The sequence below is a fragment of the Perna viridis genome, chromosome 6, assembly GCF_037379345.1.
Source record: "Perna viridis isolate PV_CMFRI_1.1 ecotype Kerala chromosome 6, ASM3737934v1, whole genome shotgun sequence".
Lineage (NCBI taxonomy): Eukaryota > Metazoa > Mollusca > Bivalvia > Mytilida > Mytilidae > Perna > Perna viridis.
This window is the reverse complement of record NC_142450.1, coordinates 32,611,098-32,731,025: the sequence shown is the minus strand read 5'-3', so window position 1 is coordinate 32,731,025 and position 119,928 is coordinate 32,611,098. Positions and strand designations below refer to the sequence as shown.

At 32.2% G+C, this 119,928-nt stretch overlaps 5 protein-coding genes and 1 long non-coding RNA gene across 15 annotated transcripts; 2 read left to right on the top strand and 4 right to left on the bottom strand.

The window, feature by feature from the left end:
• The first annotated feature begins 2,399 nt into the window (after window positions 1-2,399).
• Window positions 2,400-46,228, top strand: LOC148614610 (transient receptor potential cation channel subfamily M member-like 2). 6 transcript variants are annotated; one of them, XM_088588811.1, is made up of 23 exons: window positions 2,400-2,537; window positions 13,183-13,356; window positions 13,794-13,882; window positions 14,918-14,977; window positions 15,828-15,963; window positions 16,338-16,515; window positions 18,511-18,628; window positions 19,114-19,192; window positions 22,233-22,342; window positions 24,553-24,714; window positions 25,146-25,202; window positions 26,628-26,775; window positions 28,269-28,385; window positions 28,874-28,973; window positions 34,724-34,946; window positions 35,874-36,014; window positions 36,933-37,073; window positions 37,691-37,945; window positions 38,501-38,675; window positions 38,901-39,057; window positions 41,811-41,992; window positions 43,076-43,199; window positions 44,639-46,228. In XM_088588811.1, the coding sequence occupies exons 1-23, from the start codon at window positions 2,513-2,515 to the stop codon at window positions 44,913-44,915; spliced, it is 3,228 nt and encodes a 1,075-aa protein (XP_088444937.1). In that variant the 5' UTR covers window positions 2,400-2,512; the 3' UTR covers window positions 44,916-46,228. The 6 variants fall into 6 exon arrangements, with proteins under 6 accessions (XP_088444937.1, XP_088444936.1, XP_088444940.1 ...); XM_088588810.1 differs by having other exon boundaries at window positions 26,628-26,787; XM_088588814.1 differs by lacking the exon at window positions 13,183-13,356 and having other exon boundaries at window positions 26,628-26,787.
• A 684-nt stretch (window positions 46,229-46,912) lies between these two features.
• Window positions 46,913-55,823, bottom strand: LOC148614609 (uncharacterized). Its single transcript, XR_015923202.1, has 3 exons — window positions 55,745-55,823; window positions 55,292-55,449; window positions 46,913-47,374 (listed from the first exon to the last, which is right to left on the bottom strand). It is a non-coding gene; the product is annotated as an uncharacterized LOC148614609 (long non-coding RNA).
• Window positions 55,824-58,333: 2,510 nt separating this feature from the next.
• Window positions 58,334-88,522, bottom strand: LOC148614608 (uncharacterized). Of its 5 annotated transcripts, none has more exons than XM_088588806.1 (11): window positions 88,180-88,522; window positions 80,706-80,828; window positions 73,577-73,737; window positions 70,034-71,898; window positions 68,990-69,089; window positions 66,897-67,865; window positions 66,266-66,397; window positions 65,662-65,733; window positions 64,980-65,077; window positions 64,295-64,342; window positions 58,334-61,379 (listed from the first exon to the last, which is right to left on the bottom strand). In XM_088588806.1, the coding sequence occupies exons 1-11, from the start codon at window positions 88,200-88,202 to the stop codon at window positions 61,272-61,274; spliced, it is 3,699 nt and encodes a 1,232-aa protein (XP_088444932.1). In that variant the 5' UTR covers window positions 88,203-88,522; the 3' UTR covers window positions 58,334-61,271. The 5 variants fall into 5 exon arrangements, with proteins under 5 accessions (XP_088444932.1, XP_088444933.1, XP_088444930.1 ...); XM_088588807.1 differs by lacking the exons at window positions 80,706-80,828; window positions 88,180-88,522 and adding exons at window positions 62,642-62,664; window positions 77,659-78,590; XM_088588804.1 differs by lacking the exons at window positions 80,706-80,828; window positions 88,180-88,522 and adding an exon at window positions 77,659-78,591.
• Window positions 88,523-89,870: 1,348 nt separating this feature from the next.
• On the bottom strand, window positions 89,871-97,435 carry LOC148614607 (allograft inflammatory factor 1-like). Its single transcript, XM_088588803.1, has 6 exons — window positions 97,283-97,435; window positions 94,562-94,623; window positions 93,833-93,899; window positions 91,834-91,875; window positions 91,159-91,321; window positions 89,871-90,508 (listed from the first exon to the last, which is right to left on the bottom strand). The coding sequence occupies exons 1-6, from the start codon at window positions 97,314-97,316 to the stop codon at window positions 90,424-90,426; spliced, it is 453 nt and encodes a 150-aa protein (XP_088444929.1). The 5' UTR covers window positions 97,317-97,435; the 3' UTR covers window positions 89,871-90,423.
• Window positions 97,436-101,563: 4,128 nt separating this feature from the next.
• On the top strand, window positions 101,564-112,057 carry LOC148614606 (pyruvate dehydrogenase E1 component subunit alpha, mitochondrial-like). Its single transcript, XM_088588802.1, has 9 exons — window positions 101,564-101,652; window positions 104,498-104,539; window positions 105,019-105,192; window positions 106,243-106,369; window positions 107,611-107,702; window positions 108,748-108,996; window positions 109,799-109,935; window positions 110,369-110,477; window positions 111,320-112,057. The coding sequence occupies exons 1-9, from the start codon at window positions 101,599-101,601 to the stop codon at window positions 111,482-111,484; spliced, it is 1,149 nt and encodes a 382-aa protein (XP_088444928.1). The 5' UTR covers window positions 101,564-101,598; the 3' UTR covers window positions 111,485-112,057.
• A 4,587-nt stretch (window positions 112,058-116,644) lies between these two features.
• Window positions 116,645-119,122, bottom strand: LOC148614605 (interferon-gamma-inducible GTPase 10-like). The gene is made up of 2 exons (XM_088590459.1): window positions 119,112-119,122; window positions 116,645-117,428 (listed from the first exon to the last, which is right to left on the bottom strand). The coding sequence occupies exons 1-2, from the start codon at window positions 119,120-119,122 to the stop codon at window positions 116,645-116,647; spliced, it is 795 nt and encodes a 264-aa protein (XP_088446585.1).
• Window positions 119,123-119,928: the final 806 nt, after the last annotated feature.

Below are 119,928 nucleotides of genomic sequence, written 5' to 3'. Positions count from 1 at the left end.
TCACGATTTATTTTATTATTTGTAAAAGTTGACCTTCTACTTCTATTACATGTATTTAACACCGATATTTTGTTAATGGGCATAACAAATGAATGTCACTTTTATTTTCAAATTTACATATTTGTTAAAAGTATTCGTAATTCCGAAACACATGAACTAGTTGTCTTCTTTTAAAAAGAAAACTGTGACTCAATGTAATATGTCTATCAATTTAACAAAAGCAAACTCTGTATACTTATCCATAAATTTTTGTCATAGTTTAATAACGTGAAAGAACCTTAGACCTTTGAAAATGGACAATAGTATTTTGATTGCAGTTTATTTTTCTTGATTATTTCGTGGGAGCATGCCTTGAGTGCAGTCGCATTGTGGATCACCCACCGAGTCAAACCAGAATTATATTTATGGAATTTATATTCAATTCTTATTTTCCAAGCACTCAGCATACCTGAGACAGAGAGATGACTGGATGGTTAGCAATTATTATATAATGTGTCCGAGTTGGTGAATTCTTGGCTAGATATAATCGTTTGCTTCATCACCTCGATCTGTAACCAAAATAAATCCGGACCAGCGTGTTGGACTTTTCTGTTTGATTGATGACGCGTTTTCGTCTACATGACACTTTGAGCATTGGAGTCGCTGAAAGCTGTAATTTGCATCCTAATGCAGCGCCATCTAGGATGGTGTGTGCCGATTTTGCTGCTTGCCTAGGTGAAGAAAACTGTTCAAAGAATGGTGGTCTAACTGAGTAAAAAATTGGGCTGTTTGCAAAGGCCTTTGTAAATATGGCTTGACCTCGTCGCACAGGATGTTTATCTCATTATTAGTTGGTGTGCGACCATTTTTCATTCCATTCTAGCTATACATTGGTCCTTAAAGATAAATCCCATTGGTCTTACCCTGTGATGGAGGAGCATAACTTATGGTGGGCTGCTGGTTGTAACCAATTATAGCCGTTTCTTGTTTCTGAGGTAGTGAAACTGAGAGCGATGTGACATAATTTATTCCAGCATCAGGTACAGTGCATATAGTTCCTTCAGTAGAGGCAGAATCATTAGTTGGTGTGCGACCATTTTTCATTCCATTCTAGTCATACATTGGTCCTTAAAGATACATCCCATTTCAGACCATCCTTTCCTTCAGTAGCCTTCATGTTTTCCTCAAACTCGAAAAAAACGTAAAGGTAAATACTGTGACACGTATTTGACCAATTAACAGAAAGTGCATGTGTCGATAACAGACAATAGGTATGCGTAAGTACTTAAGTCTTTGATGCTCTAGTTTGCTGCTTATACTTTTTTTGTTCTTCATTACTTATCAAGTGTCATAATCCATTAAATAAACGTTTTATAATAGTATACAACATCAATTTGTATTGGTATTAAAGGCGTTAATAATGAATGGCCATATGATAAATTTTTGTTCTTTAAGCATGCATAGCAAAATGACAATGTTCTTACTCATTACAGCCCTCTTAGTTGCAAATATTCTCTCCTGAAAAAGAAACGCAACATTCAAAAAAACAATTTTCTTCAAACTGTCAAGATTATTTTGAAACAACAATAAGCATCAAATTTCACTGAAATATTGCGCACTTGTTGTTCACTCTCTTCTCTGAATCTTGCTGAACCGAACTTGCCTCTAGTTTTGCAGGTCCTCGCCGCTTACTCTGTTGCACCATTGGACGCTTGCAAGTCGATGCTGGCGTCTCAGTACTGCTCCATACAAGGACGTTTTACGCGAAAGCCGTTTTTACGGACACGATTTCTAAGTATCGGTGCCAATTTCCGTCGGAAACCTGGGGCACTAGATACTGTTGTTCATGTCCCTTATGTGATGTGATCCTGGTTGCCGTTGAACCAAATTGAACCAGACACAACAGCACTGGGGACGTTCAATGACGATGTCTTTGAAGGTGTCGTCTATACCCATTAAATTCGTTGATGATTTGCACGTGCAACTGTCTTACTTATTCCCGAATCTCTTCTTCGTGGAGCAGAAAGATGTCACATGTGATCAACATATAGTATGAGAAGTTTAAATTCAATCATCAGACATTTCAATTGTAACATGACTTTATTTTAACATGCCACTTTTTAAACAAAATCATATTTGGAAACAAAATGTTGCATATTGCGTTTCATTTTTTGGGAGAGTATATTATACATATTTGTTTACATGTTAGTTAGGCGACTTACGACATCTAAACAATGGTATGATAAAAATTGTTTCAAATATTAACAAATGATTGATCTGAACAGCATTCATTTTCAATATAATCGTCCGGACATAAAAGCCATGTCAGCTAGCATGAAGCAATCAGTAAGTACCACTATCTATTTAAAGAGACCAGAAATCTTAAACATTTAATCAATAATCTTTCTTTACATTTTATTGTCGAAAGCTTTCATTTATAGTTACTCAGATCAATATCCATGATAACACATCATGCCAGCAAAATCGACCTTGAAATGTAAATTACTACAACATATCCAGCAGAAGTGTATCGATGCTTAAGGATCTCACAGGGAACAGTAAGTTCTTTCATGTGATTATCTTCACAATATTTTTAATTATGGAACATAACAAAAATTTGAACCCCAACGTGCAAATGGCAATGAACTATTCACCACTAATGTTATTTTTATTTTTTTATTTTTGTTTAGAAAAAAAAATAAACGAGGTTGTAATAGTATAATGGTATGACATGAAAAGTAAGCAATTATTTGAGAATATGCACATGTCATAATGTAATCTACATACTATATCGACCTCTTTTACGTATATTTTGAAACAATTAATGTGTGATATAATTTTAAATATGTTGTTATAAGACCCACAATGTGTTTTGACAGTTATTTCCCTACATTTGTACAATATGAAATTAAATTAACATATAACTGCTGTGCAGACCCAAAACAAAGACAAACACAGACAAGACGAAAAAAACACCTTTTAAAAGGAGTAAACAAGGGAACCAACATTCTAGCGGAAATTAAAAGAATGTAATTCAGGGACCAACACCAGACATTGAAAATACACAACAAAGAACACAAAATAACTAAAAATAATACATACAAAAAAACAAAAGTAAATGAGCAACTCGGACTCCACTAAAAACTGGGTCATAGACCAGATGCACCGGTAGGGTAAGCGTCGTCTGTTTTTCTAGAAACACCCGCCGAGCTCAGATAAAAAGTCAAGTCCGGGGTAGACAAAAGAGGAAATGAAAAATATGACACATTCTCATGGTGCAGATGGATACACAGTAACGATCAACGAGCTCATGATGGCCACCATAAAACTTATGTAGTGATGACTAGCAACATTAACCTGCTCCAGAAGCCTAATTATAAGAAATATAGCGCGATACCAAAGACCTGAGTTGTTACGTCAAACTATGACATACCATTCGAGTTGTGATATGGAAACTCCATACGTAGGTGCTGAGGTGATTTTACCACAGATAAAAGGAAAATAGACAATTCTGAATGAAAAGACTTCACGTTTCTCGTAAGGTTTGGTCAATAGTTTTCTTTATCATCGATTTCTAAGTGTAAGTCAAGTTATGCGGCTGACTTCACAGTGTCTGTTGTATCCGTTATCTCAAGTTCATTGGGGGTAGATGCGATATATCAAATCCCCGAAACTAGGATTGTTTAACAGTAACACGTTATCTATATAGCGGAAACTGAGATTAAAGGATCTAGCTTATCGATGTTCTTCCTTTTGGATCAGATCAACTTTAAAGTCAGACTCATAAGCATGTAGAAATAGATCAGCAAGTGGAGGTATCTAGGTGTACTATATTTTTTTCGGAGAATCAACGATGTAAAATTGGTCGGGCTTTTAACTGAGTATGAGGATTAGAAGTATACAGTGTTGAAAAAGCATAGGTTTTAATGCTATTGTATTCTGATGATAATCTGGAATTGAGGGTATCCAAAGATCTTTCGAATTAATACCACTACAGGAGTAACAAGTGTTGTGGTAAGACAGGATACCCTCTTTGACAGTTGTGAGTATAGAAGTTTTGTCAAAAAGGTTAGGTGGTACATTTTGCAGATCCAGCCATGTAACGTTTGTATGGATTCGTGTGGACTTTAGGAAGCCAGTACATAGACGGTAAATTACATTCATGATCTTTGGTAGAGAGACCGAAAGAGGATAGCACAGATTTAAGGTTATCCACTATCTCTTCTTAGGAGAGTGTAGTGGCAGTATAGGTCTTGTCACTGTTATTATTTTCTACGTCTACCTCTCTTAATAAACATTGGATTTAATACGTTTTGCAAACAAAAACAAAGTTATCTTGGGCTTTGTCTGCTGGTACGAAAAATATTTGTCATGTATACTAGACAATGTTTGTGTTACATCAGTTTCCTTAAAACTGCTGTAGCATTGACACTTATTGATCTTATTAAGACTTTCATTCGTTTAAAAAATTAAAGGTCTTTATCCGCTCTGACAGAGAATTAATGTCTTCATGTTCTCGTTTTATCATTTTTTTTTTTGCAAAGTCCTCCACGGCATCTATAAGAACTTTATAATTTCAATTTATAGATCGTGGTTCACAGTTGGGACCTTAAGAAGGGGCTTTGCGTAAAGATGATGCTTAAATCTCCCGTAACGACGTGACTGAAGGGACCATATTTGAATAGGGAGTTTTTGCAAGAACGGTCAGGTGGTTTAGCCTTGAAGTCCTCAATCTTGAGGTTCTGCAATACCCTTTTATAATTTTTGTTGCAATAGGTGATGCATATAATTATGAAATAATCGGTATTGATTTGTCCTTGAAATATTTTTTTTTGGGATTTTGTTGGTTATGTTTTTATAATGGAAGATGTTAGCCAAATTAATTGCATCTATACCTTTGTTAACATGTGGAAGAAATGATCGTTTTTCTTCATCTTGACCTATTACCCAAACTGGTTTAAAGAGTCTGCGGAAACCAATATACAAAATGATGGCGACAATGATGAGGTAGGTTCAGAAACAGTTGTGTCAAGACTTGTTTTGTAAAAGGAATTTAGTAAAGTGAAAGGTATAGAAAAGAGTTAAGTTCGAATGTCCAGTAGTCTTTTGTATGGAAGGAAGAAGACCATCTATGGAGACATTATACATCTTAGGTGACGTATAGTGGCGATGGCCATGACTCCTTTTCCGTCGATTTTTGTCAAATAAATTTTTCACATTTATGCTATTGTTATACTGGTCTGATAGGTTTCCTATACTTTTAATATTGTCATTGCTCAAATTATTAGGAAACATAATGTATAGAAATGCATGCAAACTGCACACAAAACTCGTACTAAAACATCTAGAGGGACGGACGTACAGGTGTACTGTTACTATGAGATTCCTTTGTTCAACCCTACTTTTGTCCAAAATGTATGGTAGAGGAAAGGTATACAAAATGCATAAAACTATCGTGACTTTCTTGAAATCAAACCCTACATATTTATTCCGATCATTCATGTTGAGATGTTGTCTCTAACACTTGTTGACTGACATGAACTTTTTGCTTCGTTTAACAATTTGTGCAGATAGTTTATAGAATAAGGTAATGTTACCTCATGATTCATTGATTAGATAGTTCAAAGTCGCCCTTAATACGCCAATTATTTCATTCAAAATATAACCTTGCATAAACATACGTTTTAAGAAAAAAAAACAGTAATGCAAAAATGAAATCTTACATCTCACATGAGTTATCAAATCATGAGTTTTTGGAATCCCGGTCGACCTAAACACGGGGGTTTGATTTCAACTTTGCCGTCACCACAAAACTGGGATAGTACAATGAAAGTCATATTATTCATGGGTACTGGGGTTACGGTCAGTTCGTAAGTTCTTTGATTTAAGGATTTGACAACTCTACCATAGAAAGAAATGGTAAATTTCCTTTTCGTCGAAAACTAAAATTCGTGGCTTACTAGACACCCAAAAACCACTTAATTTGGTACCCCATGAAAAATTATATCCACAGTAAATAGTTATAGAGCAAGATTCTGAGTATTATCACTGTAAGATGTAAGTGTAAATGTAAGAATTTCGTTGAGGTAAACAAAATCGGTTTTATATAATTTAAATCTCTCCAACTAGTTAAATAGAAATGTTCATTTGTAAATGGTTAAGTAAAAAAATATGCAACTTCGGACTTTCTTTTGTTTACGTTAGCCGGTTTTAAGAAAATAATAAAATTATATAACGATTAAATTCCAATTAATCATTCGACGTAATGTATAATACTTCATTTCGAGTGCGACACTTCCATTTTTAATTACATTAAATATACTTTTGATCAATGTTCAATTTAAGACTGGTCCTAATTAAATAATAATATGCATGTAACTAACCCCCAAGATCTTTCCTGGGCTGATACTGTGTTTACACTGCTGTGGTTCTCAGTAACTATTCATTGGACCATGATATGTGATAATTTCTCTATGCTGTTGCTACTGCTGTTGTGGTTGTGAGGAGATGGGCTATACTTCCCTTGTTCAGACTGCGAAAACTTTGCTGCTTCTGTCCTTAAAGCAGCTCATGCCTACGTTGATAGCCATTTGGATCGGCACTTTTACGACCACTTTAAAGATTGGATTTGTTGAAAAGTAATCAAGGGAACCAAGGTTACAGCGGTAATGAAAGTTGTAATGCGCATCCTAATGAAGCGCCATATATGATGGTATGTGACTCTTGTGCTGCTTACCTAGGCGCAGAAGGCTGTCAAAAGAATAATGTCATAACTGGGTGAAACTGGGCTTTTGGCAGGGGCTATTGTAGACATGTCTTGACCTCGTCATCAGTTGGTGTGCGATCAATTCTCACTCCATTCTCGTCATACACTGTCCTTCCAGATAGAGACCATTGTGATGACGGAGAATTGCTCATTGTCGGCTGTTGATTTTAGCTTTAATAGCCTTTTTTATTTTTGAGGCAGTAAAACTGAGAGTGATGTGACAAATTTTAATCTAGCACCAGGTACAGGGTATATAGTTACTTCAGTAGAAGCAGGCTGAAATTGTAATACTGTATTTTCGTTGCGTTAGTCACTGTATCTTTGGACATATTTTTATTAACGAATGACACTCGTTGAGTGGAGTTTTTCAACAGGAGAGCTATGTTTAGTGCATATGTAGAGTGACTCGTTATTGTATCGTTGATTTGTGTTTTAACGACCCAGCACTGCTGACACGATTTTGTGGTTAAAAGTTGTCTCAGTCTAATTAGTATGTAGATTGGGCTTGGCAGAATATGGTCTTTTTGAAGAGTTATTTCAACTGTAATAATAATAATGTAATCAGTTTTGATTTTCATCTTATAAATATTATGAAGTGCTCCATGATTGCATGCTACGCCCGTAGGCTGACAAATCAAACATAAAGCGTTTCCAAGATCCTATATTTATAAGTTTTGGACGATATTCGTCAGGGATACAAAGAATATCAACGCTTTCGTCGTGCCCTGGACTGAAAGCATTTTTCAGTTAGAGCCCAAAAACAGGACAAGGCCCAAGTTGCTCACCTAGTTCCTTTTTTTTCGACTTTCAAGAGCTTTAACTCTACCAAGGAGTTGTCTGACAACTAAGACCGAATGTAGCTTCAGAAATGAATCATTTCATAAATTGAAAGTTCTTCTATCCATTACATTTTGCAAAACATGTTATTTTTTTTTTAATTTCAAGAGGAATAACTATAACAAGTACTCATCTGACAATTTTGAACTAATTAAGACATTTGAAGGACTTATAATATCAGAAAGATAAATTTATCAATTGAAAGTTTATTTTTTATCTATAATAGTTTTCAAGATATTGGCTGAAAACGGCAAAAAAAAAAACAATTTCAGACCATCGTTTACAGTTTTCTTAAATCTGGAAAAAAACTAAAGGTAGATACTGTTACACGTATTTAACCAATAAACTGAAAGTGCATGAGTCGATGACGGACAACAGGCATGCATAAACACTTTAGTCTTTTCATCCGTTTATTCGTTGTTCACAATCTTTTTACATACTTTTCATTATTTATCACGGGTTTAATTCCAAGAAACAAACCTTTTAAAATAGTATATAACATCAATTTGTATCGGTATTAAAAATGTTAACAATTAATGGTCGTGTCATAAATGTATAGAGTACCCTGGTTCTATTATTAGGATAGCCAAAACATAATTTTGCAATAATGGCCTATTTTTATCACAGCTAAGTTGAAAATATACTCTCCTAAAATAGAAACGCAACATTCGAAAAATCATATTTACTTCGAATTTTCAAGATCAGCTAAAAAAACAAAAATAAGTATCACATTCCGCTAAAATGTTTCTGTTGCAGTCTGTCAGCTAAAACAATCTTTGTCTACTTATGTGATTCTAGAATGCCCTGAACGTTGACGATCAGCCGTTGGACCATATTGTTGGTACCGTTGCCAGTCTGTCTGGAAAACATAAGAAAGTCTAGCTACTCAACTCTGTAAGACGACCAAGTTCCAGGTAGATGTGTCTAATGTTGGCATATCGTAGCAGGATCGGGAAACAATATTTCATGATTTAATTAAACATTTAGCTGTGGTCTATACCCATTAAACTCTCTTTAAGACATGATTTGCAGACACAACTGTCCTACTCATTCCCGTAACTCTTTATCGTGGAGCGTTTCACGTAGTTACCCAAAAAAGTCACAGCCAGTGTGAGTTTATATTCAATTACAAAAAATTTCAATTTTACCATGAACATATTTTTATGTCTATATCTCATAATGTTTTAAGAAAATTCATACATGGGAAACAAATATGTGTTTCTTTCTTTGGAGAGTATATTATACATGTTACCTTACAAGTGGGTGCTTTTAAAAGCTTGTTTTAAATATTAACAAGCCCCGTGCAGGTCCGGGTGTTAAAAGAATAGGCCTGCAGCAGCGCTAAGCTTGTCGTATAAGGCGACTAAATAGTGCTCAGAAACCTAGCCGGGGGCTAGGCGCTCTGCCCACAGAGCAACTCGGATGTGTGCCCCAGGTGGTGGAATGGGGTACCCCTGGCGTGTTACATGCTGGGGTTGTCAGGCTATAATACGGAAAACCTGACCGCAAACCATAGTGGTGCACCGTGTTGGGAAAAATCCCACGTTCCTCGCACGTTAAAGAACACTGTTGGGGTATTCGATAGGAGTAGGAACCTTTGCGCTCCGCCACAGGAGGCTAAATTGCCCGACCTTACCGATCCCCCCTTTTTCCAGTGGCAATCAAAATTTGTCGACCCTATTATCCTTGTGACCCATACTTTTTGTTTTCATTTCATGTTCATTTTATCATCCATTTCATGTTCATTGTCTGAATATAGCTGAAATATTGCTGCTTGGACGTTAAACCCCAACAAACAAAACAAACAAATATTAACAAAAGATTTATTTACATAGCAATAATTTTCAACATAATCGTCTCGGCATGAAAATCCATGTGAGCTTTCATGAAACAAACAATAAATACTAGTGTCTTTTTAAAAGACAAGAAATCAATTATCGTTCTTAAATTATCAATGTCGATTTTAAAAAAAGTCTTCATTTATGTATGAACTGATCAAGTATCAAGATAACACATTATGCTTGCAAGGCAGATTTATTTATCCAGCAGAAGTGTACCGATAGTACCTAATGATCGCACAGGTGAACAGTGGGTTTATTCATATGAATATCCTCACAATATTATAATTATGTAACATAACGAAAATTTAATATGACAATGACCAAATAATGGCCGGTAATTATTCTTACCCTGAGAAAAAAAAACACACACACACGAGCAATGGTTAGACCAAAAAAGTAAACATTTTTTTGTGGATAAGGTAAGGTATAAAAAAGGAGCAACCTGTTTTATGTCTACTTTGAAATAATTAGTATGTAATTTATTGTTGAATATGCTGTTTTAAGACACACAATGTGTTCTGAAAATTATGTCCCTACATCTGTGCAATATCAAAGTAAATGATCATCTTACATCTATCATTATAAACATACAAACATAAACACTGAGGTAGACGTAACGAGTACCTGTTTTTAATTATTAGCAAACAGTATATATAGAAATATATACAAACAGCAAACAAGACTCGTATTGAAACACTTACAGGTGTTTTGATACTTTAGGATTCCTTTGTTAAATCCTACTTGTGTCCAAAATGTATGTTAGAGGAAAGGTATAACAAGATGAATAAAACTGCCGTGACTTATTTCAAATCAGAACTCTACGTAGTTATTACGATCATTCATGTGGAGCTGTTGTCGCCAACTCTTTTTAAGTGACATAAACCTTTTGCAGAAAGTTTATTTGGAAAAGGTAGTGCTGCCTCATGATTTGTCTATTCAATAATTAAAAATCCCTAATACGCCAATTATGTTATGTAAAATACATACCTTGTATTAAAAGATGTTGGGGGAAAATAGTGATACAAAATCTGAATCTTACATTTTACACGAATTATTACTAACGGTAATAACAAAATTACCCAACACTAATCCGATTAATAATCAAGTCCTAACTAGATCTGGCAAAATACATATTACAACACCGGGGCAGCTGGTACCGCTATGGTCCTGGCTTGTTACAGGCATTTCAAACAAAATGGAAGGTTTAATCTAGGTTTTACAGCGTGCATACCTCACTCTTCCATTGCGGCGTGCATATGCCAGTGGTGATTACAGAGTTTTGGGAATTCAGGTCGACCTAAGCATGGGGTATTGTTTTAAATTTGCCGTCATCACAAAACTGCGATAGTGCAATGAAAGTCCTATTATTCATGAGAGTGATGGTTTGGAGAAGAATTGTCAGTTCGTAGATTCATTGATTTGTGGATTTGACAACTCTATCATACAAAAGAATGGTAAATTTCCTTTTTCGTTGGAAACCAAACTTCGTGGATTACCCGACCGTAATTATTCATTTTAATTGTGACCGACATATATAATTATTCATAATATAAGCTGTTATAACGTTACACCATTTACAATACGGAAACGCTACCTTGTGAAAAGGTATCTTCCAATTCTCCATATATTTTGTAAGAAAACATTCAATCATATATGTTTCTTATGTACTTAGAACCACCATGAAAAAACATATGTTAAGGGGAAAATACTAATAAAAAACGACTATACTAAAATCATTTGGTAAATATATATCGTATATATTAGATAGCGTAATCTATCAGCCTAAATCACTTGGCCAGCCATGCAATTTATGAATATTACTTTCACCGACCGGTGATCTATCCTCGAGGGTTTAAATAAGTACATAATGTACTAAAAGCAAGAAAGCTCATTTGAGTTGAAATGTAGGACAGAGGATCAATGTGTGTCCTTTAATTATCAGAGGAAAGGCGTCTCAAATCACATTTTATAGGAGCGATAATACTAAATAGAAATGGTCACATACGCTGTCTATACGATATTATGTGTTTCAATTCGGTACCTCTCTGGTTTTTCCTCCATTGCCTTTCATAGTTTTCGTTACGTAATTTCATTTTAACAATGGTTGCCCTTGGTCTTTATATTGATTTAAATCAAGTGACATTTTAAAAATCCTTTATCTATACCAGATAATTTATAATCAGCATTAATCAATCTTTACTTTTCAATGTGTTCGCTATGCACAAAAGCTTTTTGATCGAGTATTTCATAAGGAGTCGTTATATTTATGTTTTTTGATCGGCCAAATCGTTGAATTTATCTTCTTTTACGTACGCGTCGTGTCTTGCCGTGACATAATCACTGTTGGTTTCTTGTTCTAATGCTGTATATAATAAGATTATATAAAACATACAATTATTACAGAACGATATTTTCATATCACAACTTATATGTTATGCAAGAGCTTGCTGAAAGATACGTGAGATATAACAAAGGAGTCAGACTGAAGGTTTTCGTATATCTATCTAAAATCATTAGGTTAAACCAATTCTGACTAGGTAAAAGTGTTCAACATAATAAGATCTATCTGTCAAAGCTGATCTGATCCGAAAGAAAGAATATCGTTTAGCTAGATCCTTTAATCTCGGTTTCCTCTATATAGATGACGTATTATTTTTAAACAATCCTAATTTTGGGGATTTGATACATTGCTTCTAGATGCTGCTTAGAACTGATGTAAAGATTTTTGATTCATCGAAATAAAATGACCGCCGTTACAAAGATAGAACAAAGCGATAAGACTAAAGTTTTTCAATAATATCCCTAATATCATTAAGTTTAACCAGATTCTGACTAGGTACAATTATTCAACTTGATCAGATCCATCTCTGGTCAAATTTTCGTTTTAATCTGTTACGCCATGTTGGAGTTCTTGCCCTTTTTTCCGACATTTTATCATTTCTTTCAAAAATCTTCTGGTCTGAAACTACCAGGCTAATTAGAACTAAACTTAGAATGAATAGTACTTTTGTATATATCTGATATGAGGATTTTTATCCGTCGAAAATTATGGCCGCTGTAAAATAATACAAAGGAGTCAGTCAGAAGTTTTTCTCATGTATCTCCAAAATCGTTAGGTTTAGCCAACTTCTTTAAATTACTTAAATGATCCTTATTATAAGTTGTCAGACAACTCCTTGTTAGAAATGGTAGGGTTTTCTTTTTACCTTTTTTCAGTAAATATCTGGAAAACTATGATAAATTGAAAAAAAAAACTTTCAATTGATGAAATGATCTTTATGATAAGGCCTACAAAAGTCTACATAGGATCATAGTTGTAGGATGACTCCTTGTTAGAATTATTACCCTAGACGGGCGAAAAATGTTGTTTTAGTCGTTTTCACCCAATGTCTTGAAAACTATAGTAGATAGAAACTTTCAAGTGATGAAATGATCCTTATGATAAGTCATATCAAAAACTTTAGAATCACAATTATCGGATAAATCCTTGTTAGAGTTATTGACCTTGAAAATAACCAAAATAAATGACCAGGAGAGTGATTCAGGCCATTTCAGCTATTATTCATTGCTATTTTCAACATGAATTTTAAATTTTCTGACTGATGGATATTCGTGTTGTGATATTTCGGCGAGTGAAATTATCGAATCATTTCAGTGTGAATTATCGAAATTTGTTCACTTGAAACATTCGGTAAATCACTGCTATTTACATACATCATCTTGATTCATTTCATTTCCTTTTCATATAAAACTTGATAGAAGCGATTATGAATGTTACTGAAAACGAGGCAGAATTAGTTTTTAACAATATATGCCAACATACCCAGGACAAACCATGTGCTCTAATTAGTGTAACCGGAATTACAAATAGCTTTTATATGAAGAATATTGAACTCCTGAGAAAACAATTATGGAAAGCTGTAGAATCGACAGGTAATTAGCTGTTTCCCGTAACCACTACGAAGCAGATTGTCACCATTCAACTTAAACACAATTCCAACATAACTAAAAGTAAATATCTTCCTATGAATTTGTTTACAGATGAATTCTTTGAACTATGAATGCTGTTGGGTTCACTATGATAGCATTACGATTACTATTATTGTATAAAATCATATTTGTTTACATAAATGTACAGAAAAAAACACAAGCGGTGATGAATATTGTTCTTAACCTGTAACACTCTTAAGTCATTTTAATTGTTTTATTAGATAAATAACAATAATTTAAGAATGTTTTTTAAAGAATTATTTATGGGTAAGTTGTTAAAAATGGGTAAACATTTGAAAATCGAGAAAAGGTCATCTATGGGTTTTAATATTTAGTAATTCAAGATAAATTATCGTGTGTTGTCTTTTTATCTGTTTCAGATGCATGGGTTTTAGTCAACGAAGATTCTTTACCCTTTATTGAATCTGTTTTTAAAGATCATGGGTTATCACCAGATGATTGCTTATCGGTACGTGCACGACATTTATCGTAATTGTAACATCAAGAAATTGATAATTTGATGAATGTATTCGCTCAATTTCTCACTTAATGCGCTCCTTTCCGTATGTCCTAGCCTGTATTTTCACCGGCGAATCACATGTGTTCTTAGTGTACAATTTTTAAAAGAATATAATGAATAAATCGACCACAATAGATTTCTTCCATCGATTGAATTTTTTTTTTTTTTTTTTTTTTGGGTAAAAATCAGCATTGTGTTAAGTATCTTGGAATATTTTCAAATAAACTTTTAGAGTGTGTAGCAACCTCCTTTACTTTGTCTATTTTTTAAAGAAAAATTACAGCAATGGCTAGCCCAGCTTGGTTACTTTTTCATAAGTTACTCTTAGTGTTTTGAAGATTAAATAAAGGTGGTGTAGAAGGGCATACAAACTATATATATTACTTTATTTTTGGCAGCAATCTCCTGGTCAATATGTAATACTTAAATGTACACAAAAAATTAGGTACAATATTAGTTTTCCACGTACTTGGTAACTAAAACGCAAAGATCAGTTAGATTTTCTCCTTACATTTTAATGTATGAATAGACTTTGATTACGAATTGTTTATGAATACTTCTGATTAAGAATACAACCAATATCAGTTTGAGTTGATAATTTAACTAAACAAAAATTAAGAATATATGAGAACCAGGCAGGGTAATTAATGCTTGAAAAAAAAAACAGAAATTTTATTTCATTTTGGATAGATCAGTACAAACATAACCCTGATTCTGACTTATTATATCGATCAGGACATTGGATGAAATCAATTACATATATGAAATATAAAATGAAGGGGAATTCACTCATCAAACTGCAATAGCAAGTATGTAAATATTGAACTTTTAACTGACTTTATAGTTTCAATAGGTGGAGGAATAAATGTGTGAGTACGTATTGTTCAGTGGAAAATTGTTCTTGAGGGAATTGCCTGGGTTTTATATAGAAAGTTGACAGAGAGTATAAATATTCTCCTAAATTGCCCTTTCTTATGGTATTAGGTCTTCCATACAACGAGCTATAAGGAGCGAAGAAAGAATGCGTTCGGAGAAAATAACAAAGTAAGTCAACAATTATTTTACAATATGATGTTTATCTCGACGTTGCTTCAAATTGTTTTTTATTGATCATGTTCAACTTCTGAAACAATAGGCTGGTGTCAATTTTCAAAGCCAACAAAGAATTGTTCCTCTCCTTATTTCTGGCGAATGGATGACATTTGATTTCATTGTAAACACAACTTGAATAAAATACAGGGTTCAATTAAATATCAACGGACTGTGTTTTGTTTTGGTCATATAACAAACACTAAATACATATAGGAAATAAATGAAATAAGTTTTAAGACAGAAAGCCATACATCATTTTACATACCTTGCATTCGTTCAACTTGATTGTTTGCCAGTCAGTATGTTGACATCAATTCTAAAAATTTACGAGTCTAGTGATCATAAAAATTTAGATTTATAATGAACCATTAGATATCAATGCAATGTTTTCTGTTAAGCGCTAGCTGGAAAGTATCTGACAATTTTATAGGGCATTTTTTTTTTACAAAATCAATGGACCATAACTACCTTCGTGAGCTGCAAAGTATGTTAACATTACTAAGGACAACTCAAAATCCTAGAAAGAAATTATACGATTTACATTTTTATTAAATTAAATTGGTGCGATCCAACGCCATAGAAAAAAATGTATTTCTGAAATAGTACAATTAAGACAGCTATTTTAAACAATTATGTAAAGGGAAAATAAGAATACTTACAACCCTGGATTGAGGTTCATAGCCTTCTCATTGAGAAACTAATACCTCATTAGGAAAGATGACATGTTTATCTCGAACTTAATATCAATTAAACAACAATACAAATGAAAGACTTACAATTCACAATTGTCTTCTTATTATAGACTAAAGTGAAAGTTTTTAGCAGTCAACACGATACCTATGAGACAACATCTAACAGAAAGACTTTTAACATTATTGTTGATTCAGATATTGGAGTATTGCAAACATTAGAACAATACGTTGCAAAAAATAAAATCAGTACGTAAAAGCTGTAATAGAACAAACATATAATGATCTATAATCTAGTCGGTACGGTTCTAGATATTGAAATTTTTGATAGAGGTCTTCATGATAGAGATTAACATATAAATATATAGTAATATCATTTACGTAATTTTCTTTTTATCTTAAATGTAATTGGGAATATATATATAGTATTGTTCCTTTGAATAGGGAATGCATTTTCAATGTTTAATAAGTTTTTTATATGATATATTTGAGTCATCGATTAAAAACTAGTGTGTTTTTGGTGGGGGGCAGTTTTTATGTTCGTATTTTATTCCAGTTATATAATTTGCCTTGGTTGATTTAAAAGTTAAATCATCAATGGGTCGATCAATTTTTTTTAATAGTTTTTTTGGAAGACGAAAAAACAATTCCTGTGATTAAAGTTGTTATCGGTGGAGACGTTAACCTAGTCCAAACTATGACTAAGGCATTAGAATGTGGAGTACGGTTCGTTCTGGTAAAAGGCTCAGGTGGAGCAGCTGATTTGGTCGCAGATGGTTGTAAAATGGCTACATCGTTAGGGTAAACTATCTTTTATTATTTATTTTGAATGTCCATTTCGTTGAAATGAAAAGAAAAAACTTAAGTATATTTTTTAAGTGTCAGTGACAACTTAGTTCCAAATTGAAATGTGTTTTCGTGTTAAAATGTTAGTATAAAAAGATTCAAATGATAACAACTGTTGATCTAATATACCACTTGTAAAACTTGTAATGTTGTGCTTACTTTCAGTCTGTTAGTGAAGTGTAATCAAAGGAACCAAGTTTCTGGCGGAAATCAAAACAATGTATTCCAGGGTCAAAGACCAGACATGGAAAAAGACACACACCAAAGAACATAAAATATCGAAAACGATACATAAAAAGTAACAGAAGTAAATGAGTAACTTGGGCTCCATCAACAATTGGGACCGTGGACCAGGACCACCGGTTAGGTTATCGTCGTCTGCTTTTCAAGAGACACCGACCGAGTTGCTCATAATTAAGTCAAGTCCAGGGTAGACGTCAGAGGAAAGGAAAAATATGACACGTTGAATAATCAGCTTTCATGACGAATTCATGATGACGACCATGAAACTTCTAAAATGATGACTTCAATCTTGTAGCAACATAATTCTGTTCCAGAAGCCTAATTGTAAGTAGTCTAGCGGGATACAAAAAGTCTGCGTAGTTACGGCAAGCTTTGGCATAACGTATGAGTTGTGATATGAAAACTCCATACGCAGGTGCTGAAGGGATGTTGTCACAGATAAAAGGAAAGTTGATAATACGGAATAAAAAGTCATCGCGTTTGTCATATATTCTCAATAATTTTTCTTCACCATCGATTTCTAAGTGTAGGTGAAGATACGATGCTGATTTACAGTGTCTGTGGTACTCTTTATTTCAAGTTCTTTGGGGCAGATGCGATGTATAAAATCCCCGAAACTAGGACTGTTTAACGATAATACGTCATCTACATAGCGAAAACTGAGATTAAATGATCTAGCTAAACAATGTTCTTCCTCTTAGATCAGATTAGCTATAAAGTCAACTTAATTAGAGTGAAGAAATAGGACAGCAAGTAGGTAAGCACAATTTGTCTCTGGCGACCGTTTGTTGAAAAACGCCAAAATTAGGATTGTTTAAGGATAATATCTCATCTTTATAGCTGAAACCGAGATCAAAGGATCTATCTAAACGATGTTCCTTCTTTTGAAGCAGATCAACTATAAAGTAATCCTCACAAGAGTGAAGGAATAGGTCAGGAAGTAGAGGAGCACAATTTGTTCCAATTGGAATGCCGACCATTTGTAAAAAAAAACTCGTCCATCACACTGGACAAATATGTTGTCGATCAAAAATTGCAGCATGTTGAAAACATCTTCTTTTGTTTGTTTTAAAGATGATTTGGAATGTTTTTACAACGTATAAGGAATCTTTACCATGAACTACATATTTGTATCTAGGTGTCCCGTCTTTTTATGAGTAACAACGATGTATCATGTTTTTGAGTTGGTATTTTAACTGACCATGGAGAATAGAATTATAAATGGTAGAAAAATCATAGGTTTTTTATTCTGATAATAATCTTGGATTGAGGCTTTCCAGAAGATCATTCGAGTTTTTTCAGGATTATATGATATCTGAATTACCCCATATGCATAATAGTGATTAAGTGGTTTTTGTAAAATAAATCTTAAAAAAGAGTATAGGTTACTGCTCTTTATATAAAAAATATGATAAAGGGAGAGAGCCCGAAAAGAACTGTCAAAAACAAATACAAAAGCAACACACAGTAATAAGTAGTTCACTTCTATCGTGTGCCACACAATTTCTAAATTTAAATCGAATGGTAATAAAATATTTCTGGCAAGTAATATTTATATTGATTTGAGACGGGAAATTGATTAGCACTAACGTCACATAAGACATAAATTCTTGCATGTTTCGTCAAAAAGTATAAAGCATAAAAATGGATAACCTCATTTCATCTGAATGTGACTTTGTCAAGCAACATTTGTATCTGTTAATATAGGAAACTTCCTGAGAATTTTGACGAGCTAATGAGGACGAAAATGATGACGTACTTTGAAAACGATCGTTCAGTATCAACAGAAAAACAATTGTTAGAATATCTGGTTTTAAGCAACAAGGTAAAAAGCTAAATCAGTATGAGGGAAAAGGCGACTTATTGGCACCAGATCGTTTTTATTTAATATTCAGGACACCAATCGTATACACAAATAAATATAAAACATGTGCCAGTATTGAAAATATGGTTTAGGGTCTAAACCTTCACTCATTAGTAACAAGTTTTGAAAGGTTAATAGTCAATTTAAAGGTACTTAACATCTGTACCTGCCCCTTGTTCAATAGTTCTGTTCTAGACGATAATTTACCAATAAGGGTTAAGCAAGCATGTATAATTCTCCCTTCTTAAGAAAAATCTAGGCATGATATACATATGTTCTTCCACTTTAGAAATTCAATACAATTGTTTCGTGATACTGACACAAATATCCAGTCGTGTTTCTGTATATAAATTGAAACTAAATAATTGTCGTTCTAATTTCAATATGCCAAAAATTATTTTAGAGTAATAAAACATCATAGAATTCAATTTTGTTACTTCTAATAGATTTACCTGCATTCGACAGAAGTTGAAAGCACTACTTTGGAGGAAATAGTACAAAATGCCATGTTCGATTCTCTGAAAGGTAAATATTAAACATTTATTTAAAAATATTTATACCAAACTTCATAGAATGATTTGTGGGTTATTTTTACAATGTCTTTGCCCTTTGATTCGCTTGATGGACGAAAATTGTTCTGAACATCATATTAGTCAGATGTGTGTGGTTACAATATACATTGAACTTCCTCCATCATCGTCTGCAATACGTGTAGTGCATTATTCTTGACCCATTGAAGGGTCTGTATCAGTCTCTTGCTAATCACACAACAATGAATCACCTGGATAAATGTGTTTAAGCTTCTTTACCTGAAACAGAAAGAACAAGGGCTTTATATTTTTTATAAAACAAATTTACTCTACATGCACATTTTGTACTAGTATCAATCAGTTTAGAAGAATGAGTACTATGAACCCCATGTTTAAAACATACACAACCACATCGGATATTTTAATACCTTATTACATGTACTTAGCAATTAGTTGTTTGATTAAAGATACATGCACGTTATTATATTTATACATCAAATATCACAAGCATGTGCATTCTATATTGTAGAGACTAGATTCGTATACATGTACATCAGAATTTATTGACATACATTACATGTACGCTGATTCATGTAGACCCCATTTGGTCAATCCCTCTTATAAAATTATTTATAATTCTTATAAAAAATGTTACATTTTTTTATATTCAAGTAAATCATCAACCATATCTGTTATTTAGCATTACAGTGAATAAACACATGTACATGTACATTTTTATACATATTTGTTATGAAGAAAAAATTGGGTATGGGTCTTTCTGCTTTTGTAAATCTCTGGATCTGCTCAAATTAAGCAAAACAATATATACAAAAAAAATACTCCATTGCTGCTAAGCATGCCTATAGAGGTGAAACCGTAAACAGAAGGGGCAAATTAAGTTTTGTTAGTAGCAACCACATATACATGTATCCATGTGTGTGAAGGCCCAAGTGGTTTGAAACCTAATGATGTTACCCCCTAATTTACAGTTAAATAAAGAGTTTTGCAGAACAGAGCATACTACTACTACAGCATGTTAAACTCTCTTCATTTTGGGCAAGTGTAGACACAATGTTAGTTTTTAAACAAATCTCAACTGGTTTTGGGGCACTATTGCACCACAAAATTTGAAGTTCAATTTAAGTTGAAAGAAGCTAAGTAAGGGTGATAAAAACAATTTCCTGAAATCCCTATAACCCAAAACCATAAGAGATATCTGACAATTGATTTAAAAATTTAGGCAGGGATTTTCATGAGGAATCTAAATATTATAAATAAGTTACAAAATCTGACAAACAATTATAAAAAAAGAATAAAAAACAAAAAATTTCTGCAATGTGGCCCCACTTTGGACCCCAATAATCAGCAAATACTAAACTCTATGTCAAATTTGTTAATTTGTCTTTCAACAGATATGAATAGGAAAAAATTTAAACATTGAATGAAAAATAAGCCTTCTAAACCTTACATATTTACCCCTTTTTTTCATTTTATTTATTCCATTATTTTTAAACTTATACACATATTTGGCATGTTGAGTATGCTTGTTTCAACCATTGTCTATTTTGGTATGTGCCATGTCCATTTATTATGAACGTGTTGGAACAATAACATATTTGTATTTGTACAACAAAACTAAAAGTACATGTAACTTACCTAATAATCAGTAATATGCCTTTAATAATTCCATTTTTATTTTTATTTTTCAATTAGTTCATCTTTTATACCCAGACAGTATGTCTTATATATACACTTGCTTTGTATAACATGAACAATAATGCAATGATTTGCAGGTCCTTTTCTATCACTACAGTTAAACATGAAACTGTCTTCGATGTTCCTTCATAAAATCATTTTAATCCAGTGAAGCCAAAAACTGTAAAAGTATGATGTCCATTTGCACATGAAAGAACCTACATGTGATATACTGCTACTGAATATCGAAAATATATATAAAAAAAAAGACTTTCTCCTTGACTGAAAGGCATTTATAAAATGATTGGTCCATTGCATACTTAGGAACGACGTACATCCCGACGAACAATTTGCAATACATTCATTTTCTGTTATTCGGAATATAAGAACACATTCCAATTCATGTCAGTACGTACAATGTACTTACGAATAAGTCTTTTTAAACTAAAACAGGCATTTGTTTGGTGGGGAATACATGTACAGGGGAAGGAAATGTCTTCCAGTGGACTACATCGTACCAAGACTAGTTCGTCCCATACATGTGGGTTCAAAAAATTGTTTTCAGCGAGTCGTATACGTCATGCTGTGTTTAATTGTTAATAAACTATTTCTATACTTCTGATATAAAATTTGAATGGGTATTTTTATATATCTTGCATTATGCTGAATAAATCGCTTAAGAATTGTCCCATTTTCACCAAGAATACCTCTATTTTTACATGTTGAAAAAGAAATATGAAATATATAAAATGCCAAGCATGAAACTTTATAGCATATAAATATGATACAGTTTCTACCTTCCGATTACAACAATGATAATTTTGATAATTTTTAAGCGTTATTTTAGCTTGTAAAGGCTTTTTGATTATCAATGGTAAGTCATATGAAAATTGTCTTCTATTTTCGGAAACTTGGCACACAGCCAATTTTTACATAAGGCTAATTGAGTGACTATTTCCCACTTTCTATGAATATGAATTTAACAATTTCATGTCACTTCTCACAACAAAACAAAAATTAATAACTCATGGATATGGTCCAAATTTGACCATGAAATCCGGCATATCATTAAAGAAGTGCCCCTAATACCTAAAAACGGTTGTTACTAAAAATAGAACAACATCTGGTCGTTATCGTATGGATTTTTGGAAATCTCTCATGACCTTCTTTCATTTATAATATAAAATTTACCCCAATTCCAAAATGACTTTCGGACGATTTTTCCAGTTTTGCATATTTTTTCTCATAGACAGGCTCTGAAATAATATAAATTTCATTTTGGTGTAGGAATGTGTTAATTATCTGTAAATATGTTAATGAATGTTATGGGTTTGTTTCAGGTAAACTTGATTTTGTGGGAAAAATGGACTTAATATACAAGTGGAATAGATATGATATTTTCGAGGAGGAGATTTCCACAGTTCGTGTTCATAATGATGAATCTAAAAAGGTATAAAAATCATAAATAATCCAGTCCCACTGAAAGGCCAAATATGCCTCCCACTGATACTAGATATTCTTATAAATGAAAAAAGAATTCTTATAGGTTATTGCTGAATGAATTAAACAAGGAAACATTCTGGAAAAGACTGCCTCCCGGTCACAAATGATCTAATTTGACAAATGCTGTCTAATATATATAAATTTATTAAATCTTTAAATGATAGTATCTGTCCATGTGCTATCTATAATATTTACCAGCTGGAACATCAAAATAGAAATTCAGAGACGTCAAAATTCACGCACACTGCGAAAACGGCGACATCCGACTAATTATAAGTAAGTAGAATCCAAGAGTTTAAGTTCGGTGGGTTGTCAATTCGGTAAGAAGTGAAATCAACCTGAAGTTCAATCAAATTGTTATGAGGACAGTAGTGGTTGTGGTATAGTGATACCAAGGAAGGGCAGTTTACAATGAGAAAGTCACATTGCTTTTGATGAACATTTTATTTCAAACATTCTGTCCTATCTATATAACGACAATGGAAATGGTGAATATTTCAAAGAGACAACGATTACACCGGGATTAAATATGTCCGCTCCAGGCCACCCTTTGGTCTTCTATGAACGACGAGGAAACCCTCATACCACATGGCAGACTGCAGCTGGCCTCCAAACAACACAGGTATAGAGAAAGGTATATTGCCCATATACTCCAGTAACATTAACGTAACTGAAAGTGAAAAAGAAATATACATATGCCACAATTTCCGGTGTCTTGTTCCACTTCAGAATGTTCAATTGTTCATTCATATGTAAGTTAAGGGCTAGGTATGATACAGAACAAGATGTATCAGTTGTCGTTTTAATTTCAAGTTCATTAGTATAGATATGTTACTCTTAAAAGAGGATTTTTCCAGAGGTAATGTAGTTGGGTTTTGGAATCAAGCTAGTACACAAATCAAACCACTATTCTACTTCTACAAATTTATTGGATTCTAATGCTTCAGCTTGTTTTGCAGCGTAAAACATAAAGACCCTGTAAGATAAACATGTAATAACAATACTAAGCTATATGCATAAAATTGTACATTTTAAATATAAACCCTTACAAATATTCACATCATCAAGTGCATAGCAGAGTTTGCTTAGAACAATCAGGAACTATATCATTTGATAAAGTAAACTATGTGTCTGTCTCTAAAATAATCATAGTACATTTTGCAAAGACTGTAACTCAAAATAGAGATAAACTTTTAAATCAAGTATTCATTGATCCAGATTTTTATTAAAAGAGCTGTTTTAGCACCATTTTATATGAAATTAAAAATTGGGCGGCAAATGATTAGAAATTGATTCTCTAGTTTTGTGTTTCTGTTTGTTTGTGTGTGTATGTCTGTTTGGTTATTATTATTATTATTATTATTATTATTATTATTATTATTATTATTATTAATTCAGAGACGTGAATTTATCTGATATTTGCATTTTCCCTTCGGCGATATTTCTTTATTTATAATGTAATATTCAAACAAGCAAGCTAAGTAACTAAGCAATTCAAAATATAACAAAATGTGAAATAAAACATTCATACCGACAATACAATATGAATATACTAAATACAATTTAAAACATAGCTCTCCTAGAACCATAAACTGTTAATATCCAATTTATGAATAAAAATACTGAAAATTCATAGCAAAGAATTTCAAAGAAAACGTAGGTTTGTTTATAGGTTTTTGAATCTAGATAATATAACCTTTTTAAACATCAACTGGTTAATTTAAAGTGAATCATGTTGACGATTTTTTTACCAACACTCATTTAACAAAGGGACACGATTTGATCAAATAGCAGAGTATTGTATAATAGTGTATTATATAGAATATAGCAAATAGTTCATAGCATTAATAGTAAAATGGCAATACATTAGGCGATAAGTCGTCTACTTACTTTTTTCGGTGACGACTTGTCGGTTCATTTATTGCAAGATGACTCTAAGTAACACTTATTCAATTGGATTGCTTTTTTAAATTCGATATGAATTGGTATTAAAATTCTTGATAATTGTAATACATTACAATAAAGGAAAACATTATTCAAAATATTGATTTTTTCAAAAAAGTTTTTATGTAGTATTGTATATTTGTTCTTAATGCTTACTTTCGTTTCTGTTTTAACATAATCATATCTTTGAAGTGTATATACTTTTATATTTAGGAACTTTTTTTCGGCTGGTTTGAATTATTTTTGGTGAATGACAATACAGAGTTTGTAAATAATTTGGTAGATTATGTCTCCAACATTTTTCCGGAAAAATATATGTCAGCTGAAGAGAACAGCAAGAAAAACATTGACAAAATGATTGAACTTTACTTTGAGGTACATACTTAATAATTAAATATTTTCAACGAAGAAGAAAAAAATTGCTTACCATAACTTGCAGTCAATATAAGACTTACATGACAAAGTTTTTAAAAGAGTATTCAAGGGAACCAAGGTCATAGAGGTAATCAAAGAGTAATCAAGGGAACCAAGCTTATAGGGGTAATCAAAAGACTGTAATCCAGGAACAAAGATAAGACATAGAAAACAGACATATACAACAAAGAACATAAAGTAACTAAAATCATTTATACAAAGTAACAAAAGCAAATGAGCAACTCGGACTCCACTAAAAACAGGGAGCATGGACCAGGTGCACCGGTAGGGTAAGCGTCCTCTGCTTTTCTAGAAACACCCGAAGAATTAATTATCATTTTCAAGACACATTTGAGTGTACAATAAACATCAATCTGTTCTCTAATTTTCAGTGTCTTACGTCAAAAACAAAAGGTAGTACTTGGAATATAATCAGGACATTATTCAAGGTTGGTATTTGTTTTTCTTGCCGACAGAGCATCATCGTCATATACACTTTTAAATGACAATACGACATATACATGTATTAAGTTTATATGAAAGAAACGATTGGATTTCCGTTAAGAGAAGATTTTTTAAGGAACGTCTGTTACATTTTTTCGGTCTATAAAAAAATAACCTCAATCATGTGGTGTATATGTAAGCGTGTTACTTCTGAAATTGAATTATTATCTATCTTTGTCTTAAAACAAAATTTATGAGACGCTGAAAATTAATTTCAAACAAAAAGTGGTAGTGTTCTTCCCTTCAAGCAATGGACTAGTCAAGTGATCAATGGATTGTAATGTACTATGTATGTATACATGTATTCAAATGAAGCTTTAATGTTCTCTTGATTTCTATAGATGTTTTAATCTACACGGGTACGATCAGGATCGTATTGTAAAAGAAACAACGTAGTCTGACAGTACGCCTTTGTTCTGGACAGAAGCCAACTGATCATGACAAAAAGTTGATATGCAATTATCATCATTTCCGTCACATTTTACACAAGTTTGACTCTTCGTGTAATTATTTAATAAATGTGTGTAAGATAAGTATACAAAAGTTTGAATCTAGTGATTCTCAAGTTTCATATTTCATACTTGTTCCCGAGCTACCAATTAGCTTAAAATATAAGGTTAATAAAATCTTTAAAAAGTGAATTTAATGTTAATAATTGTTTTAACTCAATCGATAGATTTCGTCAAAATATGCCAGTATAATTTGATTTCAAATGTAACACGCTTTCTTTCTGTTTGGATAAAACAAATTGTCCATCATCTCATAGACCAAATTTTGTAATGTGACTGTGACATCATCAACGTTTGCTTGATTTATTCCTTAATGTTCTATACTAAAATTAAATCATAGCGATTAACTGCTATATTTGAGGTCTATTTGAAATAACCTCAATGCCCGTAATGCACACTTGAAAATAACTTGCGTAGCAGGTTATTTAGTGTGCACTACGTGAGGTATTAAGTGTGCACCATGTGATAATACGTGTGCACCACGTGATCGAGTTTATTTCCTCAAAGACTGAAAATATAACAGTCATTTTTAAATGGTCTATATTTTGTATTGTCCCGTATGTGTACCTCAATCATGAAGAAATTTGTATACGTGCTAGACATCAATGTCTAACCTTCATATCCGTTTTTTCGTTCAAAATTACGCTAAGGCAAGAAAGACATTTCGTCGCGTCATGTTCTACTGTTCATATTCAAAAGTATTTGTTTATCTCATTTGACTTGTTTGTTTGTTGGTTTGTTTCTTTATTATTTGTTTTTGTTACGATTTGTCCAACTTACAATTATTTACATGATTACGGAGTATGAATTTAAAAAAATGTGCATTTATATTTTGCTATTCAATATCAGCATTTCTTTCAGGCGAGTTCAAATGGAAATAAAAATAAAGTTAGCCCCGAGCCGTCTTCTATTGATGTGAACAAAGAAACATTTCGAGAAAACATAAGTAAAATTACTGATATCTGTGGGTTAAATCTATTCCATCTATTCCGCAAAAAGGACATTGAAGGTAATGATAATCGTGAGTAAAACTTGATCTATTGGTTTTCATGTAAATAAAGAACAAATTCGTGGACGTTTAAAATATGCAGCAAATTATTCTTTTTTGAAATCCCTATTTGTCATATTGTTATCAATATTACAATACTGCCTAATATTGCAAATGGTAAGGTATATTTTTATCTCATTTTTGTGCAATTCAGTGGTCAAACTAGTAGATCGTATAGTGTCGATAATTTTGGTGTATAAACGTAAAGTGGGAAAAATAATTAGTAACAATTATATTATCGCTACAAAAAGCCTACATAGATGATTAGCCCAAATGAAATACAAGATTGTGAACCTTATCAACTCTGTTTTTGTTTGTCGTTGACCAAATTCATTTAAACTAAAAATTTCAAATTACGAGTCGAATTAATAATGAATCGTCAATTGCATCAATCTCCCTGTGATTTATTAATCAACAAAAATGTTCCAGTTTACAGTATTAAATTGTTAGGTGGGGACTTCGATATATTTTTGATAGCAATAGACTCAAACCAGTTAATTAAATCATACGACAAAATTCATAAGGTCAAGAACAACTTCGCTTCTACTTTCAGTGAACAAACTTCGTGTACAGAAATGTTACAGAAATGTTACAGCCCTAAAACTCACTTTTTCATCCTATATAGTTGTTTCCGGTGAATTGCTAAACAAAATTTGTGTAGCACACAATTGCACTCATTAAGACGTTTAAATTCATGATGAATGCACGATAAACGCACGATATAAGTGTTCGTTTAAACGGACGTTCGTATTGGGCGTTTAAACGGACGCTTCTATCGTGCGTTGAAATGAGCGCACCCAGCGTGCGTTTAAATGAACGCTTGTATCTTACGTTTAAACAAACGCCTCTATCGTGTGCTAATCTATGTATAAACGAACACAAACCGATGTGTAAACCCACGATAAATGATGCACGAACGCTTAAATAGGAAATGTGAACGTTTCAAAGTGTGTACCACCAGCAATTGTGGTTAAACAGTAATCAAAACAGTACAGAATACATACCGATGATATAATGTCCGTCGTCTTTGATCATTAAATAAATCCGTAAATCTCGTTCAGGAAGCAGTTTTTACACCGCTGTCATTTCTCCATCTTCAATGGCTTTAGGAAGCACTGGTGTTACCTACATACGAGTTAATACAAAATGTCGTGTTTCTCTTCAACAATATGGAATAGTTTCATTAATACCAAATTTATGTTTTGAAGCAGAAACCGCACAAGACGCACGCACGTGTGTATATTTCATAATCGCTTAAAAGAATTGATTTATCCAGGTTGGTGATCTTGTACTCGGATCTTTTCAACCTGAAAATTTTGCCCCAAGAAAACAATTATTAATAATTACTTGATAATAACATTCAAGACGTTTTAATATTTTTTAAACATCCAATTTGTGTGCCTCTTATATGCTTCCTTTCATCACACCCTGTTTCATAAATGTTTACATTCCAGAGGATTGTGGTACAAAAGCTAAAGAACTCGTTATGTTTCAACTGTTTGTCTGCTGTATACTTACCAACAGAAAAGAAATGGCAATGATCTTTTGGAAGAGATGTAAAAATAATATCTGTAAGCATTTTTTTTAAATAGCAATGATAAACTAACACATTTGGTAAAAGATCCTTTCAACGTAAGTGATTGCAACTGATCACACAAGAAAAAGTTGTTTAGCGAACTTGATTTAATCTGTTCACTTAAAATAAACATAACTTTTCTACCCACATAGATCTGCGTTTTAGAAGGAACATTGATCAATGATCAATCAAATTCAAGTTGTTTTATTTTATCAATAAAAAATACCATTTCATTCCAAACAATTAATATCATGGATGAAAAGTGCTCCAAATTACTAGGACTAACACGAAATGAAATGCAATGCAAAAATGGGATTTATAAATTGTAATATTTTTTTTATTTTATACTACTAATTATGAGTACTTTGTGCAGTCTTCACAAAAAAATAAATATATGTAATATTGTACAATGAAAATAGATTTTTCTGATTAACCCTATGTTTTTTTCAAATATTTATAATAACGTACAGTGTTATTTTGTAGGTGCTGCACTGTTTGCCAGCAATTTACTAAAGACATTATCACACCGAGCTTATAAGCAGCATTTATTGGAGCTACAACAGTCGTGTAGCGAAAATGCAAGGTAAGACATATGACATTAAGTGAACATGGTCTAACTCGTAAAATGTATGTCAAGAACCAAATGAGTCAAAAATATTGGTAGTGTAAAGAATTATAGTTTCCGATATATATTACGAAAAGAATTTCAGAGAATTCGTATGAAATAAATCTTTTTTGTTGATTTTGCCATATAAATAACCACATGTAAAACGTAAAAAAGAATGCAAGTTAAATGAAAATAAAACGTAGAAAGCGAGACCCAAACTTTCCGCCTAACGACCTTCGTCAGTGGCAAAAAGTACTAACTATCAAAAGCGGACCTGTAATTCCTGTCATGAAGGCCTCTCTTCTCAACTAATACTTTTGACCCTGACGAAGGGCGTAAGGCCGAAATTTAGGGCTCCACTATTTGTGTTTTTAACGTTTTATTTTTACTTGATTTCACTTAAGTTCCTTTTTCCTTTATGGCTATTCTTCACTAATTGATTGACCGTACTTGCTCTTCTATATAGGCCACGTCGCAACTTATACACGTATAAACATTCAAAACCACCGTTATATTTTTGTAGTTCAGGATTTGCTTTCAACCTGATTGCAAATTGTTTTTTGTGCTGAAGCACCAATAAGCTTTTTGTTTTGGTCATTTGATATACAAGTTCATATATTTAACTATAGACAGATTTGAGGAACTTTTTTTCGCGTCGTTATGCAATAGATATGGCTTTCAAAATTGAAGCTAATTTCTTTAAACCAGTCTCTTGTTGATGAGGAATTTGAATATGCATGCGTTTTAATTGATACATGTAGTAAATATAAGGAATTATAAGAAGTGTTAGGGCTGTTCGAGTTGTGGTAATGATTCGTTTTATTTTGTAAAAATGAATTGCTGAATTCTCTATGGCATACTGTCATTGACTCCAATTGTGTTTAGACATATAAATACCTTTATGGATTTCTTAATGCAGAACATGGTTTATGTCATCGGTCGGATAAGGAAAGCGGTATCTTGTAATCCACAATTCCTCTTAAACAGATAAAGTTTAATGAAACGTTCACCTATTTTATATCACATGAAACCATTATGGACTACCTATTTTTTTAAGAATAATCAAGGGAACCAAAATTTTAGCGGTAATCAAAAGAACGTAATCCAGGGACAAACATCAGACATGAAAAACAAACATACACAACAAAGTACATAAAGTAACTAAAATCATAGAAAGAAACAAAAAGCAAATGAGCAACGCGGACTCCACTAAAAACTCGGAGCATAGACCAGGTGCACCGGTAGGGTAAGCGCCCTCTGCTTTTCTAGAAAAATCTGCCGAGTTCCTCATAAAAATTCAAGTCAAATCCAGGGTAGACGAAGGAGAAAAGAAAACTATGACATGTTGAACAAATCAGTTTTCAGTTTTTAACATTTGAATGACATATAAGGTTCTCCTGACTTAGTCATTGGTTTGCGTAGGGATCAACTTCAAATCTGTATGATTTCCAAAACCACTTGATGAAATTTAAAGAAAATTGAACAAATTCTATATCAAATTGTACCGTTGTGACTCCCTATTTTGTTTTTCATCTAAATGACCTTTTGATTTTCTTGTGAAGAATTGGGCTTTGTCATTGGTCTACCAAGAATGCATCTCCTCCGCACACTTCTAAAACCACTTAGTGTAATTCTGTGAATTTTTACATTTTTTATGACATTGTGCTATCGTGCACTTCCTATGTTGTGTTTCCATCGTGTATCAAAATGTTTTCAAAATACCAAGCTTATTACTGATAACTGTTTTATAATGTATGCATGTTGAAGCAATCTAATCATCACTAAAAACAAATTTAATTTAAAACTAAATGAAACTCTATTTACTATAATTGATTAATGAAAATGGTTGGTAATTTAATATATGAAACACAGAGCTACTAGCAGGAAAACATCATGTTAACCGAAGCGGACGGCATGACCATAAAACCCCTGCTTTTTAAGTGGGGGTATAATAATGCAGAGGGTATTGCTTTACACCTGACCAAGTAAATTTAAAGGGTTATTGGCTACCTATTCATGTCAGCTTATGGATATTTAATACTCGCAATGTGTTTTGGGGTAAATTTTATGGTTTTTAATTTATATTATTTTGTTGTTTAGTTATTGCATTGCTTAATCAATTTTTTTTAATTCAAAAAATACATCCGAAACTATATATTAATGCACTTAATCTAAAGAAGAAGTTTCAATGTAACTAACATTTATCAAAATCTAAAAGTTCATTGAAAATTATTGCATTTACATTCCCAAATCCCATATTATAATTTCAATCGAACTCAATGCACTCAATCCATAACTGTAAAACAAATAAAAATAATTATTAACATGACAATAAATCCCAAGCTATGAAAACCAGTAGAATTAATCCGGAACAATAGAATTCCAATGGAAATCCTTCAGATTTTATAATTCACTTAATAAAGTCATAGCACTATTTAAAAAATTGTTATTCACATGTTCCATTTTATATAACACTTGTTCCTTAACTGTATTATGAATCATACACTTTTTATTAAAAGGTCATTTTATAATGTAGGACTCTTCTAGTTTTATGAAGGAGGAAATAAACATTGATTTAGGTTTTATTTTTATGCAGTGTTGTTAAGATAAAAACATATTTTAATATACTATTCTAAATCACGTTTTTAAAATGCTTATAAAATGCTGTTTTTTTTTAATCGACAACATATTTATCCAGTGCGGTGGACGCGTTTTTCAACAAACGGTCGGCATTCCAATGGGAGCAAATTGTGCTCCTCTACTTGCTGACTTATTTCTTCACTCTTATGAGGCTGATTTTATGGCTGATCTGATCCGAAAGAAAGAAAGAAAGAATATCGTTTAGCTAGATTCTTTTATCTCAGTTTCCGCTATAAAGATGACGTATTATCTTTAAACAATCCTAATTTCGTGTATTAGATACATCGTATCTACCCCCAACGAACTTGATATAAAGGATACTACAGACGATGTGAGGTCAGTCTAATATCTTGACCTTCATTTAGAAATCGATGGTAAAGGAAAACTATTGACCAAACTTTACGACAAACGTGGTGGCTTTTCATTCAGAATGGTCAACTTTCCATTCATCTGTGACAACATCCCTTCAGCACATGCGTATGGCGTGTTCATATCACAACTCATACGTTATGCCAGAGCTTGCCGAAACTACGCAAACTTTTTGTATCGCGCTAGACTTCTGACAAATAGGTTTCTGGAACAGGGTTATGTTGCTACAAAATTAAAGTCATCACTACAGAAGTTTTATGGTCGTTATCACGAACTCGTGCATCGCTACGGTGTATCCATCTGCACCAAGAAAACTGATTTGTTCAACGTGTCATAGTTTTCATTCCCCCCTTCGTCTACCCTGGACATGACCTTTTATGAACAACTCGGCGGGTGTTTCTAGAAAAGCAGAGGACGCTTACCCTACCGGTGCACCTGGTCCATGTTCCCCGTTTTTAGTGGAGTTGCTCATTTGCTTTTGTTACTTTGTATGTATGATTTTAGTTAATTTGTGTTCTTTGTTGTGCATGTTTGTTTTCCATGTCTGATCTTTGTCCCTTGATTACATTCTTTTGATTACCGCTATAACCTTGGTTCCCTTGATTACTATTTCAATCTTGTCATCAAAATACAAGACCGAATTTACTTCATTAAATTTTACCTCCCCTCATTAATGAAAAGTAGAATAACCCAGGTAGCTGCTTCTGATTAAAATGTCCCATTGCTTTGTCAATCCCTTGTTTTGTTCGGCAGAATGATGTAATACTCAATTAAGTTCAACTCAAATAAGCACAGTGCATTTTTATTATATTAAAACAAATAAATATAATCCTGAAAGAATAAAACAGTCCAGATGCCGATTTGACCAGTTCCCAATTCAATATAGTCTTGATGCCGAATCAACTTCAAATACAGGTGCCGATTTAACCAAATGCCAATGTAATTTGTTTCCAAGGTGTTGATGTGACCATGTCCCGATTTAACCATTAGTACAGATGACGGGTTATCTTTGCTTATTACCAACTGGTTCTGATACTGTGAAAGGCTGAAAAAGAAACCAAATTAATGTACTATTTTTGTAGTGAATCAGACACTACTCAACAATCATTTTTATATCATTTTATATTTTAAGTAGCGTGGTTGATTCAATTGTATAAACAATCTAGTAATTAAAACAGTTCTCCATAAATGACGAGAAAAATTTACACAAAACTTGTGTAGTTAATAAAAGCACACCAAACAAACGAAAATGACGGCCTAAACTCCTTTAAAGAATAACCAACAAGATTAAAAAGGCAATGATTGCCTTTCCTTTCTTAGAACAGCTATGTTTCGATTTAAGTAATACAATCTGATCTCATTTTTCCAAAGCGCGTAGAATACATCTATCTTTTCTAAACTGGAAACACGGCTTTCCAATGCATTGTATTATTTATTATTCGTACTTTGGCCTATGTGTCATAGTACTTCCGTTCTTTTGAAGCTTTTCGGACCAGCGACTTGTATATTGAACTTAGTTTTTGATAAATGACCTAATCTTTATAGGTTACAGATTGAGTCGCATTCCGTTCCAGTTTGGTTTGCCCGAATTACGGCATTTAGGCTTTGAAAATTTCATAACAATTACACTCTTCTGGACTTAATAAGACGCTTTCAGAAATTGAACTGAATTTTGGTATGCTAAAGTATATCGATGAGCTACAGACCAACTTAACCTTTTGTTAAGATTATTTGATGTTACTGATGAAGTTATTTTCATTTTTCATAACCGGAACATCTGAGATACATGTACCGAAAAGTTGTATCATCTCTCCTTGCGAGCATCTGATCATAATCAGCTCCCATCATACAAATATGTGTCATCAAAATAGATTGTGAAATGTATGACGAGAAAAATTTACACAAAACTTGTGTCGTTAATAAAAGCACACCAAACAAACGAAAATGACGGCCTAAACTCCTTTAAAGAATAACCAACAGGATTAAAAAGGCAATGATTGCCTTTCCTTTCTTAGAACAGCTATGTTTCGATTTAAGTAATACAATCTGATCTCATTTTTCCAAAGCGCGTAGAATACATCTATCTTTTCCAAACTGGAAACATGGCTTTCCAATGCATTGTATTATTTATTATTCGTACTTTGGCCTATGTGGCTAAAGCTATACTGGCCTACGTCCAAAACACATTGGAAGCGAAAAATGTATACAAAGTCATGTAATTATCAAGTGCAATATGCGATTCGTATTTAATGAAGACGATGCAAAACTATTTCAATATTTCTATATGACTGTTATTTTCTAATTCGAATCTATTCCACCATTTCTAACAAACATACAAAAATCTCGAAGAGTTCCACAGGATGTGACTTCATGTCTGACTGAAATCATGCTCTCAGTTTTCTCATGGTTATATCTTGTATTCGTATTGATAACCGTCATGAGGACTTCCTCCTCTGTAATGGTAAAACTATTCTTCATTCATCTAAGTGTTGAAATTGTAACATCATTTTTTTATTTAGCATATGGTTTCAAAGTCAAAACTAGTTACGACGATTCTTTACCCTTTTTTTAATATTCCGTGCGAATGACAAAGACTTAACATTAAATTTGCCATGTTCTATTATGTTTACTGCTATATACTTCAGGTATTGACTGTATGTAAGTTTAGCACTTCATAAACATGTTTGACAGTACAGGCAGTATTTTATTTTTTTTAGCTTTTTTGAAGACCTATCGACCCGGGTAATGACTGAACTATTTGAAGTCAAAAGTGGGCACGCTTTGAGTTTATTAGTTACAAAAGTTGACAGATTCAACTCAACACCATTAGAGTTAGCACACAAAAGTCGACTGATGAAATTCATGGCTTCGACGCCATGTCAAGTTAAACTTCAACAAATATGGATGGGAGAAATGGAAAGCCAAACATCTTCGTGGAAGGTAAGCTATCCTGTGTTCAAAAGCTATTTACTGTATGACGGACATATTCTTTCTGACAATGATTCAGTAGTACATATGCTTAGTAATTCAAATCAAATCAACGTATGATGTCAAACCCTTGTTTAAAAAATGAGCACATATGATTGAACGTTTTGATCCGTAAACTTTCTGTTGCCGCCGTAACAAAGTTACCGTGTCATAGTACTTCCGTTCTTTTGAAGCTTTTCGGACCAGCGACTTGTATATTGAACTTAGTTTTTGATAAATGACCTAATCTTTATTGGTTACAGATTGAGTCGCATTCCGTTCCAGTTTGGTTTGCCCGAATTACGGCATTTAGGCTTTGAAAATTTCATAACAATTACACTCTTCTGGACTTATTAAGACGCTTTCAGAAATTGAACTGAATTTTGGTATGCTAAAGTATATCGATGAGCTACAGACCAACTTAACCTTTTGTTAAGATTATTTGATGTTACTGATGAAGTTATTTTCATTTTTCATAACCGGAACATCTGAGATACATGTACCGAAAAGTTGTATCATCTCTCCTTGCGAGCATCTGATCATAATCAGCTCCCATCATACAAATATGTGTCATCAAAATAGATTGTGAAATGTACATAGTCTTTTAGATATTAAATTTTCTCATCGATAATTTGATAATAATTATAGTCTTTCTACGTGTTATACTCACCATTAACGTGAAGTTTAATAAAAGGCTAAGGAGTTCAGTTCAGTTCACGAATTTAAAAGTATATAGTCCATACTTTTAAAGTCTTCTCTTGAAAACATACGAGAGAAACTTTTTTTTTTTTTTGCTTTTTTGTCAAGACCTTTGTTTGGGCGTACGTAAAATGCTCTGCATCGAAAATTAGTGTTTCTTATTGTTTTATTCTTATTTTTTCTTTTCTTTCTTCGTTTTAGGTTATGGTTGGGGCTTTGTTTCCAGTTTTGGTTATAGCAAATATAGGGTTCATTAAAATGCAAAATTTGCGATGCATAGGTCCTGCAGAACGGGCTGAAAATTTTTACCAGGCACCAATATCGACCTTTTTTATTTATACTGTAATTATACTTTATTCTACTTTTTTCCCGTTTTTTTTAGTTATTTTAGATTCATTATTACTTACAACAGCCGAATAAGTATGTCATTTACACATTTTATAACTAAGTTTAAATTTCTGCATGTTGATACTTGATTCTATCAAAAAGTTGATTTTCTTTATGCAGTGATCTTTCATAATACTTACATGAAAAAAGCAACCTTGTAAACCAATCAAACATTACTGAGGCAAGTGGTGACAAATATACACCTGTGGACCTTTTCACAAAAATCGTAAGAGTAACCTTATAATTAAAAATCAGATGCCGTTATGGTTATATAAAACTTTCGAAATTTAGGTTACTTATTGTGCGTTAAATATAATTTTTAACAGTTTATCCTATGAGTCTATCAAATTAAAAATATTTTTACCCTTTAACTTATATAAATCGGTTGCAGTCTAACAAAAAGTCGTCCTACTTTTGACGTTTGTTTGTGCAACGTATTTTAGACATGTTTTATATTCGTTTAAAATATGTTTGCGCATCATGTGCTAGACATTTATATTATATGTTCTACTATGTAAAATAAAGTAACTATGTTAAACATACACTTAAAAAGTGTCTGCCGCATTCTGTTTTAAGTTTTCTCTCTTAATGTAGCCTGTGTATACATGAATTCAGATGATCGTTTCGTTTTTTTAAGCAAAGTCCTTGCCACGTAACTCCCATTGCATTTATGGTGAGTATTGTGTCAGAACAAAACGTACGTGGTGTTCAACTTTCAATTGAACATACTCTTTGTTTAAATTAGTTAATTGATTTCAAAAGCATTATTAATAAATTTGCAAGAGAATATATGTGACTAGGTTGTCATGAAGGCTGTCCAGAAAATGTCACAAGCAGTATATCCTTTAGGGATTAAATTATGATTCATTTCAGATATTTTACTTAGTATTCTTGACCAACTTTTCCATCTTTGTGCTCAGTGATTTCCATCCAACATCGGAAAAAGGACCATCATGGCTGGAATTGGTTACCTGGATTTTAGTTTTTTCTTTAGTCATCGAGGAAATAAGTCAGGTTAATATAAATGTTACAGGAAAAAAAAAACATTCATATATAAATGGCTCTGTTGGTTATTTGATCTTTGTTTAGTGTTTTCCGTTTTCAAAAAAAGCATACAAATTATTTCATAACTGTTTTATATCTTTTTAAACATGGAAATTAATGCTTTACAGTATTTATGAGATAAGAATTCATTCCCTTCCAGTACCACCCGTTTCGCCGAATGGGTCCAGCACACTAGACATTAAGTCACCGGTCATCCCCCAAATAAGATTATTAGTTAGCGTAGTAAATCAACAGCTGTACTGCAGACGACGCAGAGGAATGAGATACACCGTACTAGATATTTGTTATATATGGAACTTTCTTTTATAAATTAGCGATGCACAACATTCACTGCGAAAATAATGGTATGTAATATTTATGAGATACAAACTCATTCCCTTACGACATCGTCCACCATTATTTCCACTGTGAAGTTGAAAAGATGTTGTGTATCGCTAGTTTACAGTAGCAAATTTCACGGATAACAAGATTTACAGGAATGATACAATAACTGTTTTTTTTTTTTTTTTTTTTTGAAACATCACCAATACTGTTTTTCACAAATAATGTAACTTATTTTATTTCAGGTTTTTATTCACAAGGAAAAGAAAATAAAAGACAAAATTGCTAATTGGGGAGATGACTTTTGGAATGTCTTCGACTTGATTACATTTCTAGTGTTTGTAACTGCAGTCGTCCTGAGATTTGTTTTGGATGGGGAATACTTCTTTTATGCTAGATTTGCATATTCTGTCTCTTTAGCAATGTTCATTGTTAGAACATTACAATTCTTTTACATTAGCAGACGTATAGGGCCAAAAGTTGTTATGCTGCAAAAATTAGTATGTATTGCTTATTATTTCACAGCAAATCTTGATGCAAGAGTAATCAAGGTGGCCAAGGTCAAAGCGGTAATCAAAAGAATGTAATCCAGAGACAATGAACTGACATGGAAAACAGACATACACAACAAAGAACACAAAGTAACTAAAATCATACATACAAAGTAACTAAAGCAAATGAGCAACTCGGACTCCACTAAAAACTTGGGGCATGGATCAGGTGCACCGGTATGGTAAGCGTGTTCTGCTTTTCTAGACGACATAATTTTGGTTTGCCATTCATTTAGCATGAATTACTATATGAACGCACTTAACTTAACATTCAACCTTCTTCTATTTGGTTGTTATCTTAACCAAAGCAAATAGTTATAAAGGCAAATAAAAATGTTAACATTATTGCATACTAGTATATTATGTTTGGTGTTATTTTTTTCTAAATATGTATGCCAATTCAATCGTCATTATATCATTGTAATACGTTGAAATTGTAATTATAATTATTGTATCACCATTAATAAAACTAATTAACATGCATGAATATTTTTCTTCTTGCAGATTTCAGATGTTGTGTTCTTCTTTTCTCTCTTTGCCATTTTTGTTTTTACTTTCGGTATCGTTTATCAAGTTGGTTTGTACCCAAACACACCACTTTCCTGGCAGCTGTTTAAGGATATAATTTACATGCCATATTGGCAATTGTATGGTGAACTATTTATAGACAATATAAGAGGTAAATGTATAAAGGCTTGATATTAAAATTTCAGGACGTTAAGCGTATCTCTGAGAGTTTATTCCTTAAAATTTAAAATTAAAATGTCTATCTTAAACTTGTATTTGTTTTATTTAAATCTATAATATCTTGATTATATCAAAGTTTTATCCAGATAATAATATACTTAAAGGAAGTTTATAGTTCTCCATATCATCTTACAAACATATATTGATATCGTATTAGGAGTGGAACCAAACATCTGTTCAAATGACATTGAAACGTATCAGAATGGAACCTTACCTAGATGCCCAAACTCCAGTTCTTACAACACGGTTATGCTGGCTATTTATCTGATCTTCACAAATATAATATTATTAAACACATTGATTGCCTTGTTTTCGTAAGTACAATTAATATGAATTTCAACTATCTTATCTATTTCCATGATGTCCATGTTTTAATATATTTGTTGATGACTTTTAAAAAAATCAAACACCGCAGAATCTAAAAATAAACATAGATCAACAGAATTTCCGTGTTAAGATTCCGAATGTATGAGTATTGCTTGCAACTTACTATTGTGATGGTGGTAGTGTGATAATTAAATAGAATGTATAATTAGCTGTAATACAGAAATGGTTGATATATAAAAGAGTAATCAAGGGAGTCATGGTTATAGCGGTAATAAAAAGAATGTAATCCAATGACAAAGACCAGACATTGAAAATAGACATACACAACAAAGAACACAAATTAACTAAAATCATACATACAAAGTAACAAAAGCAAATGAGAAACTGACTCCATTAAAAACTGGGAGCGTGGACTAGGTGCACCGGTAGGGTAAGCGTGCTCTGCTTTCCTAGAAACACCCGCCGAGTTGCCATAAAAAGACAAGTTCGAGGTAGTCGAAAGAGGAAAGGAAAACTATGACACGTTGAACAAATCAGTTTTCATAGCGCAGATGGATATACCGTAACGATCTATGAGTTCATGACGACGACCATAAAACTTCTGTGGTGATGACTTCAATTTTGTAGCAACATAACCCTGTTCCAGAAGCCTATTTGTTAGAATTCTAGCGCGATATAAAAAGTCTGCGTAGTTGCGACAAGCTCTGGCATAACGTATGAGTTGTGATATGAACACTCCATACGCAGCTCCTGAAGGGATGTTGCCACAGATGAAAGGTTGACAATTCTGAATGCAACGTCATCACGTTTATCGTAAAGTTTTGTCAATATTTTTCCTTTACCATCGATTTCTAAGTGTAGGTCAAGATATGAGACTGACTTCACTGTGTCTGTACTATCCTTTATATCAAGTTCTTTGGGATAGATACGATGTACTAAATCTCCAAAACTGGGGTAATACGTCATCTATATAGCGGAAACTGAGATTAAAGGACCTAGCTAAACGATATTCTTTCTTTCGAATCATTCAGCCTCATAAGAGTGAGGGAAAACGTCAGCAAGTAGAGGAGCACAATTTGTTCCCATTGGAATGCCGACCGTTTGTTGAAAAACGCGTCCACCACACTGGACAAATATGTTGTCGATTAAAAAATTCCAGCATTTTGTAAACATCTTCTTCTGTATATTTGGAAGATGATTTGGAATTAATTCATACAAAGTATGGGGAATCTCTACCACGAACTATATATTTGTATATATGTGTACCATCTTTTTTGGAAAAACAACGATGTATAAATGTTTTTAAGTCGGGATTTTAACTGAGTATGGGAAAAGTATACAGTATTGAAAAATCAATTTTTTTGCTAATATAATCTATTCTGATAATAGTCTTGGACTGATTGACTCCAAAAGATCTTTCGAATTTTTCAGGATCTACATTGAATTAATACCACTACGGGAGTAACAAGTGCTGTGGTAGGACTGCAGACCCTCTTTGACAGCTGTGAGTATAGAAGTTAAAAGTTTTGAAAGAGGTTTCGTGATACATTATGCAGATCCAGCTATGTAACGTTGTTTGTATGGGTTCTTGTGGACTTTAGGAATCCAGTACATAGACGGTAAATCACAAGTATCGTCCTTGGTAGAGAGACCAAAAGAGGATAGCACAGATTTATGGTTTTCCACAATTTCTTCTTTGGAGAGTATGGTAGCAGTATAGGTCTTATCACTGCTATTATTTTCTAAGTCTACCTCTGATAATAAACATTGGATGTAAAACGTTTTGCAGACAAAAACAATGTTGTTTTGGGCTTTGTCTGCTGGTACGACAACATATTTATCATGTATAGTAACATTGGCACTCATTGACCTACTTAAAACTTTCTTTCGTTTCAAAATTAAAGACCTCACAGCCTGTAACCACTCCATAAGAACTTTAAAGTTATAATTCCAATTCATGGAGCGTGGTTCACGGTATTTGGGACCTTTAGAAAGGATATTACGCAGAGATTCATTTTCGATGCTGGACAAATCTCCCGTAACGACGTGACCGGAAGGATCATATTTGAATGGAGAGTTTTTGCAAGAATAGTCAGGTGGTTAAGCCCTGAAGTCCTCAATCTCAAGGTTCTGCAATAGCCTTTTATAATTGAAAATTTTGGATGCAATGGGTGAAGTATAGGAATATGAAATAGTTGGTATGGATTTGTCTTTGAAATATGGGGGAATTTTGTTGGTAACGTTTTTGTGATGGGGGATGTTCGCCAAATTAATTGCATCTATACATTTATTGACAAACGGTAGTGGAAGAAATGATCGTTTTCCTACATCTTGACTTTTCACACAAATTGGTTTAAAGAGTCTGTGGAAACCAATATCTAAAATGATGGCAACAAGTCTCTATAATGATGAGGTAGGGTCAGAAACAGGAGTGTCAAGACTTGTTTTGTAAAAGGAGTGTAGTAGATTGAAAGGTATAGAATAGAGTTTGGTTCTAATGTGATGAAGTCCAAGAGGTTTTTGTATGAAAGGAAGGAGACCATCTATGGAGACATGTAACTTAGGTGACGTATAGTGGCGATGGCCATGACTCCTTTCCCGTCTTTGATTTTTGTCAAATAAAGTGTTGGTATTGTATATGTTATCTTTCACTAAAAATGCATTTTGAAAAAGTTGTGTAGTGCATATCTTCTTGCATGTGTAATTATTGTATCTACCGTAACGGTTCTTCTCTTTTCAGTTTTACTATTCAAGTTGTACATGAAAATTCTGAAACAATTTGGAAGTATAACAGATATACTTTAATAAGAGAATATTATGAGCGACCCTCGTTTCCAATTCCAATAATTATTCACTTGTGGAGACTTATTCGCTGTGGAATTAACCACATTGAAGAGAAAAGATTCATTCATGATGCATTTTGTGAGTACTCTTCGTCATTGATTTTAATTCGAATAATTTCAATGAAACAACAAAGTGAGAAGGTCCGTAATATAAATTTAAAGCAAAAATAAAGACTTTAAATTGTTAGCGTATCAGTACAAGATAGGAACAATAAACTTAATTCAGAATAGATAAACAATCGAGAAAACTTTAAGTAAATACCATTAGACGAGGGTGGCATTATTATATACTAATAAACAATCGAAATTGATGAATAAGTTACTTTGCCTCAAACAAACTTTTTGTAGACGTGCCAGGTACACGTTAATCGACTTGGTAAGACTCCCGACGCATTATTACTATTGCACTTCTATGAATGCCGACCTGTATCGAGCTAATATACGACAAATGTATTAGCGTGAATTAAGATATCGCTTTAAAGTTTAATAACGAAATAATATATGTTCTGATATTTATCTGAATGATTAGCCAATTTAAATATAGCAAAGTCAAGCAGGTGCTAATAACTTAACATTGATACCAAAAATAAACATCTGAAATTCACGTGACAAATTTTCAAAACAGTGAAAAAATACACAAAATTTACAAAAATGCGAGTGATCTGAAAGTCAAACTATATGTATATATGTTATAGTATTAGACATTTTTGCAAAAATTTGAATAAAATCTTTGTAAGTTTTTCAAAGCTGAGGAGGCGTTTAAAATGTGTACTAACCGGCGTAGAAACATTTTTCTAAAAAATCATGAAGTGTTCCGACTATTATATTGATTTATATAATGAACATACCTGTTACATTCTAACCTTTTGTTACAGTCGTCTACTCTTAATCTCCCTTCTATATATCCATATTATTACTATACCACTATCTCTTTTGATTGATATATAAATAATTTTAAAATGTATGCTATGTATGTGGTCATTTTTTAAAGTAATGTGTTGCTGGAATAAATATTGTAGGATGAGGACAATAAGATGGATGTGTTAAACCTGTGTTCGATTCTACTCAGGATTTATTATTTGCAAATTTGAACTATAACATACGAAATGTGCACTTTTGAAAATAACTACTCTTCCTTACGTGTAAACTACTTCGTTTTCAGGTTTAGAGTCTACGACGAAACATGACGCTGCTGAAAAACAAGCTGTCGAGTCGTATTTTTGTAATCCAACTAAAGCACGCAGTTGGTATGCACTGAAAAATACGTTGTTAGAAGACATTGGAGGGTAAATATTGTAAAACCGTAGAATAATTTAACAACAAAATTAGAAAATACATGATCAAGCATAAAAATTAGACCAAGCTAATCAGTTTTGTTTTTTTTTTCATTTTGAATCTTTTAGACTGCAGGTTAGCCATAACATACTCATACACCAATTGTGCTCTGGACAATATTACCCGTTCTCAAGGCCAAATTATTTAAACTTCCTGCGATATTTGGTGGATAATCATCACGAGATCGTCAGAACATCCAAATTTTTTTGCGCAGTTTCGGTACTATTATAAAAGTGCAATCATAATAATGTACACATGTACTAGTTACAGGTAGAATTAGACATATTCCTATGGGAGTACTTATGGTCGGATTATAGATTTATGTTTTTTTTTCAAAAACTGTTTTTTATTTATTGTTTTGTCTTATTTATTTTCCACAATTAAATGTATAACTCATTCTGCTTGTACTATAAACTGGTACATGTAATTGTGCTGTCATCAGATAAATTTGAAGGCATTGTATTCTATTTTACTTTTTATAGCACTTTTTTTATTCAAATGTGAAACCCCCCAATAATTCACAACACACGAAAACGCTCAAACTGAAGTAATGCTTCTTAAATGCTTGTTTAAAATAGTTTATAACTCTCTAAATTCCGATATTTTATATTTCATGCATCCGCATTAAATACATTTCGGAAGGATGTATGATTCAATATCCACTTTTTACTTCAGCTATTATTATTATTATTATTATTATTATTATATTTAATTATCTAAATGTACTAGCATGGAACTTACATTTAATATTATTAACTAGTTCAGCAAAAATTAGTACATTTAATATCTGTCTTGAAACTTCGCGAAATATTCCTTAAGCAATGCAATTGAAAATTATGCAACAATTTCAATGATAAATTATATATTAAAACGGCTGTTGTCCGCTGGAAATTCAACTATTACAAATACTTATACACTATTTGCATAAAAATGTTTGCCACAACAGCGCAAAAAAAAACACGTTTAAGCTATGCTATTGGCGTTTGTGGTAAATTTTTGCCGTGGAATAATATCATTGGAATTGGCAATATCTAATTTATTTTTAAGCATAAAGAATTTCTAATTAAAGCATTGAGGTGAAATTTAGATCACCTGCCTTTTTATTAAATACTATTTTATTTTATAATCATTTGGAAATAAGAAAACAGTATTCAGGTTCTTAGTCGTGCGTAAAAGTTGATTGTATGTGAGAAATAGGTATGTAGTTTGTTTGTTTTTTCAACATGTAAAATTGTTTCGATATCCATCCAAAGATACTGATTTCAATATTTCTTTCTTACGGATATATAAGGAAACATACAAGTAACACGTGAGATCTTTAACCTTCATTTGCAAGTCAAGTTAAAGCATGGTCTTTCTCTCATTTACTTTAGAATGTTTATGTTTATAGCCCATCAGAAACATCAATAGTAGAACGTTTTGATGATCTTCGTAGTGAAATGATTCAACGGTTTCAGACACTTCAGGAAGCTGTGGAAGTAGACAAGAAAGTCTATCAAAATTTGAAGCATGAGATAGAAAACCGGGATGAGGTCATAGTTGGTAAAATCGTCGCCCAGCTCCTGTCACAGCAATCTGTAGTTCTTGTCCACACAGGTGACGTTGACAGGTCGTCAACAATTATAAAAGAAAGACAGTCCACATTAAATTTTGATGAAGGTGAATGATTTATACTTAGTCGAGAATATGTGTTGCTTCCTGTTAGAAACAAAAATTGTTGCTAAAGATTACGAATCGGTCCAACAACCAAAATGACGTATTGCTATAAAAGTGGTACATTGATGTAATAGAAGTTGAATGAATCATAAATTCGTATACCAACTAGGTTAAAGTTTACTTCAGAATTGAGATAAATACTGTAATCCTTTTATCGAGGATACGTGATTGTATATTTTGTGCTGTATGTTTAATATGTGTATCAATTTGCTAAATCGGCAATTTAAAAAAAGCTACTAGTTTTACAGTTAAATCAAGGGTTTATGGAAATTTGATAACTTTTTAAAAGACGTATTAATACGTTCGAAATGTGCTAACTCTTGTACACTTTGGGTCAATTAGGATTACAAATCGCTTTCTTATTAAGATGTTTAACCATTTTAGAAATCCACAATAACTTAAACTTTCCCCCTTTTAGGTCCAACTTACAATGTTACATATTTACGTGTTGCATCTTTTGTTACCCTTGGAGTTGACTTATATGCACAGACACAATAATGCCTGTATGTCAAAAAATTGTCATAAGTTGGATTGCTGTTTGTTTTCTCCTTTTTTTCTAAACATTTTTTCAGGTCGAGATAGAAGGTGATGGTGGTGAAATATTGTCTTGTGTATTTCTAGAACTTTTATACCAGCGAAATGTTTGACAACTTGCGTAGATTTCATCCTAAAGATAATTCATCACTCCATGCCCATATAATATAATCATTATCCCATAGAAACTTGATCTCATTTAACTGCTTACGGATTTTTTTTGTAGGAAATTTTGAAAAACAAAATATTAATCCGTCATTGCTTGACAGAATGCTTAGTACTACTCTGTGTTTTTTTCTTTACTGGGAATTCATAATTTCTAGTGCTAGTATTTGTTGTGATGTTTTGTATTCCTTTACAATTTATATACATATAGGCCATGTACTTGGAGTCTATCTTAGTTGTCCTGTCTTGACGTTTCAGTATTTATTCTGTCGATATTGGGGAAGCTGCATAATAAATTTATTCTTATTCCCATGACGCATCACATCTTTAAGCAAAAAGCTTCTATGGAATGCATTTTTGCAGGAATAGCAATACAACTTAATATCCGTGTACATAACTCGCCTTAAAGTTGATTTGTGTGTTGGCATCTGTATCTAGTCTCTTGTTTACTGCCATTTAGACGTGCTGACTACAGTTGTTTCTCACAAATTTACTTGTATTTTGTTTCATATTTGTTTTGAAAAGTATGCAATGTTTTTAGGTAGTTATTAAAATTGTATGTCAATTTCGGTAATCTTGTTAATCATTTGCCTGGCCTTAAAAGACAACAATGCACTCATTATAGGTACATGTATACAATATAATTCCTGTTGTAGCTGATCAAACCAACTATTCCAGAGAATAACAGAATAATAATATATATAATTTTTTGTGGATGGAATGTGTTAGCCTCATAAAACAGCCATATAATTCATCTATTTACCTGCAAGGAAACATTTTTTAAAAACAATATGTTATAGAGGTAAATCTAACATGTAAACTTCTTTAACGAACAAGTTAAACAAGATTGACTTCTGTGAAATAATATTTCGTTTCGGTATCAATGTTCATATCAAGCAACACAATATTTTCCCAACGAAAAGGATATTTACCATTCATTTGTGTCATCTAGTTAATGTTTTTCCCTGAACCATTGAATTTCTTTCTAGGTATAAAAGTATTTTTACAGTAGTTTCTGGACAAAAATGGTTCTTGGCAGGATCTCACAAAAATGAATCAACACAATCAAGAATCTATGAAATACTGTTTTTTTTACCTGAACCACAAAAAATTTTGCCAAGAATTAAAAGCACTTTCATAATAGTTTCGGAATATAATAAAATAACCTTTGTTTTAAAATGACAACAATAAACTAAACATTGTGTAGTTTTATTTGTTTTTATTTTTAGATCAATTCAATATGCAATCATTTCCTATCATGATTTAAATTCGATTGACTAAATAAATTTACTGATTAAAGATATGTTAAATAAGTAGACAAAAAATAATTGATGTATGTTCCAGGACCTTTACAAAAAGCACCGGATACAATGCACCAAACTAACAGACAGACTTGTGTTTATAATCGTGAAAAAAGTCCAGGCAGGTCCAAAATCATATCTTTTTGTACTTGTCGAGAGAAGTTTAAAAGCAAATTAAATATTAGAAGACAATTGTAATTCCTTTATTACTGTTCAAGTATAAATTAAGAAATAAAAACAAAATATCACAAATAAAAAGAAAAAAACAAAATAATTTCAATGTATGCTATATTTTCGGCTATAAAAAACGTCCTCTTTAGATACTTCTTTACAGCAGGGCTGGTATACTTTCTGTTTTAGGCTTTGTTCTGGCATTACACAAAATGCAGTTGTAGTGCTTCACCATGATTCTGAAAAAAAGATAAAGAAAATCTACTAACATACTAATATATTCCACATACTATTTAATTATTAGCATTTACATTAAAATGGTTTATAACCTTAAACTCAACTTACTTTACTGTTTGTACATTTGATGACAATATTCAAATTTTCAGTTATGGCATGCCATACTTAAATTTATTTCAATTTTTAGATATCTTATATAATTTAGTAGATACCTTCTATTTTTATAAGTTGCAATTTCTTATACACGTTATAGATAAGTCATATACTTTATGAGATATCTTATAAAATTCTTAAAATGAGGTATCTTATTAAATATACAAGATTTCTTAAACTTTACGACAAACGTGGCGACTTTTCATTCAGAATTGTCAACTTTCCTTTCTTCTGTGGCAACATCCCTTCAGCACCTGCATATGGAGTGTTCATATCACAACTCATACGTTATGCTAGAGCTTGCCAAAAATTACGCAGACTTTATGTATCACGCTCGACATATTACGAGTAGGCTTCTGGAACAAGGTTATCTTACTACAAGATTGAAGTCATCACTACAGAAGTTTTAGGTGGTCATCATAAACTCATGGATTGTTACGGTGTATCCATCTGCACCATGAAAACTGATTTGTTAAATATGTCATAGTTTTCCTTTCCTCTATCGTCTACCCTGGACTTGACTTTTTATGAACAACTCGGCAGGTGTTTATAGAAAAGCAGAGACGCATACCCTACTGATGCACCTAGTCCATGCTCCCAGTTTTTATTTTTAGTGGAGTCCGAGTTGCTCATTTGCTTTTATTACTTTGTATGTATTATTTTAGTTGCTTTATGTTTTTTGTTGTGTGTGTCTGTTTTGCATCTCAGGTCTTTGACCCTGGATTATTTTTTTTTATTTCCGCTAGAACATTTGTTCCCTTGATTACTCTCTCAAAAAGAAGATAAGGTATCTTATAAGTTTCATAGGATATCTTTTAAAACTGCATATTATTTAAGACATCTTATGAAAAATAGAAGTTAAATCATACAATACATAAGATATCTTACAGACTTGAAAGATATCTTATAAACTACATAAAATTGAAGATACCCAGTATACAAAATTATATAAGATGTCTTTTATCTTTTATCAGATATCTAATAAACTTGATAAAATATATCATAAACTTTACAAGATATCTTATAAACTTTACAAGATATCTTATAAACTTTACAAGATTTCTTATAAACTTTGTATCTGTTATGCTTTATGAGATATCTTATAACCTTAAAAATTGATCACATAAACTACATAGGAAATCATCTAAACAAATTTCATAAGATACCTCATAAAGTATACAATATATCTTAATCAAATATATATAATAAGACATATAATGAAATATGTAATATATGTTAACTCCTTAATAAGATATCTCATAAAGTTTATAAGATATCTTATATATATTATAAGATATCTTTTAAAAAAATGGGAGATGTTTGCTAGATAATAAAAGATATCTACAAATTTGAATAAATATAAATAAGGCATGCCATGTTAAATTTCAAAGAAGAAATAATGCTGATCTTCATTTGTTGATGTATCTTTACTCCTCTGAAAAATACCTTCAAAATATTATTTTTAAAATATCAAACACCCCAGAGTATAATGCTGCAGTAAGAAATAGCTTAATTTTTTTTATTATCTATTAAGTGCTGTTACAATTGTTACTTTTGACAAATTTACGGGGCTTGTCATCATAAAGAAAATAAGAATGTGTAAACTGCACTTCATATTTAAATGAAAAAAATTGTAGCTACATGGACCACTAATTTTCCAAATGGGGTTATTTCCGAAAAAAATTGGCCCGGATTATTGGAAGAAATTATTTAGCTCACATGAAAATCCAATGACCACCCCACCCCCCCACCCCCACCTCGTCCTCTAGGAATTAAATGTTCTGTGTCCAATTGTTACCAAGTACAGTTTTTCTTTTTTTTTTAACTGCCATATTTTCATGTAAATACAAATTAAAAATTTACATCTGTCAAATTAGTAAAGTTGTCATACCCCACCCCCACCACACACCCCAAAAAAAACTATGTAGCCAAACTGCTGTACATTTCACTTTGCCCAAGGATTAAAATTTCAGATGCCTAAGGAAAAAGCAGTTTCAAAGTCTTGCACTAAAATATTATATTTTTGTTGGTATACAAATCTTGGAAATAGAAACTGTTCAGGATGTTATCACCAGTCACCCATTTACCTTTGATTTGAGTGTGTTGAATAACATGTGATATGCAATAATTTATCCACAAGTATTTACACTAGCATGTGCTTTTTATACATTTGCATAACGAGAAGTTTTGTTGTACGGAAAAATATTAAAATTTACCCGGGAAGATAGTTCGAGGTGACCACTGCCAACAACTTGCAGTCAACATTTATTTTTCATTTTATATAAATTAAAGCATACTAAATGCATAGAAAATTTGGCCAGTTTCGATGTATGACTGTATAATCGATGTGGCCGTCTGCTGCCGCCTCCAAACATATTTCACCTATTCGGATTACTACTTTATAGAAAGAATAACGGTAACTGATGTTTATGGACAGAAGGCATACTTACATTTCTAATAATAATGATTACATTTTGTATTTTTGTATATGATCTGTAAGCGATTTTGATGAAATCATAAACATCAACATTGTAAAGTTCGTAATCCGGCACGATGATATCGCTTCGGTTTCCATGGCAAAGTAAACAACGTTAAACGCGGTTCGAACGTAATGTTCCGATTTGCGTAACAACACGCGCTTCCTCAAGGTCAAACAACATAAAAGTTTTGTACAGCGCATTTCTTGAACTCTCAGATATTGAAAGTGGACGTAGATATACAAGCGACGATTTTATGATAAATATATCCATATATATATAACAAATATTACTGCTGGGAGAATTTTGAATTTTCAAGAAGTAGTTGGGTCGAATGTCTTGGAAAGTGAACCAACCCCTTCAGAGTTCAGAGTTGAGGATTAGTGACCGCCCCCTCCCCCGACACCTATCAAAGCTTACTGCCACACCCAATGTCGGATACGATGGTCCCAACATTCTCACATTTAATGCCTGTAATTGATTACTGATCTGAACACAGCCAAATTATCCGTGTATTCACCGATCTGCGTAGGCAAGATTTCCATCCCGTCAGCACTTATATCCAAAGTAGCCATGATTATCAGTCAGATTCACAATTATCTCAAATTTCTCAGACCCGGAACAATCGACAAGTTAAGACTATGTCCCAAATCATGAGTATATGGCGATGCTAGACAGAGAGCTCACAAACCTCCCAAAAGACATATATGTACACAAGCTCATTGATTTAACGAACTCATCTGATGAAATAATAACACGGTTAGGGGAATTCTTGTGAGTCGAGCCCGGTCTTACAGGTAAACTGATTACTAGAAAAAGCACGGCTAATAGTTCGTCCAGTGACAGATATGCCCGGGACTGTTATGTGCTACAAGCATTCATATCTGGTGATCCAAATGGTATTGATGACATTTTCAAACACGACAATAGTAAACAAAAAAAACAGTCCCAGACTCTACTTTTACTTATTGTTCAATTATCGAATTAAGAGCCACACTCCAGTCGGCGTTAAGTAGACTAGTGGAACTCTAAAAAGTGAAAAAGATCACGCAAAAGAGATAGACCCGCTAAAACGAAGCAATCAGAAATTAAAAAATGATTTAGCAAAAAGTGATGAGAAACTAGGCAATCTCCGTATTAGCTACGAACGAAAATGTGTACAAAATGACTAAAACTGAAGAGATGAAGTCATCTTAAGATTATATGTTTTTTCCGGTGTAAAAAAACGCCGAAAAACACCATGGTTTTATTTATCTGGAATTGACTCAAAGTCAACACGTGAGGGTATTCTTGCATATTTAAAGTTCATACATGTTGATGTTACATTCCTAAAATTGTTTAATAGACGCGACCGACAGCGTTTGCTCTCCGCAAAAATTAATGTTTCTGAAGAAAGTGCTCATATTGTAAAGGGAAATATATTCTGGCCCCTCGGCGAATGGTTAATTGAAAGTTACTGGCAGCAGAAACTCTCTGATGATCACTACGAACATGAAGATCGCGCAAACTTCTTCAACCAATCATGATTAGTTACACTTTATTAAACTTATTATTGGCGATTGTATTTTCATCCATATCAGTCATGTGTAGTCGTACGGTTGTGTCATGGAATGTGAGAGGTATCATGTCCTCAACGATTTGCTTAAGTGAAGTTATAAATTTGACACCGTTTGACATTTGCATAATATCTGAAAATAAATTGAAAGAATATCTTCCCTAGGTTTCATGCATAACTTAGAAAAAGATTATTGTTGTATTGTTAAGTCGGATCCTTTACCACCTGAATACAAAGCTTATCACGGGAAAGGTGGAATACCAATTTTGTATAAAAGTTCTCTACAGTTCTCCATAAATGAAATTTACGAAACGTACTCAGATAGGATTGTTCGTATTGAATTAAAAAATCAATTATTTAGCCATCTGTACATTCTAGCTGTTTATATGCCCTCATGTAAAAGTATTGATGACTACTTTATGGTATTGATGTCTTATATACGTATTACAGAGACAATGGTAATGTCTTGATTTGGGGTGATTTTAATAGTAGTTTATTAAAAAAAGATAGAGATCAAACTGAAGAAAGTCTAAAGAGTTATTGAATTTTGTTAGTAGGCATAACTTGTTTTATCCTGAAAATAACTTTAAATATAAAAACCCAAATCATACATTTTGTACAAAGAGGTCACTGCTAGACTATATCTTAATAGACGATGTTGTACAAAGGCAGTTAAGGTGTTCGAAATCCTTGCGGAAGGGGGTGTAAGTTCTACATCGGATCATCTTCCGATTGTTGTATAATTTTTTTCGAAACCAATACTAATATAATACTAGAGCAGTGTAATAAACTTCCGTCGTGGTACCGTGTCACAGACAGTCAACAAGAACAATATCAATTTTGACATTGACTCTGGGTATGACGCGTTTGTATCTATTGTGAACGATGCTACTGACTTTACCATTCCGAGAAATGGCTTTGATCCTAAGACCAAGCCTTATTGGACAAACGACGTGAAGGAAGCACACAAGAAATAACGTATGATGCGTGAGATATGGATTTCCGAGGGCCGACCTCGCGGTATGCGATTTAATAGTTATAAGAAGTACAAAACTGCAAAATATGACTTTAGAAATTAAGCATGCGAGTATTTCGATCAAAAGTGCTATATAAGTTTGCAGAATGTGCCATCCGTATGTTCTGAAAGTCTTTTAAACGGTTTTCGAAAAAGATTTCAAATATATATCCAGAGATCGTCTATAACGATAAACTATGCAATACCCCAGAGTCCGTCTCGAATGCTTTTGCGTTATCTTATGAAAACGTATATAGTGAACATAGTGGTGAACTAGCTGACAATAACTTTAAAATGACATTGAAACTAAATACTTTGATATTCTTAAAAAGTGATATCAAATTTAAAGCTTAAGAAAGCCCCATGGCATGACAGAATTCAAAATGAACATTTAAAATTTGGCGAAAATGAAATGGTTCAATTCTTTTGTACATTGCTTAATCGCATTGTTCTCGATAATCGAATACCAAAACGATGGAAACTCGGACTGATAGTACCGATCTACAAAGGTGGTACTAAAACCAAAACTGCACCCGTAAGTTAAAGACCCGTTAGCTTAATGTCCGCTGTATTAAAGGTATTTGAGAGTTTACATAAAAACCGTATTACATCCATTATTCTTAGTAAACATTATACAAACCCCCAACAGCAGGGATTTCAAAACCACTTGGGCTGTAACCAACAAAATTTGGTCCATTATAAATGATATGCATACTAAAACATTTAGTGCTGTAGTTGCTAACTAGTCATGTTCATCCTTTTTCCCGGTTTCAACAGGGGTAAGTCAACGCGGTGTCTTGTCAGGTTTCTTTTATTTGATATATATAGATGAAATGTTATAAAAACTAGAAAACTTTAACAATATTACAGGGGTATGTAATGTTGTTAATTGCTGCCCTGCATTAGCAGATGATGTTTCCTGTGTTAGACTATCACCTTCCGGTCTTCAAGAGATGTTAAATGTATGTACACAATACGCATACAAGTGGCGGTTCCGTTTTAATCCTGAGAAATCAGCAGTATTACAATTTAGGAAATATCCCCGCAACCACAAAATTATGTATCCTTGGAAAATAGATGGCGTCTTGATTCCTGTACAGGATGATTATATTCACTTTGGGGTTCGAATCAACTGTACATTTAAATCGGTCGAACGTATATCAAACGCATGTCGGAAAGGGCGTAATTCCTTCTTTGCAATAAATAAACTGAATGAAAAATACGTGAATCCGAAAGTTACGGTTAAACTCTACAATTCCATAGTGTTACCTTCTGTTTCATATGGTTGTGAAATATGGACTAATATCAAATCTTCAGAAATATGTACTCTGAACCGTTTCAAACCTTTCATAACCAAATAAATTCTGGATTTGAAACCGAAGACACGATCTGATATCTGTAAGAGTCTATTAGGACTACGTCCGATCACTGTTTCCATAAAACAAAAGAAACTACTGTTTCTCAAAAAACTGATCTCATTAAGTGACATTCATTTGATCAAACAAATATTTCTTATACGACTCTTTTTTTTATCTAGCTGACTCTGATCGCACCCGTCTTGGTTTTATGTCGGATATATAAGATATGTTATTCGATTACGATCTTTATTGTTACCTAAAGGACTATTTACCCAGGAAAAACTGAATTAAAAGAAATTGTAAACAATTCGATCTCCACTGTACAAGATGACAAATGGAACCATCGAACAAATGTCGATAAAGACTTTCGAAGATTTAAACGCGTAATAGACTGTGCTGAATTACCCCCGTTCTGGACTAGTATGTTTTATTTAAATCTATAATATCTTGATTTTGTCAAAGTTTTATCCAGATAATAATATAATAATTAAAATAAGTTTATAGTCTTCATATCATCTTACTAACATAAATTAATATTGTGTTAGGACTGGAATCAAGCACCTGTTCACGTGACATTGAAACGTATCAGAATGGAACCTTATCTAGATGCTCAAACTCCAGTTCTTACAACACAGTTATTCTGGCTATTTATCTGATCTACATACTTGCTGTGTTTTGATTCCAAATATGTGAGTATTGCTTGCAACTTACTATTGTTTTGGTGGTAAAGTGATAATCAAATAGAATGTATATTGAGCTGTAATACAGAAATAGTAACGGTCTCTGGAGTGTTGATATTGTGTATAGTATATTTCACTAAAATAAAATATATTTTGAAAAAGTTGTGTAGTGTACATCTTCTTGCATGTGTAATTATTGTATCTACCGTAACGGTTCTTCTCTTTTCAGTTTTACTATTCAGGTTGTACAAAAAAATTCTGAAACAATTTGGAAGTATAACAGATATACTTTAATAATAGAATATTATGAGCGACCCTCGTTTCCAGTTCCAATAGGAATTTATAAAACTAAAGAGAAAAGTTCCATTCAAATTCATAATGCATTTGATGAGTAATTTTAACCATTATTTTTAATTCTAGACTTTTTAACTTTAGAATTGGAATAATTTCAATGAAATAAAACAACAAAGTGAGAAGGTACGTTATATACGTTATATAAATTTAAAGCAAAAATAAAAACTTAAATTGTTATTATATCAGTACAAGTTGGAAACAATAACATAATTCAGTATAGATAAACAATCCAGAAAACTAAAGTAAATACCATTAGACGAGGGTGGCAATATTATATATTAATAAACAATCGAAATCGATGAATAAGTTACTTTGCCTCAAGCAAACTTTTTTAGACGTACCAGGTACACGTTGATCGACTTGGTAAGACTCCCACACTTCCATGAATGTCGTCCTGTATGAAGCTAATATACGACGAACTTCTTAGTGTGAATTTAGACATCGCTTTAAAGTTGTTATTCATTCATCCTGGAGTGTTCAATTATCTGAATCATCACCCAAATCATATAAATCAAAGTAAAGCGGGTGTTCATTCACGTGAAAAATGTTCAAAACAGTAAAATAAATACACAAAAATAACAAAAACGAGCGTGATCGGAAAGTCAAAGTATTTGTATTTATGTTAAAGTATTAAATATTTTGTAAAATCTATTGGACTATTCTCTAGTCTTTACTACTTGAGGAGGGATATAAAATGAATAATAAACTGATTTAGAAACATTTTTATCTCAAAAACATGAATTGTTACGATTAGTATATTAATTCAAATAATGACTGTACCTGTTACATTCTAACCTTCTGTTACAGTTGTCTACTCTTAATCTCCCTTCTCCATATCCGTTTTATTACTATATCACTATCTCTTGAATTGCATATAAGTGATTTTAAGTATATGTTATTATTTTAGTCATTTTAAAGTAATGTGTTACTAAAATAAATACTATAGGATGAGAACATTCTTCCTGTGTACAACATTGAATCCAAAACAAAATTCAGAGCTTGGCTAAGAAGGTCTGAATGATGAGTCCACATTTGTCCCATTTGCTCAGGGTTCAAAATATAGTACGTGGGCTGAGATTACCCCCTCCCCCGTGCAACCCCCCACTCATCAACCAAACTATGATGATTTTCAGGTACCCTTAAACCTCACATTTACGAATCTTTTTGTCGCCAAAAAATAAACTGAAGCAATTTTGGCTACTTTTTATACCTCATTGGGGAAAAAAATCTATTTTAAAGTTTTTTGATAAACTTCTTTTTTCTACAGAATGTAATAAACTGACATATGTATGTACCATCATGTAGCCCAATGTTTCAGCTTTACAATAGTACCAAGAAGGGTTTTGTGGTAAAATGAAAAGGTGTACCCCTACCCTGCCGAAAAATCGCAAATTTGACATATTTTTCAATGTCAAAACCCCTAGTGTGTTTATGCCTCAGTAAAAAAATAATGGCTTATTTGGTATTTTCTATTTAGTATTGTCAAAAAATGCGAAAAATGGGATTTTCGATTTTTCGGTCAAAAGTCACATAAAATCGACTCTACAAGTTATTGCTCAACTAAAACGTCTAATATTTGGTATCATCCGATAGATAATTTTCAAGAATGGATTTTCAAAAAACGTTAAAAATATCACCCCTACCCCTAGAGAGCTGGTCTCAGTATCAAACAAAATTCTTGATGAGTTGGGGGTGCACGATGGACCCTCCTAGCCCATGGACTTATATCCAGCGTTCGCGATTCTACTCGTGATTTCTTATTTGTGAATAAAATAAGTCTAAACCATACTACAAGAAAAATCCACTTTTAAATCCACTGTTTTCCATGTCTGGTTTTTGTCCCTGGATTACATTCTTTTGATTACCGCTATAACCTTGGTTCCCTTGATTACCCTTAAATAAAACTTTCGTATAAACTACTTCGTGTTCAGCTTTAGATCCTACGACTAATCATGATGCTGCCGAGAAACAAGCTTTCGAGTCCTATTTTGTAATCCAACTAAAGCACGCAGTTGGTATGTACTGAAAGATGCATTGTTAGAAGACATTTGAGGGTAAACTTTGCAAAAACATTTTTTTCAAAAGCAGTTTTTACTTATTGTTTTGTCTTATTTTTTTCCACAACTAAATGTATCAATTTTCTGCTTGCACTATTAACTGATACATGAAATTGTGCTAGCTGTCATCAGATAAAATTGCATTCTATTTTACTTTTTCATAGTACCTTTCTTATTCGAATGTAAAACCCCTCTATAATTCACAACACACGAAAAGACCCAAACTTAACCTTATGCTTGAGTAATGCTTGTTTACAATAGTTTATAACTCTCTAGATTTGTATATTTTTTATCTCGTGCATCTGCATTAAATAGATTTTTGAAGTATGTATGTTTCAATTTCCACTGTTCTAATATTTGTTTGATATAATTATCATTATTGTTATTATTATTATTGATTATATAAATGTACTAGCATGAAATGCATTCAACATTGATAAAGTGTTTCAGCAAAAACTGGTACAATTAATATCTGTCTTGAAACTTCGCGAAATATTCCTTAAGCAAAGCACTCGATTTTTTTTTAACAATTTCAATTATACACTTTAAATTAAAACGGCTGTTGTTGTCCGCTGGAATTTAGATACTTCAAGTACCTTATTTCCCTGATAATGTTTCCCACAACAGCGCAATAACATGTTTAAGCTATGCTGTTGGTGTTTGTGGTAAATATTTGCTCGGACTGGGTAATAGCTAATTTATTTTTAGGCTCAAAGATCGGTGTGTCCATCCTGACCATGATAACCAGTTTGTTCAAAGTGTCATAGTTTTCCTTTTCTCTTTTGTCTACCCTGGACTTGACCAGCTCAGTGGGTGTTTCTACAAAAGTAGAGGACGCTTACCCTACCGGTACACATGGTCCATGCTCCCAGTTTCTAGTGGAGTTGCTGTGTACGTATTATTTTGGTTATCTCATGCTCTTTGTGTGTCTGTTTTCCTGTTTGGTCTTTGCCCCTGGATTACATTATTTTGATTTCTGCTTGAATATTGGTTACTTTGATTACTCTTTGTATGGGAAGTTCCAAAAAAAACGTGACTTCTGTCCGACTGAAATTAGGCTCTCATATTAGTGCTTCCAACGAATTGGTGGTATCAACAATACAGCATTCTGGTAATAAAAGTTGAAGTATAACTTAATGTATAGGTTGTTTTAGTGGAACCTCTTTGTGACTTGACAGTGTGTGTCCAGGAACGTCATTATCATTGCAAAAATCTTACTCACTCGCTAGTCTGAATAGTACAACGCATACTGTGTTCTATTAATTAATCGTTTTCATCAATTGGACGTTACACAATAGTCAATCAGTCTACATGTATCTATGGAATGTTTATTAGTAGGAATAGCAATACAACTTAATGCCCCTGTACATAACTCACTTAAAACTTGATTAGTATGATTATGTTTCTACACAAAAGTTTACTTTTATTTCATATCATAGTAGTCTTTGAAAAGTCTTTTTCATCACTCGCGTGGCCTTGGAAGACAGAAAAAAACATTTATTATAGGTACATGTATAAATTAATTTATTCCTTAAGTAGCTAATAAAACCAACTACTCAACAGAATAACAGAAGACATGCTGAAGTTCATTTAACAAAATATAATAAACAATAATGCCAATCAGAAATCAATCAACTTGCAATAACCTGAACATATATTCCTAACATAATTTCGATACTGATATTATAAGTGTTAAACAGGAAGTTAGTAGTTTCTAAAAAAACTGCCTTCAAACAATCAAGTTGAATAATTTTTAGGCCAAAATATAGCTGCATTATTCTCTAAATGATAATAAAAAAACATAAACATTTATTCATTATTTAAGTAAAGATTTCTACAAAGCATATCTGATACAGAGACATTCAGACACAAGATAACATAACAGGAGTCATTTTTAAAAGGTTTAAAACATGATACAGATCATGTTCTTACCTATAATGAAAAAAAAATTACAAAGTGTTTTTGTTAAGTGTCCTTGTTTCACAACACATTGCAACAGACAAAATAATAAATAATTCAAACATATTACATTTCTAGTTTTTGAGCTGGAGTACTAGACAATCAACTTGATAAAAGACTATTTTATTGTCAACTAATAACTCATGTTCATGACTACAAATATTACTATGTTTTTTCTGCCATTTGGTCTTCATGTTGTATTGTATGTCAAAAAGTGTTACAAGTTTTTCTAATGTTTCAATTTATCAGCAACATCACTAAATAATAAATCTAACTTAAAATAAAACATAAAATCCAATGGAATGTTTTCTGGACGGAATGTTGTAGTCTTATAAAATAGCCATATAACTATTCTAACATGGTAAAAAAAATAGAGTGTTATAGCAGTAAATTAAAGCTGTAAAAGCAATGAAAGAATCAAATCAACATGAATGTTTTCCCTGAAAATTTGTATCCAGGATTAATGTACTTTCCAAGTTATTTCTGGACGGAATGTTTTATAGACAGAATGCTCTAAAATGATATTTAACCAAATTTCTAGATGGAATCTTTTATAGACAGAATGTTCTGAAATGATATTTAACAAAATTTCTGGATGGAATCTATTATAGACAGAATTCCAGCTTTAAAGTACTTTCAAAGTTATTTCTGGATGGAATGTTTTATAGACAGAATGTTCTAAAATGATATTTAACAAATCAATCTTCTTAAAAAAAATAATAACACTATAGTAATTTATATTTGTTCAGACCAATTCAATATAGAATAATTTCCCGTTAGGGATTAAATGTGTATCCATGGGAAAAAAATTAAATGGTAAATAGCTATGGTGATTGACTGATAAAACAATATGACTGAGCAGAAAATGATATTAAGATATAAATGAGTGGCTGCTTGATTAGTAGACTGAGAATAATGTAGGTATGTTTATAAACCTTTAGAAAGAGCACCAGAAATCATGCACCAACACTTACAGACTGACACATGTTAATAAATGAAAAAAATTAGGCAGGTCGCACATAGTACATTTTTGTACTAATGCATACCATGTCAAAAAATAAGAAAAAAGAGATATCAACAATGCCTTCAATATTGTAAAAAGTGTAGATTTAAAAAAGGTGATTTTTTTAATTACTGATATGTTCATGGTATTTTAAACTACAGGCTTTTACTTGTGCCATCTTAACTACCCATATTAAGTTTGCCTAAATATGTTACTATATTTTTTTTAAATTATGATCTGCTCAAATTTTAAAATGATTCCAATTTTTTAAATCTTATCTAGCCAAATAGACCCATAATTATCAAACTGGGTACCTTATTTTTTGTCTTGAATGCACATGACAAGTAACATAGTAATTTCTAACAGTTGTACATATCAAAATTGTCAAAACTAAATGGTGATATATTTTTAGTGTTGAAACAACTAAACCTGTGTCTTAAATGCCAACTGTTATCATCATAAAATTGAAGAATAAAATTCAAGATAAAATCTACAATCAGTACATAATGATAGTACATCAAAATTACATTAAATTAAAGTAGATATATACAACATTTAAGATCTATCTATCACAGTAGCTTCTTTTATCACAGAAATAATTTGTCAAGATTTTTCTCTTGATTTATAAAATCAATAACATTACTCAATCAGCTCTACACCTAACAATGCATTTCTCTCAATCAGCTCTACAACTAACAATGCATTTCTTCTCTAGTAGGCAACATTCATGAAAAATCATGTAAAGAAATACAATTTTGATTTTCTTAAGTTTAAGAAATACAATATATCACCACTATCTGCTTTTCATATCAGTATATAATGGTAACATTACAATAAGGTAATAAATATAATATAAATGTTGTAATTAACATGATTTTCTCTACTTTTTAAAAATAACAGTTTAAAAATTATGCTCATACATAGGCACCAGTCTTTAAAACATCACTAAAGACTCCTCCAATGAAATCACCTATGTGGTTACATTGTATGATGTTGAACTACATTCACCACATTGTCTCTCTACAGCCAGATAACACTCTACACTTCAAAGCAGGATAATTAATTGGTATGGGTACTTCTCCGTTGTAGTCAAACACTAAGTGGACAGCATGGTCAATAAATTTTTGATTGACCATGGTAGGGCAGAGTCAATCACTGAATACTGTTGACTGAATAGGCATTGCAGTCAACACATCCCAGAAGAACAGTAGTACAGTCACTAGTTTACTATATCCTACAGTATAATTGACATTACAGATAAAACAAATAAGAACTGATGTTTGAACCATCAAGAGAATCTAAAATTCTGTATTGTAGGAGAAGCAGGTACCAGTCGTCTTGTCCCTCCAGAATTCCTTCTCTGTGTTATAGGTTGTTTTCCTCTAAAACCACCCGTCTATAATTAGAAGGAAAAAAAAACGTGATTGCACAGGTGATTTTAATCTGTATAATCGTAAAATGATATAAAGTATACAACTGTTATATTGAAAGATGATTCATTTTATACATGCAAATCAGAAAGTAAGTTAAAGAATATGTAAATACATTTATGTAAATAATATAATATTGATTAATAAGGATGTCCACTCAGAAACCAGACAAAATTTTGTTTTAAAAAAATGCTCATTCATTTCATTTATAAATGCCTCCATCCTGCCTCAAAGTTGAATGATGGTTTTTGATCAACTACAACAGTTAAAGAGAAATAAATCAAAAGAAACTTCTGAAATTCATTGAAGGCAGATAACTTTTATTTTTTGCAAAATTTGGTTGCTTTGTAAGGGAACTTTAAAACCTATGTCTGAGTCATCCATTGTCAATTAAAAAAATCTTTATACTATTTGATAAACATATGATATAAACATTACACTGGAACAAAAAAAATCAGAGGGAAAAAATATGTTGTGCCATCCATATCATTGGATTTGTCTGATGTTTACATGGAAAGACCCAAAAATGTCCTTGAGATTAAGCATCATGAAACTTGTAAACACAATTCTGTGTATTCAGTAACTACAGCATGCAAGAATTTGCATTGTAATATAAGGCAAAGTGTATTGTTTTGAAGTTGTTACTGCAAACCCTTAAAACTTCCAGAAGGGAATCTCTCTTATCGTTATCATAAGATCATTAGTTTTACTAGTTTGCTCATTGTCATGAAAGTAATTCATCTGAACTTAATTCAATGCATCAATTTTCATGCAAAAATAAAGTGCACACAATTCAGACACCAGGCAGTCATATTTAAATAAAAACAATATATTAGATCCCATACACTCTTATTTTTTTTTCCTTTTTAAAACAATTAACAGAACATATAAATACTTTCCATTTAAAATGTTTAAAAAATACTGAAAATAAAAGATAAAAGCAATGGTGGATTTCTCAACAGATTATTCAAAATGCACATTTACATAAAGGTTTTTTATCAGGTTTTCCTTAAGAATGAATTCTATACCTAGGTAACAGAATTAATCAATAAATTTGTACCTCCCCTTTTTAATGTACAACATAAAGAAATTATTCACTGATTTACAACAAAAATAGAGATTCACACTGCCACATCATGCAGACACACATCTACTATACCATGCAAAACATAAAACATATGTACACACAGACTGAACCTAGCCCTGTTTACAGTGCAGAAAGCCTTACTCTTATCGTTTCCTCCTGGATTTCTGTGCAATCAGACAGTACAGGTTAGTGGTTATTATACACAGTGACAGGTGATCAGACAGAATATATATGTTAAAGAACAGTGAGACCTGTCTATACTGAACTCCCTTAGGACTGAAAGATTAATTGTATCAAGTATATATTCGGCGTTACAAATATAACATTCAAATTCTAAATAAAAATTGGTCTACATTTTTATTGACACCTACCGATATTTAAAATGTGTTAAATAACTTGCTCATTCATATCAAAAAATGGCTTCTCCGTAAAATGTGAATTGTTCCGATCCAATGACATTTTAAATTAAGATCACAATGTTTACATTTTCAAATCGGCCATGATTTTGTTACCAAGACGGTTTTCGGTATTTTGACAAAAACAAAGATTTACTGCCTTAAAAATTATTCTGAAGGTTATCTTTCCTACTAAATAATTGTTTATTTTCAAATTCGTGAGAAATTACTTTTTTCCACATACAAATTAAAAAATACAATTATCAGTATTTTGTCAACAATCTGCACTTAGCAACAAAAATGGCAGAATTACAATGCAGTTTCTCGTAAGGAATTACTAAATTCTTTTTGACTGTGCACATCAATCGTAAGTACTGACGTTTGGTTTTTTTTATAAAATGAGAAACGCATAACAAATAAAAATAAAGACAACTCTGCCTTGATAAAAGAACGGCTGAAGAAAATTTGAATTAAATCGAAAATGGGCTTGAACTGACGTTGAGTATAAATAAAGTTTTCGTATCATATTGTATAGTTTAATAGGGGTTGGAATAAATAGGTCTGAAATGAATTAATACTAATAAGATGGAACTTCAGAAGACAACTGCTATTTATTGGAATCAGCTTTATTCAGAAGTCAGTTTAGACAGATTTCATAGTGATTTAAACCTTTAAGACTTTGGTAATCTTAAGGTTTGCCAGAAAACTTCACTATTAAATGAAGAAAAGTGAAGTTATGATATAACTATGATAGAAAAAAACAGGGATGTACATTCATGTAGATTCATTACAAGTTTTAAAAAAAAATAATAATAATTTCTCCAATTCATAAGTCAACAAAACAATCAGATATTTTGAAATCATAATGAGTGGTATGATACATAATTGTTACTTCTAGTACATTAGCTTTCATTTAACAACTCACAAATTTTGAGGAACATTTAGAATAACTTGGTGCAAATTTTAATTCATCAATTAGTTTCTTATCATTGTTATTTATTTACTAGACAAATAGTTTTAGTTGTTAAGAAAGTCCTTAACCAGATATTCAAATTAGCAATTAATATAATATGGAAGCATGCCATAGAAGGTTAGTATTCTGATTATAATAAAAAATAAAAAGAAGTTAAGAAGTGATAATGGCTTTTTCTAGACATACATATAATTCCAAAATAGTTATATTTCTAGATAAAATTCAAGTTAAATATGTAAACTATTCATATAGTTGAAAATTTATGTTTACATTCCATCACATTTGATTCATTATGTACATCCATTAATTAATTGAACAGCAGAAAAAGCCTTAATGAATGAGGATTTGGAATTCAGATTAAAGTTTAAAGATTGGATGGATATACATTGAACAGAACAGTATAAACGCCAGTACATAAATTCTTACGTTGGAATTCAGATTATACAATGTGTAAGAGCTCAAATAAGATGATGGCTGGAAGAAAATATATACCACAATTATATTTTTATTTTATTTACACAAGTATTGTAGCCTGAATGTAGTTCTATGATTAAACTAGGTAATTAAAAGCTATTCAATTCTGAAAGCAAAATTTATTTTATCAAGCAGCTTCTAAATGAAACCCACTTTTGACTACCCTGTCTAAAACTGATGACATATTGAAATAATTTTTAAAAAAATCGAACACCACAATTCTTCGAATTAATATTTGAATTTTAAAATATTACTAATGGAAAAAATAATACTAATCAAATTGTCAGGCCATTAAGATAAATTTCTTGGTTATCAGACCTTTGTTTATTAAATATAATAACTGAAAAACTTCTTTTATTTTTAATACCTAATTCAAGTGAGAAACTGTTTTATTAAAAATTATTAGTAAGAAACCCTTTGAAGGGATGAGTGAAGACTTGAGAACCAAGAAATTAAATACATTTGGCCTTATTATATTTTTTTCAAGTTTATTATCTTTCAGATTGGAAGAATGACCAACAGTCTAACAAACAATCTCTGTAAATACCAAACACAGTCAAGTGTGTTTCTGAATACAATATAGTAAGTGGTTTATAAACACAGTGTAACATGCATTGTCATAAGTCATCATACTTACATGTACATAATGTTGTGGTTTGGGGGCAGCTTGATGTTGGGACGGAGCTTGCTGAGGAGGTGGAGCCTGTTGAGGTAGTGGTCCTGGAAACTCTGAAACTACATCAATTTCACTAATATAAAACCAGATTAAGTACATAAAGTTTTACTGTATAATGTGTAAACAAACCTAATTTTACAACGTAAAAAAATAGGGACATTGGCAAAATTCATAAGCAAATTAAAAATGTCCACAGTGAAAGATAACAGACTGATTTCCAGAGTGGAACAAAAACTCACATTGTATGTGTATGACTAACTTCAAATCTTATATCTCAACATTTCATATACAAGATTCAGCTACATGTCATTGAAAAGTTAAAAATAAAAACATTCAGTGTGACAATTTTACAATAATCATGTAAATGCTCAAGTAATTGTATATTCTTTCACTTTTCTTCACTTACCTGCCTTCAAAATCATTCATTGTTGTTGAAACAGAGTTTAAACCTCGTTTTTTTCCATCATCATATTTTACTTGTATTCTCATACCAACATGTGATAAAAAATAATCCTATGCATTACACCCTACAGATATACATGCTTGTAATTTTTTGAAGGCTGCCTGATTTAAATTTATCTTAATTTGATGTTGTTCTCTACAAATGTAAATCAGGTTGCGCTATAATATCATATATACAAACTTTTTAGCTGGTCATTCAGTTTATCCAAAGATTCCAGAAGTCTTCTCTCCTCAATAGATAAGGCTGAAGGTACTACAAATAAACAATGGAACATAGTTGACAAATACATAAAAAGAAACATGCATCTCATTTCATAAAATTCTCTTGGTATCAAATAATTCTGCATTATTGAAATCATTTGAAGAGGGATAATATACATTCAATACAAAAATATTATGTTGATTCAGGTCTTTTTTTTTCAAAATTACCAGAAACCTATACTTCAGTTCCATCCCATCTTGCCTATAAAAATATATAACTAACAAATCTAATGTGATTCTGCTTCATTTTTAAATGCTTAAAATCTATTTTATTGATACTGTTAAAATTTTCTACAATTCATAGTTCAGCGGCTGGCTTCATAAATAGTCTCAAATTGAAATTTCCTCAAATCCTCCCTCAAGTAAACTTTTGACTTGCATGAAAGTGAAGATTCAAGGAAAATTCGAGATTTTTCAATGAACCAAGGCCCAGGAGAAATTTTGTCAATAGGTCAAAGGATTGACCACCTTCCAAATTACCAGCTAAATGATGATACAGCTACAAAATTGATATACAAACATACCATTAGGGGCAGGTCTGTTAGCACTGATAGGTTTGCCCTGTACATCATTGATAGTATGGTTAATTTGGCTCTCTGACATTGACTGTTGGGCTAACTGTTCAGCCATCAAAAATGCAGTCATACTATCACCAGCTGAAAAAAAAGTGATAATTTGAAAAAAAAGACTTAATGTAAGGCCTTGAGTACTTATACCAGTAGATCAATTTGTTATAAAGGGTTATAGGATTGTGTATTCACCTATCTCCAATCACCATTTTTTCAATATATTCAATGGAATCTAGGTCATGATCAAAACTGTTGGTTAAATTCAACATCGTTTATTTATTACAAAATATGAAAAGGGTACTATATCCACTCCTGTAACATAGATTAATGGAAATCTCTGTATAAATGTACATTATAAAAGTATTATTTTCTAGTTTTTGAGGCTTTTGTGGGTCCGTCAACTCAATAAATTAAATCCCTTACAGAATGCACCCAAACAATATAAATAATTATAGCAGCTATTGCTTAATAACCTGTCACCTGATTGAATCACCACATAAGTTAATACCAAGAAATAAAAGCTTTTTTAAAATATCAAAGAGTTTAAAACTTATCATAATTAAAGGACAATTCACATGTAACTAACCTCCAAGATCCTGCCTTGGCTGATACTGTGGATTACCCTGCTGAGGTTCTAAGTTACTGTTCATTGGACCATGATATGTGATGATCTCTCTCTGCTGTGGCTGCTGCTGTTGTGGTTGTTGGGAAGGTGAATTGTTACCTCCCTTGTTCAGACTGTAAGGGTTTTGTTGCTTCTGTCTTTGAAGCAGGCCATGCCTTCGTTGATAGCCATTTGGATCAGCGCTTTTACGACCACTTTGAAGATTAGAGTTGTTGTAAGTTGTAATTCGTGCCTGTGATGCCATTTGCCCTAATGCAGCGCCATCTATGATGGTATGTGACACTTGTGCTGCTTGCCTAGGTGCAGTAGGCTGTTCAAAGAATGGTGGCTTAACTGGGTCAGAAACTGGGCTGTTGGCAGGGGCAGGAGTCCTTTGTAAGCATGTTCTGACCTTGTCCCACAGAAAGTTTATCTCATCATCAGTTGGTGTGCGATCAATTCTCATTCCATTCTCGTCATACACTGGTCCTTCAAGATACATCCCATTGGTCATGCCCTGTGATGGTGGAGCATTGCTCATGGTTGGCTGTTGATTGTAACCATTAATAGCCATTTCTTGTTTCTGAGGTAGTGAAACTGAGGGTGATGTGGCATAATTCAATCTAGCACCAGGTACAGTGTATATAGTTACTTCAGTAGAAGCAGGCTGAAATTGTGATACTGTATTTTTCGTAGAGTTAGTCACTGGAACTTTTGACATAAAATTGTTATTGACAAATGACACTCGTTTATCCGGTTGAGTGTTTTCTTTATTTCCAACAGGAGTGTTATGTGTAATAATATGTGCAGTAGCTTGTGGTCGTATCGTTGATTTGTGTTTTTGTGATCCAGCACTGCTGACACGACTTTGTGGTTTAACTGTTGTTTCAGTCTCATTAGTTTGTAGATTAGGCTTGGCAGAATATGGTCTCTTCTTAGGAGTTATGTGAACTGTAATAATAATATTGTAAACAGTTTAACATTCACCTTATAAATATACATGTAACAAGCAACTTGTAGCTATTTGTTACCCGCTATCACAAAAAAAAAAGTTGAAAAGCAAAAGTCCCATGACTCCTGCAATATTTGTTGAATCAAAATGATGGCCTAATATGATCATCAACTACAAATGCCAACTTACAATCCTACAAAATTTCAGCAAAATCTTTCCAAAGAGTTACATCCACAAGTTCAAAAGGACAGATGCACCCAAGCATGCTCCAGCAGAAGGACACAAGGACACCAGTATTTATATGTCTCCTTCTGCCTGGCAGCGAGGGACAAAATTATACAAATAGGATATTAACACTTGGAAGCTTAATTTCATGTACCATTTCCTAAACTCATAATCATAAAATCAGTTTCTGTTTGCTTCACTTGTTTGTTTCATGAACTTAAGCATGTACCCACTATGGCAAGAATCAACTTTCCATCAATATTTACAAGCACATGCCAATTCTCTATTATTTAGATACTTTAGGCTGTCAAAGTGACGACAAACTGGATTTTCCCAAACGGACAAATATGGCCTCCACTCAAAACAACAAAATATTTGTAAATGTGAACTTGACCTTTATTTTATTACATTAAACAATATGTTCAAATTTGAAAAGAATCTGAAAAAAAAACTTATCAAACTAATGCATGGATATATAAGCCCCTGTCGCCAGCCGTATGTCCCTAAACTAATAATCTTTTTTTTTCTCCAGATTTAACCATGTAACTAATTTAAACAAGTAAAATTTTTAAGGAAATTGTACATTATGTTGCACTTTGACTTTAGAAATTTCCATGCTAAACTGGAGTATGATGGCACAAGGATATAATCTTCAATACCACATTAACTTAGTTTCAGCATCTTCATTTGTTTATATTATAAAAGAAATTATTTTGACTCATTGACTCAGCTTCAGTAATTACAGAGATAACAAATGACCACAACCTTGTGCTTCATTCACTTTAATTTCTGAGGTCCATAAAAAGGATCTGCAACTTGAACACAAGAGTATGTGTTTATAATTTGTGAATTAACTTTCCCTTCCCATAAGATTTCAATGTACTTAATAACACATTACCAGCGATTCTCTTAGTAAACAGTTTATCTTCATCTTCCATTTCCTCCTCAGCATCATCAGAGTACCGCAGGTCGGCAAAACGAACTGATTTCTTCTTGGGCTGAAATCACAATAAGTATATTTATTATAAAGATAGCAGTGTTTTATCAAATGTACCCAGTGTAATAAATTTCGATAATTCACACTGTGAAATAAATTTGGTAATTTCACTCTCTGACATTCTCCCGCCAAAATGTCACAACATGAATATCAATCCCCTGTTCACAAATAAAATTTGTGTTAAAAAAAGCAATGAATAATGGACGAAATCTATATACATGTATTAAATAGGATAATCAATTGGTTATTGTGAAAGATTTGAAAGTTTAGCACAATCTTTAAATATATGCGTTCTTCGGCACTCATGATCATATTATGGTTATTCACTCTTTCCAATTCATTATTCTATTAGTATAACTCAAAATAACCACTATCTATAGTTTGTTCAGTGTTGCAAAGTCATTTGTAATTCTGTTATATAAATTGTTATTATTTAAAAGATACAGGTAGAAAAATGTGTCTATAGATAAAAAAAGCATAATTATTTGCTAAAAAAAAACCTTTCAATTGTCTTCTATTGTTGTTTTACAATGATACTTAATACATGTACCTACATCCTTCATTTTTGGCATGATGTGACAGTTATAAAAAATTTTTAATGTTAAACCATAATTATTATACAAAATGTTTCTAAAATAACACATTAACCCAGCTTTTTTTATAGATGATGAGGTGCAAGATTTGTATATGTATATAAAACAAATGCAGGTACTTTATTGTATCCGTCAAATCAGATATCAAATTAAGTTATAACTTCCATATTTAAATTATATTTATTTTTATATATATGAATCTGAATTTGTTGGCCTTATTTCCCTCTCTTTTAAAGCATGAAGTCAAAGTGTGAGTATTCATCTTTTTCCTATACTGACGAGTTTTTTCCAAATCACAATTTAACTATCATAATGATCACAACAATCAAGTGTAGTCCTAATTTAAACCCACCTTATTATGTTTCTCTTTTTCATGCAGTAGTTGAGATTTGGCCACTTCCAGACTGTCCTTGATATTCATGCTCCCAGTTGATCCTGCCCTCTTCATTGTTCCAGCTACAGGAAGTTTGGATATTCCAGGCCTTTTCAATATCCCTTTTACTTTCCCTGAATCCATGTCTTCTAACTTTGCTTTTGAGACAGTTTCCAATTCACTGTCATCTTTTGATTTCTGGGTCTGTGAAGCAGGTGCTTTATGTTTACTGATAGTTGGCTTTGGTTGACCTTGACTTTGATCTTGAACCGATGACTGCTTCAGTTGACCTTGACCAGAAAACTGTTTTGGTGTCATAACAGGTTTGTCAGGTAGAACAGATAACTTACTACCTGGCAACACCTGAAGTTTCGGTATATTAGGGTCAGATGTACTGTATTTCTGCTCACTTCCTTTAGTATCAACCTTTGATACAGACAGAACAACAATTGGTTGTGTGACAGGAGTAGATGTTGTTTTAGCACTAGTGATTATTTGGTTAGATAAGCTAGAAGGTATAGTTGTAGTAGGGGAGCTTGGAACAGCTATTTGCTTGCTGGGAATAACTTTCTTTACAACAGTTACAGGCCTTGGAACTCTACTTGGTGGTGGCTCTTGTCGTGTACTAGTAGTGGTATTATCTTCGTAAGTCTGATCGCTACGGTCACTTACAATATCATTGGTGACAGTCTCTAAAAACTCCAGATTTCTGCCAGATGTTTCTGAGGGTTTTCTCAGTGTCACAACTTGAGGTTTTGGCATTCCTACCCCATTTGTCACATGATCATTACTATTACCATTAGTAATATTTGTATTACTCTGTGTATATTGCTGGCCTGTACTATTGGTCCCTTTAGTGAAGGCTGTTGTCGAAGTAACATTTGTCAGTGTACTGCGCTGAGTATACAAATTTGAATTTGTAACCATCCTACTAGAATTCTGAGATACTATCTCTTGTTGTTGGCGGTGACTTGAATCTACAGGTGAAGGAGTTGCCCAAGCCCTAAGTTGAACTTTGGGCCTATCGGCAGCTGGCTTAGATGTAGAATTTTCTGCAACTGGTACATTATTTGAAACAGTTGAATTTATATCGTAAGAGTCAATCTTCCCATTTACATAAGTTTGAGTTTCTCTTTTATACCCATTTTCAATATTATTTTGTACTGCTTGATAATGGCCATTGTCCTGAGCCCTATAAGGAGGAACTATATTAATAGGAGAACCCTGTTTATGTTCAAATATATTCCTGTCATATCCACTATGATGACCATTTATACTACTTAGATCATTCCGTGTACTGTACTTATTAATGAATTGTTGATTTGTATCAGTCACTGTCGGCTCATTATCATTATTATTAGTCAAATCACAACTCCGTCGTAATGAGTCCTCTGAATCTTCCAAGCTGTCAACACTTGAAAGACTCTCTGATCGTTGAATATTCTGATTTCCAGATTCAACATCAAAACCATGTACTCCTCGATCTTTGGCTATTTCCTGCTTTATTGCATCATTAAATTCATTCAATGTTCTTTGTTGTTGATCGACAAGAAGTTGTTGCTGCTTTTCAAGTTGTTGTTCAAATAAACTTCGACTATTGTTAAGATTCCGTAGACTGTTGTTATGGAGATAGTTCTGACTGTTGTCATGGTGTTTGTCAGCTGACTGATGACCTGATGTAGAGTATTTGTTAACATAAGGTCGATTTAAAGGATCAGGACTGTATAACTGAGTACTGAATGGCGAGGAATGATGTTTGGCACCCTGTTTTCCTCCAGATAATGATCCTCGGACTAATTTTAATGTCTCCTCTAAGGTTCTGTGTTGTTTTGGAGACCTTTTCCCTAAAAAACAATATCTAAAGTTAATACTTCACACCTAATCAATGTGCAAGTATCAAATATACAAATATAGATGTTTTATAAAAATAGCTAGAAAAATGATACTGCAAAAAAAATCAAAGTTCATTATCAAGGTATCAGAATGCCTATAAATTATCAATCAAGGTGTAACTATTCAAATTTCATTTGGAGTCTTTTTAATGGTCTACTTGTAATCAATTAATTATTCACAAAGAGGAATGTGATTACTTTTGATAGAACCAATAATTAATATGATCATTTAGCTTCTAATATAACTTTCAATAAACCAATCTTACAATTCATGAATCAAATCTGGTAAAAAATATTTGAAGTAATGAAATATCAGTAGGCATAAGATTTTGATCATCAAATATTAATAATTTGTTCTATCAGTGACAGACCATAATTTGCATCAAAACCTATTGAATTACTTGTGAATAAATTGACAATAACTTATACACTCAACAAAGAATGATTTACATCCATGGATTCATTTCTTTTTCATTTTTTGTTTTTTTGGCAATTATCATCAAGGAATGTGAGATACATTGTATGTAGGTGTAGAATGATGTTCTGTGTCCCAATCATTTGTTAACACTTTTCCTCCATTTTCAAAGAGACAATTGTGTTTATTGCACAAACTGTACTAATTTTAGGATACTCAAAAATATACAGAAAAATGTTATATATTATATCATATTGCTATCATACATGTATTCATTTGTATTTTGTGTGTTGCTAAGTAGTATAATGGCTTCAAATTGAAATAGTTATCAACTTTATTAGCCCCGTGCAGGTCCGGGTGTTAAAAGAATAGGCCTGCAGCAGCACAAAGCTTGTCGTAAAAGGCGACTAAATAGTGCTCACAACCTTAGCCAGGGGGCTGGGGTGCTCTACCCACAGAGCAACTGGGATGTGTGCCCCAGGTGGTGGAATGGGGTACCCCTGGCGTGTTACATGCTGGGGTTGTCAGGTTATAATACGGAAAAACCTGACCGCAAACCATAGTGGTGCACCGTGTTGGGAAAGATGCCAAGTTCCTCGCACGTTAAAGAACCCTACTGTGATATTCTCCCATAGTAGGAACCATAGGGCTCCGCCACAGGAGGCTAAATTGCCCGACCCTACCCACCTCTCCCTATTTCCAGTGGCAATCAAAATTTGTCGACCCCATTGTCCTTGTGTCCCATCCCTTTTTCATTTTATCATCATTTCATGTTCATTTTATCATCAATTTCATGTTCATCGTCTGAATATAGCTGAAATATTGCTGCTCAGACATTAAACCCCAACAAACAAACAAACAAACAATCAACTTTATTATACTTAACTGTATATACCACCTTAACTGTATATACCCCACCAGTAATTATTTTTTTACAAAAAGCTGTGTGTATCAAATTGTCATAAGGTATGATGTCACAATGTAATTCTAGGTTACAATGTCATTATTTATGACTGATTTACTCTTAAAACTTGTAGTGAAATCAACTACACAATTTGTTTTACCAGGGTGATTCCATTAATACACTTTTAACTGTTTAGGTTGAAACTCTTTTTTTTTCTAAGAAATTGAAAAAGTTTTGTTTATTGGTTGTGTTTGCTTCAACCAATCACCTGTCTTCTTTACAATTATGATTCATGTTAAAACTATTATTACCACTACTACTGTTGCTGGTTTTACTGGATGGTCGGCTACTGACATGAGAACGTTGAAACTTCTCAGTCGCTTCCCTTTGTTCTTCTCTACGTCGATTTAGGATTGATTGCCTTCGTTTTTCTTCTCTTTGTGCTTCCAATTTACGCTTCACAGCCTGAGCTCTAAAATACAAAAAAAAATCTATTTTAAGCCATAAATTCTTTAAATGATTTTTTTTGTAGGTATTTAAATTCAAGCAAATGCAATATCTTAATCAGAACATTGTAATTTTTTAACAATGAAATGTTCCAATTGCAAAGTCACTAACAAGTTACTGTTTTATCTTTTATTCCATTTTTAGTTACTTGAAAGGGTCGCTTGACCATTTTGTCATATTATCTAGGACCTGCATGTATAACAGACTTTAAAGTGATAAAGAAGAACAGGCAGAATATATAAATATGTAAACCCCCAGTTCATTTTTAGAACCCCCACACAACAGAAAAATTTCTAAAAGGGGACATTTTAATGAACACTATGGTCTGTTAAACCTGTGTATGTGAATTCAACCCATTCTGTACACAGATTAACCCTAACATGTGGGATACAAGGATTTTCAATAATATAACAAGATCCTTTACATACACTTGGTATCCACTATAATCCATTCTCTAGGCCTACGTACATGAATCAGACTCTAGCAACCAAAGTATGTCCATCACAAATAGACAATCTCTTTTATATCTAATGATTATTGCTTTTTTCAAGTGTGAAATCCTAAACAACACAGGAATATAAACTCTAGTCTATGTAATTGTACAAATTATATCCTATTTATTTGATATCATGTCATGACAACATTAAACATCCAGAAATATTGAGTGGAAGGAGATTGACAGGTTCCGAATGAGTCAGCTGTGTCGTTCTTGGTAAAATAAAAATTCTCTGTGTAAATTGTCACTTGTACCTTCATTTTGACTCAAAAATTACTTTATTCACGCTTTGAGTCCTCGTACAGTTGTTTTATATCAAAGACATTTACTGTAAAGTCAAGTTGAGGTATCTGATTTCATGGACAGAGATGGGCCTTATTACTTTCAATGTAATTGATTAAATTACAATTACTTTGTCAAATGTATAATTAAATTAAATTAATGATTACTGCATTTCTGAAATTGACTAAATCAATGATTACATTGGCAATTAATCATGATTACATCTGATTACAATGAATTTGCAAATAACTATGAATTAATTGAAAGGGTTGGAACATTTTGTTTATGTTATTTGTATTTTTCATAAGGCCTTAAATTCTTTGAATTTAACAGGTAATATTATTATTTTTTTTAAAATAGTAGAACATCAACTTTACCAATTTACTAAACCACATAGATCTATAAAATATGTATCAGCTAAATATAATAATTTGTGACTTTCACTTGAATTTTTAAGAACCATTGCACTTGATCATCATCAATCTTTGAAATGTTTAAAATTAAAGTCTGCATCGGTTTGGTGGGAATATTTTCCCCTTTTAGCCAAGGGCATTTGCAATGAGAGGATAAAATTTAATATACCCTTTGTACTTCTTATCAAATTCATTACAACAATTGTATATGATCTTTTGATAGCTCTTACAAACATTTTTTTCATTAGAATAATTAGATTTTGTTTGCTTGTTGGTATTGAATTAACATTTTCTAATATCATCACAAAAAAGGAAGAAAAAACAAATGAAAAATTTACACAAATTAACAGTCATTTTACTCTTTTTGTTTTTGTTATTGGTATTGAATGCATTATCCATCGACACCATTTGAGGCTTTAATATTTCCAGTGTAATCATAAAGTAATCAGAATTACAGAGTATCATGAAAAGTAATTGATTAAATTAAATTACATGTAATCAGATTTTTGGCTGATTAATGATTACAATGACTACTTGAAGAAATCTAATCAATTACAGCTGATTAACGATTACAATTACACCATCTCTGTTCATGGATACATGATTTATCAATGGTTTGTTGGAGCTGTCAAATCAATGAACCATCCAGTGTAAGACATCCTGTTTGTCACCACAAAAGGCAACTAAGTAAAAACCTGATAAAATTCTTTAAATAGAAGCTAGCGTAAATTATAGCTTTTCTTAGAACAACAAGTTTTAAAGATATTTAGAAAAATATACCTCTTGATTAAAAAATTTGAAAAATGATTTACTCATGACATGTGGGATATTAAATGCTATGATGATCATTAATATTAATTATAACCGAAGCTCGAAAATACAAAAATTTGTACAGGTATCTTAAATCACAAAAATGTTCATAGTAAAATTTCTATCATCTCTTTTAGAAGCATTTGGTTACACACAGTAAGTGATATTAAAGATGAACCACAAGGGGTAACATGAATAGAGAGTTTACCTCTTGTCAATTACTGTAAGATCAAGATTTAGTATCATAAGCATTTCCTGTACAATGCTATAAAAAAATCAACTTTTGAAATTGAGTGTGGAATATTGTGATCTACTGTGGGGATAAATGGCTAACTGAGCTGTACTAAGATTAAGTGAACACTTCACAATGCAGAACACTAGCTTATCCTTATGTTATGAAAGTCCATGTTGATGGATTCCAACTTTTTCTATAAAAACACAGCAGGTTATCAGGACAAGTTGGAAATTATCCTTTATAAAGGTAATGCACATGTAGAGGCATTAAGCCAAGTATACCATTTAAATAGTTCAAGGATTTGTTTTGGAGTTAGTTTCCATTAAAAACCTTCAAGGATATAAACCAAAGTTACATCAAAACCCTTCACCAATTCCTACTAGAGTCAGCTTGCATTAAAACCCTTCACCAATTCCTACTAGAGTCTACTAAACCCTTCAAAGATTTATTCTTGAGTTTACATTAAATATAACCTGTTTAACTGATAAAGTCAATTGTTGTGTAATCTTAGGCTCTAAACTGGTAACAATACAAACAGAGATTGATCAACAGAATATATATTTGATGACAGAACATTGACTAAGACATGAATTAATTACTTATTGGCATAATGGAGTAATATATATGTATAACTATTTTAATCTTAATATTTAATCAGATTTTATTTTTGTTGCACAAAAATTACATAACAACTATCATAAGTCCCATTAATGATTGTGTGGAATGTTTTGTAACTAGGTGGATTGCCTGTAATTGGTTGTTTGATTAAGATGACAAAATATAAAAAACTAAGATTTCAAATATTACCCTCTTATCAAATCCACTGTTATCTATCTTATAGTAAAAAAAATATCTTTCTAGGTAAAAAGGTTTGTTCTTTATATATCAAAATCAGCTCCCCCTCCCCCTCCAAAAAAATGAAAAAAAAATAGAAAATAACTCTTCACTATTTCACAACAAAGATATAATGGTCACAACAATTTCTGGAAAAAAAATATTCAGTTGTATTGAAAATTTACCTTTTAAACTTCACAGAAAACAGATCATGTACATGTAATTATGGCCATCAGCTTCCTAATACTCATGTGTATGTCATTTTTTCAACATTTAAATTTACATAATAGAACTTTTGAAAAAAGTTGAAATTATGAATAAATTTTGCAAGAAACTAGTTCTTGTCAAGCTACCCATTTATGGTACATTGTACATTTACATTTGATAATTTTTCATAAATTTAAGGTTAGCAAATAGATTTGTAGATGTCATTTGCATACTTGACAAATTGAGTACTAGCATTCTAATTAAGATTGAGGATGACAAGTTTTCATAATTACATACAGTACTACATGTATACAGTTTTTCTTCCATTCTATTTCAACTGTTTCAAAAATCTGAATAAATCACAATTGAATGTTTCAAAAAATGTCTGAGCATACATGAAAAATATAGGCCATCAATGTGGTATTGATACTCTGAAAGCTGAAATATTGTCCAATGGAAGTCAACATTTTTTGTTAATACAACACTTACAACATATGTTAAAATGTGAACCTGTTTCTATTTAACAATGGGTATAATGTGTGGAGTATGGAATAATGTCCTTAATAAATTCCCAGTTATGAACTTTCCCCAAGATGATGAGTAATTTACCTGAGTATATGAGTAGAGTACTCGGGCAGTTTCTCTATAAATCCGACACTTTTGATAAGATTATTTAAGTTATGTTGGATAGGCAGATTTGATGAATCCAAACTGCTGTTTAATCTCATCCGTTGTTCCTTCCTTTCAATGATTTCATCTATACACTTTGGGAATCTTATTTTCACAAATCCATTTGAATTCATCATGAATTTTTATCCTAAATGCACTTGTATGTTAAAAGCTAAACCTCTGGTAAATGTTATAATCACATAAGTCCAAATGAGAGGTCAACTAAATTTCTTTTGGAAATCTATGTCCTACTTGAACCACAAGTTATAATTCACATCTTTAGTTATGATATTTGAAAGAAAAAGTATTAGGACCCTCATTATTTAAATAAAAACCTAAATTCCTTGTAAGTGAATAATTCAAACATCTTAAATTCAAGCAGTGATTTTTTTAATTATTTATCTATACAGACACTAGGTCCTCCTGGTGCAAACAAATATTTAAAGCAATGAAACAAAATGATTTAAGAAAATAAATGTTTTAACGAACCAATATACAACATTAGTATGACAGGATTATTAATATTAAATCTCCCACTTTCATATTAGCTCCATAACTCTTAGTCTGAACAATTACTGCATTTAGATTTAATAATCCAGCAGTAAATTAATGTGAATACAGATCAATTAATCCTTCACTGCTGGACAGAGCTGTAATCCTCGGAATACTTTCTGACAAGCGTTTAATGCACTCCCCCAGCGTACCTTCCTTAGAAACATTAAAGAGATTTAATATACGTAGGTTCTATGGTGCACCATAAAAACAACACTAGTTTAAATCTCTCCATTTCATCACACAATTGAGACTATTCTCTGCCATTCAAGTTATCAGTGTCAAAATAAATTGATTTCATTCGTACAAGTGTAATCTCGTCTTTAAGAAGTATATGGGGAATAAATTTGTCAATTTAGTATACCATTCTATGTATATAATCTTCCATTATTCTGTCTTATATCATCTGACAATAGACAAAGATCTGTGCATGCCTTTACATCTTTTATAAACTACTTCTATTGAGGAGTATTGAAGGTATGGACAAGATATATTGATCAAATACAACAATGTGTTGAAATACACATGTATATGACTATTAATTAAATGGAATACCCTTTGTAAGTATAGACTTGAACAAAATATTCAAAATCTTTTTAAACATATTTCCATAAGCTAACCTTTTCTAAAAATGAATGAATTTATTTCATTAGAATGATAAATGAGTTCTACTGAAGTTTTTTGAATAACAAAATATAAAAGAAAGTTTAATAGATTTTTTTACTTTAAAAAGTTATTGTAAAGTGACTGTATACCAGAACCACATGTATTTTGTTAAAGATTTACACTCTGGGCATGTTTCCAAATACCTTAAAAGTCTAAAGCCACCAAGCTTCAATGACTAATTGACATATCTAACTAAAGAAGACAACACAATTTTTTTTATACATACATGTACATTTTAGAATGACACAAATATTTACAAAACCACTTTGAAGGAGTATCATCATCATAACTTCTACCATTCAGAAATGGTTTGATACTCAACATTTACCTAGTATGCAAAACTGTTTCTGCATGCACAGTTATTTAAAAAGGTTTTCACAAAAACATGAAGCTTTATGCATTGTCAGGCTAGGTATTTCCCCACTTGTGCAAAATAACAAAAAATCGTCATTCTGCACCTTTCAAAAGCAATACATTATGTACCTACAACTTCTCGACCCAAAAGACTTTTGTACAGCTCTCCAAGCTGAGGCAGGAAAGTCCTCATTTATTTTCCAGTATCCCTTACAGTTTTTGAGATACATGTATATATAGAAATTGTTGACTTGACCCCTGTGGTCTAAAAATAGCAACAGCCCCCATGTTTCATGCTTAATCTACATAATCAACACAATATTCAAAGTAGATACAAGTAATTGAGTATGCTGGTGACATGGTTTGGTATTAATCCACTTAGTGGATTCAGAGGAAAATTTTAAACAAAAGTTATCAATGACAGTACACAACACAGGATGAAAAACACAGAGATGGCAAAACCACACATGACCTAGCACTATATTACTACATTATCCCATCTATAAAAAGCCACCAACCAATTTTATAAATCAATAAAATTGATGTGATGAAATTGGGACAGACAGAGTAACAGACATATGAACAAGCAAGGGGAATCCAATATAAAAGTACCTGTTGTCTTTGAGGTGTATATTCTGTAGACCTTTTGTTAACCAAATACCCTATTGTTCTTCCCAAAACATATAGGAGGAGCTAAGAAACTCTTGAAAAATGCAGATAAAGTACTTTCACTAAGTGTAGTACAAAGGAAGGAGTCCCAAATTTTACCTGAAACTTACCAAGGTCAACAACATGATTTTAAAAATGTCCTGGAAATAGGTTTTGATAGTAGACCATAAGAAAATAACAGTTTTATTGGAATATTTATTTTCAGGCAATCAATTATTCAGTATGAACATTTTGAAAATGGAAAAAATACTCCCTTCAGAATAAACATGTACATGTAACATACATCATACCAGATCATGTCTAGGTATAGTAAAAAATAGCACAGAAGGAAACATAAGGGATCCCATGAAGTAATTTTATCATAAAGCAAGCTACATGAAGTAAAGACACTGCGAGAACAATGTATAGAAAAGGCAAAATATCCCATTAAGAATAAGGAAGGCAAAGGACTATAATTACTTTTTATCAAATTGCCCTAGAGAGGGAACCAGGAAGCCATTCATAAGACCTTTCAGAGCTGTTCTTGAATACTTTAAAACAACTTATTTTGGCAAGTTATTTATTTTTGCTGACTTTACAGCTATGAATTCAAGCACATCTTTGTAAAAGTGTTGGGCTCAAAATTAAGTTGAGGCAAAACTGGATTGACATACTAAATTACATAACTAATTGTCAGCAAAATAAAATGGTTTACAGCATTGTACCTTTCTTCAATACTCATGGCTTAATTCAATATGTATACATACTTGCGCCTACGATTTGTTTCTAGCTGTAGTTTCTTGGCTCTAGCAATGGCATCATCATGGTGGTTTTCATTCAAGTGCTTCAGATGTTCTACCTGCTGTTGTTCTATTGCTTTGTATGTTTTACTGAATTGTTATTTAAGGAAAAAAGCTAAGTAACATTGCATAATAATACATGTATTTATTAACATTTGGTTAAAATAAATATGCTGCCTTTAATGGCTGCCTTTATTATCACAGACAAACACAGGAAAAAACGTAAAGTGAATAAAATAACTTAGGCTTAGCAAACACTATGGTTTAATATCAGAACAAATGTAGTATCACTGACTGTAAAATCTAAAGCTTATTGAAAAATTGCTGACCTTTGACATACATGTACGTGTTATAAACATGTACATGTATGTACTGTTCAACTTAATTATATACCTTTCAGTGGCAAGGAGAGTTCAAATGTTCAAGTTTTAAGATGAAAAGTACATGTATATAATTCTCTGATCACTGAAGACTTATTTGACAACTTGATTTATAATTTATATTTTGAACAAAAAAGTCAATTAAAGAATTAAAATTAAACCAAAAAGGGTAGAAACATTTAAATTGTTGTGACAGGGTAATATGTTCATTGTGACTTAAACCTTGAAATTCAGTGCAGGTCTTGTATATTTAATATAATGCCTGTATTGTCCAAAAACATAACAACCTAATTATCAAACCAGAAAATACATGTTTTTCTATTTAGGTAAGCCTGTAAGGTACTTTTTTGGTTTAAAAAATAGGAAATCAGGAATAACTTGAAAGACTTTATAGATATATTGACCTACATGTAAAACATGCAAAACTAAACAGTACCAAGATTCATATTTTTTCCAATTGGAAAAAAATACTTTTAACAAGAAAATATTAAACAAGAATATTACACTTAACTTAGAAAACCAATGAAAACAAATACATGTATTGACAGTTTTATGAAATTTATCAATGAAAAAACATACAAAATTAATTAGTACCAAGATCCTTATTTTTTTCAAATGAAAAAATAATTCTTTTTTTTTCACCCAATAGATGTAAAAAAAAAACTAAAACACCTGTAAAAATGTGGTGGTAAATGCCATTAAGAAGAAAAAATAAGGTTCATTACACAAAAAATGCAGTATTTTATGGACAATCAAACTAGATTTTAATCCACCAAATTAAAAACTGTGATAAAATTGCTTCATTCTAACTTTTCATTTATTTTTTCTGCATCAAACTGAAATGTTATTAAACTTGAAAAATATTTAGATATAAATTGTCATGTAAGCAGTGGAATTATTAAACTACAGGCATATTTTGAAATAGTTGACAACAGTGCATTAGGGGACAACACTAAAACCATCTCCACTGTGAAGAATTAGTGGTGACAGAATTGTACAATGTGTATAGGGCTACCCTGATTTTCAAATCCTAGTTACATGTATACTGTTAAATGTTTCCCTAAATGAAAAAGCAAAAGCAAACCTTGAAAAAAGTTAGAAACCGATTAAGCTAGAAATACTGCAAGAAAGCTCACGAAGAGAATACCTACCACTTCAAATGGACTTCATTCAAAAATAAATATATTGCATTATCTCCTATTGGCGTCATCTAATAGTAATTTTTATATTCTTTCATGCACATCTACATATAATACCCAACCTTCCCATAAAATTTCATCAAAATCCACGTAGCAGTATAGGAGGAGTTACACTTAAAAGGTTTTACCATGTAAAACCCTTGATTAATATTATCTCCGTTTGGAGTCCTCGCACAGTAATTATATTCCTTCATGCACATCTTCATATGATACCCAACCTTCCTATACAATTTCATCAAAATCCTTTGAGTGGTTTAGGAGAAGTTGTACTTACAAGAAATGTGGACAGAAGGACAGACAGACAGTGTGATTCCTGTATACATGATTCCCCCAAACTTTGCTTGTGGGAGGTATAATAATGTCTTTATTTCTCCTATAAATGTAGTCTTATTGATTAACAATTCCAATAAAAAGAAAAAAACCAAAGTACTGCTTCAAAACTCAATGTCCCTTTTTTCTCATCTCAATAACTAGTTCTATTCAAGAAAGAAGTTGAGGAACAAAAGAGCAATCCTTATATAGATCTGAAATAATTGTTGTCAAACTCAGTTAGTGAAGACTTTTATTGACTGAAGAGGTAAATTACTACTAGGGAAGATGAAAAGGCATTTATAAATGGAAATCAATTCATATTAGAAATGGTTAACCAATTAGTGAGAACTTAACAAAATTGTTTACCATGGAAAGGGAAGTAACTCAATTTAAATTCCTTGTAAAATAAAAAGTATCATTAAATTGTCTTAAATGTGCCTTACCACATTAATTCACTGTTAGTTTTACATACACTCCTATACCATTCAATTTCTATTTCATATACACAGATTTCTATAATATTCTCTCTGTTTACCCTGGTATGCACCTTTTATTACATTTATATCATGTCCATGTATATGTTATGAAAATGTTTTGTAGCACTACAGCTAAAATATTACAGGTTATTTCCAATAAATACATATTGCCCCAAATTGAAAGATAAAAAGCAGTCTACGTATTTGTTGTAACATGGAATTTTATAATTTTGACTGGGCGTATAATAGTTGGCTTGTATATAAATGTCATTCTTTGTCATTTCAAACTTAGGCAGGAAAGTGTCTATCAGCACTGCAAAAAAGAAACATATTCACACAATTACAAATGTACAAGTAAAATAAACTAGCATTCTAACACACTGACTATATCCAAATATTTATAAAGCAAAACAATAAGTAACAGATAAGCACAAATGTAAACATTTATCTGAAACACTCTTAAGTCTTTACTAAACTTGTCATTAAATATTTAACTACATGTACATGTATGCCATCAACCCATCAACATAAAACAAACATCATCAATATATACATTGTACAAGTAGAATGATTTACTGGTATTCTGGTAGAACCATAAATAATACAATAGTAAACAGAAAAAACAGATAATTTGAACATGTACATGAACAATTTCCTATCGATAATTATATCAAAATTAGATGTATTTCATTTTGGTTTAGATTAGCTTATGGAAAAGAGTAGAAAATTTCTAATATAATGTTCAGACTCTCGAAAAAGATATTTGACCAGGGAAATAGAAATTAAAAATGTTGCTTTTTATGAAATCAATTTTCGATGAATGTGGTTGTTCTTATATATGGGAGACTAATATACCACCTAGTAAATCTGCCTTGAAATATTTTATATAACGACGACTCCATGATCAGTATAGACAAAATTGGAATACACTTATAATGGACTCGGCAAAGTCAATCAATTACAGATTATTCAAAAATGAATAAGAATTAGAATTTTATTTTTAAATTTTGAAAAAGAAAGATGCTTTAACATTTTGTAGGTTTAGAACTACTGATAATTATCTACCTATTGAGACAGACAAGTGGAGAAATATTCTAAAATCATACTTGTGAAAAATTGGGTGATGAATATCATTATATTTTCAAATGTAATACCTTAAATGAGGAACGTAAATGATTTCTCCCAAAATATCATCTTTGTAACCAAAACACACGTATATTTTCAACACTGATGTCCACAAGAAAACCAGTACTGCTTGAAAAACTGTGTAAATTTATCAGGCTTATCAATTTATCTAAATAGGGACTCCTGGCTTTCTTACACTGTACCGTAGTCTCCTTTATACATTATTGTAAATATTGTATATAGCTATTGTGCTTATTGTATTGTATTATATTGTGTGCTGCATGCTGTAATCTCTGTACCAATGTATATTGGCTTTATGAGAATAAAGATATAACAAATTTAGTAAGCCATACCAGACATTACAGAATGGAATCTCATGAAATTTCCAAACATGAAGACTTGATTGCAATATAAGATTACTGGTTAATATCCTTTTTTAGAAGGAATTGATTGGTGAATAATCTTGACTGATTCATTGATATTCCTAAATAAATAAAGCCAGAAATATTGATAGAGCATACTGATGCAACTATTTCACTGTACCTGTGTACAAAAAAATTGTATAATGTAAAAAAAAATGTAAATGTAAAAAAATGTTTAACGCTTTGGGGCCAGCTGCAGCCTTCCTTGTGATGTGATGGTTTCCTCTTTGTTCATTGAAGACCCATGGGTAGCCTTCAGCTGACATTTTGCATCCCCATGGGGTTGTTGTCTCTTTGACATATTCACCATATCCATTCTCCTTATACTATTAAAATGATTTGTTTGTTAAAAGCATGGCTGTTCATACACTACAATACAATAAAATCCTTTAAATTAAAAGTCAGTTGAACTCTGTTCACATGAGGCAAGTGTGGACATAATATTACACACACGAAACATACAGACTGAGACACACAGTTCATTATGGACACAACAACTCATTTGTACACAACATTGCACAATATTTTGAAATTGAATTTAAGTGTAAATTTTTGCATTCATGGATAACTTTGTACCTCAGTGTCTCGAAACCAGTACATGATATGAATTCCAATCAAAAAAATTCAAAATTGTACCAAAAATAAAAACAAGAGACTCCCAGAAGCCCGAATAGCTCACCAGTGGTTAAATTTTTCCCTTTCAAGGCAATGACTCGAACAAGGAGCTGTCAAACAATTTTGACTCAAATAAGACTTTTGTAGGACTATTATAGGGATCATTTCATCAAGTGAAATTTTCTTTCTATTAATTGGTACTATAGTTTTCAAGAACTGCAAAAACATAATTTTTCACCCTTCAAGGGCAATAACTCTAACAAGGAGTTGTCCAACAACTTTGATCCCTGCAGACTATTGTAGGCCTTATGATAAGGATCACTTTAGCAATTGAAAGAATTTGGCTACATCTAACACATTTAGAGATTATGAGAAAAACTTCTGATCTATTATAAGTAACAGCGGCCATGTTTTTTATATGGAAACAAAAATACCCATATCATCAGGCTCTATACAGGATATCCCAAGGAACATTATAGGTTTAACTATACAAATGTATTGATGACACCTCTTTAGTATTAATAACCCTTTTTTCAAATGACCAAGTGTTTTATTACACAAATACATGTACATGTAATATAATAAAATAACAGTGTGGGAAATCATTTTTTTTCCAAATTGCCATTCTGGCTAGTGGAATATTGATCTTGCTAGCCAAACAAATTCAACTAGCTAAATTCATTTGTTTTTAAAGTTACATTCTTTCAAAAACTTTTCCTACTGAAGTTTTTCATGTACATGTACATGTACTTTACAGTAACAAAATACATGTAAGTACTCTATTTCTGAACTCATATTTTAAAAATAAAATAATATTTCAACAGATTCATCATTATGAAACATGAAAATGTTCATCATTTGCTTCTTGTTCATTTTCATTTTGACAATAAACAACTTATTTGCAAGGTAACATATCTTAAATTACCAACCTGAAGATAATTTTGTTTGAATACTTATACTAGATCGGGACCGTCGCATACGTTTTGGCACGTTCCATTTACCAGAAATTAAAAAGGCAGATCGTCAACAATGCTTTACAAGTCAATAAAATTGTGTATATCATGCCAAAATTCACTTGACATATTCAAGCTAAACTTCTTAAAATGTAGCGAACATATTTTAATGTATGATGTTAAGGGATGTTTTACTAAATAACCTGTTGACTGGTTAACTTTCCTTGGAACTTGCCAATCAAAGACAGTCGCCAAAATGACGAGTGTAAGCTAATGAGAACTCGCCAAATTACACATCTACTTGTATTTGGCGAGCTGGCAAGCAGTGGTTTCCCACACTGTTAATAAATAGAATTTGGTAAGCAGGGCTTTCATTTGAAGGCAATAGGCATCAATTTTCTCCTTCTACTTTTGCCAATTTTCTTGTTTAAGACATCTACTTTAGCAAAATTTATACTGAGGTAATAGGAAAATAACGGCCTATTTGCAGCTGTAGGTATAGCTACTTTCAAAAGTAATAAAAGCCCTGGTAAGCCCCTTTATTAGTGGTGGTTACTTCTTAACCTAACTGAAATTCTAAAGTTTAGATACTCTAAAAAAAATTGAGAAAATAAAAATATTCATATATTCCTACTGTTTTCACGCAAAAATATGAATACCTTCCCCACTTTTCATACTTGTACATGTACATTTTTTGCTAACATCATTTCAAAGAGGAAATATGTTATAGCAAAGAATTATATGGAAAGGTGGTTTCTCTCTCAAAGAAGCACTTCTTCATCCCCATAAAGAAATTTGGTTAAACATGGGCAAGTGCTCATTTACACTTACTACATACCAATGAGGTACATTGTAAAATGTTTTATGAAATGTAACAAATAATCAAAATATGAATTTATCACTTACATGTAAGTGTACATGTAAATTGTATCTACATGTATAGGAATAGTATTTCCTATAACTATTGCATTTACAAATTTTGGCAAGTACATGTACATGTATACCGTACTGTTGAAAATACAGAAAATGTAAAAAGACAAAAAATTCTATGGGAGGTAATTAAGTTGGTACTAGTAACTGACATTTTGAATAACTAAACATGTAATTTTATGTGATTCTACACAATTTAGACCTGTTAAATTGTTTCCGTTTATCAAATTAATTTTGCAGTAGAAATTAATCATTAACAAATGATTGGCTGTCCATAAAACGATAAAACATGTACATGTAGATCCAATTGGAAATTTGGGTTCCAATATCTACAAGTCAACCATCATCCAATCAGATGATTGCTTCTCAATTATTATCTACCTGTCAATAAATTGTTGAAATATTCATAAATAACTGTTTTTTTTTATGAAACAATTATTTCAAACATGTTTAACACAGTGAGCAATTACAATGTTTACAACCTAGTAAAGGGATTAACCTGGGATTGGCCTTTTTCAGTTTTACAGGAAAATGTGTTGAGATAGAATGAAACTGGTCATTTATTTGGCTAGGCCCCTTGATAAGGCACCAAAATGTACTGTTTTTTCCTTATGACAGTATTAACAGATTTCTGGCCTATGAAATTTTTTCAAGGACCCATTTCTTTTTCAAATGCCCCATTGAAATCCTGAATATTTCCATAGGCCTCTATATAAAATGGAAGCTTGGCCCATCATAAGAACTCAGAAAAACCCCGCAAGTAACATATTTTATTGAGGTTTTGGTTATTCAAGCTACCCTTTTACACAAGACAGAAACTTTATTTAAATTTGGTGGTATATAAATACAAACACAAGCCCTGTACAGCTCTTTATCAACATAAATGATGTTTCTGTCTGTCTGGTTTTCGGTAATTCCAGTTATACCCTTTCTAACAGACATTAGACCTATGGCTATGTTCAATGACATTAGTCAATACACATACAATGACAATGTACAAGTACAATAATAAATTAGATAAAAGGATACGAATATGCTCCGCCCAACATCATTCAATTCTTGTGTTTTTTCATAACCGAAATATCAAAAATGACAATAAATATCAATATACAAAATTTCCTCTTCTTCGGCACACACGCCGCACTTTCAGATTATTGGCCTTTTTGTCAAATGTTAGGAGTGGAAGTTTAGCAAAAAAGATGAAGAAGAAGAACTTGTTGCTTGTGTTTAGGTCGAAAGATTTCTATTTCTTCTCAATACTTCATAATAACAGGGACAAGATTTTCGGTTGTCTCATTCACATGTCAGAAGCCAAACCAAAATATTTTCCGCCATATTGTTTTGGTTACGTATGCGCACTAAAAACCTAATTTGGAAATAATTGCGCAGCTTTGCAGGTGCGACAAATAACCTGAAAAATATTGCTGAAATAAGGGAGGGGAAAGAACTTTAAAGAAGTAGTACATGTACCAAAAAAAAAAAATTATAGGTGCATCTTATTCATGACATTCGATAATGTGTTATAACAGCAAATATTGCACTTATACTATATATTTGAAGTTTTCTGATATATGGGGGGTCGACTGGTATATAGTCCTATATATAATATATACCAGTCGATACCCATACATAAAAAACTTCATAGTATAAGTGCAATATTTGATTTGTTGTACGGTAAAATAAAAGATTTCACTTGAAAAAAATCAATAAGCAAAGGACCAAATATGGAACCTTGAGGTACACTTTTTTGTATACCAGCCTATGTGTTGGAGACTCATTGGCCTTCGTTTGTTGTTTTCGGCCAGTATATGATTTCTTAGTAATTCTACTGCTTTTGGAGATAGATCGTACGTATACAGCTCAGAGAGAATAATGTCATGTACTAGTCAGTCAAACGCTTTCGAAAGATTCATATATAAATATTGTATGCTGCCACATACTGATTTTGATCTAAAGCTAGCTGTTTTCCGAGTTTCCGTTGTTTGGCAATCCTATGTCATAGAGCCGTTTGATTATACCAAAAATATTCACCTAAAGCAGTCCCAAAATTTTGTTACATTTGGCGGAATAACTTTTAACAGTATAATTAAATATCATTAATTAAAAGAAAAATGTCCAAATAAAGGTAAAGGCATTTATATATAGAAGATGCTGGTTATATAATGGTAACTTGTGTTGTTATCTTGTTTTATTTGTTTGTCGTTTTTATTGTTTAACAAAACACTTATTACTGAAATAATTGCTGTTATGAAAACTTTGACCGAAATGGTTTAAAACTACAAATGTCGACACTAAAAATGATATATTTTTGCTGGAATTAAGTGATCCGTAATGAACTGCTAATTATATACACAGCTATTCTTCATCGAGTATTCTAGTCGTGGTTAGTCGAGTGTGCATCACGTGCTTGCTCGAGGAATTAATGAATTACTTAACTTCGATAGAGAAAAATAATAGATGATCTGATCGGTAATGTTAAACTGAAATCGGGAGGGCGCACTGGCAATGACCAAAAAATTGCGCGAACCATCCCGCTTCAGTGATTTTCTCTCAACTTTTTTTCTGTAAATGTGGAGGAGGCACGCCTGGCCTGGAACCCCCCCCCCCCCTTTGGATATATCCAGCATTGGTTTATACATTGCAGCAAAACAGAAACTGCGATTTAAACGGCATTTGACAAGACGTGACCCCTAATACATTCAACACAAATCAAACACACATTTACTTTTCAGATTAATTTATTATTAACAAGTATAAAATACAAATGTAAAATAATAGACAGGAAAGGCAAGTATAACAAAGTTATTTAATAATGAAATGTATGTATGAATGACTTGTTCTGAAAATAGTCAAGAAAATTGAACAGCGAGATGGCTTCTGTAAGTTCTTTCTTGTAAACTCTTCATTTAAATGGCAAAGAAGGTGCATAAATTGTTAAAAAGCAATTGATTCAATTTTCAATTTTGTTATATTATACTAGCATATTCTTTGTTTCTTATCACAAATACAAATAAAACTGGTTCCCTAAATTTATACCTGGTTATTGGACCATTTTATTTCATGAGTCCCAACCCCTTACATTATTGTACTAATCAATGACAAAGGCAACCTTAACGGATAACCCTCAATTTCTCATCTTTCATCAGCTTACTAAAATAATAATACTTTTGTTATCCATCCATTTAAGCTATCTAACAAAATAAACCGTTGGTCATTTAGACAAAATAATAATATAAATGAGCGACAATTTCTAGAAGTGTTTGTTCCTGTTCTCTATGGTAAACTGCTGATATCTCGTTTAGCTGGTGGTCCACTGGGTTTTGATTGTTCTTTATTTTTCTGCTCAAATCGTAAAATTCTGGAAAAAAAACAATATGAGATTTCTGAACATAAAGTTAACAGTATTCATCTAGACTGAATTACATGTACATCGACTTCCAGAGAATTTTAAATAAATGGAACAAAATATATCTCGATTTTATGAAGCAACCTCCTTTTTTTAAATGTACAGGTCATGCACTTGGGGTACTGTATTGTCAGTAAGAATGTGGTTCAGCTTTTACATGATTTATATAGATTTTAGTAACATATTGTCAGTGCCAGACAAAATTGAAATTTAATAAATTTTGACAAAAGCACATTGAGCTGACTAGGCCAAGATGATATCTTGAAAACGAAAGTTCTCTTCAACTGCTCATCTATATACTTTTGTTACTTTGTATGTATTATTTTGGTTATTTTATGTTCTTTGTTGTGTTTTTCTATTTTCCATGTCTGGTCTTTGTCTCTGGATTACATTCTTTTGATTTCCGCTAGAATCTGGGTTCCCTTAATTACTCTTTAAACCCTTGTACATATGAAATCATTCAAGTTTTGTAAAGATAGTGTTTGTCAAGTACAATTTTTGTTATTAGTTCGTCTGGACGATTGTCAATTTAACCCTTCTTGTGTATTTAATATTTTATAGATTAAAATAATTGATGGTCCTTTTCTTTAACTATAACTTACAACTTAAGCACAGTTGATCGTTTTCCAAGCATCATATTAAGGAATTCTCTATAATGAATGGTGCCCGAGTTCGTTGTATCTACTTCTTGTATCATCTTTTTCACTTCCTTGTGAGTTTTTGGAGTACCAAGTTTCTCTAACATTTGTTTTAATTCCATTTCATCTGTAAATCAGAATACTTTTATCAATTGTACAGCTATGAAAAATATGGTGGTCTTCCATAAATCCAAACAACTGATTTCTCAACTGAGGGATTAATTTGAACTTGCATACATTACCATAGTGTAAACTCCATAAATTAACTGAGAGGGTTGGTCATATTTTTAATACATGCAGTAACTATATGCAAGAATGGACAAGGGACTACAGATATATACGTAGAGACAAAGGACAATGCCCAGGAAAACTTTACTACCCAACGCCCAGTGACAGGGCGATAAATATCTTAAACGGTCCTGTATCTATAATATCTGTGTAATGTACAGGGAAACAGAGGTGCAAAAGAAGATAGTAATATGACTATTTGCTGTGAGTTTCTGTAGTTCACGTTGGTATGATGTTAAAGGACTGGTTTATGTTAGGAAAAGTAGTGGCTAGAAACATGCCCTGGGTATATCTTTTATCCTATATGTAAAACATGAGCGATAATAAATGAATGTGCAAAACTTTACTCACCGATGTCACCTGAATTGTCCAAATCAAACTCCATGAATTGTGCTGAAAGATAAAACCTATATAGATGGATAGTTGCAAATTATTGGGCAATTAGCACTATTAGAAACATTTTCTCTTCATTCATTTCACCTTTTATGGAAGTAATTTACCAGATTCCTAAAATCAATACACAAGGGGTTGCTTTTCAGTGTTTTTATTTTTATTATTATATATTGTGCAAAACAACAAAAAATTAAAAGAGTTCAAGAGTAATCAAAAAACCAAGATTCTAGCGGAAATCAAAAGAATGTAATCCAGGGACAAAGACCAGACATGGAAAACAGTTACACACAACAAAGAACATAAAATTACCAAAATAATACATACAAAGTAACAAAAGTAAATGAGCAACTCGAACGCAACTAAAAATTGGGAGCATTGACCATGTGCACCTCTGCTCTGGCATAACGTATGAGTTGTGATATGAAAACTCCACACGCAGGTGCTGAAGGGATGTTGCCACAGATGAAAGGAAAGTCATCGCGCTAATCGTATTGTTTGATCAATAGTTTTCCATTACCATCGAATTCTAAGTGTAGGTCGAGATATGAGACGGACTTCACAATGTCTGTAGTATCCTTTATTTCAAGTTCCTAGGGGTAGATGCGATGTATCAAATCCCAGAAAATAGGATTGTTTAACGATAATACGTTATCTATATAGCGGAAACTGAGATGAAAGGGTATAGCTAAACGATTTTTTCTTCTTTTGGGTAAGATAGGATATAAAGTCAGCCTTATAAGAGTGAAGAAATAGGTCAGCTAGTACATGAGCACAATTTGTTCCCATTGGAATGCCGGCCGTTTGTTGAAAAATGCGTCCTCTACTCTCGCCAAATATGTTGCAATAAAAATTTTGAGTATTTTGAAAACATCTTCTTCGGTATATTTGGAAGATGATTTAGAATAATGTTTTACAAAGTATGATGAATCTCTACCAAGGACTACATATTTGTATCTAGGTGTCCTGTCTTTTTATGAGTAACAACGATGTGTACTGTTTTTAACTGAGTATGGCGAATAGAAGTATAAAGTGTTAAAAAATCATAGGTTTTAATGCTATTGTGTTCTTGTGATAATCTTGAATTGAGGGTTTCCAAAAGATCATTTGATTTTTTTTTAGATTCCACATTGAACTAATACCACTACGGAAGTAAGAAGTGCCGTGGTAGGGCTGGAGACCCTTTTCCACAGATGTAAGTATAGAAGTTAAAAGCTTTGAAAGAGGTTTGTTGATACACTTTGCAGTTCCAGCTGTGTAGCGTTGTTTGTATGGATTCTTGTGGAGTTTAGGAATCAAGTAAATAGACGTTTTGTAATACTTTTTACAGACAAAAACAATGTTGTTTTGGGGTTTGTTTGCTGGTCCAACAACATATTTGTCATGTATAGTATACAATGTCTTTGCTACGTCGGGGTCTTTGAAAACTGATGTAACGTTGACACTCATTGACTTAATTAAAACTTTCACACTTTTCAAAACTAAATACCTCACAGCCTTTACCTACACTGACAGAGAATCAATGCCTTCTTGTTCTCGTTTTATCCATTTTCTTAGTCCTTCACGACATATTCATATTAACTTTAAAGTTATAGTTCCAATTAATTGAGCGTGGTTCACGGGACTTGGGACCTTTAGAAAGGACCTTACGGAAAAAATCGTCTCGTTGATGTTTAAATATTTGGTAATGACGTGACCGGAAGGGCCATAATAGAATGGAGAGCTTTTGCAAGATCTACATACCGTTTTCTTTTGTTTTGTTTTTTGTTTTTGCTTTTGTTATTTTTTGTTCGTATGCAATTATATACAAATTATGAAAGCATAATATGGTATTCTAGAAACACAGTAGCAGGATTATTCACCACTGCGTATATTCTTAAATTCGTGACAACTTGTTAATTTTTTCCTGTCTTCTTGATCAGAAAATATATACGTGTATTCGTCCTATATTCTAAGATACCTTTGTAAGCTTCCAACTGTTGTGGCAGGTCCTCGATTTCAGAATAGCAATCATCCTCCTCATACTCCTAATTAATATACAAATAAACGTCAATCAATTAATGTATGGTAATCAAATCAGAAAAAAAAATATTCGTTTATATCTGAAATGCTTATTGATTACATTTCAGGTCATGTAATCTAATGAATCTAGACACTTTACGTATGACCGGTTGATCCAAGCGCCACAACAGCGGCAGAAGTTCGTTCCCTCTAATACTAACTAGAGTGATTTTCGAACGTCAAACGCTTTTCAGAGCTTGCGGCTGATCGTTGAGGATGTGTGTATTCGAATTTATCCGCAAAACTTTGGGGATACAAAAAACCAAAAAATAAAGATTTTCATATAACTGCCTAGGAAAAAATATATAAAATCAGGAATTTCTGGCCTCTGTATGTCTTATTTCATTTTCATTATTTGTTTATTTTTATGATATAGGGGACACTCTTTTGCTGTACCTGTGAATATAATAATGATGTTTTGGGGTCACCTGCAGCCTGCCTTGTGGTGTGAGGGTTTCCTCGGCGTTCATTGAAGACCAATGGGTGGACTTAGGCTGACAATTTTATCCCGGTGGGGTTCAAGTTGTCTCTTTGACATATTCACCATGACTATTCTCGATATATATCATATGATCACATGTAATAATTTGATTGCCCTTTTTGTATGATCACATGTTCCGGTATGTACCTTATTAATTGTGGATAAGTCCTCTTCTTGTCTTTTCTTCAGCTGACCAAACTTTTTACCACCTATAACATTAGAGAATCATCATCATGTCAAAACAAAAACATGCATTAAAATCTCAATTGGGTTGCACAGAGCTAAATTAAAAAAAAATACCTGTGGTTGAAACTTAAAAAAAAATATGGATCCCAATTTAGTTTGTATAATGTCAGAGGAGTAAAGCGTGGGATGTACGTACTGTACTAATGAACACATGATATGTAGATCCAAGTGTAAATGACTTATATAGTGAATTTGTAAACATGGTGCCCAAGGGAAAGACATATTGTAAAGAAAATGCCTACAATAATTGAGATGGTTACTTAGCCTGATACCTAACCTTTAATTTAGAGTTAAATTTATTGCATTCCATCCACTTTTATTAATGTTGCAAAATAGTATATAAAAAATAATGTGATAAAATTGCCTTCGTCATTTACCATATATGCCAAGATCATACTTCATAATGTTTAATCACTTTTGAAGTCAATTTCTGTAGGTTTTACTTTGACAATCGTTTTTTGTGTTCAAGGTGTACTCCATATAAACTTATACGTCGTATCTAGGGGAATCGCGCCCGCGGAATCTCATATAAAATGTTGATTAGTTCCGATGTGTTAGTAGTATACTACACACAAGAACTGCTTTCTTTAGACTAATACAAGTCTAAGCCTATGGACATTACATGTAAACATCTGTTTATTGGTTATTAAGTATCTCTCCGTACAACAGACACATCATTGTGTTAAAGGTAACGTAAAATGTCATACTGATGATTTAATGACAGTATAATAGCTACAACTTGACCAATATGACTAGTTTACATCCATCCGGGAACGATTTTTCTGTCCTTACTTAAATATTGTCTTGAACTGAACAAAACAGTGCATGAGCAGTGCTTCAAGCGATGTTATATACAAGAGCACATCAGTACAACGTTTTGGAAATAAAAACTACCTTTCTAATGTCCGTTCGTAGAATTCAAACAGAAGAACCCTGAAAACAATTTTTTGTCTAAAATTTTACGCAATACTGTAATGCGTCAAGTACCTATAAGTGAATATCGTGTAGCTACTTCCGTAATAAATTATAATTAAACCAAATAGGATCCATTGTCAAGGAAGTTGTCTATTGTGTTTTAGCGTTAAATTAACAAATTGAATCTGTTCAGTATAGTTAATGGAAGGAAGAAAAAAAGAACAATGCTTGAAAAAATATAAAAGTTGAGAAAACTTTCTATAAACAATTGAAATAAATTTCAATTAGATACATGTATCACAAACGTACAAGGCAATGTTATTTAATGGATCGATGGAATGCTTGTATGTTTAATAGTAATTTTATTATTTTCACATCTTGTTTTGTAAATAACAACAGGAAGAATTAAACTGATTTCAGCAACTTTTCACACACACAAAACTTATCTCTTGACCTTTAAACCTGTAACTTGATGCATTTCTATAAACTGTAAATGATAACATCAGAAAGCCGTCGAGCCTATAGATTAATCCTCTTATGGTATACTACGTAGACTGGTGTTAAAACGATCCTGTATCTAACATCTTTGTAACGTAAAGGGAAAAACGGAAGTGCAAAAGAAGATAGTAGTATGATTATTTACTGTGAGAACCTGCATGTTTGGTAGGATGTCAAAGGAATGGGTCATGTTAGCAAAAGTAGTGGATAGAAACACAACCTGAGGAACTTATCCTTGTAATGTGAATTCATATTAAAACATGAATTCATAATTATCATATGAGAACTGATCCTGGAAATTTGATTCCAGTATACTAGTAGTTGATCGATCTTTACTATATAAGTAAATTCCAATACTGTTGATTCGTGGTGGATCGTAGAAATATTGACCCGGCCAATGATCTCATTCGAACAGATCCAACCATACAGTATTACCTCATTGATTTTATCCCACGCTGACGCACTAACACATATTGTGAATAAAAAGTCAAGTTCAGTTAATTTAGAAAGAGATTTGCATTTGATTTCACTAGAATAAGCATTTGACTTATCGAAAACTGAATCACTGCAAAGCTTAATGACTCAGTATCATTAAACTATACCTAAACATACGTTCATGTATTCAATAACGTGAGACCCTGTCAAGAACAAGTGGTTTAAATAAATTTAACATGATGTGACCAAAATAAGATACATTGTACTATACTATGTATGTGATACAACATCATTTATGGTGTTTTCCTGCGTTATTAACTGATCATTCTGAACGTGAATATCACCTTCATATCAGTTTTAGTAATTACCCCCTAATTTTTACACAGCATCAATTACAAAACACGTGTTAGAATTAGTATCAATTACAGAACTCGTATTCTAGGTCAATGCCACCAGCATGCCTGGCAACTTTCTGTCTTTAAATAAAAGTATATGCAAGGCATGTTTTATGATAAATTGAAGAAACAAGACTTATATACCATAAATTATCATTCAGAATCTTCTTTTTCAATTTTCCTTTGCAACAATCAGGCTTAAAAACCCCATGGAAGTATAATCAATAACCCAAATATGTAAAGGTTTGTTGAAGTTGACAGACCGAGGAATTAATTATTTAACAAGAACATATGTGATAAATTTGTGTCAATATGTTAAGCTTTCTAAAAACATTTTGAATAAATGCATAAAAAGTTCTTTAAGAATTTACTTCCTTACCCTGTTTATCGCTAAGGTCTATATTCCCGTTCATCGTTGATTTCACTGTTGATGTGTGTACCGTGTCTTTTCATATGAGCGACTTCCTAGTACAGTAAAAACTATAGTCACGTGATTAGGTCCTAAAGAAGGATGTCATGCTCACATGGATATGAAAACATTTATTAGGAAAACGGAAAGAGATATACTACTTATTGTATTTTCCCTTTAAACATAAATTCCCCAAGCACTACAGGTATATTCCTAATTGTCCATTAGTTTCCTTGTGTTCCTTTAGCTTTAATTCTCTCGAGAATCGAAAAACGGATGGAGAATCTGGGCACCGACTGTATGTCCTCACCCCTCCATATTAACATTAATTCCTCGACCCTTTGAGAGAAAATGTCGGTTTAGATGGTTAGGTTATTTTGTCAAACAAGAGGCCCCCAGCCCCAAGACCCCCTCTCTACAGGTCATTAATACGATAATAAATTACCTTTTTGTTCGCTTTTAATCAGTCTGCGACCCACAATAGTCGTTTTGCATTCATTTAAAACATGGATTCTTATAATTTATATTTTTATTGATGCATGATCAAAGTGCCCGTGGTGTACATCATTTTGTACGTCAGTCTACATATATTCTACACTGTTAATGTGAAAGACTTTGGAAATTATGATGAACATGAATGCAAAATTACGTTGGTAAGTTTAAAGTTTCAGTATGTCTCTGTCTACAAGATGTTAATTTATGATCACTTCACACAACCACAGCAATGATTAAAAGTGTAAGTGTTAAAGCAGGTAGTGGAAATCAAACTATTCAAATATAAACAAAATTCTAAAGGGCATATAGAAATTATCAAATAAGATAACACAAAGATTTTAAGCTATATTGTGTACACAAAAAGAAGAAAAATGTTATTAAGAGGAAGTACAGAAGGTATGTACTTGTAGGCTGCTAGAGTATTCCATTGAGATGTTGAAGACGGGAGACACTTAATACATTTTGGGGCCTTTTATTTAATGGCTTTCTGAATAAGAGCGTAAATAAATAATTCTGTTACATTTTGTTTTAGATTTAAAATGTTCAGGCATATTTTCTCCTTCTTTTCATTAAGACCTCTCCATATCATTCCCGTGAATTTGTCTGGAAATACAAAAAGTTTATCTAAGACTAAACATATTTTCTTTGCTGTGTTTTTGCTACTAGCATGTTCATTTGACCTGAGCGCTTTTCAACTTTTATATCGTGGCCCCGTACGTATACGGGACCAGTGTTTTCTATAGAATTGGCCCACAGTAGCTAGAGCACTGCTTGTCGATACAAACCACTAAGAGTACTAATGAGTCTGACCAGTGGTGTAGTACAGTAGCTTTAAAGTGTGCACTGCGTATTTAAGAACACTTGGCCGCGGACCATATACAATGTATACCTAGCTGACAAACGTGTGAGGAGCACTAAGAGTGGTTTTACATGCACATATACTTCATGTACAAAAAAAGAACGGATATCGTGAAACGTAACAAATGCCTAATTACAAAATAGTAAATACTTTCAGAGATCACCAAAAGGTCTTCCGTAAGTGTAAACACACCTTTCAGTGAGCTATGAAAGGCCCTGAGAACCAACGTAATTAGAACGATGACTCATTAGTATCTTGTATTCGTGTATACATGGTGTCAGTGATGTGAAGGGCACGTGCTTCGTGCAATTAAGTGCAAAGCCCACTCTCCTGTTTATTTTTTGTATTTTTCAGAGTATGCTATTGAAATATGAACATTTTAAACATAAATATTAACATCTTTATCGTGATACTTTCGACTTAAATCTATATGCTCTCTGAAGAGAGGATATTTTTCAAAATTACCTAGTGAAAACATCGCAGTTTTGATATGAGTAAACAGTTATGGCAATCATCTTAGATATTAAAGGTAGATCATACCTAATATATCTAATAGATATTTTTTTCTCAAATATGACCTTGCATGAAAATACTTAAGAATTGTAATATAAAAAAAAAACAACATATAGTTCACCGAACTTGATTTTGAAATAAGAGCCTTATTAAAACCAATATTTGACTATATTTTATATGGATTCTGTGAGGAATTTTCAATATTTCACAAACTTCTAAAATCGACTGGTAGATAAAATCTCTTATATCTTTATATAAAGAACACTTAACTGACATTCTTTCATATTTTAAAACGAAAATGGGGGGTCATTGAATTATTTCTATTGCAATATTAAAACAAGAGGCTCCCAGGAACCTGAATTGCTCACCTGGTTAAACTTTGTCTTTCAATGGCTATAAATTTAACAAGGAGTTGATTCAAGCAGACTTTGGTAGGACTTATCATAACGATCATTTCAGCAAATGAAAGTTTCTTTCTATTTGTTATAATTCTCAAAGCATTTACTCAAAACTGTAAAACAACGTCATTTTTTCATCTATCAAGGGCAATAAGTCTTACAAGGATTCCTGAAGAAGGCCTTATAATAAGGATCATTTCAACAATACAAAGAATTTGGCTAAACGGAACGGTTTTGGAGACATATGCGAAAAACTACTGTCTTACCCCCTATGTTCTATTTTTAGTACAGCGGCCATGTTTTAGACGGATCAAATAAACCCACATCAGATCTATGCAGGATACCCCAAGAATTATTCACATCAAGTTTGGTTCCAATTGGTCAAGTAGTGTCAGAGGAGAAGATTTTTTTAAAGAAATAACATTAAAAATAGCAACAAAAAAAACGTCAAAAAAGGGCAATAACTCTAACATGGCTGAACAGATTAAAGCGAAAATTTGTCCAGAGATAGATCTCATCATGTTGAACACTTTTATTTTGTCAAAATTTGGCTAAACCTAACGATTTTGGAGATATATGTGAAAACCTACTTTCTGACCGAGGAGAATTTTTTTTTAAAGAAATAACATTAAAAAAATAGCAAAAAAAAAAACACGTCGAAAAAGGGCAATAACTGCAATATGGCTTCACAGATTAAAACGAAAATTTGACCAGAGACAGATCTCATCACATTTAACACTTTTATCCTGTCAGAACTTGGCTAAACCTAACAGTTTTGGAGATACATGTGGAAAAAACTACTGTCTGACCCCTATGTCCTATTTTTAGTAACGGTGGGCATGTTATATGCAGGATACCCCTAGGAACATTCATACCAAGTTTGGTTCCAATTGGTCAAGTAGTGTCAGTGGAGAAGAGTTTTGAAAAATTGTTAACGACGACAGACGACGACGAAGGACGACGACGTGGACGGACGCCAAGTGATGACAATAGCTCACATGGCTTCGGTTAGGTGAGCTAAAATATAAAATTCTCTACACATTTTCAATAGAGCAAATTTTGCGCTAATTATCTTCCCTTTGAAATATTTTTTCCCGCCAGTTTTCTCTGTCGTGTTTGCCTTTACATTCTCTTGATTTCCACTAGAATCTAGGTTTCCTTGATTACTCTTTTACACAACTGGATCGATACAGCTGCTGATGGATTTTGTCCCCGAGGGTATCAACAACCCAGTAATAAATTAAGAGGACGCTTACCCTACCTGTGCACTTGGTTCATGCTTCTTTTTTTTAAGTGGAGTCAGATTTGCTCATTTATTTTTGTTATTTTGTATGCATTATTTTAGTTATTTTATGTTCTTTGTCGTGTTTTTTTTTCTGTTTTCCATATCTGGTTTTGTCCCTGGATTACATTCTTTTGATTACTGCTAGAATCTTGGTTCCCTTAATTACTCTTTCGCCCCTTGAAAGACACCTTTTTAAATAATGTTTTTATTTTAATCATTCTAATTTTTATGTAAAAAATCACTGGAAATTATTTAAATATATAATATTCTTAAATCATTTCAAATACAATACTTTATAGAAAATATAAATGTCTGAATGATTTTGTAAGTTGACAGAAAAAAAAATGCTCTTAGTAATAGGTATGATCTGCCTTGCTTTCCTTATTTACCTAGCTGGAAAAATGAATTGAATTTTATTACAACTTTTTGTTGTTTTGATCTAGCACGACTGGGCGTCGATTAAACAATTAACAAACATATCTCGACGGAAACACTCACTGCGTTATTCCGAGACCGTTTTAATTTTACTCAACAAATGTAAAATGATGCAAGGGGTATTTTAATTAAATAAATCTGACATAATTTGTGCATCCAAACTATTTAATTCTTTTATTTTTACTATATATACCTTTTGCATCCTTCCAAACACTCTAGTGAATACTTTTAAGAAACTATTATTTTTGTTTGTATCATGATATAAGCGGCCTGATTTGACCGTGAAACACGACTTGGAAGGATGTTGCTGTCCGTTGGAAGGGTCCTGCGATATGGTTGTGCCAAATCAGCAGCGGTATGTATGGAAACGTTATTTTTCTAAGTGCAAATCCTTGTTAGGTTTCAGTGCCCGGAGCAATTTTCATGATTTTTGCCATATGAGGACACTGAATCACAAAACAAAAGGGATAAACTATACTTATAATGCATGTCACTCGTGCCAGTCGTGGAGTCATGCACTTCTTCTGACTACCTAATTTGAATCATTAAGCACTTACTTGGAAACAAAAACAGAAAAACATCAGCACGTGAGGAGGGATTATTTTTTTATTTGCCTGCCAACGGCAAAGTAGAAATGATCCCTCCTTTCGAGTTGAACTGTTTTTGTTTTCAGGTAAATGTTTTTTTAAAGGGAAAGACCACCTTTGCATAAAATTGCATTAAATTAAGTTCTTATGAAAAATCATACTCATGTAAACCAAAACAAATAACCTTTGATGCAAAATGTGCTTTTGTAGAATGCATAAGACTTTGTAGTCCAAATTGACTCTGACTCTGCAACCCTCCTCTTTTTTATTTGGATATTGATAGGTTGGGTTAGGGTCAGAATGATGTGCCATATGAAAAATTGGAGACTCAGCAATACTGCAGAGTACCGCCCTTCAACTGCTAACAACTTTCAAGTTGAAATCATGCATGGCACACCTTCCTAGTTGGATTCTAGAATCATTCTCCTGTATGCTGACTGATACAATTGTACTATACATGTATTTGCTACAAAAATTACATTTTTTTGGAAAGTTTTGGTCATTTTTCTTGGAAGACCCTGTTTTGTTGACATTTTTAATTGTAATACATGAAAATTAACGCAATATGAGAGTAGGTGGAACATGTTACTTTTGGAACAGAATGTTGTAGACACCTGTAAGGTGTCCTTAAAAGACAAAAACTTAATCAGGTGAACCATTAAGGCTCCTGGGAGCCTCTTGTTTTCAAACACTTTACTTTAACCTATTGTAAGAACAAAAATCACATTTTTTCCAGCATTTTTTATAAAAATGTTTTGACTGATTTTTTGAATGATATTGTTACAAAAAAATTAGTCAAAACATTTTTAACAGTTTGATTGAATTTGATACTGCTCAAAATCTAAAAGAAAAATGTTTATAACAAACATACAGAGGAATATGCAATTGCTCACCAATGAGCATGGTTTAAGACTGTGTGGTGTTCAAAACATGAAGTTTATGAACCTTAGAGAAAGAGATTACCCAATTACAATGCAGTACATTCTTTATTGTATGAGATGTCCTTGTGGTGCTCAGTTTATTATGAGACATGATGTTTCATGAATATTACATTTTTGAATTATTAGATTTACAGATCTGTAATCTTTATTCCAACTGAATCAATATAATTTACATATATGTATAAATGTATTAAGGAAGTTAACAGTGTTTTACATCTAGCAGTGATACTATGATCATGGCAAGAATTTGCATGTTCACGTACCTTTGTGTAATTATCATTAAAAGGTGATACACATAAAAAAGTATACTATACTCGGCGTCACATAAAAAACGTACTGTTAAAATTTGAATAAAAATATTTTCTACGACTTTATTGACACCAACCGTTGTTTAAATTGTCTTAAATGACTTGCTCATTCATTTAGCCAAACAGCTTCTCAAAAACAAGTCGCTTATTAGCTTAAATCATGCGTAACAAATCCTTACGGGAAAATCCCATACTAATATCCGCCATGTTGGTTTTTACGGGACGATTTGTTTACAAACGAAGTGCGTAAGTTCCCGTCGAACTCCGGTGACAATCGTCTGCTTGATCAACTTCTCGGTATTATACGTTGTTCGCGTAAAATAAATCCGAGATATCCGAAATAACGCCGAATTGCATTCTGGGTTCTTCGGTTTTTGGACAAACCATTTAAACGTAAACAACATCTCCTAGCAACCCGATCACTGTAAACATGGCTGACTTTTTACAATGTAAATATTGCCACCTAGAATTAAAATCTGACCGGAATTTAACGATTCAATGTTTAGGGAGAAGCCGTTTGGCTAAACGAATGAGCAAGTCATTTAAGACAATTTAAACGACGGTAGGTGTCAATAAAGTCGTAGAAAATATTTTTATTCAAATTTTAACAGTATGTTATTTATGTGACGCCGACTATAGTTATGTGATTAATGAAACAATACTCAACTATTGACATTGGATTATGGTAAAAATAACACCAGTCATAATAGGTAAATGTATAAAAAACAAATGCCTTTTGATTTAAAGTGATTTTATATACAAAAAATATACAATGTAAATGGTACATTTTATTGTAGTAGGGTTCTAGATTAAAAATAATTGTAATTTTAATTGAAATAAAAAATATGAATGTGCATAGGAAAATTATTCTTAGTTAAAATAGTGTAGATACATTATGTACATATGTAAATTAGGACTTCATTATTATCAGAAAAGAGTTAGAAGTGATTGAAGTGGTGTACATGCACATGTACCACGGAGCACTACATAGATTCAACTTATTGAAAGGGACTTTGTTCTGACCTGAACTAAAATGCATTTTTTATGAAAGTAAAAAAAAACTTTTAGAAGATCGTTAGATGACATCTGAGTGGAGAAGTTGCCATTAAACAATGATCCTTTCTGTTGCCATAATGTCAGATAAAAAAACAACACTAGTTGACTTCAACATTTAGTTGGACTCATAATCTATGCAGTAATCTCTAATTAGCTTTGCTACTTTATATGTAAAGTTTTGGTATACACAATCACACAAACCAATCAATTATTGTGCTAATTGCTTTGCTACTTTATATGTAAAGTTTTGGTATACACAATCACACAAACCAATCAATTATTGTGCTAATTGTACTATTTATTTTCAGTTTGTCAGAAATTCATCAACAGAGGCAACATTTGATATAGCAGTAAGTTTGATCATTTATGTAAAATGAGGTTTAAATTTAGTACAGTATTGTATTGAAAAAAATGTTGGTTAATTTTACTGTTTGTTATATCAATTATCAAAATTATGGGTACAATGCAGTACACCAAATGCACTTGTACATGATGTATAAATTAAAACACAACTATTTTCACTGTTTATGAGTCAACTCTCTGTTATAGTTCTACATTGTCATCATTTTGTGTGTCTGATGATTGGATTCAATTTACATGTACTTTTGAAAAGTTCAATTTTTTTTTATAATTCAAAGTTTTAAAGACTGTAAACATTGTTCACAGTTGTGCAAGGGTACTCTCTTTACCCATTTTGCACTGACATTTGGGTTATTACATTTATTGAAAGCAAATGCTGAAGACAGCAGCATTATCAGATATATGTTGATTATATTCTGTACTACATGTATCTGCATAAAAATCATTGAATAATTGTTTTATATTGTAGCCATGTACACTACACAAATTAGAACAGGGACCCCCTACTTCTGCTACCTGTACAAAAGAAGAAGCGCTCAAATACTACAGACAGATGCAGGTCATCAGAAGAATGGAGACAACAGCTGGCAATTTATACAAAAGCAAACAGATAAGAGGCTTCTGTCATCTCTACTCAGGACAGGTAGGATTGCATGTGTGATAGTTTGAAAGTGATGACCCTCATTGTGCTTGTTGGCTGATGCTTGTACAGACCATACAAAACAGTCTCTCTTCAAAATAAATCTAAAGCTCAGGTCCTAATGCCTAGAAAATATAGAGTTGGCTTGCAGGAGTAAAATTGCAAAGAATTATAAAGTTAGCTGTTAAATGAGTTGAAATTAAGTTAATTAGGGAATATAAAGTGAAGACTAACTGTGTAACCCTTTTTGAAATAAAGAACTGTGAAAGTATCAATTTTCGTGGTTTAGGGGGACAATACAAGTTCATGGATTCTTTAATTTGGTTTTGATGATCGTGTCATACAATCTAAAGTGCCATATTTTGGTGTGTATAATACCCATTTATGTATTGTACGCAGTGCAATTTTGAAGGTCAAAACGTGTGAAAAAAGTTTTTGTAGACATAGGTTGCAGTAGAATTTTAGAAGACAAAAGAATGATATTTTGCACTTGATCGGTCAATTCATTGATCCTGTATTTCCTACATAAATGTGAAGGAGAGAAATTTCTATTCCTACTAAAACATCATGTGAAGGTCAGTAGCTACATAAATTGGATAATTTTAATTTCGAAGCATGATAAAATTGACACAGGATGTATAAAATGGCTTATAAATTAAAATTAAAAAAGTCAGGAAAATTGAACACTTCAGGTTTTGTTGTAACTCAAATTTCGTGATTTTTCATTTCAACACATACTGTTAAGGAAGAACTTTGTAAGAAATAATTAACATAAGTTTTAAAATGATAATTTTCAGCTGAAAAAGCATTCAATAAGGAGGGTTAAAAAAGGACTTTGTTACTTTTTGGTTTTTAGTTGTTTCATTTTAATCTCTGAACATGCCATTAAGACAATTAAATATAATTTGAAGAAAACATAATTTAAAATTCAATACTCAAAGATGTATTTGATGATCAGATAAACTTTCTTTCATTAACAACTCACTTCAGGTTTGTCTGTTTACATTATGTATTCTTTTGTGTTATGAAAATCTGTATTTTTTTAATTTTTAGGAAGCTTGCTGTGTAGGTATGGAAGCTTCCCTTACACCAGATGATGCAGTGATTACAGCTTATAGGGCCCATGGTTGGGCCTACATTAGAGGAGTGTCAGTACACGGCGTTCTGGCAGAGCTAGTTGGTTTGTATCCATTCCTGTGGATGTATACTTAATGGTTCAATGTCTATGCAGGGTTCTCCACAGATGAAAATTTAACTATGGAGGAAAATTTTAATTGGTTACATTATCTGAGTCAGTAAATTATGTAATTGCCTAGTTTCTCAAATGTGAAATAATTAAAAGGCTGATAATGATGAACTTTAATGATGGCGGACAACAATTTAACAATGGCTGGATCCGCCCCTTAAATTTACTTTTATTTGTTTTAATGCAGAAATTCTGGCAAGTACTGTTATTGGTATATTAAAATATTGCTTTTTATGATTTTACTACATATTTGCATATTTTAATTGATGTTTTACTGTGTTGAAATGATCAATTTTTTCTTTAAAAAATAATGGTAATATTAGAATGTTCTCGAAGTTAATGTTTTGATAAAATCTTGTGACAGATGTGCTTAAGGTTTTAATGTCAAGATTGATTTATCCTTTTTAAAAAAAAGTTTTTCAGTTTTGCAACACAACCAAATTACAAAAAAATGTAGTAATAAAAATAATCAATAATCAGATGTACAACTGTAAATGTGATTTGTGAAACAAAGAATATAGATACTTCAAGACATGCAAGTACTTACTTGATTGATCATTAAATTTTTTATATCATTTTTATCATACATAGAATCCATTTTAGATAGGTTAAGTGTGTCAGTATATTTAATATGGACTATTAAGGGATTTATTAAGAAATTTAAAGTAAGTGGGCTCATGTCTTGGTGTTAAAAGAAAAAAATATATATTCACTGATTCATGAGTGAGACAATTATTGAATAAGTTCAAATTTCATATGTATGTTCCATCCTATATCTAAAGTCATTTTCAGGACAAATAACACAAAATCCACATTTTTTCAAATTTGTATTAAAAATGTTTATTGTTGGTCTGCAATTTATTTTGCCTGGCATGGATATTGTACACAAATATACTTATTTTGATACGATCTACAATGTATGTTTGAAAAAATGTCTAGGTCTTCAATAAACCTTTTAATGAGTTGCTCGTTTCCTTTTGTTACTTTGTATGTATGATTTTAGTTACTTTATGTTCTTTGTTGTGTATGTCTGTTTTCCATGTCTGGTCTTTGTCCCTGGATTGCATTCTTTTGATTACTGCTATAACCTTGGTTCCCTTTATTACTCTTTAATCTCACCGCTATTATATAGCCTATATATCTACTAATACTTACCACTTGTTTCATTCATACAGGCAAGAAGTCTGGTTGTGCCAAAGGAAAGGGAGGGTCTATGCACATGTATACTAAGAATTTCTATGGTGGAAATGGTATTGTTGGAGCCCAGGTATATTACACTAGCTAAATTAGCATTGAGTAGATATTGTATAATACCTTGACTTACTTGACATCATTCTTTTTACTTTGTAGAGCCAAGCAACTCAAGTCACGTCTTTACTTTATTGTACCAAACGGTATTAAATAAAAAAAATATTTTGTGCTTTGGATCACCTTTCTAAAATTTTGTAGGAATTTTTAACAATTTTTATTTTTTATTTAACTTTGAAATGAAATAAGTGTGACACCAAACTCAGAATACAATAAAAAAACTAATCTGCAAAAATTAAACATGTAATAGACTTAGTCCATGGCCAACAGTACATTATCATGTGTGTTTGCTATCAATTACAGTTGATTTTAAATATAAAAAACCAGTATTTCTAACTCTTTGTTTTCCATCTAGGATAGAAAAAAGTATCCTTGGTTTTATTTTTTTATTTTTTTTTCTGTCAGCAGGCATTTTTTTTAATTAAATGGAGGGTCTGTAGGGTGACCAGGAATGTAACATTATTTTTTATGCCTAAGTTTACTTTTATAGTCACATTGAAACAAGAAAAAAGAGCTTTCATATACTCACATAGCCACTAACCTTGTTTTCTGTAGTTTCAACAACTAATTGTACCGATAAGTATTTGTAAAAATCAGAGACGTGCATGTCAAAACCCCACCGATTTGACAATATAATTTCGCCCAAGGATGCTTTTTTTTTGTTTGAAATGACCATCATAGATTTCTGCATCATTGGATTTGCTCGTAAATTTTTCAATCGATTGTTAGAAAAATTAGATTTTTGACAGTTATCTGGCCTTAACATGTTGATTTACAGTGTATTTCAATGAAATTATATCTCAATGCACAAACATGATCCAGTTTTTTCCTTTGATTCTGATCGTGCAAATAATCAAATTACACTATCAAAATCATGAGTTTTTTTCATACCATCTTTCACCCACTGCCTGATTTTTGCAAAGACTGACACTTAAAACCACACTAAATGTTCATGGTAGTGTCCTCAACTTTACTGCTATATTTTGAATGATATTATTTTAAAGGTGCCACTTGGTGGTGGTATAGGGTTTGCATTAAAGTACCAGAACACAGACAATATATGTGTATCCCTGTTTGGTGATGGTGCAGCTAATCAAGGACAGGTCTTCGAGACATTTAACATTGCAATGTTGTGGAAACTGCCTTGTATTTTTGTCTGTGAGAACAATGGATATGGTATGGGTACCAGTGTAGACAGGGCATCATATTCTACTGATTATTATACCAGAGGAGATTACATGCCAGGATTAAGGGTAAAGACTTAGAGAATTTTGAAGTGAATTTTTGTGATCTGTTAATTTGGGTAAATAACCTGTAATATTTTTTATACCTTCACTCAACTTAAGTACTATTGTGAGCCATCAAATTCAAGTCAAGTTTGATTATGGTGTATATCGCATTTACTATCCATAAGACGTGGCCCATTCTTACTTGGATGTCAAATTCAGAGGTATCTGTTATTACCAGATGCAGCTGTTCAGATGAAGTTTTTGGGCAATAGTCAGATACATGTAGTGAAATATTCCCATGAATTCTGACCAATGCTGAGTATTCATAATACAATTCTTTAATGCTTTCAGCAATATAATTTTAGCATAAATTTGCTGTGACAATATCTATTATTTTGCTTCTATTGACATCATTTAGGATTGAAACCAACAACTCCTTGGAACTTTGCTCAAATGGAGATGGAAAAAAAATATTTACCAAAGTCTTAAAATTATACTTTTAATGAAACTGGTTCATATAGTTTATACCCAAAGTCCTATCATTTTATATATCCATTAAATATATATATATTACTTTCTTCCCTCCTGGTGGTTGTTGAAATTCAGCCAGGAGTACCATTTCATTTTATATTTTAAAATTTTCCACACTTTTCATGGTCATGTTGAAAGTTTGATTTATATTACATATTTATCTCATCTCTTTGAAAAGAATAGATTTTGCCATTCTTGCTTCTACTCATATGTTGAAAATCTTAACCAGGTGGAGAAGTAATTCAACACAATTCCAAACTGATGGAGGAACTATATTTAATCTCTGTTTTTTTAGGTTGATGGTATGGATGTTCTGGCTGTGAGAGAAGCTACTAAATTTGCTAAGGATTATGTACTGAACAATGGTCCCTTACTTATAGAATGTGCTACATACAGATATTCAGGCCACAGTATGAGTGATCCTGGGACAAGGTATTTATGAGTAGTTTGTCAAACCTACAGGCAGCAGGGTAACTAAGTATGTGTAATGTCTAAAGAACAGGCACATGGAATGAGTGAAACAATGCCACTCTTCATTATTAACAATGTCTAGGAACATTGACTTGCCACCTCCTAATGCACACTGAACTAATAGGAAAACTATTTTTGCACCTATAACCTCTTTGTATTATTTTGTACAATTTACAATGAAAATATGGTGACTAATTGAAATTACTTGAAAATGGAAGAAAATATATAGATATCTTTTCTGTAGCAATGTTGCTTCATCAATAAAATAACAGATCTAAAAAAAGAAAGGAAGTTGTTTTCTTCTGAACAGTGAAAGTCTCAAAATGCAAAAAAAAACAAAAAAACACAGAAAATTTGAAGAAAAAACTTACACACAATTATCATGTGATTACAGCTACAGAACCCGTGAGGAGATCCAGGAAGTCAGAAAGACCAGAGATCCAATTACAGGTTTTAAGCAGAGATTGTTAGAAACACAGATGGTCACCGAGGAGGAAATCAAAGTAGGTTGAAATTGGAGGGAGATGGAAATGTTTCAAAGTACTGTAAAAGTACACTTTTTTTTGGTGTACTTATTTTCTCTATTGTTGTGCTAGATAGATAAACCAGAATAGTTTTTCATGCAAAACTTATATTTAACACTGTGAAAGGCCTAATAGTTTTTTTAAACTGCAAAAATTAGCAACTGTGGAAAATAATGTTTACATTAAAAGACCTAACCTAAACTGCTACGAAACATTCTTCAGATTTTTATAATCTGCTTACCTAACAAAATGAGTAAAGTCATAATAGAGGCTTAATATTGGAGAAGTAAAGGACTTGAAAATAAAACCTTTCTTAATACCTCCTTTCATACTGCAGATGATAAGATATTTTTTATGTCCAAGACTCATTTGCATTCTAAGTTTTGCTGCTGGAATGTTTTTAATTTTTGATCAAGTAATATGAAATAAACTGGTTTGTGGCATTTGGACACTTACAAACTGCTTCATGATTTGTAAAAAGTGTAAATTGGCCCAATCCTGGTTATTGAGTATAACTTGTTCAAAAATTAGATACATTCCATTTAATTTAATTTATAATGAATGACAGTACAAATATTAATACTTGAATTGTAATCATTTTTTTTTGGGGGGGGGGATTATTTGCACCCCAGAGTGTGGTACAATTTATGCTAATTGCATCAAAGTACCAAAGTACAAAGAGAACAAACCAATCAGAAAGCTTGTTACAAATCAATTAAATTATAAAGAAATAGTCTTGAGTGTTATTGGCCATGGAGTAAGGTATGATAATGCCCATCATGCTTGCATTATATTTTTAACAAGAATTTATTTTACTCCAGAAAATTGACCTAGAAGTAAGAAAGGAGGTACAAGAAGCAGAGAAGTTGGCTGTAACAGATAGTGAACCACCATTAGAAGATATGTATAATCATATCTATGTTAATCCTGAACCAGATTTTAAAGTACGAACCTGTGATCCAGATAGATTGGTTGTGTCTCGATAACAGCTGATAGCATAAAGGATATTTATCTCAGTTATCAAACTATCAGCTAACATCAAGAGTTTTATGTTATTTATTGTTAAGATTTTGTCAATAGGTTTTTATTGTATTCAATTCAATAGAGGATAATCTACATTGTAATACAACTTCTGTGAACATAATTATATTACTTATGTGTTATAAATGCTCATCATATTTATATTTTATCTCAGTACTTTGGAATCTCAGTCAGTTGGGGTAATGATTGGTGAACTATAAAATACTGGAATGCTTATTAGAGTATCAAAATTGATTTTTTCCAAAGTTAAAGAACTTAATATTTATTGTGTGCCTGTATATAGTTTTTGAAATCTTGCAATAATTTATCAGTTGGACATTTTTTTGAATTAAGATAACATGTAGTTGCCTCACCCCTAGAACTATTTTAACAGTACATATTTGCGTATAGAAACAACTGTTTTCTACTGTTTCAACCATTGCAAGTGCTATCAGTAAAAAAAACTCACATTTATTCAATATTTGAATTTATTCATTTGTTTATGCTATATGTGAGAACAATAAATGGAGTATTCACAATTAGTTTTATGTTGTTCCTTAAATATTTCTGCACTCAGTGCACAAGATAGAAGTATAAATTCATTAAAGGGTTGAATCATTTTTTTATGTTTCATTGGTGTGTAAAAGCCTTGATAAGTCACACATTTTGGACATAGCAGGCTTCATTGAAAATGTGCTACGATCAATGATTTTACACACCAATGAAACATAAAAAATAAAACATTTATTTCTTATAATTGCATTTAATATGTTTCTATTATTTTATTCCTATTTTAGTTTAGAAATACATAGAAAATAAGAATTACCCAAGGATCAATAAAAGTGGTCCACTTAATGGTGGGTGTGGCCTAAATAAATAGCTAGAGACATGCAATGAGATTATTGCATGTTTTAATAATGATATGCAAAGAAAATGTAATTATTTGTATTCAGAATTCTTATTAAGTACAACACTTGAAGACATAAAAAAACTTTCAGTTGTTATTGATTTCTAAACCATAGATAAAATTAAGCAGATGTTAGATTAACATGTAATAGAGAGCAAAGCAAGCAAAATGGATTTTTTATAACTGTGTACATGGCAGCACAGGGACTTGAGGACATGAGATAGATCAATTAAATGGTGAAAAAATGTACTAAAATGTTGTTTTAATGTATGGCCATTGATAGTAAAATGTAAAAAAATCATCATAGTACAATTTTCAGATGTGGATGGAGAAATATAGTAACAGTCCAAAGCAAGCAAGGGGTATATTCAAATTTAAAAGATATGCACGTTGAAACATCATTAGCATACCCCTCTAAATCTTTCTATGAATGTTAGGGCAGTTAACCATTTTATGTACATGCGAAAGAATGAAACTAGAAAAGCTTAGCAATGCTCAATAACTTGATAACCGCACTCCCCATTCGATAATATGCACTTTTAAAATTGGAGGTGCACGATGGGAATATATAATAGAAATTCTGTGAAAATCATTCCATTTCGTTTAGTGGTATATGAGGAGTAACAGAAATGAGATGGGTTCCTCCCCTGTCCCTATATTAACAAATGACAAAGTCATGTGAAAACCCTGTTTAAATCTAAAATCAGAACATGTAATAAAGATCCTGTGAAAGTACCATTCAATTCCATTTGGTGGGGTTACAGATAAGCAACAGACCCCCTTGTAACATATAGAAAGAACGAACAGACACCCCTATCACTACATACCCCTATTTGGGGGGTATAATAATTTTTGAACAATTGCTGTTCATGATGTGCAGTCAATAACATGAGAATTCATGATAGATATGTAGGAATTTTCAATGACATCACCAGGTGCTATACCTTAAAGGAAGGCATGGGATTGATTTTTTGAGGTTATAACTGAATCATTTTTGAATAAGGGGGCATAAAGGGACCAAGAACAATCATTGTCCTGATAATATCTGGGCAATAACTCGACCTTTAGTGAATGGATCTCTTTTATATTGGGGAACAAAGTGCCATACTACCAAAGGAAGGCTAAGATAGATTTTTCACAAACTATTTGTGAATTAGCAGCCAAGAAGGGGCCAGATAAATTCAATTTTTATGTTTGGATAGTAAATTGAGTAACAGTTAATGGATCTGTTTTTAATTTTACCACAATGTGTCATTCCACAAAAAGAGAGTTGGAATTGAAGTTGAGGGTTGTGACTTAGACTTAAAGTGTTATGAATGAGGGCCTGAAAGGGACCAGAAACCAAAATTCTTTAAGTTTAGATAATGAATTTAGTAAAATTAATTGGTTCTCTTTGAAATTGTAAAAGAAGCATTTTTTTCTGTCCTGACAATAATGTAATATCTCCTTGAAATTAAATCACCAGGAAGCGACACAGGAAGAGGAAGACAAGGATTAATTTTGGGCTATGTTACTTATATTAATTAGGAATTAGGAGCCAAAAGGGGCAACATCATTTCTAGGCAAACACAAATCTAGTGACATATATTTAACCTCAATCCTAATTCAGAGCTTGACTGTTGTGTCCATACTTGTTTAATGTACACATGTAAAAATCAGTATCAATATCGTGTGTTTATTATATCATATTTGTCCATGAGATATTAGTAATGTACTTAAATGCATGGAATCGCACAACACAATTTTTTTTATATATTTTTAGGTGATACTCAATATAGTTGCATGCTGGCTGTTTTTGATATGTTGTAAACAGGTTTCACTAAATTGAATATAAGTGTATTGTACTATTATAATTATTGTATACAATGTCGTGAGAAATTTAATGATTTTTTTTTAATTTCTACAAAATGCCAAGTAACTCACAAATTTATATAAACAAGAAAGGTTCAGTGTAATAGTTTTTGGATACTTACATTTATTATTCTCTTTTTATTACTAGGTATATTTTCAAAAGTTGATCCAGGGGAGGGATGGCATTAAGTTGGCTTTTATGAAATTGAAAATTTCTCAAAGTGTTATATATTTCAGGTCAAAACTTGAATAATACTCAGGAAGGAAACTTCTCGTTCGATAAATTTGTCTATTTAATTGTATTATTAACATCGTTAGATCTTCACTGATATGATCATTATATCAAAGATTTATACCATATGGTCTTACACATTTGTAACTACTGGTATTCTTTGACATGTTTGAGGCTATATTGGAATCACCTTGTCGATCCGTCTGTTACACTTTTTGTAAATGATTTCTTACCTTCTATTGGAAGGAAAGCTTAGATATTTGGTATATTGCTTTTGCATGATACTTTGTATCATATCTCCCCTTTTCAGGTCCGTCACTTATCTACTTCCTCTTAACCCGTTAAATGAACTGTCATTATTAATGGTGTGCGTAATGGAAATTTTCTTAACATATCTCTCTGCTTCTGTATGAGAGAACAGATATTTCATAAATAATAAAATTGCTTTTGCATGATACCATGGCTCCTCTTTCAGGTTTCTTGATCATCTACTTTCCGTTTACTGATCGCCTCAGTAGCTCCCTTTGGTAATTTGAAAGTTTTATGACAGTTACATTCTATATCAGAATGTTATTCTGTGTTAAAAATTTAATCACAATCCAAACTCTGAACTGTATGAAGCTTGTATGTTATTTTCATATTTGCCCCAACTGCATGTTCAGGGTTGATCACTGCGGTCGTATCATTCTGTGCCATGTGAAGCATTTTATTCTTATAAGTTAAGAGTAATGTAGTAATTACCTTGTCAATTCTTCTATCTATGTACATCGAAAGCACTATTTCATCTTTATTGATCAAAATTAAAACATTCATCCAAAGAGATCAAAACTAAACATTGTTTAATTTCACCTACAATCAAACTTTATGGGTTCTGTGACGTGTTGCATCTAACCATGTATTTAGATTTCGGATGTTGTGCCATAAAAGGTTAATGTCAATTACAATGGTTTAAGTTCTATTTGAAAATTTGGGAAAAAATCCAATTTAGAGCCAGAACTAATGTAGTGACTAACTTTCTTAAATCTGTTCATGATTCACATGCTCTATAAATCTTTTTAGTGTCATTTTAATATATGAAACATGATCATTGAGCACATGAACTGCATATATTTAAAAAATATATTATTTTCATTACAATAAAGCAATTTGTACGAAATGGATTTAGGTAATCTACCCAAATTCCAAATATCAAAAGCCTACATCGAAAGAAATTATCAGCCTGGACACAAGTTTGTTACGGACGGACAGAAAGATCACTATAGGGCGACCGCCACTTTTTAGGCGGATCATAATAAGTTACCATTGAGCACATTTTCGTAGGCTAAAATAATTGTTTCGTGTTATAATAATACCAAAGCCTTTTAAAATAAACTTGTTTTTAATTTCAATTTAAGACTTTAGCTTATTTTCAGGTAAGATATTACTTCACTCTTGAGCACCAATTTAATTGGTTTTATAAGAACATGTATTATGCTAACTGTTTTTTCCTCCGTGTGTCTGCCAAAAAAAACCGTACAATCAAGCAATACAGCCTGACTGATTTTTAAGAATTTTGGTACATTGGTTGTCTAAATATTGAAAGTTTCTCTTCTTTTTTTCATTTTTTTCCTGTTTATTTGTTTGTCGTTATATCGTTATATGACCTGAAGACAACATCAAAAGGGGGTGTCTAAAAATGTCGTCTACCAAAGCTTTTTATTACAGTCATAACTTACCTTTCCAGCCTTAAAAAACAATTTCATTAAAAATGCAAATGTTGTGATTTACTTGCAAAAAGATGCTTTAATGCATCTTAGGTGGTTGCAATCGGAAAGAAAATATATCATGGTTAATTGCCATGCTTTTAACCACTCATATCAAGGATTATGCTATTAAATGTTTTCAAGCGTGTTAATAAAGTCACCACATTATACCATGACAGTTGCATGGACTTTGTCATAGATTGTTTAAAATGCCAGGAATTGAAGTATACACAATACGTGCAACATCAACATAATTGTCGTGTAGTCCTGTGAGAATTGAGGCTACACATATTGTATATTGAGACATCACAAAAGGAGTGGTATCATCTCATCATAACCTAATGAAGTTCTGCATAACAGTCTTGCAATACTAAGTTCAAAGTGTTTTTGCGATTTAAGATTTTGTTGCTTGGTTAATTCGTCTACATTGGTCAACCCAAAAGCTTTCCTGAAATGAACATCCTCTTTTAATATAATTTGAAGCGCAATGGAAGAACCTAAACTCATAAACACTGAAACATTTAAAGATGCTAATAGTATCCTCTGCTCTAGAGTCTTCCGAGTTTTTTTCGATTGCATCAGAGGCCAGTTTAGAAATTGAGTTCATTAGTACTTCTAAGTTACTTCTAGTTAAGCCTGTTTCAATATAGCTCACGAGATCATCCCAATCCCCAAACATTTTTGTCTTTGATGAAATCAGAAATACATTACAATCTTTTAGTACTGGACAATCTGAAATCTCGGAGTTCAATTGTTTCTGTACTGATGGAATGACGCCATCCTCTTCTGTTCCATCATCTTTAGCATTTTTAATATCATCAATCTTGGAACGGACTAGGCAAAAAGGTTTCTTCAGTCGTTTTAATTCACTCGCGATCGATTCATCATCCTCCCTGAGTGCATATTCCACGAAAAGTAAGAATATATCATAAACTTCCATATTAACGTCTTTCACATAACTTCCTCTCTTGAAATTTTTTGTCCCTACACCTGGCAAATCCCAGAATACGATTCTGTTATTACGAGGATGAGAGTAAGATGTAGGTGACATTGTAGTGTTGCCGCGCCCTGATCTAGCATAGCTAGTATCGTTAGATTTTACACCTCGAACTTGATTTATAAATGATGATTTTCCCGTAGCCGATCTCCCTGTTATTGCTATCTTCACTTCTGTTTTACTCCAGCATCCTCATTTTCTGTCAATGTATTTTTTTATCGAAAATAGCCCCTCACGGTCTACTTTTTTTCGCAACCCTTCCAACTCGTTTTCTAATCCTTTTGAATTTTTATTTCCCATTGCAGCTTATTTTTGTCGTGCTGAAAACAAAATTTAAACATAATAATTGAAGACTTCAAGGCTAAACCACCCGACTATTCTTGCAAAAACTCTCCATTCAAATATGGTCCTTCCGGTCAAGTCGTTACGGGATATTTAACAATTATCGAATCTCTGCGTAATATCAATTCTAAAGGTCCTAAGTACCGTGAACCACGCTCCATAAATTGGAATTATAACTTTAAAGTTCTAATGGATACCGTGGAGGACTACGCACGAAAATGGATAAAACGAGAAGAAGACATAGATTCTCTGTCAGAGTGGTTAAAGGCCGTGAGGTCTTTGATTTTGAAACGAATGAAAGTTTTAAGTACGTCAATGAGTGCCAATGCTACTTCAGTTTTCAGACCCCCGATATAGCAAAACATTGTCTACTATACATGACAAATATGTTGTCGTACCAATAGACAAAGCCAAAAACAACATTGGTTTTGTCTTCAAAACGTTTTACATCCAATGTTCATTATCAAAGGTTGACGTAGAAAATAATAACAATGATAAGACCTATACTGCTAATACACTCTCCAAAGAAGAGGTTTTGGAAAACCATAAATCTGTGCTATCCTCTTTTGGTCTCTCTACTAAGGCAAATGATTGTGATTTACCGTCTATGTACTGGCTTCCTAAACTCCACAAGAATCCATACAAACAACGTTACATAGCTGGATCTGCAAGATGTACCGCCAAACCTCTTTTAAAACTTTTAACTTCTATACTCACAGCTGTCAAAGAGGGTCTGCAGTCCTGCTACAACAATTGTTACTCCCGTAGTTGTATTAATTCAATGTGGATCCTGAAACATCCGAAAGATCTTTTGGAGTTAATCAGTTCAAGACTATTACATGTATCAGAATATAACAGCATTAAAACCTAAGATTTTCAATACTGTATACTTCTATTCCCCATACTCAGTTAAAATCCTGACTTAAAAACATTATACATCGTTGTTTTTCCAAAAAAAGATGATACAGAGACAAATACATAGTTCTTGGTTGAGATTCCCCATACTTTGTATGAAATAATTTTAAATCATCTTCCAAATATACAGAAGATGTTTACAAAATGCTGGAATTTTTTATCGACAACATATTTGTCCAGTGTGGTGGATGCATTTTTCAACAAACGATCGGCATTTCAATTGGAACAAATTGTGCTCCTTTACTTGCTAACCTTTTCCTTTTTGAATGAAAAGTCATCACTTTTGTCGTAAAGTTTGGTCAGACTGATTTGATCCAAACGAGGGCCAAAAGGGTCCCATTGATTCTGGCGAAATTTCTTTTTCTCCGGAGGAAAGTTCAGATTGATTTGAACCAAATAAGGTAAAAAAAGGCAACATTTATAATGGTGAAATTCTCATCCTGTGTCAAATGCAATCAAAATTTAAAGCTTTATCAATCTTAAATAGAGTGTTCAAACTTGCCCCTACTTTTTCAAGGTTCAATCCTGCAGTCATATGAAGCTGTCATAGAGGACATGTTTTACTGAGTTTTGGGATTTTTATATTTTTCAGAGTACAAAGATTTACCTGTTTGTCATACCCTGTGTTAATGTGTGTTTTTTTTTTTGTGCAGGAATTATTGTGTAGTTATCATTGTGTTACTAAGTCATTTGAGTAGACCTTAATTCTGACAGAGGTATGTTTCTTATCATACCATGCAGAGCAGTTTCATATTTTCAATCAATTAAATTGAGGTACATTTTATTTTGAACTAAATTTAACCATACAATCCAAATTATATTTCAAATTATTTATCATGAATTATTTTCAAAATATTTGTAATATATTACTAGTCCAATTGACACCGAGTGTTTTGGGAATTTATAACACAAAACTGTATTAAAATCTCAACACAAAACTACAACATACTGACATTGATTGTTTGGACCCATTGACGGTCCCAACATTTACACATTCATTTTTTATATAAAAAAGATCATCTTGCAGTAATTTTATCATTTATTTTGCAGTCTCTGTAGACCCAGTACTGACGAAATGCACAGGAAATTGTTGATTGAAATAAATTATCACTTTCAAGAATTTTCTTTGTATTCTTTCTCCTAAAGATACAAAATGTCAGGAAAATGGCTTAAATTTATTGCTTTGATTTTTTACAAAATGTAAAATAAATTCTAATACATGTAACTTCATGTTATCGATAACAACTATGCAGTTGTGGGAGTTAAAAACTTCAGTACAGTAATATACCTATACAATGTAACTGATATATACGAGACTGTTAGTTTCTGTTCAACAAAAAGATCTTAAAAGAGTCTATAGAGCAACAAATAAGGCCTACATTAAGCGAAATTTTCAATTCTTAACATGACATAGCAAAGTTCAA

What these genes read in the sequence shown, in the direction of transcription:
- LOC148614607 (XM_088588803.1), bottom strand. Translation starts at nt 97,316, where the DNA reads ATGAACGGGAATATAGACCTTAGCGATAAACAGG. An exon ending in ACTTATCCACAATTAATAAG is followed by an intron (nt 93,900 to 94,561) that starts GTACATACCGGA and finishes TATATTAATTAG; the next exon opens with GAGTATGAGGAGGATGATTG. An exon ending in ACAGTTGGAAGCTTACAAAG is followed by an intron (nt 91,876 to 93,832) that starts GTATCTTAGAAT and finishes TTTATCTTTCAG; the next exon opens with CACAATTCATGGAGTTTGAT.
- LOC148614608 (XM_088588804.1), bottom strand. Translation starts at nt 77,855, where the DNA reads ATGATGAATTCAAATGGATTTGTGAAAATAAGATTCCCAAAGTGTATA. An exon ending in TACTCTACTCATATACTCAG is followed by an intron (nt 73,738 to 77,658) that starts GTAAATTACTCA and finishes TTTGTATTTTAG; the next exon opens with AGCTCAGGCTGTGAAGCGTA. An exon ending in AACCACAACATTATGTACAT is followed by an intron (nt 64,343 to 64,979) that starts GTAAGTATGATG and finishes ATTTTCTTCCAG; the next exon opens with CCATCATCTTATTTGAGCTC.
- LOC148614606 (XM_088588802.1), top strand. Translation starts at nt 101,599, where the DNA reads ATGTTGCTGTCCGTTGGAAGGGTCCTGCGATATGGTTGTGCCAAATCA. An exon ending in GTTGTGCCAAATCAGCAGCG is followed by an intron (nt 101,653 to 104,497) that starts GTATGTATGGAA and finishes ATTTATTTTCAG; the next exon opens with TTTGTCAGAAATTCATCAAC. An exon ending in GTCATCTCTACTCAGGACAG is followed by an intron (nt 105,193 to 106,242) that starts GTAGGATTGCAT and finishes TTTAATTTTTAG; the next exon opens with GAAGCTTGCTGTGTAGGTAT.
- LOC148614610 (XM_088588810.1), top strand. Translation starts at nt 2,513, where the DNA reads ATGCTTAAGGATCTCACAGGGAACA. An exon ending in AAAATGGCTACATCGTTAGG is followed by an intron (nt 16,516 to 18,510) that starts GTAAACTATCTT and finishes CTGTTAATATAG; the next exon opens with GAAACTTCCTGAGAATTTTG. An exon ending in TAATCAGGACATTATTCAAG is followed by an intron (nt 25,203 to 26,627) that starts GTTGGTATTTGT and finishes CATTTCTTTCAG; the next exon opens with GCGAGTTCAAATGGAAATAA.